Below are 109,672 nucleotides of genomic sequence, written 5' to 3' on the forward strand. Positions count from 1 at the left end.
GCAAGAGAGCTTGTGATTTTTCACTCAAAGAAAAGCAGAGGGAAAAATCTAAAAGATGAAAAAATATTGTCTCAGTTTCTGTATTAAACAGTTCGTGAGGTCAGTAACTTCTGAATTTCTAACTTATATGATCCACTCCACTACTTTTTTCATTTTTGCTGCTTCGAGCTGGATTTATTTTGCATATCACAGAGATCTCTGATTACCTAGATTACAGAGCCTTCAACATTAACCTCATAGTTGATAGTGTTACCACCAGTTATTAGAATAATTGTTAATCCAAATAATAAAGTCTAGCATAGTGATCATAGCAACTACTATTTTTTTTTTAAAGATTTTTTGGGTTTTTCTGAGAGACAGAGTGTGTATGTGCATGGAGGGGCAGAGGCAGAGGGAGAAGCAGAGCCCCCACTGAACAGGGAGCCCGATGCGGGGCTCGGTCCCAGGACCCTGGGATCTTGATCTGAGCTGAAGGCAGACGCTTAACTGACTGAGCCACCCAGGGGCCCCAAGCAACTACTATTGTTCAGTGCTCAGTAAATATTCATGGCATGAATGATTGTCACTGAAGTAAGTAAAAGCCTTATTAAAAAGCAGGGCATGAGGGCCCAGCTGAGGCCACCTAGTCTTGCGTCCTCTAGAAATTTCAGTTCCTGCCTGCCATAGCCCCTCATAACGTCTGCCACCACTGCAGAAGCCACAGAAGGAAAAGAAGCTCGTGGTCAGTTTCTTCCCTCTTCTTTACTCCATTGTCTTCCACTATATGAAGCTGCCATCTGGGGGCATCTCCCAGGTCATATGCAGGGATGAGCAGGAGATTTGAGGAAAAGGGCAAGACCCTCCACAGATAAGGTTATAATGTAGCCTCAGGAACCCCTGGTGGCAAGTGCCAAGTTATGGGCTCTTTCTCTCATGGAGTACTTTTATGGATTTCCCAAACCCCTTCTCGTTGCATCATCCTGTGCTGTGAGTGATGCAAGGTCTGGCTAACCGCTCACAACTGGCCCCTCAGTCCCTGCTCCTTTGGTGCATTCCATGCAGCATCTCTGTACTGGCATGAACACAAAGCAGCAGCTCCTTTAAGGTGACAAATGCCCCATGGAGAACAAATCCCTTGCCCTGCCATCCGTACAACCCACCCTATTCACTCTGCAGCTCTCTCTCCTTGCTGTGATGTCAGGATCAATTCCAGCCAGGTTCACTCTTACATTGCTCCAAGGCGGGCGCCGGATCCGCCACCGGGTGGCAGGGGAAGCCAGGCTGTGTCCCCACCAGGTCCCCTGAAGTGCCGCCCGGCCTGCCCCCTGCCGGGGAAGATGGGAGGCTTTCCCTGAGGACCCCTGCATGAAGCGCCTTTGGCATCTCCAGCAGGATGCTAGGGACTGCGAGAAGTACACAAAAGCTTCTAAGACGTGGTCCAGCCCTTCTGGAGCTGCAGTGTAAGGAAGGAAATTGACCTCAAAACAGCCATCCGATAGTGGTGATCCCTGCTGGGTAACAGGGAGGGACCACAGCTGTGACCGGGGCCTCGGGGAATTAGGAGGAGCTTCCAGAGATGTGACATTTGAGCTGGGTGTTCCTGAAGGGCTTGGTGGAGAGGTGGGGGTGAGGAGGGACATTCCAAGCAGAAGAACAAGCAAGTGCAAAGAGTGCCTGGTGCACCTGGGGAAGCGGGGAGGCATTTGGAAACGAATGGTAGGGGGTGCGGGCTACAGGCATTCAGTGAGTGGAGGCCAGTGAGGTCAGACGCCCACAAATGTGCAGGACAGTCATGCCCCCTGAAATGGTAGTAGCAGCTCCGTTGAGAAACTGGTCATCGATCATTGGGGTTGGGAAAGGGAAGCATAAGTAAGAGAGGTGGGTGGAAATATAAAGTAGGGCCAAGGTGTCCCTGCAGGGCTCTGGGAGGGAGCAGCTGTGGTCAGTGTGCTCATACCATGCCTAGCTGTGCTCCCGAGGCTTCCCCCCGTCCCTCCCCTCACCCACAGCCTCTTGCTCAGATTCCCAGTGGGCCTGTCCCTTTGAAACTCCAGACTAAGTATTGACACAAACAGGCACTTAAAACCATTTGCCGAATTGCACTCACTTCCCAGACCTGGATACCAGCTCAGTGAAAGAAAATCTGCATTCCATGTCGCTTGTGTATATTTAGGTTGAGTAAAGGTGGCACCACTTGGTTGTCAGAATCTCTGCTCTGGGCCTGTAGGAAGGTCTTCATCCCAGGAGCAGGCCAGAGCTTGTGCTCCCAGGCTCACCTGTTAATGATTACAAGAGCTAGCTGGCACTTTAAATTAAGCGGTTAACTTTGAGTCCGGCATTGTCCTGGGTACATTATATACCTGATCACATTTCATCTTCACAGTGACTTATTTTACAGGTGAGAAAACAGACTCAGAGAGGGAAATGAGTTGCCTAAGGTGCTCAAGTGACAGAGCCAGACCTTGAACCTAGATCTGACTCTAAAGTCCTTTGTTCTTTCCCCAACATCCCCCTGTTCCTCTGTCAAGAGAAAATGGAAGGGAGGAAAAGGGACCCAAGACCAGGCAGTTCACAGGCAATGAAGACAGGCATCTTCCTTCAGCAACCTGGCAGGACGCAGTCTGCAGAGGGCTGCAGGGATGGTGTGAGGTTTCTAAGCCCACAGCTCTCTTGGCCCTCACTCAATTCAGAATGGGGCCCAGGAGAGCTATGGAATGGAAGCAGGAAGGAGAACAGAGCCTGGGCAGGGAGCAAAAAAGGAACAAGAATAGTCCAGTCCTCAGATTTTGGGGGCCAGTGTGGGGAAACTGAAAATATTAGCTCAATGCCCCCAGTCCTCAGTAGCTTGCGTATATAAATGGGGGCCCATAGATTCAACTAACTCACTCAAGAGACTTTAATTCCCTGCAGTGTCCGTCAAATATTTCTTGAAATTCTCAGAGTGTTTGACATATAATCCTGAACCAATCCGTCAGGGAGGGAGGTAAATGGAAATACTCTTGTAAGGTTCTCACATGTTAAGTGGTGTAACAACAATTCAAAGTAGACTGACAAGTGGAGATACTAGAAAGCTGAATTCAGTAGTGTATACAAACAAAAGATAATAAATATACAACTAAATTGGGTTTAATCCTAGAAAAGTGAGGCTGTTTTATCATTTAAAGTGGAATAATGTTGGGCGCGTGGGTGGTTCAGTCGGTTAAGCATCTGCCTTCAGCCCAGGTCATGATCCCAGGGTCCTGGATTCGATACCCCCATCAGGCTCCCTGCTTCACAGGGAAACTTCTCCCTCTCCCTCTGCCTGCCCCCTCCCCCCCACTTGTGCTCTCTGTCAAATAAATATATAAAATCTTTAAAATAAAAAAAAATAAAGTGGAATAATGCACTTTATTAATGTTAATAAAAAAATAATCATAATGCTTTCCTATTCTAGAATTGTGCTTTTCCATCCTGACAAGCTGTGAAACTTTTAACACCAAGCCACTTAGAGATGCAGAAGTTTGGCAAAAGATGGCAGATACACTGCACACATACCATGCTTGCTTTCTGCACCCATGACAGACATCACTAAATGATCATGCAAGGCATTCTCTTCCGCTGAGCGTCTCAAGTCTCAAATTCTTTCAACACAGGTATCAGTTATCAACCGATTAGCAGAATGGGCTAAGCTAATACCTGTGGATCCCTGGTTTGGACCAGGGGAATGAGAATGTGGAATGGAGTTTTATCAGAACAACTGATCACTTAAGAACATAGGTTAGAAGACTGATCTTACTATTATAAATAACAGCAGCAATGATGATGGTGACAATAAATGGTACAAAAAATTAGAAAAATTAGCTGCAATCTGGGTTTTTGGATATTTGCGGTTGAAAGCATTCCTGATCCAGACTTGATGCCTACACTGAAAGATGAAAGATGGTGAGAACAGACAAAATTTTGCAGGTAGAAGGATATATCATGATCAAGGCAAGAGAGAGATTAGAATTTTGGTAGAACAGCAAGTGGTTTGGGCATGAGGAACAGGAAGAATGTGAGAGATGTGAAGCTGTCCAGATAGATCATAATGAGCCGTTGAAATTGTGCTATGAAGTATGGATTTGATCCTGGGGGCAGTGTACAAAAGGGGAGTCATATACGGTTTTACATATAGGGGTGAACATGAACAGATTTGTGATTTAGGAAAATCATTCAGCTGCTGGAAGAGTGCGCTTTGGAGAGGAACCAGACTGGAGGCATTGAAATCAGTGGCAAAGAGCGGCTGCAGAACAGAGAGGAGCGTGGGCCTGCAGGGGCAAAAGAACACCATACACAGGAACCTTCTCTTGGGGGCAAAGGTAGGGGTGGGGGGGGGTGGACTCCAAAGTAAGGACTGTGAGAATTAGAAACTTAACTCAAATGGAATAAATAACTAGAAAGTTCTAGCTAAGGGGGAAAAAAGGTAAAAAGGCAACTAGGTTTATTTTCTGGATGTACTGGCTTAAACTGCAATGGAAAAAAAAATGAAGCCAACCCCCCCCCAAAAAAACCCAAAATCCTAACAATTAAATGTGGAAACATTGTACATTCTCCTTTGAAAATGAAAAAGGGTGAGAAAGCTCTACGGAATGCCGGGTGAAGCACAGACCCAAATCAAGAGCTAAGAACCTGTGATTAACAGTTTCCTTACACACGTACCCTGCAATTTCTAGTTGTGAGACTCTTCCGAAGATTTTCCATTCTGAGGATGGAGGCTCAAATAGGAAGATTATAAACGCACGTATGTGAGGGTGGGGTGATCTCCAGAGCTTGTTTCACAATAGTTTAAGGGTTTTTTTTCCTAATTACAGGCCACTGATCTTCCTGTGCCTTCTCGTTTTTCAGTGTGAGGACTACAGAGTTAATGGAACGTGAAATACTTTAGGAGCCACGCTATATAATTAGAAAAAACAGACAGTTTTGCATTTCAGGTTTTCTCTCTTAAATACGAGCAAGAGGAGGGAACTCCCAAAATGTTCTTGGCGCACAAATTAGGCCCAGGTCACATGCTCTAAATCTCTCACCCTAGGAGGAAGACAAAGCGCTTGGCAATCGGCAGACTACAAATCACTAGGGTGGAGAAAGAGGGTGAGTTGTCTCAAGGCGTGCGGCTAACGGAAATTCCATGGAACTGGATGATTTGGGAACTGGCCGTCTTTAAAGAATCTTGCCCTCGGTGAAATGATTATGGGAATTTTGTCCTTGGATGAGGACATTTTGAAGGATCCTCCTTCCATCCCAGTGAGCAAGAGCTATTGGTGGGAGAAGAGCCGCAGTGGAGAGGGGTACTCAATGAAGGTGATATTAATATTGCAGGGGGAAAGGGAACTGGTTTCTTAGATCTTTATAAAAAATGTTCAGAGTCTGTATTTGTTAATGATAAGACAAATGTTGACGGAAACGTCAGAAATGGGAAAATCACAGTGTAGAATCTGAGGATGTAAGTTGGGTGGCGTTCACAGAATTCATCCCTATTATTCTTCCAGTTCTATTCCTTGGATGTTCATGGTGATTTTGAGGGAGTGGTTACCGAACACTTCATAGGTATCAGACACCTTATATTCACTTTATTACTACGCTCCCAGGTACGTATTTTATAGCTGTGGAAGGTGGGGCAGAAGGGCTACATGACACACTCATGGCCACACAGCTAGGGGGTGGCAGTCATCATACCTCGGCTCACAGCAAAATTAATGCAATTAATGCTTTTTCCACTATATGATTTTGCTTCTCTGTCTTTATGAAAAAGTTGTAACAGTAGTTTCTACATTTTAGAAGTGACTGTGTATTCCAGTTACCATGGAATTGTATGTCAGAGATGCTGATATGGGAGTATTCATGTACAAAACAATCAGTGTATTTGTACAGAAATGGCTGTGGAATCTGCTGAAAAATGCAAAAGAATCACAATTTTGCATGTTTTCTGTTATCTGCCTTTGTCTTATTTTCCTCCAAGGGAGATGGTTTTGTGTGTCTTTTTGAGATGATGCTTAGGTCTGCCCTAGTGCCAAGGAGGATCCCTGGATAAAATCATGCTAAATCCTATCCAGAACCTGAGTACTGACATTTCTTCAAGAAACAGTCTATTTGCTCTGTAATGACCTAGAATTTGATGGTTTGTTAAGCTAACAGAGTATGGATATACACAGTGTGCTTGCAGGTCAAGTGCATCTGACAATACAGGAGAGGTAGTAGGGTGCTCTTAACATGATGAGTTAAGACAAAACTGAAATTACACAGTGAGGGAACTGAGGGTTGAAGACATCAGAGCAGGGGGGACAGTTCTTACAGCACATTGAGCACACCTCTTACGTCAAAGGAAAACAACTCAAAAGCCGGCCCAGGCCTGTACGATGCATTTGGGCATAGTGGGGAAGAAGGCAGATGATATGGCCAGGCCATTCTACAGTGTTGGCAGATGGTACACACAGGCCACCCTCCCAATGGCCTTAGCTCTACTGAGATAGTATTCATAAAGCTTACCCAGAGCTTTTCTAATCTAAAGCTCACCATTAGGAATCATCACACACCAGGAATCAACTTGCCCTTCCATCTAGACAACTAGGTTTCTCTGAATAAATATCTTGGTAAAAAGACTCTGGAGGTAATACAGTCCTCAGAGTTACTACTTTGATTATGACCTGTTAAGAGTTTAGAAGACAGTATTTAAGCATGATTTTACAGTAGTGGATAAAGTCTTGCTGAATAAAACACTTGGTAAAATTTGTCAATTGTGGAGTTTCTAACTTGGGACATTTGCACTGTTTTGTTAGTCTCTCTAGGCTTTATATAAATAATAAACAGTTACTGGTATGAACAACTTTCACATCATTTTCAGCAGTCTCCTTGATTGCAAAATCTTGTACATGAGCAGGAAGCTGAACAATCCTGTGACTAACAGAAGGAAAGATAAACTTCATGTTATCAGTTAGCTGAAAGGTTTATTGAGTAATTTCTATGTGCCAGGAAATGTAAAAAATAGGCCCTCTTCTATGGGAGAGCTCACAATCAAATGCAGAAAACAGAGTGAAGAGGTATTTTCAATTTAATGAGGGCAGGTCCCGTTTTCATAAAGCTTAAGGCAACAGAACCCTGATCACTTCAGATTTCCTCAAATAAGACACTGTAAAATTAGCAATACTTTGAACTGCCTGCACCACATTACAGTAGTTAAGAGAGGTTCCCATTGCGTAGGTACTAGAACTCCGCTTTAAGAACGGAAATACCTTCTCAGTCTACCAAGAGCTGAAAGGTCTCTGTGGGAGCTGATTCTCTGTAAACTCACAACTAACCAATGTATAATACAAACACTTTAATGAGAATTACAGTGGGAAACTAAGCTAGCTGGAGGGCTAGGATTCCTTGGCTGCACAAAGAGGACATACAATCGTGGATGGCAAGGACATCAGAGAAAGACCGAGTAAGAAACTAAGAAGCGCCAGAAATAAACCTATCTACCAAGTACTAAAAATGTAACAAAGACCTGGACAATTTCAAGGGCTATCACTGCCTAGCAAATTGTCATTCCTTAATTGTAAAACAGAATTCCACCTCAAGATCTGGAGTTAAAAATCCAGAATGAATGGACCTTGACTCTTACTGGAGGAAAAACACGTTTTTACATTTTTGTTATTTTTTCAGATTCCATGCACTGTAAAGTCACTTTAAAATAAAAACCGCTTTAACAAAAAAAGAAAACAAAAAACTCAGGCTCATTGCAGAAAACTTCAAAAATACAAGAGAATAGGGACAAAAAGCCAAACCAACCATAATTCCACCACACAAAGCTGACTTCTCTGAACACTTCAGCAGCATTATTCCTGCCAGGCCAGACCCTTTTCCATGTATTACTGTGTGTTTTGCATGGTGTTTTATATATGGTTTTTAGTTTCAAGTGGGACTTTCCAGACCTTGTCCCAGATCCTAGGACAGCACTCTGCCTGGACCTTGCTGGTATCTCACAAAGACGGACTGTTGAGCCCAGCGGTTCTCCACCTTCCACCTTCCGCCCACGCACGCACGGCACAACCACCTGGGGGCTTGTTAAATCAGATTGCTGGTCCCACCCATTTCTGATTAAGTCTGGGATGGGTTCGGAAAGCTACATTTCTATTGAGTTCCCAGGAGACGCAGATGCTGCTGGCCTAGAGATCTCAGCTGGATAATCACAAATAACTGAAAACCAGAGACCAGTTGTTTAAATTGTTGTGGTTTGTATTCTCAAAAATACTTAGTAACACTACATGAGTAGACTTTTTCCCTCTCAAACTGATTTCATTTAGAAATGTAATGGGTCAGGTCAAGTCCAAAATCGTTTGATATTTAATAGGAATTGGGTGTGCTTTGGCCAGGAAAACTGTTTTAGACAAGAGTTATTCCACAACCTATATAGCTGATTCTAACCATGTACAGGCCCTCAGTTGACCTCCAACTGCCTCGTCCTTCCTTTGTCATCTAACCCCCGTAATCCCCAAATATTCCCTCACTGCTCCACACTTCCCAGCCTTTACAAATCTCTTCTCTATACCTGGAATGTACCCTTATCCCAGTATCTCCCAATCAGACTTACAACCACAACTTCAATGTCATGTTTATATGAGCTCTGCCCTGAAATACTAAGCAGGGCTTTTAGCATTTCGTCCTTCTCTTTCTTTATATGTTATATTAAAATTATGTTTACTTTCCTATGTTAAGTCACAAAATCTCTAAAAGTAAGTAATGTGTTATATTCAGGTCTGGACCACTGAGAAGCTTGCAGTGTGGTGAGTGGTATGAACAGATAAACAGATATTTGCAATGTAAAACATAGCATGAACCCATAATAAGTTCTGAATATTCTGATGACTGCTGGGTTTCAAATGAGAAAGCCAATAAAGACATTTAGTACAACAGCTTGTCAGACAACTTCTCTGAATAGTCCAGAAACATCTGTGTTCCTACAGTGAAAGACAACATAGTGTGGTGGGCATTGTGTAGTGGGGCTTGAGCGCTAGACTAGCTGAGTTCACACCTTGGCTCTGTCACTACCAGTGTAACCTGGGTAAACTGTTACCATCATATGCTTTGGTTACCACACCTATAAAACACAAGTGACAGGGGCGCCTGGGTGGCTCAGTCGTTAAGCGTCTGCCTTCGGCTCAGGTCATGATCCCAGGGTCCTGGGATCGAGCCCCGCATCGGGCTCCCTGCTCCACGGGAAGCCTGCTTCTCCCTCTCCCACTCCCTCTGCTTGTGTTCCCTCTTTTGCTGTGTCTCTCTCTGTCAAATAAATAAATAAAATCTTTAAAAAAAAAACAAGTGATAGAGGAACCCTCCTCAAAGCGTTGCTGAAAGGCATAAATGAGTGAATATCTGTAAAATCTTTAGAGTACCGCCTGACACAGCAAGTGCTCAACAAATGTTTACTAGTGTTGTTTCTATGACATGAAAGGTGCAGGCCTGGTTTGCCTTTTAAGAAGCCAAGACCCAAGTTGGGAGAAATGACAAGAACCTGCGAAAGATGCAACATAAAGCAGAAAATTAGGTGTTAAATGTCAAAAACTTAAGTACTGATGAAATATACAATCTCCCAGGATGTCTATTTTAAGTAAGACCACATTTGGGGCACCTGGGTGGCTCAGTCATTAAGCGTCTGCCTTTGGCTCAGGTCATGATCCCAGCTTCCCGGGATCGAGCCCCGCATCGGGCTCCCTGCTCCGCGGGAAGCCTGCTTCTCCCTCTCCACTCCCCCTGCTTGTGTTCCCTCTCTCGCTGTGTCTCTGTCAAATAAATAAATAAAATCTTAAATAAGACCACAGTCAACTGTATGTTTAGGTTCAGATGTTTGTTAAAAAAAATAAAACCAAAAAAGCGGCTCTAATACTAGAATGAGTCACATGAAAGTTTTAGACCTTTATAGGTCTAAGATGATCAAATATTAGCTTTTTATATGGTTCAACCTAACACTTTCTAGTTATTCCTTGGTCACAAAAATCTCAAGGGTTCTGCACAGATTTACACATGAGAGACAGAGAGCGAGAATGTGTTAGGTTTTCTGTACAACCAGCAGAAAATAATGGAATTCTCCCTCCAAAGCATCTTTGGAGGACACCTATTCAACTCCATGAAGCTGTAACATGAAAACGAAGTTAAGCATCTAGTGGAGAATATTAAGGTAAATATTTCAAAGAGAATAACTATGAATATTTGTATATTTTAATGAATTCAGAAAAATCTTCACTCCATTGCCTCCCTTCTTCTTGTATAAAATTATAGGTAGTGTCTGTGATCTGTGACCCCCCCTCCCGCAAAAAAAAAGAAGAAAGAAAAGAAAAAGACAGTTACAACCTTATTCCCCTGAGTTCAGGCCCACAGTAAAGATACTGAACTCATACTTAGCACTTTACATTTTTCTATATAAATGTATTTTAGAGCCATCAACTTGCAAAAGGAGCAGGTCAAGCTTAATGTTACTCAAACTTTTCTTTAATAGAGAAAAATCAAAGGAATTATTTAACAATTATGCACAACTATGCTCAATTGACAGATGATTAGCTTAGAAATCTTAAGAGTAACAGAAATGGAAGAGCATACCACCAGAAAAAAAAAAGATAAATTCACTCTATGACTAGAAAATGCTTTAAGATAAAAACATTAATTCAATAAGAAAATAGTTCATATTTCTCTTATCACAGAGACTGTAAGTTTAATTAACTCATTTCTGTATCAAGTTATGCAGCATACCTTCCAGTCTCTAGTTTCTCATGCAAAAGTTTAGAGTTTTTCTCAAAGTAGAGCAAATCAGTGCTAACGGTTTCAAGTGAGGGCTTGGAGGCAGCCTGGAAAGCATTCTTGGAAGGCCATTTACACTCACCTGAACCTAACCCAATACCTTCTTTTTTATAGTTAATCTCTATTACTAGTGAGTGATTCCCTCATCCTTACTCAACAGATAAATTACTACAAGTGTACCTATAAATTAAAATGGTATCATTCAGTGTGGAGGAGAGCAGCTGGAGCCTAAATGAGACTCTGGCATTCTCCTGGTAGTGTTTTTAGAAAACAGAAAAACGACCTCATTCCAGACAATACGTAAAAATAATACTTTAATGAAAGGTACTCATCCTGTCCATACGCTTCCCCTAAAATGCTTGTGAGAAACTCAGTTAAATAACATTAGGATACAAGAGGTAATAAGTGTGTACCTAAAAAAAACGTAAGTAGTATACGTGAGCCCTGCTTCCTGTAATTCTAACCACATTATCTGACAGGTAGTATTTTCAATATAGTTTTCAGGATAATTATTGTAAAAATACAATAAATACTATAATGGAAATATAGGGATTCATTTATTACTTTTTGGTTTACAAACAAAGGCACCCAATAATGCTTCTATTTACTTCTTATAAAAGATTATCAATTTACATTTAAAACAAAAAGCAAAAAACCCTGAACCAGTTCCTACAGACACACACAAAAAAAGGGGAGAAATAAGATTTTTTCCTCCCTGCTTCCAAGCTTTATTACCATTTTTATACCATGTTTATACCATTCTTTAGTCAAAGAACGTATTGCCATGCTTCTTTGTTGAGCTTTCAAACGTATTAATGTTGCCAAGTCAAACTGCAATATAGCCACAAATGATGTCACAATTGATAAAAGCATAGAATCAAGAGTGAATAGTGGGGAAAAAACCCAAATGTATTACAATATGGCTTTATCAAATGAATTAAATGAAATACTAAATTCAATTAGGTTATCGTGTTAAAAACTGAGTTCACACTGTAGAAAATAAAGTCAAACATAACTAAAAACCATGTCTAGCAAATGACACAAACAAAAATGAGTTCCAAAATCTTTGAGTTAAGCTTAAAGTCTAGTTGGTGGGGGATTAACAACCTATCTACTCTTCACATTAATTTTAGAACTAAGTTCTAAAATGACATATTAGTCTATTCATTAGTTTCTTCTGACAACAGAATTCTAAACAAACACACAACATTAATGCAGTGGCCTCAGCACCTGTCCCAGCGAGCATTTCTTTACGTTGGATTACGAGAACAATGACTAGGTCAGAAGACATACCCCCCTCTGTACTTCACATGCCTGGCAAAGTTGTACCTGATTCTTCTGCAAGATACAAAGACAATTCACCTGATTCTAAGTATATTCGGCAGAAGGATAAACATCATAGAAATGTTAGCCTGTTTTCAACATATTATGGAAATGGATTTGGAGAGATGGAGTACTCGATGTAGAGAGCATCTAGAGTTAATCAGTGGGCCACTTTAAATTAAAGGCATCATCATTTATTCCATTTTCAGACACTGTCATGGTCTCTCACACCTTACACAAGGTACGGTCCTAGACCAGAGACTTAGTATCATTTCAAAGAATATATATATATATTTATATACATATTTATTTTAAAATAATGTTTAAAAGTTTTACTACAGAAAATCTGGCTTCAACATGGAAGCATTTTTCCTTTTCAAGATTACGCACCTGCATGGAAGAAAGTGGTTTCCTTTACATTTAGTTTTTTTTCACAATAACAAAATAAACTTCTTACACATTGCATTTAAATTGACAGAGAAAATTAAGATGTAAAGTTCTATGTAGCTTTTTGTATTGTGCACTGACCTCATTAAACACATTCAAGATATACTGTTGATGATTTAAATATAGTACAACTTGATCAGCTAAATTAGAAGAGTTATGCTGATCAATCTGTTAAACCAAATGTATGTTAAAACAGTAAGGACAGTTAACTACTATTAAGGTTTAAAGGGAATAATAATGTATCATTAAAATATACATTAATTTTCTTGCTATTACTTGTTTCTATAATGCATTTCTTTCTAAAGCTAAAACTACATGCAGAAAAAATAAATGGTACCTTGAAACTCATTCAACAGTTTGCTACTTTATGTGGTATGTAAATAAAGTCCTTTACTTAATTTTATACACGCTATTTTATGCACTATTTTATTTTTCTTGAAGGAATTCAGCTCTCAAGGTCAAAAGTTTAGTATGTGTTTACACACATGTGAGAACGTTTTCTTATTATTATGACTACCTGCAAATACATTCTTCCATAATAAAGCACTTTCAGTTTTCATTGGAAAGACTGCACAAGCCTTTTAAAAGTCCTGTTAATAAAATGTATAAAGGGAAGAGAGCACAAATATAGTGACTCCCTCCCCACCTGCACCCCCCTTTGCCAAAGTCTCAAGAAATCCTCCAACTTCAAAACATGAACAAAATTTCACAGGACTAATTTTTATTTGGTTATAATGTGGACAAGAAAAATGTATTCCTATTCTTTTTGATACTAATAGTCTTATGGAATTCATTCTCATTTTCCTTCAAAAAATACATAGCATATGTTGATATGGATTCTCAAACCTATTTAGATCCAGTAGGGTCTTTAGAATAACATACAGCCTTCTGATTACGGAAGCAACTGATTGCTTATACAAAAATGATGTGCATCAGACCACTAATCAGAGAAAGGAAATTGAGAACATGTCTTTCATATCAGAGACCACTCAATAACTTACAGAATGATGTGAAAATAAGTTTGGCTACAGTTTTAACAAAACTAAAACCCACTTCAACCATTGAAAAAAATCAAACACTGAAGAATGAAATATCTACCAACTTAGCTAAGTATTCCTGTCCAAATAAATGCTTTCCACTGCATTATATATTAGAGTTAGAAATCACTAAATGTTAAGGCATATTTTAATTAATATGTTCCAGAATTGCACAGTTATACTGGTCAGGGTTCCTATTTCCCCACTGCTACCCTCACCCCACCCCTTGTCCCCAGGGATCAAAATGTTAAGTCATGGTTTTGGTGGCTATTGTAGATTTGAGCTGGCATAACCACAGTGTGTTCACCAGAGTTTTATAAGCATAAACATTAAAATGTTACATAAAATGTACCATACTTTACTCCACACTCTGATCTAAGATGGTTTAATGTCTTGACAAAAGGTGAGATGACTTAAGTACATTTTACATTTTGTGCATTTAGACCACCATATGCATAGATGTTCTAATGCTAAATTCTTGTCTTCAGTATCTCATAGTGCTGGATGCTCGGAAGTATGACAGAAACTTGTAACACAGACTAACCACAAAGTACCAGATGTTTCTTGCCATTTGTGATCTTGCAATAAAAATGCGCCAAATCAGGATCACCAAGATAGTATTGAAACCATATCGTATGTTTCTCAACCTGGAAAGCAAATCAAGAGACATATCAGACAATGCTTTCTAGAATAAAATATTGCTGGATGGCAGATGATCGATGCTCAGTTTTCAAATCCATTATTAATTTGAAACCTATTTAAAAATTAACTAGAAGCCCTTAATTTAGAAAGTTAGCAAAAGTCAGACCTGACCATGCAGTCCATCAAACAATGCACAACCTCTATTAACAATGAATACACACAAAGGTTTTTTATAACAGTGTATTTGGGATGCAAATTTATTCATTCAACAAGTATTACTGAGCATCTTTCTGTGTGACCAGTACTAAGTATATTGTAGGTAAAACAGACATGCCCCTTGTACTTCTGGAGCTTCCTATCTAATCTAAAAAGGTTTGTTCATTATATACATCATCTTCTAGACAAAATAAACATGTTTTAACATCTTTAGCAACTTCTTTAGCAAGTTGTCAGACAAGTGAACTTCTTTAGTTATAGGTGACAGTCGCATGATCAAAAGCCAATTGGACAAATCTTCATCCGTGAATGAAACATGGCACTAGTCTATATAGGAGGACCCTCCCATTCTCAAAGAGTAATATTAATGTTATTGTGCTCATGTTTCAAAACGTTTTTTATAATTTTAATGGTGTTAGAAAAGAACACAAACATTCAAATATGTAACAATGCTACACAAATTCCATTAACTTCAATAGGCAGTCCAAGATAAGACTATAATACACAAACGATATAAAAAAACCAAAGACCTTTGAATTAGGAGTCAAAGATAAGTATTCTAGTTTCCTTTGTCACCTAATACATATGACCTGGGCAAACACAACTTCCCTAACCTTCACTTTCCTCAACTATACAACTAGTTGCCCTGCAAAAGCCTCATACAAGTTGGAGGTATAAGAAGAATGATGTGACGGTCTTAAAACTGTTATAAAAATTGTATTATAAAAACACTACAAATGAAAGAGGTTACTACTGAAATTAACTGCATCTCTGAATTATGGGATAACAATGATTTTCCCTGTGTTGTCTGGGGTTTTTTAAAACAATGAGTATATATTATGTTTATAATGAGACTAAGGAAATAATTATAACTCTGGTTTTATAAACAAAGAAAAAATTCTATGCTGAATGATGTTATTATTTTATCTCTTTTCCCCTTCCAAAGATGTATTTGACTAGGGCAAAAAACAAACAAACAAACAAAAAACCCTTCAAATATATTACCTCGTTTATTTTTTAAAATTACCTCTAGTTTAAAATACATTTTCATTTTCTAAAATCTTTACTTCTTCAGTAGTAATATAAGAAAAGATAATAGTGATTTTCAAAACTAAATTCCCACCTGAAATTAGGGCTAAGGAACAGTATAAATTGATGGTAAGTTTCAACAATCATAGGCTAAATTAAAACTCCCATAGTTTCAGTCCAAAGGTACGCACTTTTCTTAAATGCAATATATTACACTAGCAATATCTTTCATTCAATATACCAGCTTACCAAAACAAAACAAAACAAAAAAAAAATTGTGTAATGTTTCATAAGGAAGACAAGATGAAATCAAGCCGATGTAAAAAACTTACTTGTTCAGATGTTTTCTAGCTGCAGGGAGGCCAGACATTTCTTCATTCAATACATATTTCTTAGTTCCCATGCAGTAGTTCTCTATATATTCTGCCCAATGTAACTGCCGTACATCAATATTAAAGGTCTATAGAAACAAAAAATCTATCAGTTACACTCTTGAATAATTTTTTTCATAGCTAATCAAAAATTCACACTTTCTAAAATTGTTTTAAAGATTTACTTATCTATTTTAGAGAGAGAGAGAGACAGAGAGAGAGTGAGCGCACAGGGGGAGGGGCAGAGAGAGAGAACCCAAGTAGACTCCATGCTGAGCACAGAGCCCCGACATAGGGCTTGATCTCAGGACCCATGAGATTATGACCTAGGCTGAAATCAAGAGTCAGAAGCTTAAGCAACTGAGCCACCCAGGTGCTCCCAAAATTCACACTTTTTTAAAGGCTACCTGAACATGACAAGACTATAAAATGTTTATAACAATAACTTTTAAAATCTTCCTGCTATTCACAAAGAAATTCTTATCCCTATTTTATACCTTCCACTAAACACAGAAACATTTCAGAAGATAATCTGAAAACTCATGTCAGCATTTAAAGAGAAGTATATGAAATGTAAGAAGAAAGAAACCTGTACCATTAAAAAAAAAAGATAAAATTCCATTGTCCAAATAATCTATGTATTCCTCACCACTTTACACATGTACTAGTATATTTATTTCCAGTTTCTATCTACAGTATCTCTTCTTGAACACCTGCATACCACACAGATTACTTTTCCTACAGAACAGTGATGACATCAAGAGAAAGAATATGTTGTGAAAGCTGGCTTAGGAGTTTAGGGAACAGTAAGGAGACCATTTGATGAAAAGGATGGACAAATCTAGAAAAGAAAATTTTACAAAAGTGTTACTTCATGGCAAAATAAGAGGGCTATGCACTGCTCAGTGTTTCTCCATACAGAAACAGATTATTTTTTTGGAATGATAAACAGATTATTCAGTGTTTACCATCACTTATCTGAAAATACCAAGTTGTAGACCAAAATAGCTACATAAATAAACCATTAAAGTAACATTGCACTAAAATGGAGACTCGACTTCAGATAGGAGATATTATGAGAAGTCATTACATACGTGTAACTGGATCCCCACAGGAAAAGTGAAAGAGTGGAACAGAAACACTATCTGAGAAGACGACAGCTGGAAATTTCCCCAAAATGACAATACATAAGTCAAAGACTCGAAATACACATACACCACGTATACACATGTATCTGAGCACATGAGAGTAAAATTGTTGAAAATCAAAGATGAAAATTTCAAAGACAGCAGAAAAAGGTGTTATGGATTAGCTCTAAAGGCACAAGTATTAAACTGACAGAGACTTCTCAAAAGCAATGGAAGCCAAAAAAACTATGCGAGGATGTCTTCCAGGGCTCAAAGAAAACTGTTAACATACAATTCTATACCAGTATAAACATCTTTCACAAAGATGTTTCCAGAAGAATAAAAACTGGGACGATGTGACATCAGCAGATGACTCACACCAGAGGAAGTACACTAAAGGGTATTTTTTAAGCAGAATGAACATGATTCCAGACTGAAGTCTGGACATGGAAGAAGAAATGAAGAGCAATTATGCTGGTAAATCTATGTGAATACTTACTGCACAGACTGCAGTAAGAATAATGATTGTAAGACCTATAATGCACATGCAGAATTAAACTACGTATCGGTCCTTGCGTTATCCAAAAAAGGGCAGAAGTACCAATATTATATTAGCCCTTGATAAAGTAAGGAAGGATGCTGTAATCTCTAGAGTAACCTACCAATACAACTAATATATTTCTATGTAACTGATACAGATAGGAAAATAGAAAATTGTAAAAAATAACCTCAAAGAAAGCAAAAAAAAGAACTTAAAACAAGTTAGACAAAGAGAAACACTAAGAGTTAGATTTAAATCAAATATTATCAGAAATTACATTATGGATTAAGTCTTCCAAATAAGGGTCCAAACTTATCAGACTGAAAAAAAAACCTATATGCTGCTTAGAAGAGAAATATCTAAAAGATAAGGATACAGAAAAGTTGAAAATACAAGGTCAGAGAAAGATATACCTTTCTATTAACAATGTATGAGAGCTCCCACTGGCCAGTGCCTTACCAAAAGGGTATGTTGGCAAAGTTTGCATCTTTGCAAACTGTTAAGTAGTAATTATCTCAGTCTAGTTTCAATTTACATTTCCATTTTTATGAGTGAGGATGAGTATCTTTTGTTAAGAATCATTTGCATTTATTTTCTGTAGACTCTTCATCTCTAGCCCATTTTCAATAGGATTATTGGCAATTTTTGCCATTTCTACACAAACTTTTTATGTAATATGAAATGCATATTAACATTACATTGCGATACCACTATACACCCAACAAAGTGGATAAAATTAAAAATTAAACTGAAAAGGCTAACTGTTCGGAGGATGTGGATTAATAGGAACTCTCATGAACTGCCACTTGGAATACAAATTGGTGCAACTACTATGGAAAACTGTTAAGCATTATCAATTACATTGAACATACAAATACCCTTTGACTTAGCTACTATTCTACTTCTAGGTATAGATCCTAAACAAATGTGTGCACATGGTTCAAAAAATTATTCCTAATAGCCAAAAACTGGAAATAACTCAAATATCAACAAAAAAAGGAAAAATACTGTATTAGGATACCATTTGTATAAAGTCAACAATGGGTATAACTACCATTTAGTGTTAGAATCTGAGATAGTTGTTACTTTTGGGAGATAGTGATTGGGAGGGGGCATGAGGGGATCCTCTGGGGATAATAATGTTCTATTTTTTCACCGGGGTGCTCACTTTCTGATAATCCACTGGGCAGCATGTGTTGTGCACTGGGATGGGGAGAGGGAAGATGGAAAGGGAGAAAATAAGGAAATCAGCAGAAGCCACAAATTTCCTAACCTGAGATTATCTGCAGGACCCTGGTACCTACACCTTCTGCTTTGAAGGCTGTAGGCAAGGAGGAAGACTGGCTTATAAAGCCTACGGCCCTATAAGTTGAGTCTTTTTTTTTTTTTTTTTTAAGATTTTATTTCTTTATTTGACAGAAAGAGACAGCAGAAGAGGGAACACAAGCAGGGGGAGTGGGAGAGGGAGAAGCAGGCTTCCCGCCGAGCAAGAAGCCTGATGCGGGGCTCGATCCCAGGACCCTGGGATCATGACCTGAGCCGAAGGCAGACGCTTAACGACTGAGCCACCCAGGCGCCCCAGTTAAGGAGTCTTATGGAATATTTCTGCAAAAAGATAAAAATCCCAAAAGCTGTAGCCTCAGAGCAAAGGTGAAAAAAAAAGTAAACCCACCACACACAGAAGTGGGCAGAAAAACTGCACTCTTGATGCCTTTGTCATGCACAACCAGTACAATGGGACTAAATCTGCATTATCTAATATGGTAGCCACCACAAACCACACACATCTTTGGGAACTTGAAAGTGACTGGTCTGAACTGAGATGTGCTGGGGAGTGTAAAATGCACACTGGGTTTGAAAGGCTCAGTATAAAAAAAATTTAAAGTATAATATCCTTTAAATAGTTCTTTAAATTTTAAGTAATTTTTAAATTTTTGTTTAAATTATATATTATTTTGGATATATTAAATAAAACATTAAAATTTTTAAGGAAAGAAGTGGAAAGAGAAAGGAAGCTGCGATTGGGAAGATGAAAAAAAAAAATCGCCTTTGAGAAACTGTAAACATGAACCAGCCTACTGAAGGCCCATATTCACCTGAGTTGTGCTAAAAACTTTATCAGATATTTCAAAGTGGGTCCTGGCCTCTTAATGTCACCTGGCTAGTTAATGCTAACACTCACCAGGCTACTGGCAGAAGGGCAAATCCTTATTGGGAAACTGCAATTTCAACACAGGCTTCAAAAAATTCCCACAGAAATCCTCAAGGAACATGAATTTACAGTCAAACAATAAGAAACAAGAAACAAGGTGCCATGAATGAGAGCTAGCTTAAATAAGGACAGATGAAGTGGCTGATGCTAAGCTGCACAACCTTTAGAAGTCTGCATTAGCAGAAACAGAATTTAAAACAATTATGTCTACAATGTGTCAAGAAAAAAAATTCTAAAGATTATTTAAGAAATGTATATAAGATTTGAAAAATACACCAAACTTCTAAAAGTGAAAATACCTGAAACCCAAAATTCAGCGGGGTGGCTTAGGCACAGCTGAAAGACTGTCACAGAACTTTAATTATTAGCTCTCAGGCCAGAAACAAAGAGACACAAAATGTGAAATAAAAGTTAAAACATCTGGAGGTGAGAATGATCTAAAATTCATTAAAATTTCACAAGAAGACAAGAGAATGGTGAAGAGGCCATATGTGAAGAAATAATAATAATCTGACTTCAGATCCAGGAAGCCCACTGTGAAACAGGATAAATTAAAAAAAATATAAATATATACCAGACACATTCACAGTGAAACTGCACAATACCAAAAAAAACTCTGAAAAAGAGACAATAAGAGGTGACCCATAATGCAAGAGCAAATGAGACTGATTTTTTCAACAGCAATAACATAAGCCAAATATTAAAGGAATACAAAAGAGAAAGTTATCTTTAATGTGCCAAAATCATGTTACAGAAACACGAGTGAAATAAAGACACATCAGACAATCAAACACTGAGAGTTCACTACTAACAGACACCCTACTAAATCATATTCTGGATAGATTTCAAGCTGAAAGAAAATGACCCTAAAGAGAAGATCTAATAGTAAAGACACTGGTAAGTATTGGTTAAATCTAAGTAACACTAACCAAAATCATATCTAATTATAAGATTTAAATAGAGAATTGAAGTAATGTATAAATATGTATATTAGTGGGGTGGTAGCTACAGCTCAAACACTTTAAGGTCCTAAATATCATTAAGGAAGAAGCTATAGAAAATGCTTAATTTAGACTTTGTTAGCTATGCATGTTAAAATATCTAAGGTAACCTCAAAAAAAAAAAAAACATAAAGAGTTTAAGTTTCAAACTAACAGAGGATGAAATGTGGAATGATAAGAAATTAAAGAATATATGAGTAAAACAATTTCAGAGAGAAGGTTTTTTCTCGAAATTCAAAGAAAACAAAGTGAAGGAAAAATGCATAAAGAAGTCCAAGTTTTCTATGAATTTGACTAAAGGGAAAAAAAGAATCAACATTTCAATCATACTTTGAAAGCACCTCTGCTGCTCTCAAATACTTACACTATAAATTTTAAGATAGAGCAATTTTATTTTACCACCATAATTATGACTGGAAGCTCTAACGAGACACTATAAATAGGTCAAATGTCTTTCTTGTTGCATACTGATTGTGGAAAATATCCAATTATTTCTCAGGTTGCTAATGGTTCTCCAATTAGTATGCTACATATTTTCTAATATAAAACAGAAAATACTTGCCTTTTTATCTTCAGGGTTTAGCTGATTCATCAACATATTGACATTGTCAGTATTCCAAACCCAAGAATTACTTGTGAAATATTCAAGAAACACCATAGCCTTGTGAAGACGAGTTATTGTTTTCATCATCCTGTATTGTAAGAAAAATGGACAGATTCATAATTTGCATAGATTAGGAAAAATCTCATCACCACCCAGGGTATCAGTTTCTACACTGAGATAGTAACAGTAAAATTATAATACGTAATTCATTTAGTTTACCAAACCACCAGAGAGTAAGAATATTTCTGTATCTTTGAAAAACATCTTATAAATCCAAAATGGAAAAAATTTTTAAGCAGCAGCAAATGAATTTAATGCTGCCTAAACAGAGTTCTGTTGATATACGAAATGAATTTTCAAAGGAAATACAGTACTTTGAGGTCACATTTTCTACTATAATCCTAAGCAAATAAATGGATTCAATTAGTATTCCCTTGCTCTTTGTTCCTTCAATCACATTTTGGTTCAGCTACAATTACTAAGATTTCCTGTGAACTCATAATACATGGTGTTACGTTATAATCTCAACTCTTTAGCATCATGGAGGCAAAGTATACAGAAATACTCGTTTGCCATTTAATCAACTCTCTCCAAATATATTTTTAAAGTAATTTTCTCTTTAACACAGACAGGTACCACTCTTGGTTGTCTGAATGTGCTGTGAAATCAATGACTCATGCTGAAAACTTTCTGAAATAGATATTCAAGATATTCACTTAACTTCCCAAAACCCCCATTATCCATCCTTATAGAATAGAAATAAGGAAGTTTGATATTTTTTATTTGTTCCTTTTTAAAAAGGACGAAGGGCCTTAATCTTTAAATCTGTAATTTTACATATCATGGCACACTGTAAGTCATTGATATCGTAACACTAACCAGAGCAGTAACATCTAATTACCTATGATAAGTAGGAAAAGGGAAGAAAGAACTTTCTAAAACAAAACACACACCAAAAATCCCTGGCCTCTGATAAACAGAAAAATAATTTGTGGAGAAATACTCTAAAAGAATTCTATTTATATTCCCACAATAAGGATTAGCATTTACATAGTTTAGAAAGTCCCAAAATCAGGGGTTTTAGAAATGGGGGAAAATGGGAGAAAATTAGAACATTAGAAATGGGGGAAAAGTCAAAACAGTAACATTAGCTAAACAATTCTGAGGACACATTCAATATGTTTAGAAAGAAACCTTGAATCCAGAACACTACAAGAAAATGAGGCAACATGGACTATGCAAAGGAAAACTGTAGTTCATGCAAGAAAGTAATCCCAAAATAAAACTTCCATCAAACACGAAAAGAATTACTGAGCATCGAAGGCTGTATTTGGACAGAAAGAGTTCAGACAGATAGAAAGCACATGGGGGGAGCGGGGAGGAAACCAAGACATGCTCCTTTTAGAAAAGAGATCAGACCATTTTTTTCCTATAACAAAAACAAAAAAAGATATAACAGGTCTGTAATTAAATCAATATCTACTATCACAACCAGTATAGTACACTTGAATTACACACATACACATATTTGCTTAACATCATTTTCCAACATACATCTTATTAACAAGTTCTTCTTCCTGATTTCTTTTTCACTGACAATTCTCACCTAGTCTTATCTTTAGATTCACTCAAGTGACAGAATTACCCTGCAACCAATCACTGATTCAGCCATTTAAAAATACAATAAAAAACTGGAGGGGAAGAAGGAAATCTGAAAGGCCACTTCCATGTGAAGTTCACGGAATATTTATCAAGCAATAAAAGTATTGGATTGAATACTATTGGGATAAAAAGAAACTTTAAAACTTTGCATAATCACTCTTTGGTTCAAATGCCCTATGAGCAGATAGATGCCTGAGACTACATCACCATGTATGTTCTGAGTATGTATTTATCCTTTATTATTATCACAACCTGCAAAAAAATCACCACAATCCGCCAAGATCTAGCCCAGGATTTCTCAACCTCAACACTACAGACATTTTGAGCCCAATAATTCTCTGTGGTGGGGGGCTGTCCTATGCATTGTAAGATGTTCAGCATCCCTGGCCTCTACCCATTAGATGCCAGTAGCATAACCTCCCCCTAAAAACATCCCCAAATGCTATTAAATGTTCCCTGATGGAGGCCAAAACTACCCTCCATTAACAACCAGAAAGATTAAAAAAAGAAAAAAAAAAATCAGATTCACAGAAGTTAAGCTAGAGAGAGTTAGGCTAAATAACAAAAAAATCGGACTATGGAACCATTTTCCTAATGTCATTTTTAAGAGTGATGAAATATCTACTGCATTTCAAGAGTGAGAGTGAATAATTTATGCTGCCTCCACTTGCAGTAAGACCATACATCCTAGTCCCAAGTGACTGTCACCCAGGATTCCTTATGATGCATGTCTGAGTGGTACTTTTTATCATTACATTGAGAAACGCAGTAAGTTAGATTTTTATCTAGCTGACACACAGAATAATGAAAATGAATAAAGTGGACACCATGAATGCCATGATTAACATTACTTTAATGTAGAAGGAGGCATTATATTAAGGTCCCAGTATAAGACATAAAGCCCAGTACCTTGTTCAGTAAATATCTGAACAAATTAAATAATATAAATAAGACTCTGTATTTAACATTTATAAGACTGCCTAAAGGAAAAACCTCTCTGGCTCTTGTTGCCTTTAGACTGTAAGCCCCGAGGTCAAGGGTCATCGCTGCTCTCATACTAGCCTTGTGCAAGACAAACCTCAATTAGAAAGATTCTTTACTTGAGGTTTCCTATTTGGAGCAGGCTTTAAACTCCAAAGGTGATTACAGTATTTTCTAGCCTACATGCTCACCTACAATATCACCCTGACTATCTTCCCATCAAGAGGTAAAAGGTAACTTATAACCAGGAGAATGAGGTGGAAATGACACTGCATAACCTCCAAGGGTGAGTAAGAAAAAGTGATACAGCTTTCTGCCTTGCTCACTGGAATACTCACGCTTGAAGGCTTCGGTCACCATTTATGCTGTCCAACCCCTAAGGCTGCTATGCTGAAGGAAGCCCAAATCAGTGCATGTGGAGAGATGGTGTAGAAAGGCTCTGAGACTATGTGACGTGAGAAAGATGCCCAGCCACTCTTGCTGCTCTGTACCCTTCCTTTCCTACTCCCACAGTGTACCTGCTCCAGTCCACATCTGACTGCATCCACTTGAAAGATGCTGAGCTAAAACAACCCAGGTAAAGCTTTCTAGAATTTATGACCCACAGAAATCATGAGATAAGTAAAGTGATTGTTGTTCTAAGATATGAAGTTTGATGTCAATTATACAACTTAAAAAAAAAAAGACTCTAAGTTTGAAGTGATATATCATGCAGCACAGATCACAGAACAGGTATCAGTACAGGGAATGAGAGGCTGCTATAATAAACATCTAAAACATGTAGTATTGGCTTTAGGATCAAGTACACAGAATCTGGAAGGCCCTTGCGGAGACCACTGATGAAACCTGGAAGGACCAAGAGAAGAATGTTAGTGGAAACTTTAAAGAGAGCTTTAAGGAAGATACTTGTGAGGGCTTGAAGGAAAGTGAGAAAAATACTGTTGGAAGTTAGAAGAACTAAATTGTCACTTGTGGTAAAATGAAAAATAAAAACTCTACCTAATAAACTTGATGATCTAGCCAAGAAGATTTCCTCAAGAGAGGACAAAGATGATCTTTTAAAAAAATGAACTATATGAGTAGAATTTGGAAGGGATGTAAAATGTCAGCCAGGAATTCTTTAAGAAATGGCTTCTGAGCATAGCTCAAGTCCAGAATGCAGATGTGAGATTCTTTGTTAAGACCTCAGAAAGATCTAAAATAGTTTCTCATAGAACCTTTCAGATAAACAAAAGGCTCATGCCAATCTTAAAGACATGTCTCATAGAAACTGTTGTCGAAGAGGCAGAACCTGAGAGGCAAGGATCTAAGATCGAAGGGTGTTGTTCCATAGCAACCTCATATAGAACTGAAGATAGAAAAAGGCATGTTTCAAAGAGATCTGCGCGTATGGCTTTGGTCTAATGGAGTAGATTGTTTTAAAATGAGATATACGGGAAACCTGCAGTTTTAAAAGGAATCTGATCAGTTTACACTTAAAGGGACAGAGACAAAAGTGAAAAGAGGCCTCTGGATCAAGGTCAGCAGACCAGAGCCTAGGGATCAAAGCCACCTGTTTTTTGTAAATAAAGTTTTATTGGAATGTAGTCATGCTTACTCACTTACATATTGCTTATGGCTGCACAGCTGAGCGGTTGCAAGGTGGAAGCTACATTTAACAGCAGAGTTGAATAATGCACATGGCCCTTTACAGAACAAGTTTGCTGATCGCAGCCCTAGGCACTCCCAACATTTTATGGGCAAGAAGTAAGGTAAGAAGGTGATTCAGCTGCAAACCCAGGCCATTTTTTTTTTTTTTTTTTTTAATGAAAAAGAAGGATGACTCAGAGGGCAGAGCCAAAAATCTCAAAGAACAACCAGAGAGGGGGCCAGTCGTTAAGCGTCTGCCTTCGGCTCAGGTCATGATCCCAGGGTCCTGGGATCGAGCCCCACATCGGGCTCCCTGCTCCGCGGGAAGCCTGCTTCTCCCTCTCCCGCTCCCCCTGCTTGTGTTCCCTCTCTCACTGTGTCTCTCTCTGTCAAATAAATAAATAAATAAAATCTTAAAAAAAGGGGCACCTGGGTGGCTCAGTCGTTAAGCGTCTGCCTTCGGCTCAGGTCATGATCCCACGGTCCTTGGATCAAGCCCTGCATCGGGCTCCCTGCTCCGCAGGAAGCCTGCTTCTCCCTCTCCCACTCCCCCTGCTTGTGTGTTCCCTCTCTCACTGTGTCTCTGTCAGATAAGTAAAATCTTTATTTAAAAAAAAAAAAAAAAAAAGAACAACCAGAGAGTAGGACTGAACCCTAATTAAGAAACCACCAAACATAACCTAGCTGGAATTCAAAACTGTTACAGATCAGTGACTGCACAAAATTGTCCAGTCATTTTCCTATGCTTGTCTCACCCCTACACGTTGTGTGTGTGGGCAGCAGGTAACTTGGCACTTTCATTCACAGGTTTTCAGACCAATACTTGAGGAACTACACCTGCAAAACCACTCCTAAACAGCCTTATCTACAACTGCACCAGATTCAGTTGACCCAACAGTGGCTTCAAGCTGATGCCAGAAAGGTCTTGGTAGGGTGGAAGAAGTAAGTGTATTTCCCATGAGGGAAGGGTATGAACTGTTGTGGCCAGAAGGCTGACTATAGCCAATTGCACTTTCCAAAATGGCTTCAACAATACCTTTCAACTAACTTGCTCAAATTTTACATGATCTTGAACATTCTCTACATTCCCTTTCCTTGAATTTTGGAGGACTTGTGTGACTCACGTGTGACTGAAAGAATGAGGTAGTGCTGCATGGTTTCTATGGGTAGGTCAGAAAATGCACACATCTTCCACTTGCCTGCTGAAAGACTTCTCCTTGAAGCCTTCAGTCACCGCGTAAGCAGTCCATTTCCCCTAAGGCTACCACTAGTTCTCGAAAAGAGACTACAGGAAGAGATCCTGACACTTTATGAAGAGACAGCGACACAAGATGTTTCCACTGCATGCCCCCCTTTCAGCTCCATCTGACAATCATGTCAAAGACCCCCAAGCCAAAACTGCCTAGCTGATTCCCTCCTGAAGTCCTGATCCTGAGAGAAACAATAAACCGAAAGAAATAATAAAGTAACTTCTGCTTTTCTAAGAGCCACTAAGTTTGAGATGATTTGTTATACAGCAACACCTACTATAAATTATTTAATAAACTCTGGCTATTCATTCATTGTTTAAGTTTACTAAGCCCCCTTTTCTGTATAAGGCTTTGTGATATGTTTACCCTGTTTTACTTTTTTGACCTAGTTTTGACTTTTCTGCTCTAATACGCAATAACCTTATTAATATCAGGAAGGCATGCAATGCCATCACTCATGAATTTACATTTGCTTTTTAGCCATGAAAGAATGCTGCCAATCACAAATACTGCATTTCATAGACCACTCTAAAGAAACTTCAAAATAACTGATATATTTTGGATCTTTTTTCCATTAAGTATTTCTTTACCTGTCCTAAAGTTGATCAATTTGACACCTCTCACATATTTCAATATTTAACACATTGGGTTAGGAACATAATTGACAACTGAATCCACAGAAAATCCCTACAAGAAACTCAGATCCTGATACACTGTAACTGGCAGATACCTCACTTTTATTTTTTGAACAGTTGATGGAAGTTCTGGAATCAGCATCTTCTTTATACATTAATACTCAAATCCTGAACTCTCCAATCAAAGGCTCCACTGTAACGCCAATGTAGTTAAAAAAAAATAGATATATTTATGGTACATTTCGCTATAATTCTGGTAAAGATAGTAGGAGGACTTTAAGTTTGTGGGGTTTCAATAAGAAAGAAAAGAAAAAAGAAAGGCTATATAACAACCGTAAGAAAACATAAAACTTCCCATTTGTTAACTTTTGTTTTAAACTATGACATTTTCAACCTGGAAAATTAGTCAAAAACTGTAATTACCATATTATAAGCTGAATGGGCAGCTGAGATATTTCAAGCCATTAATTTTTTAGATTCTATGTTTTTTCATATAAAACTGTACAGTCCACTCATAGCAAACATTTTACCCTTAATCCCCTACAGACTCACCTCTGAGTTTTTAAAGGGGAGAGACGGGCTCAATTTCAGCTTATAATAACAATGACAACCTTGATGCTGGACATTTCCTCTATTATGGGATTTTGGAGGATCAATGGCCCAATAAGAATGAGATCCACAATTAGTCTCCCCAAATATTCTAAATTTCTAAGAAATGTCCTAGCATCTTGATTGTGATTGTGATTAATCAGTTTAGTAATTCTAAAGGTAAAGCTCATGCTAGCGGACTTTTTGTCTCTCCAGCAAGCTTCCACCACCTTACCAATACATAGATGTATTTACTGCTATTCTTCTTACCACGGTTTCTGACCTGTCAACCTGAGTGCAAGATCAAGCAATAATGCAGGTACTGTATGTCTGACACCCTTCCAATAATGAAGCAATAAGTTGTTGGAATACAACTTAACATTGGGGCGCCTGAACACTTGGTTTAAAGGATTCATCTTGAAGGAATGATTTAGATAATATCCTGTAGGAAAAATAAGCGTCAGAGCATTTTGAATGTTATTTGTTATTCAGAAAAAACACCTAAAATTAGACCTAGAATTCAGCACATGACAATAATTTATCATCCAAACTTCAGAATAAATTAGAGTAAGTGATGACACTACCTTTGCTTTTCTGACAAAGTCTTAATTCAAGAGTCTTCTCATTCACAAAAGGCCATTAAGCCTTATCATAAGCATAAACAAATAGAGAGTTAATGAATATGCATTTTAGTGTAAGCATGGGTTGTTTAACAGTCAGAGGAACAGATAAGACAGAGCTAGTCACCATTACCTTGGGCTTCTTCCAGTCATCCTGAGGTAGATATCATACAGGAATGCTGGGGCCTTATGGCTTACAGCAATCCAGTAATGATATAAAAGGTGATTGGAGGTTAGATTTACATTGGGCCGTCTGAAGGCCTGTTCGAGAGGATTCCTCTTGAAAGTGGAAATTACATGGTATTCTGAGGAAGAAAAGTTGTGTAACAGCTTTGATAATAACCATGTAATGAAGTTTTGAAAAAAAAAAATCATGTTTTTACAAAGCAAAATATTTTACCAAAGATGTCAGAGTTCGCTCAATTAAAAAACAAACTTTTCTACTCTCGATAGTAGCTAAGAGAATAGGAGTATTAGACTGCTGAACTTGAGTGGTTTTAGAACTGTCACTATTTTTGTTACAATTCACTCTTAAAAATCCTTTTAATGTTTTACCTATGTCAGTTTACAATGTCACTTTCTATATTTCACCTCTCACGATAGCTTCTTTCTTTCTGTTCCTCTTTCCAGATTCTTATTACTGTATACTTACTTAAAAAAGAAAAGGAAAATCATCATCCTTTGCTTATAAATAATTAAGTTGCTCAAATTAACATACATCAACAAGCTTAAAACAACCCAAAATTAACTTCTGCTGTAATTTATTTAGGCAATACAATATCAACAAAACCAAATCTATTATTTATGTTAATACTTTAATGGAAATGTATATTGAGAAATCCACTGAAAAATAATGCTTAGCTTGATTTTTACTACACTTTACAACACGATGAGAGATTACAAAAAACCTAACTCATTTCAGTGTTTTAAAATTCTTAGAATACTATTTAAATAATTATCATAAAATTAAAATCACCCTAGATTGGATTTTTTTTCTTATGTTATAATGGTCAATCTTTAAATTGAAATAAAAATGGCACAGAAAAACCCTAGGACAAATGACATAAAGATTTACTTTAAAATCAAAACTGTTCTGTAAGGGTAACAAAAATTGTTCAATGAGAGGTAAAATAAGACCTATTACTAAATCCATGCCATCGATATATCTTACTTTAAATTTGAAAAACAACTTAAAAATTATTCAATTTCAGTAGGCTTTAAGTTCTATTAACCCTAATTTAGAACAAGCAATATAGCACACATATATTCCTGTGAATCTGTGAACTTCAATAAATTAATAAATGTAATAGAAAATACTGGGGCAAAACGTATCCTCCTTGCTAACTCCTTAATTTATTACTCTTGGGGTAGCTGGCTAGGTAGGTGGCTAGGAGCTAGCTGGCTCCTGTGATGTAACAACTCCTGTAGTTGGAAGTGATACTGCCTTTGAATAGACAACTTCAGGACTGAGAGTACCATGAGGGAAGGAAAAAAATCACTGTTTCCTCATCCTGGGCATTTATCTGTGAAGGAGGCTGCAGACGGCAGCAGAAAATTAGTACAGTCAGAAAAGGGTGGGCCAACGAGGGAATATACTGCAGGATGTTTTTTAATTTATGAAATACTGCTAAGGACCACAAGGCAGCGTAAGTATAGATATTCTAATACAGCAATTAAAATAAGAATAAACTGGTAACTCAGTGGCTTTTTAATGCCTTGTGGGTATGTTCTAACATAAAAACTCAGTGGGTATTTTAAGTTAAGATGTATTCTAACGTTCAAAAACACAGGTAAAACCATACCAACTTCACCCCAGTGGAAAGGGTTAGTGCTGCCTGTTGTGCAGTTATACACCATGACGTTTCTTGGTCTGCAAAGACAGAGATCAAAGCAGTGAGACATCAAAAAGAGGCCAAGCTTATCCAATCGACATCTTAAACAACATTCAAGTAGGAAGAAGTAAGGATGATGGGTACCTTGTCTACACTGGTTATTTTAAAAATTATCCTTAAACAATTAATCTTTGTGTCTGAAGGGCTATTTACAACTACCCTTCCCCCCCCCACCAAAAAAATTATTATAAAAAAAATAAATATTTTTCTCTTTTCGTATTTTTCTTCCTTATAATAGCAGGAGTATCTGGTTTTAAATGTAAGGAAAACAACAATGACAAACAACCTCAGCTCTTCCTATCTTCTTTTCATTTCCAGAGGCTCTAGTTTAAAAACTATGGACTGAGTTCCCTTTTACCAGAAACAATATACTCATATCATCGTATTTTTTAGGATATAAAATGCTGACTTAAAAAATAAGGGCAGTTCGGGCGCCTGGGTGGCTCAGTTGGTTAAGCAACTGCCTTCGGCTCAGGGCATGATCCTGGAGTCCCAGGATCGAGTCCCGCATAGGGCTCCCTGCTCAGCGGGGAGTCTGCTTCTCCCTCTGACCCTCCCCCCTCTCATGCTCTATATCTCATTCTCTCTCTCAAATAAATAAATAAAATCTTTAAAAAAAAAAAAATTATAAGGGCAGTTTATTGATTAGGGAAAAAAAATGTTATTGAAAAGCTTAAAATTTAAGAGTTACCTGTAAATGCTACTACTCCCTTTTACAAAGAGGCCTAAGTCAATTAAAGGTGCTCTAGTGGGGCAACTGGGTGGCTCAGCTGTGGGGCAGCTGAAGGTGTCTGCCTTCAGCTCAGGTCGTGATCCCAGGGTCCTGGGATTGAACCTCACATCAGGCTCCCTACTCGCGGGGGGGGGGGGGGTCGGCTCCCCTCCCCTCCCTCTGCCCCTCCTCCCTGCTTGTGTTCTCTCTCGCTCTCAAATAAATAAATAAATCTTTAAAGCTACTCTAGTGTGCCATGTTTGATATATGTAAGCCATTCTCTGAAAATTTCAGTTTTTTATATGTTTAGTTTATACTAAGTTTTAGTTTGGATTAAAAAAGCACCAGGGTTTTGGGTTTTTCTCATTCTTAATCCCAAATGAACTTGTCTATCCTGTAGATAGTATATGAAAATTAATGTCAATTCTTAATTACAACTGATGGGACTACTTGCTATATTACCTATGATTAAATCAATTCTTGCAATTGGAAGTGATAATACCTGTACATACTGGTATGGAAATTACCAGGACTGAGGGATTAATTAACATTAGCCATCAGCTCCGTTTTCCCTTCACAGTTACTATTTATTTAACAAGCGACATTGTCACCTCATATACCTATTAACTCCGGAATACCAGGCTGCCGCCAGACTCGTGTTGACAACTACATCTACAGGAACAAGATCCGCAAGGGCACTGTTGGAGGCACGCATCGTTCGAAGAATTCCTTTCCCTGCCTTTGTTGAAATTAAAAACAACACCTTAAGATATATAAGGCAGAGTGCATATATATACACACATACACATATACATATAAAGATACACTGAAAACAGAAAAATATGCAGAATGTTAAATAAGTCAAAAGGTTTACTTACCGCAATAAAGAGACCACTTGGTCCATTAAAGTTATCAATCCATCCCTAATAAAAAATTAAAAATAGGGGGAGCTGAGAAATATTATAAAACTAGAGATTTGAAATCTACAACCCCATATATATACTTAGCAGTTTTCTTCTAAAAACTAAAAAAGACAAGATTCAGACCAGAATATTTCTCTCCTTCTGTAACAGAAGCAGTCTTCTCCTGATATTGCAAATGGTGAAATTAAGTCATTTTCAAAGGGTTACCTACTCTTCCATTAACTCTCTACAAAGAGAAATCAATAAAAAGGAGTTTATACCTGTCAAATATTTTAGCTAAATTAAACCTTCTCAAGTTTAATTTTGTGCTATTTACTGAAGCAGCATCCTGAGACTAGGGGGAAATGGGAACTCCTCAATATTATTGAATAAAACAGACGAAAAGACAACACTTGTCAAAGCAACAAGAGATACCACTTACTATCATAATAGAGACCTAGGTTTTTTGTAAATCAATTCATGTTAGTTTATATCTATTTTCCCTTATTCCAGGGATTCACAAATACCATAATGGCCTGCTTTTCTACAGCAAATTATCATAGAAATTTCTTATGCCTTTCTTAGCCTGTGATCTAAACAAGGAAGAGTTTACGCCTTGGAACGCTTGCCTCTTTTTGGTACTAAAAAGCAAATGAAATAAAGTAAGATCCTGAATATTCTTATCTCTATTTCTTTCACCTCCACAAGGGAAACTAATCAGTAAATAATTTTAAAAGCCAACAGATGCTGATGTGTCAGAGTCCAATATCTTGTCAGTCACAAAGAAAACGTATAATGCAATGTCTACTTTGACTCCAGACAACATCGCAGACTTTGATTGAATTTAACTTTCAGTTAAGATTTTGAAAATGTTTATCTGCATTTCTATATACACAGCATTACATTACAAAAAAGTACCAACAAAAGTATCTCTTTCTATGAATGAGAACAACTTTGCCATAGTAAGCCATGTACAGTAAAAAAACACCTGCTCTTGTATCAAACAACTGCCAACTCTTTTTATACAAAGACAAGACTTAAAATTCTCAATTCCATTATTTACAAAGATTTCTCACAACTTACCGGAAAAGGTTCTTTCCAACTGGCACCAACAATCGATGGCCTTACAATCGCTACATTTAGCTTTGCTCCTTCTTGTTGTACAACATATTCTGCCAATGCTTTTGTGTATATGTATGTATTAGGTCTGTCTCCTATCAACTTTGGTGTGATATCATTTACTAGGCCATCATCCATCCACCTGGTTAGCAAAGAAATTGCATGCAAAAATATATTCAGTAACTTTGCATATTCAAACATATCTGTTGCTCTGACTCAAATGATTTGACAACTTTTACTAAAAAAAAAAAAAAGTGAATCTTACTTTCATTAAACATCAACTACAAGTCCACATCTCTTATATACAATTTCTATATCCCAAAAGGTCTGAAAGCCAAGAGTTCTTTCATAAATAATATAGTAGGTGGCAATAACTGATCTGAACTGATTTATGGTCTTTTAAAAAAGACCACTTAAGGTAAATATTCATACACTTCATATGTGTTTGATCAGGGGTGCTATCCCGGATCTAGGTGAAGTTACTTCATATTACAGAGTACATAGATTATATTTCCTTTCTGACGTCCAAAGAAATTCCAAAATATATCTAGCCCCAAGGGTTTCAGATTAGGAATTACAGACTTGTATATAATCACCATAACAGCACCATGTTCATTACAAACATTTGCAATGAACATACATTTACAATTAATATAAAAGGTCTAGGGATCTAAGTAGTTCATGTAAAGCACTAAAAACTATTATGTTCTCACTAGCAAGACTAACAAATACTAAGGTAAATGATAAAAATAAACTGAACCATGCTATAAAAATTCAATTAGCAACCTACTATGAAGTCACAAAATTCCTCCAATCCTCTCAATGTCTCTGAAGAAAAGGGAAACAGAGAAGAATAAAGTAGGAAAAAGTCCACAGGGCTAATATCGGAGGATTAACGAATATGTCTCTGATCATCTGTAAAAGGAGGGTGATATACTAGGTGATATCCATGGTCTTTCCAATTCTACATTTCCAATTCCACTATGTTATGTACCTGTTTTCAGATACTCTTCCTTACTATCTATAATGTTATACAGACTTATACACTCAGTATAAAATGGCATACTCTAAAGATGCCCATATTAACTGACGAGGAAGCATAAAACAGAGATTATCAAGGTAAGTTTTCTTCCGCATATAGAAGTACTTTTTGTGCATGGAAGAAAAAGAATCCAACAAAACTGAAGGGAGGTTGCTACTCAACTTAGGAAAAATTCCATAGTGGAGATGAGTCTTGAAAAATGGAACAGTTGCTACATTAAAAAACAGCAAAAACTATGAACTGGCTAAACCAAGGAGATGTTAGCCAGAAAGCCTCATCACTGGGAGTGAGTTTACAGAGCCAATCTATGAGTTACCCTAAAATTATCTGTTAGCTAGATTTCTTTGTAAGCAAAGAAAAGAGATACAAAATTAGAAGGTTACGAGTGCTTTCTCAGCAACTTAGATGTTTGGATATACCAACTGCTAAAAAGAGAAAAAGTAAAAAGCTTCATTAGCTTCTGCATTCAACTTTTCCCAGAGATATGAAACACTACTGACCTATGGGGACAAGGAGGTAAATATTTGGGACCATCTAAGAAATGGAGTCAAAAAACAGAAACAGGGAATTATAAGAATGTCTTGGTAAACTCCCATTCTTATTTATTTTCTTATAATCTGTCTGCTTCCTCATACTCATCAGCAGGAAAGCCGTAAAGAAAAAGATTTATATGTGCTTATAGGTAGAAAGCTTGGAGAAACAATGAACGCTCTCTAGCACCCTTAGGAAAAAATAATTTGAGAAAGCAGGGGACAGTAAACAGAGCTGAAAGTGGATAGCATCTCTGGGAAGAAAGGAAACCTAAGGGAAACAGAGAAGAATAAATTAGGAAAAAGTCCACAGGGCTAATATCGGAGGATTAACGAATATGTTCAGATATGATGGACACGGGAATTTTCTGTAATTCTAGCCCATTAAAGAAGAAAAGACCCTTCTTTTTGTTTTTGCTCTGATCCTGTTTGTTTCACTTGATGAGAAAGTACAGCCTGAAGCAAATGAAATCTTGACCCTGCCGACTTCACTTACGCCATATCCATCAAATACTCACAAATACTTCTCAAATAATAATTGCTGACAGGATCCTAGTCCTCAGAAAGATAATAAGCAATAACACTAGGAGTATCATTTAAAGGAATGAGAGTGATCCTCTAATAATTTAAGGCCTCTCTATACAGATACACTCCATTTGGGGGAAAAAAGGATAATTTTTTAATCAATTAGAACCCTGCTATTGAACAGGCAAGTCATTAGTCTCCATGGGTATCAGGTACTTCTCATAGTTGCTAGATTAACTCCCTGGAAAACAGAGGCCCTAATATCATGGATGAGTTGTTCAGAGACCTTTCTCCAACCCTCACACCTGGTCAAATGTGAAAGATCCACCTTGACTTCACCAACAGTCATTCAGCTATAAATCTACACAACAAGAACATAGTAGATATGCAATAATTGGTTGAATAAGGAAGAGATAAATGTACACATATGTGTAGGTGAAGAGAGAGAGAGAGAAACTGAAATAGACCAAGAGATACACATAGATAAACTTGGGTCCAGAGCTTTGGGATCAAATCCAATGTGTATAAATCTAAAACAAACATACTCTAAAGAATCAATCAGCTTCTTGGGATCCACAGGAGGTGGGTAGACTACTTCATCAATATGCTTTCGATTGCAGTAGGCATATGCTGTTGATACATGCATGAATACTTCCAGGTTCTTCATTTGTTGTGCAAGGAGAATAAGCTGGCGTGTAGCAATCACATTTAACTGAACAGCATCTCTATAAAAGAAAAAGTGACAATGAAAAATTGGGAAGCTTTCCCAGTGAAAAATTAGAAAGTCATTTATTTCACCTGCTAAAATATTTTTATTTCCATTAGAGAGACAGATTTTTGTTTCTTTACAACTGATCCCTTAGGTCTGATCTTGTATATCTTATTTCAATATAAAGTACATCCACTGTATCAGTTGCATTTAAAAAGAAAGATTTTCTGATTATAAAAGAAGCCTCCCACTAGGATTTAAAAAAAAAAAAATTAAAATTTTTAAATCACCCAGAAATAAACACAGATAACTTCGGTCTTTGGCTTTTATACATACATTTTGAAGTCATGTTAGATTTCTCTTGCACCTTGGTTTTTAAAAGTATACTGTTTCATGATATGGAATTACAAAAGTAATCAGAATGGTTAAGTAATTTTAAAATGCTAAGGCAGAGTCACCAATAAGGGTAAAACAGTCAAAGAAAACTCAGAAACATTAAGTTATATTAACATATAATCAAGTAAGAATATGTTTATTTCTCTGTGTAGCAATTAATCCAAACACTTTTTTAAAGACTAGCTTACAAAATTCAAAGGGGTATTATAATAAAACGGGTACATTTTGCCACAAGAGACACATGCAAGACTCAAAAATGATCTATATATTATTTTCTCCTTGAAATTTATCCAAGGTAAATAATTTCACAAATGCAAATATATGCAGAAAAATAATCAATAAAGCCTCATCCAGTAATAGTAAAAGCCTAGAGAGCCTAAATATTCACTATGAATGAAATGAATAAACTTTAACAAAGCAGGTATTTTATCACAATGAAAGAATAGTCATTTAAAATAACTATAAAAACATGGGAAATCTGCATGAATATTTTAAAAATATACACATTATAAAGTAAAGCAGGATTAAGAACAAGACTCTGAGTAATACCTGGGTTCAAATTCTGACTTAGCCTACCTACCAGCTAGCACTCAGTGACCTTGTATAGTTAGTGAGGCACTCAGGCCTCAATTTCCTCACCTGTAAATGGGAACTACAATACAGTCTACCTACTAGGATTTGCATAAAATTAAATGAAATAAATAGCTTGCAAGTATTTAGCATTATTCACTCCTAAAAAGGCACTAAAACAGGCATTCAATAAATATTACTAAAGGTAATGAGATGGTGGGTAGTTTTTACTTGTTATTTGAACGAAAAAAAGTTGATATACTCAACACCAGTAATACTGTGATAAAACTGGCAAAGTAATACACTGTTGGTGACTACACTGATATAACGGATTCAAAAGAGATTAAGACAAAGCACAGGAAGTACAGAAATGATATAATTACTAATCTAGTTAACCTACCGAAATTAACTCAAAGGAAAAACTTGTTCTAACTGTAATTTTTCAAAGAAAGAAATGACAATTCCCTAAATTTGCTATACCTACTGAACATTATACATCAATTATGGTGTATCACCATCACATCACAAAAATTTTAACTATGAAAAAAATTAAAAATGTGGAAATTGTTTCCCTAAGTAAAATCAGAAATTCTATGTTTACATTTTTACATAAAACAATGTATGTTCAAAGATAGACCACAAGGGAATGTTTTAAAAAATCACAATAGTTTTAGGTACTTTCCAAAATTCTTACATTTTTCAGGATTTAAGAAGAAAAAAATCCAATTATTCTTTTAAAAGGCCAGGATATGTCACTGATAGAATCTGGTCCACTTGACTATAAAGCAGTGCTTTGATATCTATTCGCATTTGCAAAACAACGGGGATGGGGAGGGTACTGTTTTGGAAGAAGTATACAGAAAATATTCTGTTACAGGCTCCTGAGGACAGGACAACAAGTTCTGGGTCACCAAGAACAAAAAATAATTCATGAGAGAAAAAATTCCTGTGCATTATTTTTTCTTTTAATTTAATAGTATCCGAGGGTTCACGAAAACATACTAGAAGGAATTTTTTTTTTTAATGAAGTAATTGGTTTGAGGTCTTACAATCACGAGTGTATCTTTTTTCTTCCTTATCTGAACTGAAGGGGGAAAATCTGCTCAAATGGAAATCCAGCAAAAAAGACATTTCACAGAGAGGATACAGTCCACTAGACTGTAAGGCAATATGCTATTTTCTTTTGCATTTGTAAAACAATGAAGCAAGGGAGAGTAAGGTTTGGGGAGCAGTACACAAAGGATATTCTGTTACAGGTTCCTGAGGATGGTGACAGAATTTCTGGGTCACTGAAAATAAGGAATAACTTCAGAGAGAACACTCCTGTACCTTGTCTACTATCCCTGTACCTGAGAGCCCAAACCTGAAGGCACATTATATACTTACATAAGTAACTCTCAGTATCTCTGCAAGGCTAATAATCTCACTCTATTTTACCACCATCCAATTTCTACTCCATTGAACTTCTGGCTGAGACCCTGACACGTTAGATCACTAGAAAGCCAAAAAATAATAATAATATTTTCATGGTTTGATTATATGGAGCCATAAACGCATCTTAAATAACATTAGCTTTTGGAGGAGGGGGCAAAAGAACACATCTTTTGTTAATTATGGTCCATCATTAATGTAGACATAGAAGCCACTTCAAAAAAAAAAAAAAGTAAGAAAACTCAACTTGAACTGCCTAATAAATCTTCTTGTTCATCTGTCTTGCACAGATATCCTGGATTGTTCAAAATCTGTGTTGATAATACTTCTAAGACCTTAAACCAGAGAGCTCATGCTTGGCATGACAGACACCTGAGAGCTTATTAAAAATGTAGATTGCTGGACCTCATCCTCAGGCACTTTGTAATGTCTGAATCGAAGCCTGGAAAACTATATATATGTAACATATATATATATTTATTCATGTAGTTTTATATATTAAATTATATATATATAAAAATATATATATTTATATTTAAAGATTTTATATTTTTATGTAACCTCTACCCTCAAGATCAAGAATCACATGCTCTACCAATTGAGCCAGCCAGGTGCCCCTGGAAAACTATATTTTAAATAACTTCCCCAGGCCATTTTGATATCTCTTTCCCCTTCCCCATTTCTGAGAAAATACTTCCTAGATGAGATCTCATCACTATTGCTTGCTGCTGATTTTTTTTTTTAATTTAATTAAGACACAAACACAGATGTCTAGGGACCAATTAATCAATCTTAAGGTAGGGGACCCAGACATTTATAATTTAAAATCATACTCAGGGGTCTCGCTACAGATAAATATTCCTGGGTATTATCCTAAACCAGAGTCTGAATTTTGCAGGTAGATTCTAAAATTCTGCATTTTTTAACACATTTTCCAGGAATTCCTAAGATTCATAATGCATTCTGAAGTGGGAGAGTTGGTGCCCTTAGACTCAATAGCTTCTTAATCCTTTCTCATCATCCATCTTTACTTCCACTCCTTTCAAAACACCTACTCCCATATTCCTATGTTCATATTCACATATTCTCACATTCAAATTGCTGCTCTCTGACATCTCGTACTAAGAATTTCCCCCAGACCACACCATCTGCCCCTCCAATTCCCTTCGTAAGCCTGTTTTCTGTCCTCATCATGGTCTCTAGTTTCTTGACACTCCTTTACTCTCAACCCCACTGTCCTATCTTCATTTTCTTTCTTTACTACCTTAGGAACAACAGACCCCAGGATCAAATAGTTAAGAAATTCCCTTCATCATCCTCAATGTCACTCTCCCCTCATCTTTTGTCAGTATTTCTTTACAATTCCTAATCTTGATACCCACTTTTTCCCACCTCAAGATTTATAAACCACCAAATCTGAAAATAAATGAGCTCTACCACCCTCAATTCTCACAGCACTTAATGTACACTCTTTAGTGACTCCTTACTTTCTATCCTACTTTACTGTTATTTAAGCAAATCCATCTCCCTTATTAGACTATAAGGACTTTGCAAATAGGATCTGTGTGCAATTTTTCTTTGTTTCTTACAAAATATTGGGTATAATGTTGGGAGTAAAATCTGGATTATTTTTTGCCCTGGCAATAAAGTCTTTGTGCCACTTTTTATTTGTGGCAGTTAAAGTTAAAAATGATTATAAAGAGTGTTTTTTAAGCAGTTATTACATGCCAACTTACACTATTTTAGAATGTCCGGCCCAAATCTAATGTTGCAATATCACCATTTACACATTAATACACATTAAAACTGCTTCACAGGAAACAATAATTTCAATGTAATTGACTCAGGTTAGGTCAGTAAATACAGATGCCTTGACAAGGCAATAAATTTTATTATTCATCTATCTATCTTCCTTGCACTATGAGATCACTAGTAAAAGATGAAATAGCGAAAAGATTTCCCTTTCATTAATGGTAGACTTGCTTACCTCAAGGGGAAAAGAGAGAAAAGGTTCCCTGAAAGGACTGCACTTTGGCCATTCTCATAAAGGTTACTCTGAGGAGTTTCACCTTAAGTAATGTCTGTTTGCAAGCAATTTCCCTTTAAAAGCATCTAACTTCCCCTTTAAGTTAATGAGGACTATACCACAATTATCTGGTAAATATATACCTTTTTTTCTTGAAAACAGTTTCATATGGCTGTGTGAATTTTCTTTTGGTTATGAAAAACAATGAAAGCTAGAACTATGGGGGGAAATATCTGTTAGGTTATTATTTAATACTAAAAACCTGCCTGTTATCACACTATCCAAGGATAATAAGTGCCAAATATCAAAAGATATATATAAATACACATATATGTACACACACCTTTTATGAAAGTGAAATTCTGCTATAGCTCTACTAAGATTCTTTTGTCACTTTTGAATCATGAACACATAATGGCTGTATAGAAACAACTAAAAAGTAAATAAATCATTATCACCAGATAATAAATGATAAAGTCAAAGTTAGAGCTAAGGTATGTAATTCCAAAGCTCATGTCCTGTCCAGTACACAGTGCTGCCTCAGCTTCCTCAAGTATAAAATGGACTTGCCCACAATATTACAGTGGTAACATCAGCATGGAATAAAATAATGAATGAGAAAATTTACCCTGAAAACTATAAAGTACTATTAAAGAAATGTAAGTGACTATCACAGTGTTCTCACCTGGAATATAGGCAAAACTTATTGTAATGCTTTGTTGCTGAACTGTCACATTATATAATGCCAATTAAGATTTATACTTCTATATTAAAGACTTTATGGGAAATAATCTCAAAACCCTTTATAAACAAAATTTAACTTAAAAACATTTTAAGAAGGACTTCAAGTAATTGTAAAGCCTAAAAAAGTCTGCACCATTTTAACTGGCATAAGACTATACAATTAGATTAACACTAAAAAACAGTATTTTTGAACATATCAAAAAGAATCCTCTGAATTAAGCACCATTATCTGAAATGCGTATCTGTGAAATTTTTTTAAAAAATAGTAAACATTTAAAATGTTATTTTTTTCTTGAAACAGGCATTTGACAGAAGTCCAAATTATTTTCCTTTTTTTCAAATTATTTTTCTAATTAAACTTATGTCCACTACTGCCTGTCCCTAATACTGCTACCAAGTTTTAAAACAAAAAGAAGGTATAACTTAAATTTATAAGCCATTTTATCTTACTCTGCAAAACCTGAGTTCAATTTTTTTTTTTCTAATTTTCAGATGGATATGTGCAGAGTAGAAAAATAAAGCCATTGAGATTTAGGCTTCTGAAAGAATGGAGGGAAGAGGAAACAAACCCTATTAGCTGTTAGGACTGACACACCTACCGAAGGTAAATTTCTCTTTCTTCTACTCTATACTTCCCTGCCTTACAGTTAAATTCAAGGCAACTTCGTCTAATATACAGATTAGCTGTCCAATGTTTCTAAACTGCTAACAAGAAGAAGAAAATTCTCTTAACACTCTTTAGGACATTGAAAGCTACAATTAACATAGGGCAAACAGTTTCAAATCACTTTCAAAACAATTTGACTAAAAAGAATTCAAATTTTTAAACTATGCTGAAGTTCAAATATCATATAAATACCTTTACTTACCTTAAATTTTCATTAAACCTCACTGTAGCTGCACAGTGGAATATAATATTGATAGAATCTATGATGATCTCTTCATCTTCTTCACTAAGAGCCAGTTTTGGTTGGGTGAGTTCACTGTTGATTGCTATAACTTTCTCTCTAAAATCTGGATTTTCATCTCTTAATCTGTCAAAGAGCTATCCAAGGGGATAAAATATGTTAGAGTAGTATTTTTCAACTTTCTTTTTTTTTTTTTTAATTAACATTATAATGTATTATTTGTTTCAGGGGTACAGGTCTGTGATTCTTCAGTCTTAAACAATTCACAGCGCTCACCATAGTACATACCCTCCCCAATGTCCATCACCCAGCCACCCCATCCCTCCCACCCCAGTATTTTTCAACTTTCTAAAACCCATTAGCACCCCACCAAGGATCACTATTCTGAAAACTTCAACTATGTTAATCCTAAAATTGCTATTTTTTTTTTTTTAAAGATTTTATTTATTTATTTGACAGAGAGAGAGAGAGCACAAGTAGACAGAGAGGCAGGCAGAGGGAGAGGGAGAAGCAGGCTCCCCGCGGAGCAGGGAGCCCGATGCGGGACTCGATCCCAGGACCCCGGGATCATGACCTGAGCCGAAGGCAGCCGATTAACCAACTGAGCCACCCAGGCGCCCTAAAATTGCTATTCTTAACTGCTATCATTCTGTACAGAAAACACCCTGTGAAACCCACATTATTATCCCCATTTTACAGATGAGGAATCTAAGACACAGAGAAGTTAAGTAACTTGACAAGGACACAGAGCTGGTAGTTTGCAGAGTTAAATTTGAACTGCCCATGCCTTTGCTGACTAGAGTGTATTGCACCGTCCCTCAGAATAGACTTAAGCAGTACAGACATCAGGACAATGTTTAAAATGATCATTCAGATTTCTAAAATCCAGATCTTAATTTATCTCTTCATTTTATTTTGGTTTTATTCTGTTACAGTAGATTACAGTAAAATAACATTATTCATGGTCTATATTAAATTTGTAAAACCTACAAAATTTTTAAAGGAAAAAAAATATGTGTTGAAGGGAAAAAAGTTGGCAAGCAAATATGCAGATTAGAATCTGGACAAACGAGAAATATCATATATACAGGATTCTAACCCTAAAATTCAATATTCCTTAAGTATACTGGAAGAAATAAATTAACTAAAGAATCAGTTAGATCCCAAGGTGATTACAGTGTAAAGGCACATTCGATTGTGAGTCAAATTTAATTTTTCATCCCAGATTTTATAAAGAAATACTGATGCTCTCTCCAGATCACTGCTCTATTACACTTTGACTCTCCACTTCATTTAAATCCATACTTGTAGTTTAAGCAGAGATTCTCAATCTGGGAAGAAAAATCTATACACCTTATATAATGCTTGCTTTCACTTCCTAAATGGATATAACAGTGTTCCCTTCCACTACTGTTACCTAGTGATTTCAATATTAATGTGTTCTTATATTAATTATTAAATATCTACTAAGCATTTCAGATGAGCCAGGCACCTTCTAGATACTGAGAAAACAAAGCAACAATCTTTCCCGAAAGCTATTTAGAATATGATAGGAAAAGCCAGATAAGTAAACACAATTAAAATACTATATATTTTTTTTTTTTTAAGATTTTATTTATTTTTTAGAGAGCGAGAGAGAAACAGCATGAGAGGGGCAAGGGTCAGAGGGAGAAGCAGGCTCCCCGCTGAGCCGGGAGCCCGATGTGGGACTCGATCCCAGGACCCTGGGATCATGACCTGAGCCGAAGGCAGACGCTTAACCATCTGAGCCACCCAGGCGCCCTAAAATACTATATTAAAGGTAATAAAATAGGGGTAATACTACAGTGCTATGAGACTGTACAGGAGAAACAACTAACCCCGCTGGGGAAGCACCAGAAATTATAAAATAGAACGATAGTGTTCCAGGCAGAGAAAGCAGCATGTATAACCACCTAGAACTGAGAGAGCATTAACATTTGGGGAGTTAAAATAATTCAATAAGACTTGGCAAATGACTGAATAGGAGGGATAAGGAAATGTGAACTCCACAAGGACGGGGACCACATCTATTTTGCTCAGCACACAGGTCCTTATTAGCTGAGTGCCCGGCAAGATGTAGACATGATAAACATTTGTTAAGTGAATAAACTCATCAGGTGGAAAACATGGGAAGAGAACAAAGTACAGTTACGGAGACACAGTTCAGTTTTTTGAATGTTGGGTGTAAAGGGCCTGTGGGACACCCAGAGCACACATCTAGTAGAGGTAACTGGATCTTGCGGGTCTGAAGTTCAGGGAAGAGAAGAGCCAGACTATCCATACAAATTTTACTAACTACATACAGAGAGCCCTGGGAAGAGAAGATCACCCAGGTAGCAGCAGTGATGAGCACCCTTGGTCCAGACTAGATGAAGCTTTTTCCAAATCTATTAAAATACAACCATTTGTCTCACGTGAAACAGAGGGTGCTGAGTAATCACCTAACTGGATCTAGTAAGAAGAGATCAAGTCCTAGGACAGAACTCTGAAGAATATCAACGTTTAAAGGGCGGGCAGGAAAAAAAACCAACCTGAGGAATGACCAGAAAAGTACTTTTAATACCTTGAATTCACACTTTTCATTCTCCCACACTGCCAATGACCTTTAACTCCCCTTCATATCAGACATCTCCAACCACCAAGATAGGGTCATGCTGCTTTGCAAGTTACATCTGAGACCTGATGCTCTTCCCTTCTCTAGCCACCATCTCTTTATTCAACACTACCTTTTCCAGTACTTTTAATCCATGGGCACCCCGCCAGTTCCTACTTTATTATGTTCACTAATGGTCTCTTTGATATGCTTTATTCCCTTTCCAGAATTTATTTCGTGGTCAATTATTTTAGTTCAATCCACCACCATATTAATGGAGTTTCTTTTCCTGGAGACATTCATCAGTGGTTCTCACCTTGGGGAAATTTTACCCCCAAGGGAACATCTGGTGATGTCTGGAGACATTTTTGGTGGTCACAACTGGGAGGTGGGGCCAGGAGGGTCCGGAGCTTCTCGCATCTAAACTCCATGTAATATATAATTAGGCTAAATTACAAAAGTTCAATAAATCTCAGGCTTTAAGTGTAAGGCATTCTTTTTCTTTACATATTAGACTTATTGTGGAGGAAAGTTTTTAGACCCACTGCCCTGGAGACCCCATAGGAGATGCCCAAATCTTTGACATTTTACTCAGGCTCTCAATTCCAGCCAAGACTTTAACACCAATAATTGCTCCTATCCAGTCTCTCTTGACACTTCTATACTCCCTCTTTCTTCCCTTTTCCCTCTTAAAAACTCTCTAGCCCATTAAGGCAAGGATTCTATCTTATTTATCCCTGAATTCAACCTCCTACATCAAGTCAAGTGTCCAGCACTGAGTATGCACAGTAAATGTTTTCTGAAATATAAAAAATGAGTAATAATAAATAACCTCTTATTAGAGGAGGGAGTCAGGAGGGAGATTAAAACATACTAATTACAAGTGATTAAAAGGTACTAGACACTACCTAATAACTAAAAAATTACATAGCTACTATACTAAACTTACTGCCAATGACTGTCAGATAAATTCATTCAATCTGAGAGAATTCAAAGCTTACAATTATGAGATAATTTTACTCCAGCTCATTTCCATTTTTTCTTATCAATATACTTCTCCAAAGTTTCAAAATGCATGACCTATTCTTGCATTCTAAATGACCCCTCTGTCATCATGTTCTTATTTATCAAATGGGAATATGTGGCTTTGCTACTTCCTAACACTGTTGTGGGGAGAAATCAGTGCTTACAAATTTTTAAGTGTTATCAAGGGACAGTGTTTCACAGCATCGTAGGTACTAGTTAGAAACTACCTCTTAGTTACTTATTACCCTGAATACTATCTAAAATACCTAATTACAAGTAATAGGTCTCAAATATTCTAAGAACACATTAAATATCTAACATATAGGTATTTTAGAACTTGTTATACAATTTTGCCCATCAGAGAGGAAAGCTTTTTTTCTCCTACTAAGCACAAGTCATATCCAGTTTATTGCCATCCTGTAGGATTTTTTTTTCACTAATTTTTTTCAGGACACTGAAGAAATAAACTGAGCTATTGATGATTACAATAGTTATATATACAAACACACACTCTTCTTTTCTCCAAATGATCATTTTCCCCCCACTTACCTTGCCACTAATAACTTCTTCCACTCGCTCCTGGGGTGTCTGTCCAGCTTTCTGCCTCACCAAAACATACACTGAATTCACCTTAGGACAAGACCTCAGCAACTTTTCCAGAAGTACCTTCCCTAGGAAACCGGTAGCTCCAGTGAGGAGGACATTCTTGCCTTCATAGTATTCTGGGATTGAAACCATTCTGATCCTAAGGAAAACACAGCAAATAAACATCAGTTCAAAGATTTATGTTGATTCTTATGTACTAAAAATCTCTTGGTATCGAAATAAATATTTTAAAGGACAGGCAAAAATTAAAGTCAAATGTTAACAAAAGGGGCCTTTAACCTTTGATCCACTGCAGTAAGGTGGAAAGAACAACGAACTGCAAAATTGGCTTCTGATCCCTGTGTTTTCCCCCCTGGATCACCTCAGACAAATCACTCACCTTCTCTGGGCCTGGGCTTCCTTAGTATAGTTTGTACTAAATGACCTCTAAAAATTCCTTCCAGCAATAAGAACCCAAATCTTCATTTAAACCTCTGTTAAACCCTACACACAAATGAATCCTATTTCTCTGTCTCCAAAAGGATTTATAACACCAAATACAGGTCAGCAGCAAGACTCAATTGCCTAGCTTATATAACATGGTGACGTATCATATTCACCTATCATCACCAGTTGGAACAAGAAGAGGTAATACCAAGTCCTTTCTTTTCCATGTCTGGAGTGACAATATATCCAAAAGGTGCTTAAATCTCCCTTTTAAAAAAGTCACAGAAAGGAATACATGGGTTGACTTATCCTCCCTGTCCAAATTCTACTAAAAGAACCATAAACAAAAGAACCATGATGAATAGAAAAAAATCAAGATGCAGAAGGTTTCATGCAGTATGTCGCTATTCAAAGCTCAAACACATTCAAAACAATGCTCTTTATTGTTTAGAAATACACACACATGATAATATTAATAGATGCTTGCGAGGGAGTGCAATACAATCAGAGAAGAGCTTTCAACTTCAATTGTATTTACATTTTCTTTATGCTAGGAAGTAGATACCTGTGTTTTATGTCTAAATTTTTCATAATGATAAAAATAATTAATTCATAACAATCTGAAGATAAGAAATAGACCAATTAACAAGCAGAAAGTAGGGAAGGAAGGAAGGAAAGAAGGAACGTATTTCTAGAAGAAACAGCCAAGACTAAACTGACAGAGAAGCCATAGCAGAAGAAATAGCAATCCAAGCAAAGCAAGCATAGGAAAGGACTTATACGGAGGCAAGAGATATCCCAACTCCCTGAACAAAGAACACCAAGCTCAGGATCAAGAAGCTGAATTAAAGCATAGGGAAATCAAGGTAATTAAAGGATTGCTCACACAACAGCAGAGCCACTCATGACAGTCTTACTTCCTGTATAAACTTGGGCTCCCGAGACTTAGTATTCAGATCTGCTGAGAAGAACATAGAGCATGGGTGCTAGGAACAAAAGTGAAGTAGGGCTGAACCTGACATTGCTCCTAACATCCACAAATTTTGGTGGGGCAGGTGGGGAATCAGGAGAGGAAACTAAAGCAACCAAAAGGAAAAAAGTCTCACAACACTTGAGCCTCAGAATAAATTTTAGGTTCTAAGCCTATCGGACTGCTGTTGGCCCTTAAGACAAACTCATGCAGAACTCTCCATCAATAATCTCCTTTAGAGAAAAGCTCTTTTGGAAAAACAGACCTCAAAAAACTGAGAGGAAGCCAGTATGAACCACCAAAACCAATCATCCTGCTCCTTCATAAATATGAATAGATAACCAAGGATCACCAGATATTTAAGAAATGCTTAACAAAATTAAAAGAAGGACCAAAATGAAAAGCAACAGAATCAACCACAAAGGAAATGAAGGTAATGAAAAATTTAAAGAGAATTTAAATTCTAATACAAATTCTTCAAGCCATTCACAAGAATATTGCATCCATAAAATAAACAAACTACTATGAAAAAGAAACAGAAGAATAAGAAAGCATGTGAAAATTAGAAATTCAGATGAACAAGAAAATCCAAAAATACATAAACTATTAAAATTAAGTGGAACTTAAAAAGGTCACTAAATACAAGGTTTATATGGAAAAAAGCAAATATATTTCTATACATCAGCAACACAGAAAATCAAGTAACAACAACAACAACAAAACTATACCACTTACCACACCATCCAAAACACCAAGACACTATGGAAAATAGCCAGTATTGATAAGGACATAGAGAAACTGAACCCATGCACATTGCTTGTGGGAATGTAAAATGGTTCAGCTGCTGTGGGAAACGGTGGTGGTGTCTTAAAAAGTTAAACACAGAATTATATGACCTTGCAATTCCACTCCTAGGTATATACCCCAAAAAACTGCCAACAGGTATTCAAACAAGTACATATACATGCATGTTTATAGCAGCACTGTTTGCAACAGCCAAATAGTACAAATAGCTCAAAAGATCCATCAACAGATAAATGGATAAACAAATTACAGCATACACCTACAACGAAATACTATTCAGCCATAAAGAGGAAGGAAGAACTGACACTACACTAGGGGAATGAACTTCAAAAACATACTAAGTAAAATAAGCCAGATACAAAACATCACATACTGCATTGATTTCCCATATAGAAATATCCAGAATAAATCAATCCATAGAGACAGAATGCAGATTGGTGGTTGGCAGGGGCTGAGGGGTAGGGAGAGTGGGCAGTGAAGAGAAACTGCCAGGGGCGCCTGGGTGGCTCAGTCGGTTAAACGTCTGCCTTGGGCTCAGGTCATGATCCCAGAGTCCCCAGATCAAGCCCCACATCGGACTCCCTGATCAGTGGGGAGTCTGCTTCTCCCTCTGACCCTCACCCCATTCTCGTGCTGTCTCTCAATCCCTCTCAAATAAACAAAATCTTTTAAAAAATAAAATAAAATAAAATGTTAATACAGGGATGCCTGGGTGGCTCAGTCAGTTAAGCGTCTGCCTTCAGCTCAGGTCATGATCCCAGGGTCCTGGATCAAGTCCCGCATCAGGCTCCTTGCTCAGCGGAGAGTCTGCTTCTGCCTCTCCCTCTGCCTGCTGCTCTGCCTGCTTGTGCTCTTTCTTTCTCTGACAAATAAATAAATAAAATCTTTTAAAAAATAAAAAATTTAAAAATAAAATGACTAATATATTGTATAAATTTTACCTCAATAAATTTTTTTTTAAACTACCAAAAGTTAGAAATAAACTGAAAGATATTTGAGACCTCTCTTCTGAAAACTACAAAACACTGAGAGAAATTAAACAATACCTAAATAAATAGATACACAATGTACATTCCTGGATTAGAAGACATCTTTATACAATGTCAGCTCACCCTCCTTAGATTCAATACAATCCCAATCAAACTCTAAGTTGTTTTACATGTGGATGGAAACTAAGATTCTAAAATGTTATAGAAATACAAAGGGACAAGAATAGCCAAGACAAGCACTAAGAACAACAAAGCTGGAGAAATTCATTACCGTATAACAAGATACATTATAAAGCTACAGGAATGTGTTTTTGGAACAAAGAATACTGCAGTCAATTCACTATCCCTATATAAAATGAATCCTGACTGCTACCTCATACCACACACAAAAATGAATTCTAGATAGACTATACACTTAAATGTGAAAGGTAAAATAATTACGTATCTAGAGGATGACAGAGCACATCTCCATCATCTTGGGGTAGGCAAACATTTATTAAACAGGACACAAGAAGTGCTAACCAGAAAAGAAAATGAATGAACAATCATGAAATGAAGGAACAATCACTACATACAACATGCATGGGGCTCACAATGAGAACACTGAGCCAGAGGCCAGACACACAAAGTGTATACTATATAGTGTCATTTACATAAAGTTCAAAAACAGGCAAAACTCATCAGTTAAAAGTCAGAAGAATGGTTATCTTGCAAAGAAGTAGTGACCAGAAGGGGGTGTGAGGGAGGCTTCTGGGATACTGGTTAAGACTTTCTGAATGTATGCTATACACCAATAAAAAATGTACTTTAGAAAATAAAAACATTGTGTGACCACATGTCCTGGTTTGCCTGGAACAAACTGGTTTATACATGCTATCCCAACTTAAGTTTGAGTAGAGCCCTCTGAAGTCTTTCAGTACGCACAATAAATTATACGGTTACTCTAGTTATAACCAGCTTCAGGTCTAAATGAGACTATTTCAAGATTTCAGTGACCAAAAGCCTAATTAAAACAATAGTGGGGGCGCCTGGGTGGCTCAGTCGTTAAGCGTCTGCCTTCGGCTCCAGTCATGATCCCAGGATCCTGGGATCGAGCCCCGCATCGGGCTCCCTGCTCCGCGGGAAGCCTGCTTCTCCCTCTCCCACTCCCCCTGCTTGTGTTCCCTCTCTCTCTGTCTCTCTCTCTGTCATATAAATAAATAAAATCTTTAAAAAAAAATAGTGTATTATAAAGTTAAAATGTTAATAACCTCATAGGGGAGATATGAAGAAACTGTGCATCGACATACTTAACAAATCTGGTAGGTATTAATAACAATTATATGCTAATTACATGTTAACCACAGTGTACTGAGAACATGACCTAGAACAAGCATCTGATTCTCTAAGCTTCATTTTTTTCATATGTAAGAGTTTATTCAATAAATACTATTAAGCACCTATGAGATACCAGCCACAAGAAAGTTTGCCACAGGTGTACATATGCATTTAAAACAGAAAAAGATATCAGGCAGTTTTCCCTTTAATAATTGAGGATTTACAGTCTGAATATATGATTGGCTCAACCCTAAACTAACAAACTACATACTTTCTTCTCTCATCTACAAAGACAACTTCCCTCTAAAGCCTAAATAGCAAATCTGTTAACACCAAATAGCAGAAAATTTTTATCAAACTTAATTCTGTCTCCTCAAGCTTAGCAATATAAAGGCTGTTTGCTAAGAAGGTTGAAGAATGAAACTGCTTATCAGGTTCAGGTAACTAGCCCAAAGCTATTTACATGTGACTTACATGGTTTTCTTCACAGAAGAATTCCCACAAGTCTCCGACTTTATCACAATGTTACCAAAAACTTCACAGGCACTAAGTATTTTTAAACTCTGTGTCTAGGTATTCTTTTTTTTTTTTTAAAGATTTTATTTATTTATTTGACAGAGAGATAGCGAGAGCAGTAACACAAGCAGGGGGAATGGGAGAGGGAGAAGCAGGCTTCTTGCTGAGCAGGGAGCCCGATGTGGGACTCGATCCCAGGACCCTGGGATCATGACCTGAGCCGAAGGCAGACGCTTAACGACTGAGCTACCCAGGCGCCCTGTGTCTAGGTATTCTTGATTCCTCCCATCCACCAATAATTTCACCCTACTAATTTAATGGCGAAGCCAGCATAAATAAGAATTCTTTCAAGGAAAGTCCAGACTTGTCACATCTTCCACATAGGTCCTGCTGACAGAGCCAGAAGCTACTAGAAAGATGGAAGCCAGGAAAGAAAATGCTGCCAATCCTTCTAGAGCATGCTGTTTTAATTCCGATTGTGTGATTCTACTCCACAGCAAGATATCTAAAGCTCCTGTCATCTGCTGAAAAGTAGCTGCAGCATTGCAATACTGAGGAAAAACAGCGGCATTATCATTCCTGTGTGCTGGGGCGGAAAGGCTATGAAACGTGATTCATATTTATTTTTACTGTTCTTGAGCTGCCTTATAGAAAACATCACTTAACAGTGGCAGCTGAGTATTTTCTTCAAAAAATACCTTATCCTCACAGAACTAGAACAAATACTAAAATTTGTATGGAACCACAAAAGACCCTGAATAAGCCAAAGCAATCTTGAGAAAGAACAAAGTTGGAGGTATCACAATCCCAGATTTTAGGACACACTACAAAGCTGTAGTAATCAAAACAGTATGGTACCGGCACAAAAGGAGACACACAGATTAACACAACAGAATAGAGCTCAGAAATAAACCCATGCTTATATGGTCTATTAATCTATGACAAAGAAAGCAAGAATATACAATGGGTAAAAGACAGTTTCTTCAACAAATGGTGTTGGGAAACTGGACAGCTACATGAGAAAGAAACTGGACCACTTTCTTAACACCATACACAAAGCTAAACTCAAAACAGATTAACGACCTAAATGGAAACCTGAAACCATAAAACTCCTAGAAGAAAACATAGGCAGTAATCTCTTTGACTTCAGCCTTAGCAATATTTTTCTACCTGTCTCCTCAGGCAAGGGAAACAAAAGCAAAAATGAACTACTTAGAGTGTGCCAAAATAAAAAGCTTTTGCACAGCAAAGGAAACCACCAATAAAATGAAAAGGCAACCTACTGAATGGGAGAAGACACTTGCAAATGATATATCCAAAATACGTAAAGAACTTATACAATTCAACACCAAAACCCACAAATAATCTGACTCAAAATGGGCAGAGGACCTGAATAGACATTTCTCCAACAAAGACATACAGATGGCGAACAGGCACGTGAAAAGATGCTCAACATCACAAATTATCAAGGAAATGCAAATCAAAGCCACAATGAGATATCCCCTCATACCTGTCAGAACGATTAGTATCAAAAAGACAAAAATAACAATGCTGGTGAGGATTTGGAGAAAAAGGAACCCTCCTACACAGGTGAAGGGAATGTAAATTGGCGCAACCACTGTGGAAAACAGTATGGAGGGTCCTTGAAAAATTAAAAACATAATTACCCTATGATTCAGTAATTCCACTACTGGGTATTTACCCAAAGAAAACAAAAACACTAATTCAAAAAGATATGCACTCCTATGTTCACTGCAGCATTATTCACAATAGCCAAGATATGGAAGCAACCTAAGTCTCCACAGATGAATGGGTAAAGAAGATGTGGTGAATACACACACACACATACATACATACATACATACATATACACACCATGGAATATTACTCAACATAAAAAAAAAAAATGAGATCTTGGCATTTGGGACAACAAAAATGGACCTAGAGAGTATCATGCTAAGTGAAATGAGTCAGACAGAGAAAGACAAATATCATATGCTATCACTCATATGTGAAATCTAAAAAACAAAATAAATGAATAAACAGAAAGTAGAAACAGACCCATAAATACAGAAAAAGATCAGTGGTTGCCAGAGAAGAGGGGCAGGGGAATAGGCAAAAATGGGTGAAGGAGAGTGAGAGGTGGAGGCTTCCAGTCATGGAATGAGTAAGTCACAGGGATGAAAGGTACAGCATAAAGAATTCAGTCAATGGTATTATAACAGAGTTGTATGGTGACAGTTGATGGCTACACTTGTGGTGAGCAAAGCATAACATATATACTTGTTGCATTAGTATGTTGTACACCTGAAACTAACGTAACATTGTGTGTCTACTATACTTCAATTAAAAAAAAAAAATACCCTCTCTTATGGTTCCAAAGTTAAAGAGGCAGAACTCTTTTAAAAGACCAGTAAAAATGCTGGATACCAGATATCACTATTACTTTCAAGGTTTTCTTGCTAGAGTGGTTTTTCCCAGTGGTTTTACATTATGCATTTATATTTATATTTATATTTATATTTATATTAAGAAAACATATTACAGGGCGCCTGGGTGGCTCAGTCGGTTAAGCGTATGCCTTCGGCTCAGGTCATGATCCCAGGATCCTGGGATCAAGTCCCACATCGGGCTCCCTGCTCTGTGGGAGCCTGCTTCTCCCTCTCCCTCTGCCTGTCACACCCCCTGCTTGTGCTCTCTCTGTGTCAAATAAATAAAATCTTAAAAAAAAAAAAAAAGAAAACATATTGCAAATGTACTTAAATGGGGATACAATTCACTCACTTCCTACATTCACTCACTTCAAGTCCAGATGCTGCCATTTTGAAGCTGGAGATCCTAAGATAAATCTTAAACTACTACTCTGAACCTGTTTCCTTATCTGTAAAAAGAGAACATGCAGTAGGTTTTAAGGAGAAAAAGAGCCTGAAATGGCCACAAATGGAGAAACCACAAAGAACTTCCAAAATAGCACTCACTCGGTCAATATAAACTGCACCTTTGTAAAACAACTATACTCTCATTATAAATGTCCTAGTATTAGTGGAAGGCTAATCATCTTGTCTCAATTAGTTTTAGAAACTTAGTTAAGATAAATGAGTAAAGACCAAGTCGTCTCTCTCCCATTTCAACTTTTTTTTTTTTTAAAGAGTTCTTTCGGGCGCCTGGGTGGCTCAGTTGGTTAAGCGACTGCCTTCGGCTCAGGTCATGATCCTGGAGTCCCGGGATCGAGTCCCGCATCGGGCTCCCTGCTCGGCAGGGAGTCTGCTTCTCCCTCTGACCCTCCTCCCTCTCATGCTCTCTGTCTCTCATTGTCTCTCTCGCAAATAAATAAAATCTTAAAGAGTTCTTTCAATAGATAAAGCTATTAAAGTAAGAGATTGGGGTATTAAAATAACCAGAAAACTGCAAAAAATCTAGCAAAGGAAAAAAAGGCAGCTCTTAAAGTGCCAAGAAATGGGGATTCCTTTCCCTGTATTAGAGCTAGAAACAACTGTCATTAAAACTCTTACTACTCTGTCAACTAGTTGTTTCAGACACGTGCTAAGCAGAAAGACAAATATGAACAATTAATGTGGAGAGTAGGGAATGGCAGGAGGAAGGAGTAAGAGGCCATTCTCAAGATCTGAAGCCAAGTTTTACAGAAGATTCCCAGTGATGAGAAAAAATACTAACAAAGGGAAGAATGGAAAAGGAAAATCTATTAAGCACAAAAAACCCTTATCTCTCACACTTTCAGATACAGTCTCCCAAGTCTCTTTAATAATCCTCCTGCCTTAAGTTGCTCAGCACACCTATGGGCAGAGCCAAATTTGAACCAGTATCTTCAAACTAAATCCCACATTTTGGGGGTGGGGGGAGTAAAGTTTCTACTTGTCCTTTGAGGTGAGGTAAAGGCATCAACTCATGGATAAGGACTGAGTGCAAGCACTGGAAGAGAAGTTTAGAGAAAGTGAAGAGATTGGAAAAGATGGCCTTGAAGGCCTGTTTCATTTTCCACAATTCCCTCCAGGAGGAAGTAGAATAGCATTCTTCACTACAGGGCCTTCTTGGCATATGATAGACAAAAATCTGCTTCACAGAAATTTTAACATATGAAATAAGGCAAATTCTGGCTGAAGAATCCTTAAAATTCCACATTATTCCACAATAAGAGTCAACGGGCCTAACTAGCAACACAGAATAGAACTGTAACTATTAACTGGTTCAGGTAGACTCTTAAACAATTAAAATTCAAAGGCAATTAGATTTTACCAGGACTTCCCTGAGGGCCATTTCCAGAGGCAGCCAACAAAGAGAGAGAGCAGAAGAGGTCTACTGTCAAACAGAACTTGTCTCAAAGACCTTCTAGTTGGGCTTAATTATTGTCACTATCAGTCTGAATAAAAAAGACATTATCCTCAGGTTAAGAATATGCGCTTATCAAAGGTTAGTGGATTTATTTCCAACTCTGCTCCACCCAATCCACTGAAGGACCTTACCTAGATAGAATTATTCATTGGAATGTTAGAAATAAAAAACCCAGGTCAGGAGAGGTAGTAATAAGGGTGGAAGACAAGAAGCTCTGAGGTCTTGCTTAAGCTAAATAACAAATTCAAACATGTTTCTACAAATATCTATACCAAAAGAATCCTAAGGATCACTGAATTTTGATAACACGTATAGTATGTAACTGTGAAAAATAGAAATGTTGTGTGAGGGAGCGTGGCAGATCAGAATATACACCTTATGGATCACTTTGAGCTAAAGGCCATAGAGATTTAACAGATGCAGAAAGAAGTCTTCCCTGAGCTTCCCCTATCTGACTAAAAGCAGGAACTTTTGAGAAATGAGGACTGCCATAATGAGGACTCTGGGGGAGTTTTATGGCCAAGAAGATGATGTAAATAAAGGCAGCACTGAGATAAGTCTGCACAACAAACCTTATTAAAATAACCCCTATCTTCTATGATTTTCCCATATATTTACCTTCCTACGATTTACTGCTACCAGAAGCCCAAACTCCTTTTCCTTTGTCTAGCCAACTTCTCCATAATTTTTTTTGCGTTTTTAATGAACTTTATTTTTAAATTGTTTTTTATTTTAATTCCAGTATAGTTAACATACAGTGTTATATTAGTTTCAGGTGTACAACACAGTGATTCAAGAATTTTATACATTGCTCAGTGCTCATTATAAGTGTACTCTTTAATTCCCATCACCTATTTCACCCACCCTCCTCTCCCACCCATCACTTCATAATTTATCACCCTTTGTTAATATGGTCTATAAGCTTTCAAGTCTTAACCACCTCTCTTTGGGTTTTCAAGTCTTTTCTGTGACATGAAAACCCTAGCACACATAAAAAAAAAAAAAAGGAATCCCCATTTCTTATATATACACACACACATACACATACCCCTTTCCTCCTGTTAATCTGTCTTTTGTCAGTTTAATTAGCAGACACCAGTCACAGAACTTAGAGGGTAGAAGAAAAGTGTTTCCTCCACTACATAAGTAGGAAACTAAATCTCTAGTGAACCCATTTTCAGTACTGTATGAAATCAGGCCCTGCTATAAACTGTTTCCCGCTAAATAACATAGGCCCTTTGTGGAAACAAGCCTTTCATAGAACCTGATGCCATGATATAGTAGGAACCCTTGAGCTCTGAGTCTAGTAGGGCTGGGCTGGAATCCAGGTACACCCATTTATCTTAGGGGTGAACTTACTTACCTGTTTGGTTCTTTGGTTTTCTCATTTCTGAAATACAGATAGCATACCCAACCCCCTCTTCACTTCATAGCATTTGTGTGAAGATTAAATGTAATACACAAAAGACTAGACACATAATTACATTTTTACAGTTTTAAATAGCTCCACAAGAGCCCTTTCCAAATTTAGGAATCACAGTTGATTTAAGGCAGGCTGAATGGAATCCAAACTTTGAGAAACACTGCCTAGCCCATTTTCAAGGTAAAATGGAAGAAATAACAGGCAGGGACTTAAAAAAATCTTTAACCCTAACCTTTAGAACCTAATACCTGTCCACCTCAGGGAATGAAGAACTTCAACCTAAAGGCCCCACCCAAGCTACTGCACTATTAGGGAGAAAAACCCTGGCAGCGCTTTCAGAAACCTGATTTCACCATCAATGTGGGATGTATAGAATATCTGCGGCCTTAAATCTGGACTTCTATTATTTGGTAGATGAGCTTCTGAGACATCCACCTTTCAAAAAGTTGCAGTTAATTCCCTATTCTCATAGTATGGGTCTAGACCAGAGGGTGGCAAACTATTGCCCCAGAGTCAAATCTCTCCTAATTCCCTTTTTTTAAATAAAATTTTGTTGGAACACAACAACACCCTGCCTTGTGAATTACCCATACTTGCTTTTATACTTAAACAGCAGAGCTGAGTACTCACAACAGAGACGTTATGGCCCACAAAGCCTAAAATATTTACTGTCTAGCCCCTAACAGAAAATTTGTAGACCCCTGGCCTAGACCAAGATCCTGAGTTTCTGTTCCAGTTCCTGGGTCATATTGTGTTCCCACTAAGCCAGAATGCTGACTGTTCCTCCTGGCTGAACTCTCATAGTCTGCCTAGCTCTTACAAGTTCCCTATCCCCAGAATCTGTCCCTAAACCTAGAGCTTCTATTTGGAAATTCTATTTCAATCTTAAATAAATTCTGGACCCTATGGAAATGAAACATTCTAGTGATAAATAAAGCTGTATCCAAAGACACCTACTCCAGTTCCTCAAGGCACAAAATTCCACACCTCAAATATTTTTGCCAGTCCAATTTAGAACCAAGTTCATGAGGCACTGCCCCGCCCCCCCCCGACAATAGCCAAAAGGTTAATAATTTGTATACCCTCTTTGGGAGGCTACAGCCTTATTTTTAGGCCAGATAAATCCCTCTATAGGTGCTTCCCTAACTTTAATGTGCACACAAATGACCTGGAGACCTTGTTAACACACAGATTCTGATTCAACAGGTTTGGAATGAGCCTAAGATTCTTCATTGCTAACAGTTCCTAAGTGATGCTAGGAACCACACACTCTAAGTTGTAAGACTATACTAAACCCAGTGATCCTGAGTGCCAAGACTATTTAATAACCTGTAATAACCTTAACAAGGCAAATGAAAAGGAACAATGGGCGCCTGGGTGGCTCAGTTGGTTGGGCGACTGCCTTCGGCTCAGGTCATGATCCTGGAGTCCCGGGATCGAGTCCCGCATCGGGCTCCCTGCTCGGCAGGGAGTCTGCTTCTCCCTCTGACCCTCCTCCCTCTCATGCTCTCTGTATCTCATTCTCTCTGTCTCAAATAAATAAATAAAATCTTTAAAAAAAAAAAAAAAAAAAATGAAAAGGAACAAAGACAATATCAAAATTATTCCCCCACTTTCTGGGGCGCCTAGGTGGTTCAGTCGTTAAGCGTCTGCCTTTGGCTCAAGTCATGGTCCCAGAGTCCTGGGATCGAGCCCCGCAATTGGGCTCCCTGCTCGGCAGGAAGCCTGCTTCTCCCTCTCCAACTACCCCCTGCTTGTGTTCCCTCTCTCACTGTGTCTCTGTCAGATAAATAAATAAAATCTTTAAAAAAAAAAAGATTATTCCTCCACTTTCAAGTGCACACATGTACATGTACATCTTTATATTACATATCCATGGTCTTTAACATAAAATGTGATGTTCCATGTGTAACTAATGCTCAATTTTACTCATTCTGAAAAATGAATATTAAAACTACAAGACTTATTTTTTCACTTATGAGACTTACAAAGACCAAAAAATTTATAATCAGAGTTTACACATGTAACAGACTCTTATATTGCTGGTAGGCCTATAAATTAGTACAAACTATGGGGGATAGGGTGGGAATCTGACAGTATCTATCAAATTTTAAATGTTCATTCCCTTTGACCCTGTCATTCTATTTCTAAAAATTTATCCTGCAGTTATTCTTGCAAGTGTGTGAAATGATGTATTTAATGCAACACTGATAGCAAAAGATGAAAACCTAAATGTCCACCAACAGGTGACTGAGCAAACAAAGTGGTATATTACTAAAATGGCATACTCTGCATCTAAAAAAAGAATGAGGTAGTTCAACATATGTATACTGATATGCAATAGTATTCATGATCAATTTTAAAAGTCAAGAAGTAATATACCGTATGATACACCAACTTTTACGAAAAAAGGAATGAAAAAAAGTATGCACATACTTATAAATACATAGATTACTTCTGGCAAGAAAACCCAAAAAATTGGTAATGATGGTTACCTCTGGGAGGGAGAACTCAACAAGTGGGCAATAGAGATGACGAGCATTTACTTTACATATCCTTCTGTGCATTTTTAAATTATGTACTACGTGCATGTGTTATATATTTTTAAAACATTTTAATAAAATAGAAAAGTCAGAGGGTACCAAAAAAATATCTGAAAGCACAAATTTTCCTCTCATTTAGCCAGTCTCCACTATATTTTGTCTTCTATTTACAAACTCATTTTCATCTGTTAGAAAAAAGTTTGACAATTTTTTTTTGAGCAACACAAACAGGAAGGTTTATTAAAGCAAAAAGTACACTCTCAAGATATGAGAGTGGGCAAGAGAGAGAGACAGACAGAGACAGGGAGACAGAGACAGAGAGACAGAGAGTGAGTTGCACCTGACAAACTTTTTAAAAGTAAAAATAAAAGAGTAGTGTTGTTCAGGGAAAAAAAAGGGTATTATCTTTTTTCCGCTGATCTTTATTACTTACATTTTCATCCCTTTTCTTTATTAGATGGAAAAACCTATTAGATTAAAAACCAGATGATAACTATGAAACTGTTGAAGAACAAGACTCCAGGGGTGCCTGGGTGGCTCAGTCGTTAAGCGTCTGCCTTCGGCTCAGGTCGTGATCCCAGGGTCCTGGGATCGAGCCCCGCATCGGGCTCCCTGCTCCGCAGGAAGCCTGCTTCTCCCTCTCCTGCTCCCGCTGCTTGTGTTCCCTCTCTCGCTGTATCTCTCTCTGTCAAATAAATAAAATCTTTAAAAAAAAAAAAAAAAAAAAAGACTCCAACAGGCTGGATTTCAAGAATGGAATGTGAGAAATACATTCCCCCTTCAGATAATGTTGACCTTGGGATCAGATGCCCCTCTCTTCCATCTCCTGAGAGATCACCTATGTTCACCACGTTCACTAAGTAGTCAAGTACACAGAATTACCAAATACAGTTCTGCAGTGAAGTCTAGACTTGTTCTACCTATATATGTTTCTTTCTGCACCAGCAATTTTAACACAAATTGTAAAATCTGACAAATCTTTATTTGTAAGGACTTAGTTCTATGTTTTAGCAGTTACAAATTTATTTAGGACAACTTAAGCACTGAATATGAAAGTCTAAAGTTAATGTCTAACTATTCAATCCACTTTCCTATAAATTTCCACCACTTAACAGCTGTATCTTGAAGTAGGGTCCATTTAGTTGTCTTCCTCTTAAAATCTGGCTCCTCTGTGCCTTTTACCATGTAAACAAAGCCAAAGTCAAAACCTACCAATGGAGACAGAAGGGAGACCCAATGGACAATGACCAATGGACAAAGATTAAGATTATTAAGTCAGTCACTGACTCCCAGTCAGTGGTCATTCTTCTGTGTTTAACACAAGCACATCCAATGCCGTTTCCGTCTCACTGTCCTAGGCCTCTAAGCTGGACGACCACCTGGTAGGAGTACCTAAGGAAATTCAAGCACCAGATAAAAAGTTGAGCTAGATGGTCTTTTAATAGCCTTCAGATTCCATCACTGAAAAGTAAGAAAAAAAATTTAAATATCCTTAAAAGGGAGGAATTACAAAATATTCTAAACCAACAGTTAGCAAAGGTTTTCTGTAAAGGGTTAGGTAGTAAATATTTTCAATTCTGTGGGCCAAACAATCTTTGTATCAACTACTCAATTCTGCCATTTGGGGCACAAAATCAGCCATAAATAATTAAGTAAACGAATGGGTATGGATGTGTTCCAACAAAATTTCATTCACAAAAGGAGGAAGGCAGTATGAAAGCCATAGTTTGCTAACCCCTATTCTAAATAATGATTTCCAATATTTCATATTCAGAAAAGTGAACACAAATGAGAAAGGCATCATTGGGAAACCAGTCTGGTATGAAAATTCATCACCTGTGATTTCACTACTACTAGACTCACCATGCATATCACTGTAAAACAGTAAATACTTGTTTGATATAATATCTTCAAAAGCAAACCAACACATGAATGTCAGCCTTCAGAAATATAAATATGCCAGTGGCTAAATGCAAAATCAAAACATAACCTATAGCCTGTTTCAAGGTATGTAAAAAAAAAATCTGTATTTTTAAAAGGAAAGCCCATTAAGATGTTCACAGGTGAGGTTTGAGCAGTATTATTTTGGAGAAAAGGTGACAAGGGAAGAGGAGCACAAAATACGTTTCTGTCACAGACTCAGAAATCCTAGACCACTAGCTTTTTCAAAATAACTTTGATATAATAATCAAAAAATAACACAGAATTGGGGCGCCTGAGTGGCGCAGTCGCTTGGACATCTGACTCTTGGTTTCAGCTCAGGTAACTCTTGGTTTCGACTCAGATCGTGATCTCAGGGTCATGAGATCAGAACCCAGTGTCCGCTCCATGCTCAGCACAGAGTCTGCTTGAGTTCCTCTCTCCCTCTGCCTCTCCCCACTATGCGCTCACACGCTCAATCTCTCTCTCTCTCAAAGAAATAAATAAATCTTAAAAAAAATTTTTTTTAATAACACAGAATTTAAAAAGGTCATGAGCTAATCCAACACATAGCAAGATATAAAAGTCTGTTTATATACTGGTACAGCTCTAAAAGAACCTAGATTATTCTTCTTTACTGAAAAGTATATTATTTACAATTTTATTTAGCTAAAGGTTATATATGGGGATGGGGAGCAGGAGCGAGGGGAAAAGAGACTAAGCACATCATAAATATCACATAAACATGAAAATCCCCCAGAAAGCCACATGCAGTCGCAATGACCGTGAGGGGATCCTATACACCCTACACATACGCCTTTGCTTCCTCTTCCTTTTCCCTTCTGTTTTTCCACTAAAAGGGAAATAGGGATTAGGTATCTCTAACCAATCGAAATTAATTAATTCTCTAATCCAAAAGTTCATGAACAGGCTTTGGGGGTGGGGGGATAAGGGTGGAGGTTCAAGAACATGTTGAAGTTTCAAGCAAAATACTGTTGTGTGTCTGTTTATGTATGTGCACAAATAAACAGTCCCACGCATACATCTGCACATTTTTCTAGGGAAAGAATCCACTGCTTTTATCAGATTCTCAAAGGGGTCAATAAACCTAAACAGTTAAAAACTACCATCAAATTTCATGTGTGTTATGTATGCATGCCGTAAGGAAGGGGGACTTAACATACAGAGAACAGACTTCATGGGTACTGATGAAAAATCCCATTCACATCTACTCTGGAATAAAGATTTATAAATGGTTAAAACATAATTATACAAATCTCCCTCGAGGCCTGTTATGGATTGAGCTATGTTCTCTCAAAAGAGATATGTTGAATTCCTAACTCGCAGTACCTCAGAATGTGACCTTATTTGGAAATAGATCCTTGGAGATGTAATTAGTTAAAGGTTAATGATATCATACTGGAGCAGAGTGGGTTGCTAATCCAATTATCACTGGTGTCCTTATAAGAAGAGGACCATGTGAAGACAGAGAAACACAGGAAGAACTCCATGTGACAACAAAACTAGAGACTGGAGTTGCATAGCTACAAGCCAAAGAACACCAAAACTGCCAACAAAAAAGCCAGGAAGATGCAACAAAGGATTCCTCTGCAGGTTTCAGAGGGAGCATGGATTTCAGACTTCTAGCCTCCAGAACTATGAGACAATAAATTTCTGTTGGCTTGAGTCACCCAGTTTGTAGTACTTTGTTACAGCAGCCCTAGGAAACTAACAGAAAGCCAAATATCAATCTCAATAGCAACTAAAATTAGGGTACAGTGGAAAGGCCTTCTAAAGATGATGCATATGCTCTCATGCCATAATAAACATATCAGGGACACTTCCCAACATACGAGATACACCTTCAGTTACCAAAATACACTCTACTTAATACTTAAAGATGGACTAGCTTTTCCAAATGGGTGCAGGATAAAGGGGTAAAAAAAAGTTTTATATCACAAAAGTAAAAGATCAAAAATAAAGTTAATGTTAGATCCCAGAACAAATCATGAGGGTGTATTCCTTACCATACATTTACACATGGTCAAATCTCAGTATCTAGTAGCAGGTTCAGGAAAAGCAGTGTTCTGATTATCTATTGCTGTATAACAAAATTACTCAAAAACTTAGTGTCTGAAAACAACAATAATCATTTTCATCTCTCTCATGATATCTGTAAGTTAGGAATTTGTAAAGGGTTCAACTAAACAGTTCTAGCTGAAAAGTTGTAGCTCCTGATCTTAGCTCCTTCATATCTCTCCACCTCAAGTACTCTGGGCTTCTTTGCAGCATGGCAATGTCAGGCTAGATTGCTTACAAAGCTGCTAACGTCTTCAAGACCAGGATTCTAGTAAGATAGGTAGAAGCCTTCTCACCTTTTCTGACTTCGCCTTGGAAGTCACGCAGTATAACTTCTGCTGCATTCTATTGCTTACAAGTGATTCAAAAGACCACCCAAATCCAAGAGCGGGAGACATAAGCCCCACCTCAGGATGAGAGGAGTCAAGATCACACTGAAAGAACATGTAAGATGGGAGATATTGTTAAAACCGTCTTTAGAAAATACATTCTACCACCAAGAACTTGGGAGAGAGAACTGCTTATTACTTTTGAGACTATCAACTATTTAATCCATGTTGGACCTATTTCTTGGGCCTAGGGAACAATAAAGAGTTGTTCCTTGTTACATATTTTTAGTTACCCAAAACTCCTTTAAAAAAATATGGCCCCATGGGCCTCATACTTTAAAATATTTTGCCTACCAAATAACCTCTTTCACTGAATAAAAATTTCACTTTTGCTTATTCACTTAATTGTGAACCTCTAATCAGGAAGTGACCACTTGGAGTTGACACACTTCTAGCCAAAAGCAAGCCAACTCATTCTGGTTCGACTGTGAAGAGGCTTCACCTTGTAGGTAAGTATATATACTTAAAGATTTTTGATAGTCTTCCATGGGAGGCATACTGGGAACCATTGGCCTTGTGTCTTTTCTATTATATTTTAATAACTCAGCCATCATTACTTAGTGTTTTAAGACTCAACAGAAAAGAAAACCGCCTCTGAAAGTAAGCTGTAAGCAACAAATAAAGGGCCAAAATGCAAACTCAAAATGCACAAACTATTTACTGTACTCAAGCTGATAAGAATAGTGGGGTCCTTTTTCCTTTTTCAAAAATTAAGGCTTATAAGGCATTTTTCCACAAACAAAAGAATAGCTGTAGCATCTTGGTTAACAGTTCTTTTTTCAGTAAAAGATGCTAGTGTCCAACCCTGTTGTAAGCACCCATTGAAGTAGATATAATGGGCACTCTGTTTGCCTACACAGACACTGGCATACGAATACTTAACTCTCTGAATCCTATCTTCCTCAATGTCTAAGATACTTCTTGGTGGTTAGGAATCCCAATAGGTTCATTAGTTCTCTTAGGGGCACTACACAACTATTTTATACACTGAGGTTGCTCCATAAGCATGGCACTCTGGCCAGCATTAAATGCCTCTAAGGCTTCATTACCCTGGAAAATATTAGACATTAACAAAAAAATCAGCCTCCAAATTCCTTTGAGTGATCTAAAGAACTTTAAAAAGTCAAGTTTTCCTCCTTCAGAAAGTAAATGTCAATTCTACAGCATTAAAGTTATCTGCTGACAAGAAAACTTCAATTTTTCAGCCATATCCATTTTCCTTTGTTTCTCTTTCTGTTCTCAAAGCCTGTACCAGTGGGGTAACTTCTCTATCGTAAAGCCTCCAGAAGAGCTGCGTTCCTATTAAGTTTGGTAATATACAGTTCCATTGCTTGTAAAAGCACGTGTTCAATTCCATTCTGGGAGAAAACAATTTTTAAAAAGTAGTTACCATAAGTCACATTATTTTTTCTTAAACTATCGTTCTACAGTCTCTCTTCACCTTAATAAAAATGTTTTCATGTTAAGACATGAAATTTTTATCCTAATACTTTCAGACTCAGAAAAGTGAAATATAGGATTCCAATATACATAGCTATACTAATACTTTAAGTGTATTACCAAAAATCAGGCTTCTTGAACACAACTAAAGAATGGGAAATATCCCGTTTGGCTTAGGAATTCATGGAAGTTGTACATCTGACTCCATAATATATCTAAGGGTTAATATAAAAATATTTCAAGTTACTCAGTAAAACTGATGTTAACAGGAAAATGTATCACGTTTACCATGAACATTACATGTAGACTACCTAAAGGTTTACCCAAAAACTGACTCAGGCAGTTTACTAATTATGTATTTTGTGTGGTGTAATTTAAAACCAACAAAGTCTATTCAGGAAGATTAAGATCATTCAGAACAAGCTGGTAGAATCAGGTATTTCACTGCTTATAGAAGCAGTTTAGATTCAGTTTAGAAGGAGTTCAGACTCAGTCTGATTATTACAGCAAATGCAAACCGGTAACAGCAGAAAAGGCTCTGAAGTTCCTGCTTTATGCTGTACGTTGTATTTCCTGTTTCTTTTGTGTCACTTTCTTATGTACCTTCTGAATCTGTTCTCAAGGCTGAAATCTGAAAACTGGTACATACTCCAAGGCAGCATTTTCTAAAACATGGTAAATGGGGCTGGGAAACTGTATGCTTTACCCCCAACCAGGGATCAACAAAGGGTATTAGCATATCAAAGACTAGCAAATGTCCTGAGGTGAAGAAGCCCACTGAACTCGATTTAAGCCCAGGCTCTCACAAATTTCCCAACACAGCTACAGAAACAATGTTCCGGAGAAGCTCACAGATTACCTTCTAAGGTAATGATTATCCAAAAATGGACCAAACCTCCCATGGACTACAAATGATTTAGAAAGCATGATCTTCTTTGACGCATAAGACTACTTAGAAATAAACTATTAAGCCAGTAATTAAGAGTTGCAAAAATGGGCATGTTATTAGAATGTACCAAAGACTTCAATCTGTATACAATTAATTCCTCTGGCTGCTGCAACTCCCAATGCTACAAAGCTCCTACACCACATATGCACACTCAAAAGCTGGAATTCTGACATTTTCAAGAGGGGCACTCACTGTCAGTGAAGTGGTGTTGTCTTTAGCTGGCCATGGTTTTTCAATAATCATTATTTTTACTTTTTAATTAAAAATTAGCATTAATTGAGCTTATACATATCATTTTAGTTGTTTTATTAAACCTGCAGAATGTATTATACAATTCCATCACTAGGATTTGAGACCTACAGTTTTCTAACCAGTCTAGACTTAAAGACAAGTGTATTTTTTGCGATTCAATTAGGAACTAACCATACCTCTAACCCCAAAATGCTTGTACCTTGACAATTACTATTATTTTTCCACCGGAAAGTGGGAATTATTGAGCTAAAGAATGACCTAGCTAAAGATGGGATTGAAACAGCTTGAGAGTCACTGTTTTAAGGGTCCTTGCCCTGGCTATAGGGTCACCAACACAGGGGCAGGTCTTCTTCCTGCCCACCAGGTCTACACCAACCAAATGTGACGTAAGGACCTGGAATCAGGCCCTTGATCGAAGAAATAATAACTTCTCTGAACTTGAATGTGAACGATCCCTCCAGTCTCTAGTTCTGGAAACCATCTAGAAATGTCTTAAAAAGGACTAAATCCCATAACAAACCCTCTTCTCAAAAAATCCTTTCCCAGTTTACCTTTAAAACTTTGCCAAGTTCATAGATATAGCTTGCAACTAAATGTTGTCAGGCAGGGATCAGCCCAGAAAGGTATAGAAAACATAAGGGGAGTGTCTAATGACTTTGTGGATTCTTAGTATCTGTTTCCAGCTGTGAAACTGATTTAAGCTCCTAAGAACCTTACCTGAATAAGCACTGTAACCATGGGTTATTGTGCTAAAGATGGGTTGAGAACATGTACAGCAAAGTAAAAACATTAAGAGTATAAAAATCCAGGTAATTCTTAGTCAATTTATCATTTGAGAATCAAAGCCACAATGCTAAAAAAGCTAGTGTAAAGATACTTCCTTCTCCAGAAACAGATCCAGAATGAAGACAGCCAAAATCAGTAAGCACAACAGACCTATCAAAAATCAGTAATGAATAATCCAGTCAAGAAATGGGCAGAAGACATGAACAGACATTTCTCCAAAGAAGACATACAGATGGCCAACAACAGACACATGAAAAAATGCTCAACATCACTCGGCATCAGGGAAATACAAATCAAAACCACAATAAGATACCACCTCACACCAGTCAGAATGGCTAAAATTAACAAGTCAGGAAAAAACAAATGTTAGTGAGGATGCAGAGAAAGGGGAACCCTCTTACACTGTTGGTGGGAATGCAAGCTGGTACAGCCACTCTGGAAAACAGTGTGGAGGTTCCTCAAGAATCTCAAGGAGGAATCTCAAGAAGTAAAATAGGGCTATCCTACGACCCAGCAATTGCACTACTAGGTATTTACCCAAAGGATACAAATGCTATAATCTGAAGGGGCGCCTGCACCCCAATGTTTATAGCCGCAATGTCCACAATCGCCAAACTATGGAAAGAGCCCAAATGTCCATCGACAGATGAATGGATAAAGAAGATGCGGTATATATACATATATATAATATATATTATATTACTCAACCATCAAAAAGGATGTGATCTTACCATTTACATCGACATGGAAGGAACTGGAGAGTATTATGCTGAGCAAAATAAGTCAATCAGAGAAAGACAATTATATGGTTTCACTCATATGTGGAATTTAAGAAACAAAACAGGATCATAGGGAAAGGGAGGGGAAAAATAAAATAAGTGAAATCAGAGAGGGAAACAAACCACAAGAGACTCTCAACTATAGGAAACAAACTGAGGGAGGGGAGCTGGGTGGAGGAATGGGGTAACTGAGTGATGGCCATTAAGGAGGATACATGATGTAATGAGCACTGGGTATTATATGTAACTGATGAATTACTGAACTCTATATCTAAAACTAATGACACATTATATGTTAACTAAGTGAATTTAAATAAAATAAGTTAAAAATTTTAAAAAAAATCAGTAATGATTAACTACACTGTTGGGACTGCCAGTAACCACCTGACCTTGGGCCAGTCAATTAACAGCTCTGATCATTCGTAAAATTCATTGAAAAGGAGCCAAAATCACTGATGGTTAAATCCTCCTTCTCCTAGCTCTCAAAGTCTATGTATCTATTACTACATATTAGAATAAGCTGTTTCCTAGTAGTACATTAAATACTCAGAGAATTATTAACTCTAATAGGTCACAAAGGTTATCACTTCAAAGCAATACACCTAAAATTCACTGATCTTCAAACAGTCAAATGTCTCAATAGCAGCTAATTCAACTGTTCCTATCTCCTGAGGATTCTACTTATGCTAAAATCCACTATTATGATTACATTTTAGGTGCAACCCACAACCTTTTAAAACCACATATTTCTAAGAAACTTATTTAGGACCATCCTTCAAACTAGATGGATGATAAACACAATCTCTGGGCTCCATAGAGAATCAACCCTTTCAGCCCAAACACACTTCTAAGCCCCATTATCACATACAGGAATGATTTTAACACAAATGTACAACTCAAAATACTTTAACAGACCCTCTTCTCCACAGATCTCAAATATATAAGGGCAAGTAAGGCCAAAGTAGTTTTTTCCTTTACCTCTGAAATATATTTATCCATTCTTTTTTTTTTTTTTTTTTTTTTTGACAGAGAGAGACACAACGAGAGAGGGAATACAAGCAAGGGGAGTGGGAGAGGGAGAAGCAGGCTTCCTGCCAAGCAGGGAGCCTGACGCGGGGCTTGATCCCAGGACCATGACCTGAGCCGAAGGCAGACGCTTAACGACTGAGCCACCCAGGTGCCCCTATATTTATCCATTCTTAAAGTCATACTCTACTTCTTCTTAATTCAGGATGGATAGCAGCCATTATATGAAGTACCATATACTTATTCCAAAATCTTTGATAAAATCATGCAACATATTTATTAAGCTAGCTATAGCTTATTTTTTCCCAAGAATCCAATTAAGAATTATTCCATTTTGGGGGTGCCTGGCTGGCTCAGTTGGTAGAGCATGCTACTCTTGATCTCAGAATCATGAGTTTGAGTCCCACTCTGGGTGTAGAAATTGCTTAAAAATAAAATCTTGAAGGGGCGCCTGGGTGGCTCAGTCAGTTGGGCAGCCAACTCTTGATTTTGGCTCAGGGCATGATCTCAGTGTCCTGGATTAAGCCCGACGTCCCGCTCTGCGCTTGGCAGGGAGTCTACTTGAGGATTCTCTCTCTTCCTCTCCCTCTCTCCCTCCCTCTGCTCATGCTCTTTCTCTCGCTCTCCAAAATAAATAAAGTTAAAAATAAATAAATAAAAATAAAATCTTTAAAAAAAAAGAATTGGTCTATTTTTTAAAATTAGGCATATGCATAATGAGTTTTATCATTTTTGTCACTCAATAATGAAAGACACTTGTTTGTAAAAGGTGAGCAGTACACACCAAAATAAATTTGAGTTGAATTTTAGCGGTATGTTTTCTGCCTATACATTAAAGAATGGTTTATTAAACTAGAATCCATAGACCCACAATGGGTTCTGAGAGTCTTTTTCTTTAATATTTTATTTATTTTAGAGAGAGAGAGAGAAAAAGACCACAAGCAGGGGGAGGGGTAAGGGGAGAGGGAGAAGTAGAGTCCCCACTGAGCAGGGAACCCGATGCGGGGCTCAATCCCAGAACCCTGGGATCATGACCTGAGCCAAAGGCAGACACTTAACTGACTGAGCCACCCAGGCACCCTGGATTCTGAGAGTCTTATTAACCCCCGGAAATTATATGAAAAATAAAGTGTGCAAGTACAGTAATCCCCCCTAACCTGCAGTGGATACATTCCTAGACCCCCAGTGGATGCCTGAAACTGCAAGTAGTACCAAACCCTACACATACTGTTTTTTCCCATACATACATACCTATGGTAAGTTTAATTTATAAATTTGGCAAGGTAAGAGATTAACAATAATAATAATGTTATAACCATATACTGCAACAAAAGTTATGTGAATGTGGTCTTTCTCCCTCCCAAAGTATCTTATCGTACTGCACCCTTCTTTTGATAATGATGTGAGATGATAAAATGCCGACATGATGAGATGAAGGAAGATAAATAATTTAGGCATTGTGACTTACTATTAGTCTACTACTGACTTTCTAATATGTCAGGAGGATCACCTGATTCCGGACCTAGGTTGACCATAGGTAACTGAAACCGTGTAAAGCAAAACTATGGACAAGGAGGGATTGCTGTTTATTTTTCTAAGGGGAGAGCACAAAGCTTTGAGGAGATGCTCAAAAGAGGTCATGACCTTTGACTAAAAATCTCTGCATTATGGAACACATTTTAAGATTTTATTCTCGGGGCGCCTGGGTGGCTCAGTTGGGTAAGCGACTGCCTTCAGCTCAGGTCATGATCCTGGAGTCCCAGGATCGAGTCCCGCATCGGGCTCCCTGCTCAGCAGGGAGTCTGCTTCTCCCTCTGACCCTCCCCCCTCTCATGCTCTCTCTCTCTCAAAAAAAAAAAAAAAAAACTAAAAAAAAAAAAAAAAAAAAAGATTTTATTCTCAATTAATACTTCAAAGTATTTAAGTCAATACTCCATAATAATAATATATAATGGTAAGAATTCCTTAAATTCAAGGAGGATTTCTCATGTGAGAAAACTCATGTCATGCCAACATTTCTGGCAAGAATTCCATAAAAGACAAGAATGATATAAACTAGATATTTCAAAGTAATCTTAAAATTGTCTAACGGTTAACATTTAAACACACATACACAGCACCATTTAAGAGCTCATATGATTTATATTTGAAAGCTGGTGGCACACACACAAACATTCTAGACAAAATGGATCCATTAATACATGTGGTACTAAGATATTTAGAAGGCTTTTTAATGAAAAGTGCCAAATAATTCACCACAGACAGTGATACAGTCATAAAGCAGTGTGTCTTAAATTGTAACACAGAAATTGGCTTTTTTCAAATATTGATTTAAGATCAAAGTATGTCAATAATATGCTGTAGGGGTCTAAAAGGTATAGAGAGATACAGATTTAGATATAACTTTTTCTATGAAGCTAAAGTTAGATTTTCTAACTATATGCTTTCTCCACGTGATCAACCTCATCGCACCCCTTAATGTTCTTTTTTCCCTATCCAAATCCTACTTTCATTCAGAAATAATCTCATCTCTCATTTAAAATCTCTATCACCAATTTTGGTATATGATCTCATGTTGCTATATTGTTTTATATATGTATATTCAGTCTATCCAATTATATTACCCCTGCTCTACAGATTATTATATCTAATTTCTCTTGCCTAGCACAGTATAACACATAAGTCTCAAAATATATTTAAATGAACAATTTCTACTTCACTTAGCTTAGCATGTCTATTGTCACACTCATCATGCTATATGGTAGTAATTGGTAAAAATGTCTAGGGATTTGCTTCAAAATAAAAAAGGAGGAAGTGGGTGGAAGCAGAAATGAAACAAGATTAACCACAGGTTTGTAATTGCTAAAGTTGGTGATGTGTGTTTTATGTTGGCAACTTTCCATAATACAAAGTTTAAAGGAGATTCCTTCTCCTACTAGAACAGAGAACTTCTCAAAGACAGGTCCAGTAGCTTTCTTCTTTATACATCTGCCCCATAGAGAGCAGATAAATTTACTTCACAAAACACATTTCATTATTTAGGCAGAACGACCTTTCAAAGAACCTTAACAGCTTCTGTATGGTATTTTATTTAAATGATCCTTTTATTAAACTCAGATAAAACTTATATTCATTTGTTAACTATTTACTAAATAACTACTTTCTCAAATATCCTGTCTTAGTAAATGCAGGATATCAAAAATAACACATCCTCTCTAATACATTGGATCTGATAGTACTCTCAAGGATCCACAGAAAAAAAGGGCAAGGAGAGAAGGCAAAGAGATGAAGACAAAGAAAAAATAGTAGAAAGTTAATAAATACAGTTTTTAAGAAGGATCTAAGGCATCCATGTTTTTAATTAAAGAAAGAGCATACAGTTTGTTCAAGCTGGACAGGTCTAAAAGTTCCCCTCCCCACTCCATTTTAGAGATGAGAAAACTAAAGCTCAGAGAGGGGAAGTGACTTGCCTCAAGTTACTCATCAAGTTACTAGCAAAACCAAAATTAAAACTCAGATCTGCTGATTCACAGTGCAATGTGAATTTTCCACAGCAAAGTACTTTCTTCTACACTGTAATATTCACTAACTAAAGAGAATGACTATTTTATTATTAATATATACTTCAGTTCTATATTATACCATACCAAAAAAAAGGTAATAGGCTAAGTAAAGGAAGGAGCTGGGAAGAAAATGCACACAACAAACTGCTAAGGCACTGTACATGCAGACTATATGCATATACCACACTTCCTCAATTCTGAGACACACATTTGACTTTAAGACATAGCAGCCATTTGGGAGCGCCTCTCTACTTACTAGATGGGGTGCTGCTGTCCAATTCATGAATCATTTAATAAAGACAATTAGATCTTCAAATTAAAAAAAAAGACATAGTATCCATTTCATAAACATTTTTAAAGACACTGTAAATTACATCTTCATTTCAAAAAATACTAAAATGTGAAAACATGTACCTCTAAAGGTAATATAATGCACCTTAAAAGACACATAATCATCACCATCATTTAAGAGCCAGTGTCACAAAGCAAACACACAGAGCAACAGTCCCATCCTCTAAGGTAACAGTTACTAAACACCTAAGGCTATGTGGTGTTTTTTTCAATTGTAGATATTAATATAAACAAGTCTTTCTTGTCTTTTATCTCATATGCATGAACTTTGGTTTTCCACAAAGCAAGGTTTGAATCTCAGCTCTGCTTCTACCTCTCCAACCTTTGGAAAGTTACTTACTAACTTCTCTGAGCCTCATTCTCTCATCTGTAATAGGTTATCCACCTTGGAGAATTGTATGAGAACTAAATGTAATAATTTATTTAAGGAACATAGCACAGTACCTAGATGAAATATTAAGTTTCCTCCCACAATCCCTATGGGCCAAATTAAACTAAAAATTAGATCCTATTCTTGACTTAAAAGATTCCTCCATCTCCATTTTAGAGACTGGAATAAAACTACTGATCCTGGGGCAAATCCTACTAGTTTGTTTTCAAATAATTATTTGATTAGAGAAGCTTATGTCACTGTCTTGAAATCTGTCTCTTTTCTTCTTCAAATTGGGAACAGAAAACAATGACAAATTTTAAGTTAAATTAGTTATCTGTAAATTCAGCACTTTCATATGGTCTTACTGAACTGAAAATCTAAGCCCATTACAAACCCACTAAGAGAGGAACTACAGAACCAATGTGTGGGAAGAAAGAAGGGTATAAAGTCCAAAAGACACAGTTAAAATGACCCAATCGAATGAGTGGTGTGCTTTTAACCTCAAATTTGTTTATTAAACCCTAAAAAAAACAATGTTCAGAAAAACCAAGACCACATCTCCATGCTTCAAGGTGATTTAGTAAACCGATCCCTCAGATTAAGCAAATGCCATCTTTCAGGATATACAGATTCAGAATATGTCTAGTCATTTCCAAGACAGGAATGTACCTACCAAAGTATCTCATATGCAGCAGTATACACTGAAATAAGACCATCTTTTCCCCTTCCCCAAACATAATTCAGAGAAGCCCATCCACTATTCCCTATTAGCTCATTTCAGCGGAATGATTTTCTCCCCCACTAATTATAAAAGTAATTCTTGGTTTTTTTTAACTTGCAAAATACAAAGAGTATGAGCATTTTTAAACCACCCATGATCTTAGCAGCCAAAGATTAAAATATTAGAAAGGGACATACCAACATCTTTCCTATGAATTTGACCATAACTGCCACCATATTTTAAATTTGTATAGAGCACTTGCCACTAAACATGAGTAACTATCTGCCTATACCTTATTATCTTAATTCTGGTTTTTGAGACTATATTCACACAAGTTTTTTCCTGACTTAACGGTTTCTTCTCAGTCTTTGTTCTTCTGAGTCTCTCAGCTACGTATTTTGCTGCTGACTACTTCCTCTTTCTTAAAACTATTTCTATCCTAAGATTTCCAAAACAGTATATTCCTCAGTGTCTACAAGTCTCTCCAACTCATCTTCTTCTCTTCCTTCACTGGTTCTCTTCTATTAATTCCTGACAACCTCCAAAAAAGTGCCTCCAGCCTGACCTTTGGATTTGCTTGGCAACTTTGAACCTCCAGCATTTAACACAGTGCCTGGCATGAAGCATATGCTCAATTAATATTTATTGACTTTGTCAATCCTGACCTGCCACCTACTAGCTGTGTGACCTTGGGCAAATTAAATCTCTCTGAATCTCAGTTCCCTCATCTATAAAACAGTGATAATCAAAGAAAGATGATGCTCGAAAAGCTCAAAACAGTATCTGGCATAAAGTGGCACCCAATAAATTTTGCTATTATTATCAACACATCTACTACAGGACTCAAAAATGTTTCTGATTATTTTATGGTTGAACACCAAATCTCCCTCTCAATAACCCAACTTATTGTCAACATATTTTCTTACCAAAAATATCAAAAAATATTTTAGTGCTCTTTCCCTTACTGTCTCCAAGCCATCATTAACTATTCTAATTCTTCTCTCCGAGCCACCAGACAGAACCACAACCTTAGACATAATTGATCTCCACACTCTTAAATCTTCATTCAAATCTTCCATCCTCCTTAAAACCATTTTTAATGTGTCATTCTTGTCCACAGTTGCTGATAGCACGTACAAACTAATAGAATGTCATCTTCATGTTTTACAATAACACAAATCCAAACTCCTAGTTCCAAAGATGTCTCAAAACTCACCTCTTCCTGGAAACCTTCCCTGATTATCTCCACACCACTTGGATTATTACTTCTCTGCTCTGAGTCGCCTCAGCACTTAGGTATTCTGTTATACTAAGGGTAAAATGTGATCAGTGAAAAGCACTACCAAGAAATTACTTCCACGAAATTATTTCTACCTCCTAAAGAATGGTCCATTAGCTATGACGCTTTGGTGATTTGGCTAAGGAAATATCGTATACAACCTATGCCCTCTTTGGTTTCTGTCCTCAGCACGTCATGTTTGTCAAAAAGTGTTTAACTCTTCACAATCCTTTTGTCCTATCCTCAAGCAGAAATTATATCTCACTGCCTATCACCTCCTCCCATTTAAATCCACTGAAAATGTGTAGTGGGCCGCTTTCGTTTCTACTACCTCTTCTCTGCCCCCAACCTCCGCCCACACCCCATAAAAAAAAAACTCCTAAAGCTTGAAACTGAGAGGCAGCAACAGTGATACACACATACCACCTTTCGTTCCTCTAAGTGAAAAGAACTTTGAACCTATTTAGCTACAACACTCTTCCCAAGACTTCCCAAGACTCCCCAAAAACTTCCCAACAAGCATGATACATAATCAAATCCTACTGCATCAAAGTGGTTGATCCTACGGTAACAGAACTGTACTTATGTGTTAATTTTCACTGTGTTACTCTAAGAGATCTTGCGTCATTTGTTGAGAAACTCGCCTGCAGGGCAGATTTTCTGAAAGTACCTTCTGATGCTGCCTTTTAACCAACACATTCTGATTTTTTTTAAAACATAAAGAATTAAGTGACTCCTCATTGCCATCCAATCAAAAGCAAACAATATTTGTGCCTTTACTTTAGAGAGGGCGAGTTTGTGTACTGCTGTGGCAAAACAATTAGACGAACTATCACGGGGGTGGGGAAGGGAGACACAATCAGCCTCAGTTGTGAGAGTTAACTTTTGAGTGCTTGGCCCTCATGAGTAGCGCATGAACCAATGAACCTGGCTGACTGACTCCTGCCTGAGACACTCGGCTCTCCAGTCTCTCCCAAAAGGAAGAGTTATTCTTGCTCACTTGATCATAAAAGATCCACACCCTTCAGCTACCGTACATAAACCGACCTCGTCGGCTCCTTGTATACTTTCTCCTAACTGGCCACGTAAAGCCTTCCAGTCAAACAGCTTCCAGCCACACCTCACCTAAAACCTTCTCACAGTCACCTTCCGGTTTGAGTAGGTGCCTCTTATTCCAAATCCACTTGTCCCCATTTGTCCAGAGATCTTAACCTTCAAAAACCTACCCTCCCTTCACTCCCAGCTGATTTCCCCCCACCCTCTATCAATGCCTACTTCCAAAAGGCCAGCCACATTCCCCGGCTCCGCACCTTCTCCCCGGGCACCCTTTTCTGAGCATCACCCTTTTCCCATCACTTTCTTCCCCCTCAGACCAGAAATCCTTCAATCACAGGCCTCCTCTGACTGCCACCCCGGAGCACACGAGCCCGCGCCTCCGTTAAGTACCCCGCCCCACCTTCACCACCTCCCTGCGGCCTCCGCACACCATGCAGAGCCCCCAAGGCTCCGCGGCTGCAAACCAGGCCCCTCCGTGCGTCCCCGCTCGCCAGCCCGGCCCTCTGGAGGGCGGTGGCCCCGGCCCAGCGGCGCACAGACCAGCCGGGCAGAGGCGGGCGCCCCCGGCTCCGGGCGGCTTCAGGGTGGGGGCGGGGGCGGGGCGGCGGGTGTCGCCTCCGCCTCTGGCGGCCTGCCGCCCCGGCTCCCGCAGCCGCCGGCCCGGGCCAGGCGAGGAGGGGCCCGCAGCCCGGCCTCCCCTCGCCCGGCGTCGCTGCCTCTCACCTAGACGCAGAAGCTCGGGCCTCGCTTGCCCCCTGGCCGTCCAGTGATGGCTCCGCCACCGCCACCGCCGCCGCCGCCGCCGCCGTCGCGCTCTCCTCACTCGCTCCTCCACCACCCCCGACCGGCTGCTGGAGAGCGGACGGGTAGTGGCACGCCCATTGGCTGTGCCACTCGCGTCAGCCTCCCCGACCTGGACCTCGCGATGTGACTGGCTGGCGCGGCGCCTCTTTTCCACGTCTTGTCCTGATTGGCCTGTCTCGTCTCTCGCGCCCCCTTACCGGGAGGAAAGCTCAACCCCTCCTCCCCGCTTCGGCCTCCCGCCCGCCCCGCAACCCCGTTTCCATCACGGCGGGCTGGGGGCGGGAGCGGGGGCGGGCGCGGGTGGGACGCGAACTGCCAACGGGAGCGCCGAGAGAGGGCCGGGAGGCGGGCTCTGCGGCCGGCCGGTCGACGGGGGAAAGTTCAGCCAATGGGCGCGCGCCCCACGTCCCGGGCTCAGGAGCGCCCGCTTGGCCGCTCCTGTTCCGGCGGGTGGCCGCCCAGGGCCACGCCCGGCTGCCCGTCGCGCGGGAGGGGTACCCACTGAAAGGTGGGAGAATGCGGCGAGGCCGGAGCGGGAGAGCGCGGGCAGCCATTGTGGCGTGCTCCCGCAGCGCCTACGTGGAGTCCCGCGCTAGGTCGGTGAGAGGGGAGCCGCGGCTCCGGGGACTCCTGCAACCTCGGCGGGATGCTTTTTAGGGAGGAAACCGAGCGTGCGTCTCGTCCAGCGCCGCGGACCAATCGTGCCACAATAATACCGTACAAAACGTATCGATGGTGAGAAAAGTTAGAATAATGGTGACCCCGGGAATGGAAGGGGCACGAGGGAAGCTACTGGGAGCTGGAAACGTTCTGTCTCCGGATCTGGTTGGTATCCATCCGTAAAAATTTTTCAAGCAGTACAGTTAATACTAGTGCACTCAAGGCACTTTAATATATAATATTGTATAATATCTCAATTTTTTAAATAAAAGGATTGTGAGAATAACTCCGTAATAACATTACTGTAACCTTAGGCTCCATGAGACTCCCGTGGTACAATCTCGCTAGGATTTAGCTACCTGTCGTTCAAAAACTACAAACCGTAGAAAGAAAAAGGATTGTGAGAATTTAACGTGAGTGAAAGCTCTTGGCGCAGTGACTAGCGCACAGGGGTTGATAGTTAAGGATCAGCTAAGATGGTTCAGACCGATTTTTCTTTGAGGATTTAGAGCTTGTTTCAGTGCCTGGCCCTGTTAGTGGTACCAAAGCACCCATGATGCTGCACCCGGTTGGAAACTACAAAAGTTGAGTGAGCTGCCTACCTCGTGGCTGACCTAAGTACTGAACCCAGGAAACTTTAATTTAAATACCATAGCTTCTTTAAAAATAACTAATTAATTAGTTAACGCCATAGCTTCCGCCCTGGAGGAGCTCACAGTCCAGCACCATGCGCAGTCATTCCTGCGGGACACAACACACAGCTGACACAGCTGCTTGCCCTCAGAGATGAGGCATTCCACTAGGTTAGGCCAGATGTGTGTGCCTGGAATCCAGACCAGTAGCAGAATTCTGAAAATAGCCAGGGCCAGGTGAAACACTTGTTATAAATTGGTCGATAGTAACCTTTACAAAACAAACATATGGACTCTGGGCCAAATTCTAGCTTGTGAAAGAGCACCAGCAGCAAAAGAATTGAAGATTGTGTGATTCAGGGGCAACTGGGTGGCCCAGTTCGTTAAGCGTCTGCCTTGGGCTCAGGTCATGATCCCAGGGTCCTGGGATCCAGCCCCACGTGGGGCTCCCTGCTCGGTGGAGAGTCTGCTTCTCCCTCTCCCTCTGCCTGCAGCTTTGTCTACTTGTGCTCTCTCTGTCAAATAAATAAAATCTTTTAAAAATAAAAAAAAATTTTTTTAAAGACTACATGATTCATATTTGTTAATTTAGTCATAAAGTTGTTCAGTTCAGATAAATGCCTTTGTTTAAAGTACTTGTCCCTGAACTAGGCATATAATTTTTCCAAAGAGCATAGGGTGTAATAGGAAGACAGACATAAATGGATCATTCCAATGTAATTCAGGATGAGAAAATACATATAAAAATAATGATGTAAATGCCAGCTATCTAATGATCTAAATGCTTAGGGAATTTAGGGGCATATTCTTAGAAGACCAGAACTAAGTAAGCCACTGCTGAGATTTATCAGCATGTGCAATTAGACATTATTTCTGGAGAATACTTTCATTGCAAATTTTTACATTTTTGTGCAAACATCATGGTTTTTTTCAAATAGTTGTATAAAAATATAACCTATTATTTAGTTCTGAGTGAACCACATGAAGAAATTAAGTAATTGCTTAATGAGTACATTATAATTTTCAAAAATAACATTAGGGTTGAGAGCATAAAGGCATCTCATTTGATTCAAGTCAATGTGTATGTAACATGCACCTCCAGCAGAGACACCCCTCCACAACCCCCCCCCAGATGAGCTTTCTGGAGGAGGATCTAAAATTAAAACAGTGGTTCACTCTCCAAGATGGTACAAACTCATGGGGAGGGCATGTTGTGTTGACCATTGTCCCTCAGTGCACCATCATTCTTAAGTGAATTCAAAGAATTCATATATCTACAAAAAGTGAGTAATAAGGCGCCTGGGTGGCTCAGCTGGTTAAGCGACTGCCTTCGGCTCAGGTCATGATCCCAGAGTCCTGGGATCCAGTCCCACATCAGGCTCCTGGCTCAGCGGGGAGCCTGCTTCTCCCTCTGACCCTCTCCCCTCTCATGCTGTTTCTCTCTCTCTCTCTCAAATAAATAAATAAAATCTTTAAAAAAAAAAAAAAAGTGAGTAATAGTCTCCACAAAAGGCAATGAAGGATTTTGCCCAGAGTCTAACCTCTATGTAGTAGTGTAGTAATACCAAAGAAAGTAATCATTCATTCAAATGCTTTCCCCATCTTGCAACAAGAGCCCTGAAGATTGGGCTGCCATATATTGGAATCAACTGCATTGTAGTTTTATTCAAATATGAAATACCTGTATGTGCTTTTGATCCTTGCTATAGAAACACAGTTCTGTAAATGAAGGTAAATTCCTCCAAGCAAAAATAATTCACACCTATTTACAAATAGCTGACAACCTAAAGAGAAATACCATGTATTACTGAGAAAATATATAGGAATAAACACCAAAAACACATACGCTACACATAATGTTGTTATAGCTATTATGAATCCCTCGGAATTTCATGACATTTTAAAAAACAAAAAACAAGGAAGGTTAAGCATTATTTTTTTTATGTAAACACTGAATCTTCCTGCTCTCAGGAAACACTTTTCTTACGGCATGTGTCATTTTTTAACTTGTATATTTTTCTGCCAATGTCTTATTAAACGGTTTTGATGAGGTTCTTCACTCTATCTTCCCAACAACCCTACGCAAGTATTCATCTATTCATCTGAATTTCATAGATGGGAAAACTGAAACTCAGTGAGACAAGTAGCTTGCCCAACATCACACTGTTAGGTGACAGAAGTGGGATTGAAATCTAAATCTGTTTGATGGCAAACCCCATAATCTTTCTACCAAGCCACATTTGCCATCTCCAAAACAAGATCAAGTCATTTTGCCTTGTCCTTATCATCTTTGTGTTCCCTACAATGAGTAGCATGGAATCTTACATACATCTCCATGGCACTCCTAGAATTAGTAATTATTTTTACCATGCTTTATCTTTACAGATTTCATGAGAATGTGAACTATTTAAGAGTAACTATTTCACATTAAAAATACTCGTGTTGATAAAACTAAAGTTGAACACAACTTCCTTTGTAGTTACAGTGGAGAACCTGTTACAGCCATCTAGAATGCATCAGAGATGCTCACTTTCATAGTGTAGAAAGAATTTCAGGCCACTTTTCGCAAGAGAGTCAAATTTCTAGTGAGGGCAGTGATTCTCTGCAAATCATTTGGTCATTTCTACCTTGCCCTGTACTCAATTATGACATCCAGAATCCATCTGCTTTAAACATATTTTTAAAGCCTGTTATTAGGGGGGGGGAAAAAACCAATTTTACCAGGTTTTCTAACGTTTCCACTATCCGTCTATTGCCAGTCTGAACAAGTATACATAGGTCCTTGTAGCTTCATTTCCCCATCTATAAAAGGAGGGTGAAACTTAACGCTGAGTATTGAGCAAATGCTAGATCTGTGAGATAAGTTTGGTTTTCACATGGAAGTGAATCATCTGACCCTCACTATTCAACAACTTCAATCTAGGTGAAACAAAAATATAGCTGATATGTTCTTGGCCCTTCTAAATCATTCCTTGTATCCTACTATTGACTTTTCGGTTCTCGAAGGGTGGCAGGCTATGCCAGCTCCAAATATGCCCCTTTGGCATAAGGACTGTTTTTGAGTGAAAGGCACTTAAAACAGCAGATGCAAAGAAGGGCATTCAAATCTCCCCTGTTCTTCCTGAAAACAGGAGATAAACACTCCTGTGTGAAAGATGCCCTCCCTGTACCAGGGGAAAATGAATATTCTTCACTGGGGAATTAAGGCCAAGAGAATCCTGTATAAATAGACCATGTTAAAATAATACTTATCTTCCTGTGGCCTCCCCATATAGTTTAGATACTTCTCCACAATTGCCTTTTTGTTCAACCTAATGTAAAAGCCGGTAGGTTTGCCATATCTTTGGATCTTTCTTTTCTTATGAGAGCTCCCATATCATATAAAACTTACAGGTTTGTATACTTTTCTCCTATTAATCTGTCTTCTATCAGTTTAATTCTCAGGCCTGGCTGAAAAACCCTAAGAAAGTAGAGGTAAAATTTTGCCTCCCCTACATTCTCACTACCTCTCTTGATTAAAGGGTCCTGGTGGCTTACAGGTGTTGGGAAGAAGAAAAACAGTATTTGTAGTATTTCCTTAAATACTGTCTGTTGTCAGTTTTCCAAGCATCATTGTGGAAAAAAAAGAAACCATTTTTCTGGCCAGTTTATTTCCTCATCTGATTAGATGGTCATTTTGCCCTTTTTTTGTGGGTGGCATTATCCATGTTTAGACCTCATTTTTGGGCAGTGGTAAAATCAGTAGAACCCTGAGACCTGGAGACTATTTTCTTTTTCCTGTCTCCTTTTTTTTTTTTTTTAATCTTTTTCTTTCTTTATTGGAGATTTACTCCCCTTGTATTTAGATCAGAGCAGAGCTGCTGCAGATGACTAGAAATGGGGATCACTAGATTGTAATCTGTATTGTAACATCACAGCCCATCCAAAGTGAAAGCCATAGACTCTGACTCACCTATTTCCTGCTTTTTGGGTGGTGCTTTTTGAGAACTCTGCATAAAGTCTTTAAGATCAGGACTAGCACATCTTTGAGCTTCTAGGGAGAAGACTGCTCCCAGAAATATTTGCAAACAAAGGCCCCAAACTGGGAAGAAACTCATGCAGCAAACCATACTTATGTGTAAAAATTTGTCGGTAAATACAAAGGTATGACTCTTTAAGGAAATAAGACTTACATTTGACATAATCTCTAATCTCTAGCACCACCACTTATTAAATGACCTTGGGCAAGGTATTTCCCCTCTGTGTCTCAGTTTCCCAACGATAAAGTGGAAATAATGGTACTATCTCATTGGGGGTGTTATGAAGCCAAATGCATTAATTTTTTTTTTTTTTCTGTTCAAGAAGCATTTTATTGTTGCTCCAAGTTTAGGAATTTTCACTGACAGAAAATCAACACTTTCAGAAAACTTCCCGCATGGCCCTGCTGAGCTTCTGAATCTTGGTTTTTGCAGACATATCAGCATCTCTCTCTCCAATACGGACAGTCATTCCACCCATGATTGACGGGTCAGTCTTAACTTCCAATTTCAAGACTTGGCCTTTACTTAGGAAGCTCTTTAGGACCGTCTTTAATTCAGTAAGAATGGCTTCATCTAAAGGAGATCCACGGGTCACTGTGCACGGTACTTCTCCACGGTGGATGCTCATCATGGTCGAAAAGGCAGAAATGACTCCAGGGGTATTGTCCAAGCGACCATTCTCAGCAAGCAAATTGATCAGGTTGGATGTGAGAGGAGAGAACCTCTCTTTTGCGCTCATGTCATTTAGGCTTTTCACTTTCACGGAACGCTTTATATAGGGATTCATAATGGAAGCAGCCATTTTGGGCTCCTTCAAGATTTGTGCTACTCTCAACAATTCTTTCTCTACTTGTTCCAGTTTATTCTGTTTAGATGCAGCAGAATAAAGAGCAGTGGCATAGCGACCTTCGATACCATATTCCTGAACAGGTGGCCGCACGAACTTGGAAAACGGCCTGACCACAGTCATACTAAAGCATCACACCTGCCGGGACAGCCCGGACACTGCTGGGATGGCCATCTTCTCCGGGTGGCTGCAGGTCCGCATTAATATTTTAAAGCACTTAGCACGGTTTCTGACACATGGTAAGCCTTACCTAAATGCTTACCTTTAAAATTGTTAAATCTTGGGGTGCCTGGGTGGCTCAGTCGGTTAAGCATCCAACTGTTGGTTTCGGCTCAAGTCATGATCTCAGGGTGGTGAGATCAAGCCCCCACACGGGGCTCCCTGCTCAGCATGGAGCCTGCTTGAGATTTTTTCCCCTCCTTTTCCCTCCCCCTCTGCTCCTTCCCGCCCCTACTTGCATGCACGTTCTCTCTCTCTCTAAAATAAATAAATAAAATCTTTAAAATCGTTAAATCTTAAAGAAAAAGAGTGAAAGACTTCCTAGAACTGATAATAATGCCTATCTTCTAGCCAAATACTTTGAAGATACTATTTATAAACCTCACAACAAGGTGGGTATTACTGTGTCCATTTTACAGATAAGGAAGTGGAAGATTAGGGAATTTAATTAAATTGCCTAAGAGCATATAAGTGAGTAGTGGAGTTGGGAATTCTAACACAGTGTGTCTAATTCCAAAGCATGTGCCCTTCTACTGTGCAGCATTGTTTCTTAAAACTTCTTACCCATCCCCTGAGTTTATTTATATCCACCCTATTTTAAAACTGGTCTTCCGAGTCACTATGTAATGTGCCCAGTATGGGCACATACTCTCTGTCCTTCCACAAATAGGCAAATTGAGACTGTAAGAAGTTCAGTGGCTTTCCCAAGACTATGTAATTATTTAGTAACTGTTAAATAGCCATCGAATGCTAACCAAGCATTTGCTGATCAGAGTGAGGTACATTGCTTATCATAGTGCCTTTTCACGTGGCAAGCAGTCAACCTTAGCTATTTTTATCACCGTTCATCTGTTCATTCATTCCTTTAACAAGCATTTATCAGGCATTTCTTACAAATCAAGTACTTGGAATAAAAAAATGAACAAGATAGGATCCCTTTTGAAGCTCACACTAGCTGTCCCATCTGTGAGCCACTAGATATATGTGGCTCTTGAGCACTTCAAATGTGGCAGTCTGGATTGCAATATGCTAAAAGTTCAAAAAACATACAGGGGGCGCCTGGGTGGCTCAGATGGTTAAGCATCTGCCTTGGGCTCAGGTCATGATCCCAGGGTCCTGGGATCGAGTCCCATATCAGGTTCCCTGCTCAGCAGGGAGCCTCCTTCTCCCTCTGCCTCTCTCTCTCTCTGTCTCTCATGAATAAATAAATAAAATCTTTAAAAAAAAAACATACAGGATTCTGAAGACTTAGTACAAAAAAATAAGCTAAAATAGCTCATTAATAAATTTTATATTGGTTACATGTTGAAATGATAATATTTGGGATATATTGAGTGAAATAAGATATTATGCAAATTATTTTCATCTGTTTGTTTTTATACTTTTTAATGTGGCTAGTAGAAAAGTTAAAATTAATGTGGCTTGTGTTAGGTTTCTATGGAACAGCATTGGTCAAGATGGCAAAAAAGATGAACACAGTAAAATATAAATGCTATGACAAGAGTCAATAGAATATTCTATGGGAGCACAGAGGAACAACTGGCTTGGGGATTCAAGAAAGGTTTGACAGAGGAGGTAACATTTGGCTTGAATTCCAAAGGGTGAGTAAGGATTATTGTTAGATGAGTATTTTCTAGGCAGAAGATGAGCATGTAGAATGTCATATAAACATGAAAGAGTAACCAACAAGTTGAAATATGATAAATAGCTTGACTTTTCTCAAGTGTGGGATAGAGGGTAGGAGTGCTTGATGAGAAGTAGTAGGAGATGAAGTTGGAAAATCAATTAAAAACAGATTATGAAAAGCCTTGCATGCCATGCACTATTTATTTATTTATTTATTTGACAGAGAGAGAGAGACACGCAGCGAGTGAGAGCACACAGCAGGCAGAGGGAGAGGGAGAAGCAGGCTCCCCGCCGAACAGGGAGCCCGATGCGGGGCTTGATCACAGGACCCTGGGACCATGACCTGAGCCGAAGGCAGACACTTAACCGACTGAGCCACCCAAGTGCCTCCACTATTGAAATTTTTGATAAAGAGGACTGATGTTATTTTATTTGAGCTTTAGAAAGGTAACTCTAGTGAGCACGTGGAAGTTGGCCTGAAGTAGGAAAAAGACTTGAGATAGGAGCATAGGAAATGAAAATAGATTTTGGTGGTGATAATTTGAGCAATGGTAATAGGAATTTAGAATAAGACAGGGCCATCTCAGAACTGATGAGACCTGATAACTCATGTCAGGGAAGCAAAGAAAACAGGGATCACGAGAGGCACCCAGTTGTGTTTGTTCAAGGCTATAGAGTGGCATTTCCTTCTGTTCATTCAACAAATACTTAATTGAAACCCTACTTACATGCCAGATAATAGGTAGTAGCGCTTAATGGGCTCCTGGTGACAATGTCTGAACTTTATGTGATTATGTTTAAAACATTTGTTAGGGATCAGAAAAGTATAAATTATTAAATTTATATATATGTATTGCCCCACTAATGAATTTTATTTCTCTAGAACTATATCTTATTCTCAGCGACCTTAAAACGGTCAAAAGTCTTGTGCTAAGGTGAGAGCAAGGGTTTCTCATCAAGCCAGTTAGAGCAGGAATCTGGTCCCTGAGGGGAGAGGTCAACTCACAGAGTGATAGGTATGAAGTCTGATAATACAAAGTTTAGGAAAGGATGTGAAGAAACAGGAACTCTTTCATTAACTGCTTACAGATTAGTACATTGCATTTTGAAAAGCAATTGGCAGTTTGTAGTAAAATTGAAAATGTATATTTCATGGAACTCAGCCTTTGGATTTCTGTGTCCCTGAACAGTGCTTTGTAAAGCAAAGCTCGAGCACCCCAGACGAGCTTCTAATTACTTGTATTTTTTAATGTATTTATACAGAAGTGAAAAAAAAAATTGAGCTTTACTAAAATTTAGTATAAGGATTGAAGCTGGTGCCTTCATTTAGTGTGTATCCATGTTATATGGATGCTGACAACTCCCAAATTTAAACATCCAGGCTTATCTTCTCCCCTGAACTTTGTTTACTGAGTATCTTTACTTGGAAATATATGATTATATTGAAAAGCTGGAAAGAGTATGAATTTTGTAAGTGACAAAATTCAAGCAAATATTCTCTCACTACTATGGGCACAGCACAGAAATGAGGACCAGAATGGAAGGGGAAACGGAGTTGAGGCATTGAGACTCGGGCTAGGATCAGCTCCCAGAGAAGAGAGAACAAGGAGGGGTTAACCGCTCGTTCACAGTGTAAAGGAAAGGAACTATCCCACTCTCTACCCAATCCTGGGAGAGAATACACACAGTGAGGCATTTCTAAATCCAGACTCATCTGTAGTAATAAGACAAAATTTCTGTCAGTCAAAAATTACCCTTCCCAGGACACCTGGGTGGCACAGTAGGTTAAGCACCGACTCTTGGTTTCAGCTAAGGTCATGATCTTGGGGTTGTGGGATCAAGTCCTGAGAAGGGCTCTCCACTTAGCATGGAGTCTGCTTAAGTCTCTCTCTCCCTTCCCTCCCCTTCTGCCCCGCCCCTCCCACCCCACTGCATGCTCTCTCTCTCTCTCTCAAATAAATAAATAAATAAATCTTTAGGGGCACTTGGGTGGCTTAATCAGTTAAGCATCTGACTCTAGATTTTGGCTCAGGTCATGATCTCATGGTCATGATTTCAGGGTTGTAAGATGGAGCCTGCATCGGGCTCTCACTCAGAGCAAAGTCTGCTTAAGATTCTCTCTCTCCCCTTCCCCCTGCTTACTCATGCTTTTTCTCTCTCTCTCAAATAAATAAAATCTTTTTTAAAAAAATTACCCTTCCCTGGGGCACCTGGGTGGCTCAGTTGTTAAGCGTCTGCCTTCGGCTCAGGTCACAATCCCAGGGTCCTGGGATCGAGCCCCACATCGGGCTCCCTGCTCGGCAGGAAGCCTGCTTCTCCCTTTCCCACTCCTCCTGCTTGTGTTCCCTCTCTCGCTGTCTCTATCAGATAAATAAATAAAATCTTTAAAAATCAATCAATAAAAAAAATTACCCTTCCCATTTCTTTAAAGTCAAGTGTTTATTGACTAGTAATTACATAAAAAATTATGTGTAATAAAGTTTAGGCAACAAAGAGGAAAACAAATATCCAGTAACCTTGATTTTCATTCTGGTTAACATAATAAGATGCTTTTCATTCTTTTGCTTGACTCACTAACACAGTTTTCAGTATAGGGTTTGGTGAGCTTTGAGTGGTAAAGACAAGTTCTCCATTACAATAGTTACTAAAAACTATTGACAAGCAGGTTAGAGTTATGTTGGCCAGAAGAACTTGGAAGTTCAAGGCAAAGTTGGAAATGATAAAAAGTGAGAAAAGGGAAGAACCTCATAACTGAAATACAAATGACATATTTCTGTCTTCATCTCTGAAAGGAGAAGTGGCAATTCATGTTACACAGGCCTTCAAACATAGAATGATAAGGAAAAGCACCAGGAAACATACAGCTTAAAGAAAAGTTAGTTTTATTAGGAGGGAAAGAATCAAGTTCTTTTCTTTCAATACAGTAAAAACCTGGTAGAGGCTAGATTTTAGAGTCATTATTTATAGGTATTGTGCCCTAATATTTGCAGAATACAGGCACAAATTTTACTTAATAAAAAAATCCAGGGGCCTAAGGGAATCTCACTTTTAAAACTGGTTCATATTATTTGAGGAAGTAAAAGGGATGCTAAGGTATCAGAAATTGGTTTTATTATATAAAGCAAGTGTGATGTTACTGGAGGTACTGCTGGGAAGGCTGGCTACCCCAGGAAGCCTAATGGGCTGGAACAACAATGTGGGTAAAGAGGTAGAGGTGGGTAGGAGGTGGAGAAGGAATCTACCAGATTGTAGGGTCTGAATTTAAGATTCACTAGTCCAGAAAGTATATTTTGGACGTTGGGATGAGCAGGTTGTCAGTAAGAGATTCCTAACTAAATTTTCTGAAGTGGTTGCAACTGGCCTGGATGCTGGTAGATTGATTTATAATTAGGGGATACATCTTTCTAGTGACAATATGCTCATTTGTCCTATTCAATGCTTTCCTTTTCCCGGGACCACAGGCCCCTCTAGGCTGAATTGGCAATTCAAAATTGTTGGGTAAGCAGGGAATTCCAGCCAAAGGACCTAGACCTGAGACATATTTTAGCCAGCTCAAGCCTGGGGAAATACTCCTGATCAACAGAAGAACATTTTTCTTGTGTTAGACACTCTGTCAAATTTTGCTTTCCTGAACCTACTTATACTTTTGGAATAATTTTTTTTTTTTTATTTTTATTTTTTAAGATTTTATTTATTTATTTGACAGAGACAGCGAGAGTAGGAACACAAGCAGGGGGAGTGGGAGAGGGAGAAGCAGGCTTCCTGCTGAGCAGGGAACCCGATGCGGGGCTCGATCCCAGGACCCTGGGATCATGACCTGAGCTGAAGGCAGACGCTTAACGACTGAGCCACCCAGGCGCCCTGGAATAATTTTAGATAATACTAAAAAGTTGCAAGGTTAGTATTGAGGGTTACCTTGATCCAGTTCCCCCTAATGTTAACATCTTACATCGTTATGGTACAGTTGTCAAAACTAAGAAATTAACATTAGCATCATACCATTAACCATGGACTTTATTCAGATTTTACCAGTTTTTCCACTAATATCATTTTTCCATTTGAGGATCCAATCCAGGATCCCACATTGCATTTAGTCACCATGTTTCCTTAATCCTCTCCAATCTTTGACAGTTTCTCAGTCTCTCTTTGTTCTTCATGACGTTGACATTTTTGAGGAATATGGGTCAGATACTTTGTAGAATGTCCTTCAGTTTGGGTTTTTCTTATGATTACATTAGTTTTAAGTTTGGGGGAAAATTACCACAAAGGTGAAGTGCCTTTTCCTTACATCATATCAGGAGGTATATGATACCAATGTGATCTATCACTAATGATGTTAACCTTACCCACTTGTTTAAAATGGTACCTGCCAGTTTTCTCCACTGTAAAGTTATTATTTTTCTTTCCTATATTCTGTGCTTTGGAAGCAAGTCACTCAGTCCAGCCCACACCCAAGGAAAGAGGAATTCAGGTCTACTTCCTGGAGAGGGAGTATTTACAAATATTGTTCTGAATTCTTCTATAAGGAAAATTTGTTTCTTCTCTGGCACTTACCTATCTACTTATTTATTCAATTGTTTATTTATATCAGTATGGACTCATGGATATTTTTTCTTTGGATTATAATAGAATACTATCATTACTTTGTTGTTCAAATTGTTCCAACTTTGGCCAAATTCTTCCAGTTTTGAGAGCTCTTTTAGGTTACTACCTGTATCCTTTCATTGGAGAGTTTTATTTAGAAACCAAGATTTGGGTGCTGGGTGTGCTCATGGCCACTGAAGTGCCATTGCTTCTAGGCCTACTCAGTAAACAGAGCTAGCAAATAAGTGTGTGTGCATGCACGCACTCATATATGCACATGCATATACACATAGATATTAACCCCTGTAAACACACGTATTTATATTTGTTTCTGTATCCATCTGAATATATATTAAAATAACTACGAGTCCATATAGACCCAATTCTAATACAGCACTACAGGATTCATTCTAGCCTTCTCTCCTGGATTAATTTTAACTTCTTTTTTTTTTTTTTTTAAGATTTTATTTTTATTTATTTGACAGAGAGAGACACAGCGAGAGAGGGAACACAAGCAGGGGGAGTGGGAGAGGGAGAAGCAGGCTTCCCACTGAGCAGGGAGCCCGATGCGGTGCTGGATCCCAGGACCTTGGGATCGTGACCTGAGCCGAAGGCAGACGCTTAACGACTGAGCCACCCAGGTGCCCCTAATTTTAACTTCTTTCTCTGAAGTGAGAAATCTGATTCCCATTGTCTGTAATTTATTTTTTCTACCCTATACAAATAAATCAGTTTCAGAAATGCTCTCCCTTACCAACTAGAGTATAGTGTTTATAATGTTCTTTTTCTCTTTAGCTTTAAAGTATCCAATCCAAACATGGTTTTCCAAAGTTACTTAGGTCAGCTTCTGTTTTCCCCACTTCCTTCAGTGAGGTTATGTCATGCATTTGTAATACAATCAGATTCATTTGTTGCTGTCTGCATTCCATCCTGAGATTCTTGGATATCCTGGTTGACTTTGGCTGATTTTTTTATCTGCATGCCAAAAAAGTTCACTATTTGTGATGTATAATTTTGTGGGTTTTGACAAATGCATAAATCATAGGTCTACAACTACAGTATCACACAGAATAGTTCTGTCATCCTAGAAATTCCCTTGTGCAGCCCCTTTGTAGTCTGAACTCCTTTAAAATACTAGTTTCCGGGTGCCTGGGTGGCTCAGTCATTAAGCGTCTGCCTTCGGCTCAGGTCATGATCCCAGCGTCCTGGGATCGAGTCCCACATCGGGCTCCCTGCTCAGCGGGAAGCCTGCTTCTCCCTCGCCCACTCCCCCTGCTTGTGTTCCTGCTCTCGCTATCTCTGTCTCTGTCAAAAAATAAATAAAGTCTTTCAAAAAAAATAAATAAATAAAAAATAAAATACTAGTTTCCCCTAATCATTGATTCATTCACTTAAGGGACATAGCTGTCCTTAGGGCCTTTGAGACATTTTGCTGCCTTCTCGTACGGGCTGAGTTGGTAAGTTTAGGGTTCAGAGGGCAGAATTCTTTCTCTAAGAATTTGGGTTTTTTTAAAGATTTTATTTATTTATTTTAGAGAGATAGAACAAGAGTGAGCATGGGGTGGGGAGCGGCAGAGGGAGAGAGAGAGTGAATCTCAAGCAGACTCCCTGCTGAGCACAGAGCCCAACACGGGGCTCAATCTCATGACCCTGAGATCATGGTCTGAGCCAAAATCGAGAGTCGGATGCTCAACTGACTGAGCCGCCCAGGTGCCCCTCTTTCTCTAAGAATTTGGAAGGCTCCTCACTGCTACTCACTCCTCAGCCATGTATTAACTAAATAACTCACCCATAAAACTATAATGACCAAAAAACTTGCTTCTGAGAGACTCATTTTGGACTCTTCAATCTCTCTTGTAATATATCAGAGTAAATATGAAAAACCTTGTTGGAAAGCAAAGAAATATTTAATCTATTATTGGAAGTTGGTGAGGACTTTGGATTTATGTAACAAGCAATTCCCAGAGCAGTCTGTAAGCGTGCTGATTGTTCAGACATCAGAATCCCACCTTCAAATGTCAAAAATAGATTCTTTCTATAGGGGCTCCATACCTTTCTTGGCCAGTATCAGACCCTTTTTAGACTTCTGGGAATATGGTGAAAGCTCTGAATCTCTCCCCCAGGAAAAAAAATGCATGAACACATATCCACTCAAAATGCTGTATATAATTTGAAAACTTTCATGAACACTCTCCCCCAAACCAAAGATGGGGGACCCTCTAGGGGCCCATGGATTCCAGGTTCGGAATCTAGATCTGAACACTAATAAGGCAAGTTGATGAACACAACAAAGGATTTGTTGATAATGAATGAGCGTATTCTACTAGAGAGTTAAATGTACATTGTGATGGTTAATTTTATGTGTCAGCTTGATTAGGCTCTAGTGCATAGTTGTTTGGTCTAAACAGCAGTCTAGATATTCCATAAGGGTATTTTTTAGATGTGATTAACATTTAATTCAGTAGACTTTGGACAAACCAGATTACCCTCCATAATGTGAGTGGGCCTCATCCAGTCAGTTCAAGGTCTTAAGAGCAAAGACTGAGGTTTCCTAATGAAGAAGAAATTCTCCTCAAGACTGTAACATAGGAACACTGCCTGAGTTTCTAACCTGCTGCCCTACAGAATTCTCAGAATTGCAGCTCAACTCTTACCTGAATTTTCAGTCTTCCAGTTTGCCCTACAGATTTCAGACTTGCCAGCCCACGCTCACTCCCAATTTTATGAGACAGTTCCTTAAAAACACACACATAACACACAGACATAAAACTTCCATGGGTTCTATTCTCTGGAGAACCCTGACTAGTACATCCATCAAACTATAACAAATACACAGTGAATTTCCACAGACATGTCCAGTTCCCTTCTCACTATGAGAAATGATTAAAACTCTTACTTAGTGTTTAGCTACATATTACTTGTTTTGATCCAGTTCTGATTCCTCTTATTTTTGCATTAGCCAAAGCCTGTAGATTTTCTTTGCTATGCCTCATGATATTCTTATTCCATGTCAATCTGCACTTGGGTTCTATTGCTGCTGTAACAAAAATGACAAACTTAGTGGCTTTAATAATAAATATACACAAATTCATTATTTTATAGTTCTGGAGATTGAGTCTAAATTGAGTGTCAGAAGGGCTATGATATTTCTGGAGGCTCCAGGGGAGAATCCATTTCCTTGCCTTTTCTGGTTTGGAGAGGCCACTTGCTTTCATTGGTCCCAACAAAAAGTTTAGAGGGATGGGGGAATGTTTAAGAGGAAACATCTGTGACATTTAAAATACTATGCATATTCAGCACTAAGGAACAGAATAAAAATGTTCGTGATACTTTACACTTAGTAAGTGTAACTTAATAAGAAGGGTGCCTGGGTGGCTCAGCCAGTTAAGCGTCTGTCTGTCTTCGGCTCAGGTCATGACCCCAGGGTCCTGGGATCAAGCCCCACATCAGGCTCCCTGCTCAGTGAAGAGTCTGCTTCTCCTTCTCCCTCTGCCTGCCACTCCCCTGCTTGTGCTCTCTCTCTTTCTCTGTCAAATGAATGAATAAGATCTTTAAAAAAAAGGAAAGAAAGAAAAGAAAAGAAAATTTAATAAGAATATTAACTTAATAAAGCAAGAGCTTGAACACCAGATAAAATGACAATAGGAGATGGAAAAGGAGATTGCAGAGTTAAGAAAGCAATTCAAAGGCCAAAATAACACCAACTTTCATCTAACAAACTAATATGAAATAACAAGAAATAGAATGCCATAACTGAAATGAGATTTCTAACACAAAAGAAAGCCTAATTAATCACTACAATGGTAGAGGAAAAGAAAAATGTTAAAGCGGTTAGAGAGAGGTTAGTCATTGTAGAGGACATTGTCCACCATAAGACTAATTTATATTCCTAAAACAGTGAGCCTAAAACTGCAGCAGGAAAAAAAAAAGGATTAAAAGAAACCAAATCTGCAAATTAAAAGGCCCATCTTGTTTCTGAAAAAGTGGTATGAGTGATTGACCTGAGATGAAACTTGTCAAATTAAGTTGAATTTCAAGGATTAAAGAATGTTCTTCAGGCATCCACACAGAAAAAGAAGGTCATCTGTAACAGGGGAAAATTGAATTGTGCTCTTATTCTTTCACAGCAATATTCAATGCCAGAAGATAGAGCACTATCCAGAAAATTTTATTTTTATATAAATTTATATATGCTTATATGTAAATATATAATATGTTTATATATATAAACATATATACATGCACGCTATATATGCTTATATGTAAATATATATGTTAATATATATAAACATATATATATGCATGCTTTATATAAGCATATATAAATTTATATATGTCTATATAAATTTATATATATTTATATATATTTATATTCCTAAGCATAAAGGAACTTAGGAAGCGCAGTACCCAGGAGTCCTAGAACAAAATCACTTTCAATAAAATCCATATACCCATGAAATTTTAGAAAAGGTAAGATAAAGGGACTGGAGGTAAACAATGAGTACATTTAAATATAGAATTAAATAGCTGTGATATATAACATAATCTAAAATTGGATTCACCAAATATTCCAATGATTATTTCTAGGTGATAGGATTTTATTTTTTTACTTTATTAATGTTGCTCTGTTCCTTGAATGCTTTTCAAAGAATGTGCTATATTTCCATTTTACAAACACAATAATCATTGGTCTAAAAATAAATTTGTGATATAGCTTAAGTAAATTATTTCTAGAAAATTTAGGTGTGGGTAAACTTCATCTGGGACAAAACTTGTTGGCTTGATTTTTGTCTTTTAAATATTTATTACTTTGTCCATTAGAGTCCATCTTTGTATGTAATATCTTGTATTATAACCCAGAAAGGTAGAATTATTTAGCACAAAGCAATCTTCATTTTCTTGGCCTTAATTGTATCACTAGGGTTTTTCCAAACTTTTTGAAGAAATAGAAGAGGAAGGAACATTTCCCAACTCATTCTGTGAAGCCAGTATTACCCTAATACCCAAACCAAAGACATCACAAGGAAAAAAACAAAACAAACAAAACAAAACAGAACAATAGCCCTCATGGATATAGTCACAAAAATCCTCAGTAAAATACTAGCTACATATTTGTGCATTTGCAAGCAAATCCAGTAGCATATAAAGAGGATTATATACTATGAGCAAGTGGGACTTATCCCAAGAATGCAAGGTTGGTTTAACATACAAAAATCCATGTAATACACCACATTAATAGAATAAAGTTAAAAAAAAAATATGATCATCTCAATATTTTTGATAACACATTCAACAAACTAAGAACAGAAAGAAATTTCCTCAATTTGATAAGACCACAGCCAACATTGTACTTAAGGATGAAAGACTTAAAGATTTCCCCTGAGATCCGGAACAAGACAAAGCTGTTTGCTCTTGCCACTTCTGTTCAACATTGTGCTGGAGAGTCTAGTCAGGGAAATTAAGCAAAAAATTAGAAATAAATGGCATCCAGATTGGAAAGGAAGAAGTAATACTACTTATACTTTCAGAGAACATAATCCTGTATATAGAAAATCCTAAGGAATCCATTAAACTAAGAAATGAATTAATTCACTAAAGTTTCGTAATACCAGATCAATACACAAATATCAACTGTACTCTATACATCAGTAAAGTACAGCCAGAAAATAAAATAAAATTAAGGAAAAACTTCTGTTTATAGTAGTATCAAAAATACTTAGAAATAATTTTTTAATTATTAAATTTTTGAAGAACTTAAAGAAGACCTAATAAATGCAAAGATGTGTTCACAGATTGGAACATTTAATATTGTTAAGATGACAATACTCCTCAAATTGATCTACAGATTCAGTGCAATCCCTATCAAAATCCCAGCAGCTTATCTTTTGCAGAAATTGACAAGTTAATCCTATAATTCACACAGAATGGCAAGGGACCCAGGATAGCAAAAACAACTTTGAAAAAGGTCAAAGTTGGAGGACAAACACTACAAAGCTACAGTAAGCAAGACAGTGTGCTACTGACATAAAGATTGCAATATGGGTTAGTGAAATTGAATTGAGAATCCAGAAGTAAACCCTTATACTTAGAGTCATTTGATTTTCTTTTTTTTTTTTTAAAGATTTTATTTATTTATTTTTTAGAGAGCGAGCGAGAGAGAAACAGCATGAGAGGGGAGAGGGTCAGAGGGAGAAGCAGGCTCCCCACTGAGCCAGGAGCCAGATGTGGGACTGGATCCCAGGGTCCTGAGATAGAGCCTCACATCGGGCTCCCTGCTAAGTGGGGAGCTTGCTTCTCCCTCTCCCACTCCCCCTGCTTGTGTTCCCTCTCTCACTGTGTCTCTCTCTGTCAAATAAATAAATAAAATATTTAAAAAAATAAAAATAAAAAAATATGTTGGACTTCATCAAAATTAAAAACATCTGTGCTTCAATGTGAAGGAAGTGAAATAACAAACCAAATGGGAAAAAATATTTGCAAATCACAAATAAGACACTAGTATCCAGAATACATAAAGAACACTTTCAACTAAACAATAAAAAGATAATCCAGTTAAAATACGGGCAAGGGATTTGAATAGACATTTCTCCAGAGAAGTTACACAAATGGCCAATAAGTACATGAAAAGATGTCCAACATCATCAGCCATCAGGGAAATGCAAACCTAAATGACAATAAGCTACCATTTCACACTCACTAGAATGGTTAAAATAAAAATGATGGACAAGTGTTGTTGAGAACGGGGAATGTAACCCTCATATTTTGTAGACGGTGCAGCCACTCTGGAAAACAGTGTGTCTGTTTCTCAAAATGTTATCCATAGAGTTACTGTTTGACCCAGTAATTATATGCCTAGATACCAAATGGAATTGAAAATATGTTGACACAAAAATTTGTACATGATTTTTATTTTATTTATTTATTTATTTATTTATTTTAAGTAGGCTCCACACCCAATGTGGGGCTTGAACTCACAACCCTGAGATCTAGTAGAGTGGCACATTCGACCAACTGAGCCAGTCAGGTGTCCCTGTACATGATTTTTATAGTAGCAATATTCATAATAGCCAAAAAATGGAAACAACCCAAATATCTATCAGTTATGAGTGGATAAATTGTGATGTATCCATATGATGGCATATTATTTAACCATAAAAAGAAATAAGTATTATACATGTTACGACATGGATGAACCTCAAAAAGATTATGCTAAATGAAAGAAGCCAGACACACAATGTCATATATTCTATGATCCCATTTATATGAAATGTCTAGAATAAGCAAATTCATAGAGATAGAAAGTTAGATTAGTAACTGTCAAAGGTTGAGAGGAGGGGAGAATGGGAAGTAACTGATGAAAATATTCTGGAATTATGTAGTAGTGATAGTTACACAAGTTTGTGAATATACAACAACCATTAAATTTTATTCCTTAAAAGGGTGACTTTTATGACATGTGAATGTGTATCTCTATTTTAAAAAGGAATAAGGGAGTGTGAGGGCCCATGTATTGCCCCTGTTTGGGCTGATCTCTGAGCTGTACCAGGCTAAAGCATTCACTGAGAAAGGAAGAAGCTGTAATATCGTGACCCTTTTCCCTGCTGTGTTGGGAAACTGGAGCTGGTGTATTGAAATAAAATTAAAAAAAAAAAAAGAAAAGAAAAGAATGTGCAGTTAATGACCTGCTGAATGAGGGAGCACAATCCACCCACAAAAGTCTCATGTATCTCCTACAGCATCACAGCTCCTAGTTTGAAAAAGTGGAAACCTCAGGGTTGTTTTCATTGAAGGACAGTTACAGTACATTCTCATAAAATAGGTCATAAGATTTATTACTTACAAATCTGGAAATAGGGGTGAGTGTGCAATGAGCTGGAGGTATTGCAGTCCTCCGTGTCAGGTCATGAATAAGCAGGAGACAGAGAGCAGGGTAGCATGCACCTATTACTCAGTGTGGCTGGAGCAGAGGTCACTAACTTTTCACAACCTTAATTCTAAGTGGTTTATTTGATTTGATTTTTTTCTAAGTGGTTATTTTAAAGGGTGTCCTGGGAACAACAAATGGGGATTTATGGTGGGAATCCTAAATTCAAGTTCTTATCTAATGTTCAGACTCAGTGTAAGGTTATCACACTCTAAAATGTCTAGGTAGCAACTTAGAAAAACAAAAGTTGTTTTTCTCATCACACCTTCCCATGTGGAAAATGTCCCAAGAGAAAGCTGACAGAAAATACCAAAGTATCTAGCAGAACCAAACACCCCCAGAAGAAGGAAGTTTGAGTCTTTTGAGAGGTTTTAATAATTTCTGTAGGAGATAGACAAAAAGCAAAACAGCACCGTCTTCCTCAGCAATATGCCTGAGCTGTTTTGGTTGCAAGGGACTGAGAACCACTCAAGGAACAATTATGGGATACCTGGGGTAATGATATTCACAGGAATAAAAAGACCTGAATCTCGAGTATGTGGGAAGGTCTATGGGAGCTCCTGAAAGAACAAAAAGCCATGTTGCTGGGCAGTGGACAGTTCTTGTCTTGGCGTCCCAACATTCATCCTTTCACTTTCTTTGTGCCCCAACTTCCGTTTCCCCCAATTGCCTCTTCCACCTAATTTGATAGAACAATTATGTGGGGCTTGGATTGTGATGTAAGCTAGGAGGTAGGAGGGCAGGCCCTTGACCCCAGCTAAGCCAGGGCATCACATATTCCCATCCATCCTGGAATTTGAATCTCTAGCACAGGGGAAAGCAGACTAGCTATCTGTATTACACCAGAACCAGACCAGAACTTTCCTGCCACCGAGACACTTGTCTCTGGGGCTGTCTGGGTTCCCACCACTTCTCAGCTCCTCCAGGGCAGAGATTGGGAGGCCGCCATTTTCACTCTCTGCCTCCAAAGCTGTACGGAAAGCTTGCAGGGAACAAAAGCCCCCGAGAGCAAACCCGAGCAGATTACTTAGCCCCACCCAGGAAGGGTGGGGCAATTCCGCCTCGGCAAAGGCATTTGGAAACCATGGCAACAGGCCCCTCCCCCAGAAGATCAGTAAGAACCGCGAGCCAAGACCAAGTTTACTGATCAATGAGAACGGCAGAACTCCAGCACTGGGGGAACACTGCACATAGAATTCATGGCTTTTTTACCATGATTCTTTAGTCTTTCAAAGTTAATTTTTTTTAAACTTTCTTTTTCTTTTTCTTTTTTTTTTATTTTTTCTTTTTCCCTTTTTCAATCAACATCTTATCAATCCCTTTTTTAAAAAATCTTTTTATTTTTCATTTTTAGAGTCATATTCTATCCCTTCATAGTAGTTAACCTTATTTTTGGTATATATATATAAAGGCATCAAAATCCAGGAGGCACAGAGAACCCCTCTCAAAATCAATAAAAATAGGTCAACAACCCGACATCTCATAGTAAAACTTACGAGTCTCAGAGACAAAGAGAAAATCCTGAAAGCAGCTTGGCAGAAGAGATCTGTAACCTACAATGGTAGGAACATTAGATTGGCAACAGACCTATCCACAGAGACCTGACAGGCCAGAAAGGACTGGCATGACATATTCAGAGCACTAAATGAGAAAAATATGTAGCCAAGAATACTATATCCAGCTAAGCTGTCACCGAAAATAGAAGGAGAGATATAAAGCTTCCATGACAAACAAAAACTAAAGGAATGTGCAAACACGAAACCAGCCCTACAAGAAATATTGAAAGGGGTCCTCTAAGCAAAGAGAGAGCCTAAAAGCAACATAGACCAGAAAGGAACACAGACAATACAGTAACAGTCACCTTACAGGCAATATAATGGTACTAAATTCATATCTTTCAATAGTTACCCTGAATGTAAATGGGCTAAATGTCCCAATCAAAAGACACAGGCTATCAGATTGGATAAAAAAACAAGACCCATCGATATGCTGTCTGCAAGAGACTCATTTTAGACCCAAAGACACCCCCAGATTGAAAGTGAGGGGGTGGAAGACCATTTACCATGCTAACAGACACCAAAAGAAAGCTGGGGTGGCAATCCTTATATCAGACAAATTAGATTTTAAACCAAAGACTGTAATAAGAGATGAGGAAGGACACTATATCCTACTTAAAGGGTCTATCCAACAAGAAGATCTAACAATTGTAAATATCTATGCCCCTAACATGGGAGCAGCCAATTATATAAGGCAATTAATAACAAAAGCAAAGAAACACATCGACAACAATACAATAATAGTGGGGGACTTTAACACCCCCCTCACTGAAATGGACAGATCATCTAAGCAAAAGATCAACAAGGAAATAAAGACTTTAAGTGACACACTGGACCAAATGAACTTCACAGATATATTCAGAACATTCCATCCCAAAGCAACAGAATACACATTCTTCTCTAGTGCCCATGGAACATTCTCCAGAATAGATCACATCCTAGTCACAAATCAGGTCTCAACCGGTACCAAAAGATTGGGATCATTCCCTGAATATTTTCAGACCACAGCGCTTTGAAACTAGAACTCAATCACAAGAGGAAAGTCAGAAAGAACTCAAATACATGGAGGCTAAAGAGCATCCTACTAAAGAATGAATGCGTCAACCAGGAAATTAAAGAATTTAAAAAATTCATGGAAACCAATGAAAAGGAAAACACAACTGTTCAAAATCTTTGGGATGCAGCAAAGGCAGTCCTAAGAGGAAAGTATATAGCAATACAAGCCTTTCTCAAGAAACAAGAAAGGTCTCAAGTACACAACCTAACCCTATACCTAAAGGAGCTGGAGAAAGAATAGCAAATAAAGCCTAAACCCAGCAGGAGAAGAGAAGTAATAAAGATCAGAGCTGAAATCAATGAAATAGAAACCAATCTTGTTCATTCTTTCAAAGAATCTGTAGAACAGATCAACGAAACTAGGAGCTGGTTCTTTGAAAGAATTAACAAGATTGATAAACACCTGGCCAGACTTATCAAAAAGAAAAGAGAAATTACCCAAATAAATAAAATCATGAATGAAAGAGGAGAGATCACAACCAACACCAAAGAAATACAAACAATCATAAGAACATATTATGAGCAACTATATGCTAGCAAATTAGATAGTCTGGAAGAAATGGATGCATTCCTAGATATGTATCAACTACCAAAACTGAACCAGGAAGAAATAGAAAACCTGAACAGACCTATAACTACTAAGGAAATTGAAGCAATCATCAAAAATCTCCCAACAAACAAAAGCCCAGGGCCAGATGGCTTCCCAGGGGAATTCTACCAAACATTTAAGGAAGAATTAATACCTATTCTTCTGAAACTCTTCCAGAAAATAGAAATGGAAGGAAAGCTTCTAAACTCATTTTATGAGGTCTCTCTCCATTACCTTGATCCCAAAACCAGACAAAGACTGCATCAAAAAGGAGAATTACAGACCAATATCCTTCATGAACATGGATGTAAAAATTCTCACCAAAATACTAGCCAATAGGATCCAACAGTACATTAAAAGGATTATTCACCACAACCAAGTGGGATTTATCCCTGGGCTGCAAGGTTGGTTCAACATCCACAAATCAATCAGTTTGATACAATACATTAATAAAAGAAAGAACAAGAACCATATGATCCTCTCAACAGATGCGGAAAAAGCATTTGACAAAGTACAGCAACCTTTCTTGATCAAAACTCTTCAGAGTATAGGGATAGAAGGTACATGCCTCAATATCATAAAAGCCATCTATGAAAAACCCACAGCAAATATCATTCTCAATGGGGAAAAACTGAGAGCTTTCCCCCAAGGTCAGGAACGCAGCAGGGATGTCCACTATCACCACTGCTATTCAACATAGTATTAGAAGTCCTAGCCACAGCAATCAGACAACAAAAAAAATTAAAAAGCATCCAAATCGGCAAAGAAGAAGTCAAACTCTCACTGTTTGCAGATGATATGATACTTTATGTGGAAAACCCAAAAGACTCCACCCCAAAACTGCTAGAACTCATACAGGAATTCAGTCAAGTGGCAGGATATAAAATCAATGCACAGAAATCAGTGGCATTCCTATACACCAACAACAAGACAGAAGAAAGAGAAGTTAAGGAGTCGATCCCATTTACAATTGCATTCAAAACCATAAGATGCCTAGGAATAAATCTAACCAAAGAGGCAAAGAATCTGTACTCAGAAAACTATAAAATACTCATGAAAGAAATTGAGGAAGACACAAAGAAATGGAAAAATGTTCCATGCTCATGGATTGGAAGAACAAATACTGTGAAGATGTCAAAGCGACCTAGAGCAATCTACACATTCAATGCAATCCTCATCAAAATACCATCCACTTTTTTCAAAGAAATGGAACAAATAATCCTAAAATTTGTATGGAACCAGAAAAGACCCCAAATAGCCAGAGGAATGTTGAAAAAGAAAAGCAAAGCTGGCAGCATCACAATTCCGGACTTCCAGCTCTATTACAAAGCTGTCATCATCAAGACAGTATGGTACTGGCATAAAAACACATAGATCAATGGAACAGAATAGAGAGCCCAGAAATGGACCCTCAACTCTATGGTCAACTAATCTTCGACAAAGCAGGAAAGAATGTCCAATGGAAAAAAGATAGTCTCTTCAACAAATGGTTTTGGGAAAACTGGACAGCCACATGCAGAAGAAACTGGACGATTTCCTTACACCACACACAAAAATAGACTCAAAATGGTTTGAAAGACCTAAATGTGAGTCAGGAGTCCATCAACATCCTAAAGGAGAAGACAGGCAGGAACTTCTTGGACCTCAGCCGCAGCAACTTCTTCCTAGAAACATCGCCAAAGGCAAGGGAAGAGGGCAAAAACGAACTATTGGGACTTCATCAAGATAAAAAGCTTTTGCACAGCAAAAGAAACAGTCAACAAAACCAAAAGACAACTGACAGCATGGGAGAAGATATTTGCAAATGACATATCAGATAAAGGGCTAGTATCCAAAATCTATAAAGAACTTATCAAACTCAACACCCAAAGAACAAATGATCCAATCAAGAAATGGGCAGAAGACATGAACAGACATTTTTCCAAAGAAGACATCCAAATGGCCAAGAGACACATGAAAAAGTGCTCAACATCATTCGGCATCAGGGAAATCCAAATCAAAACCTCAATGAGATACCACCTCACACCAGTCAGAATGGCTAAAATTAACAAGTCAGGAAACGACAGATGTTGGCGGGGATGAGGAGAAAGGGGAACCCTCCTACACTGTTGGTGGGAATGCAAACTGGTGCAGCCACTCTGGAAAACAATATGGAGGTTCCTTAAAAAGTTGAAAATAGAGCTACCCTACAACCCAGCAATTGCACTACTGGGTATTTACCCCAAAGATACAAATGTAGGGATCTGAAGGGGTACGTGCACCCCAAGGTTTATAGCAGCAATGTCCACAATAGCCAAACTGTGGAAAGAGCCAAGATGTCCATCGACAGATGAATGGATAAAGAAGAAGTGGTATATATATTCAATGGAATATCATGCAGCCATCAAAAGGAATGAAATCTTGCCATTTGCAATGAGGTGGATGGAACTGGAGGGTATTATGCTGAGTGAAATAAGTCAATCAGAGAAAAACATGTATCATATGACCTCGCTGATATGAGGAATTCTTAATCTTAGGAAACAAACTGAGGGTTGCTGGAGTGGTGGGGTTGGGAGGGATGGGGTGGTTGGGTGATAGACACTGGGGAGGGTATGTGCTATGGTGAGCGCTATGAATTGTGTAAGACTGTTGAATCACAGACCTGTACCTCCGAAACAAATAATACATTATATGTTAAAAAAAAGAAGAAGAAGAAGAAGAAGAAGAAGATAGCAGGAAGGGAAGAATGGGGGATGGGAACCGGAGGGGGAGACGAACCATGAGAGACTATGGACTCTGAGAAACAAACTGAGGGTTCTAGAGGGGAGGGTGGTGGGGGGATGGGTTAGCCTGGTGATGGGTATTAAAGAGGGCACGTATTGCATGGAGCACTGGGTGTTATACGAAAACAATGAATCATGGAACGCTACATCAAAAATTAATGATTTAATGTATGGTGATTAATATAACATCATAATAAAAAAAATAGATGATCTCAAATCAACAACCCAACATTCTGCCTTAAGGAACCAGGAAAAAAAAAAAAAAAGCAAACTAAACCCAAAGCAACCAGAAGGAAGGAGACAATAAAGATTAGAGCAGAAATAAATAAAATAGAGAATATAAAAAAATAGAAAGAATCAATAATACCAAAAGCTGGTCCTTTGAGAAGATCAAGAAAATTCGTACTTAGAATGACCAAGCTTTAAAAAAAAGAGAAGACTCAAATTAATAAATCAATATGAAAATGGGGACATTACTTTCAATTTTACATAAATAAAAAGGTTTATGACAGAATATTATGAAAAATTGTATGCCAATAAATTAGATAACCTGGATGAAATGGACAAATTTCTAGAAATAGACAAACTACTAAAATGACTAAAGTATAAATAGAAAATTTGAATAGATCTATAGCAAGGAAAGAAATTGAATCAGTTATCTGAAAACTTCCAACAAAGAAAAGTCCAGACCCAGATGGTTTCACTACTGAATTTTATCAAATACTTAAAGAAGAATTAACTCCAGGCCTTCTCAAACTCTCCAAAAAAATGGAAGAGAAGGTAAAACTTCCTAACTCATTGTGCAAGCCTGGTATTACCTTGATACTAAAGCCAGACAAAGAAATCACAATAAAAGAAAAATACAGACCAATGTCTCTTATGAATATAAATGTGAAATTCCTCAACAAAATACTAGCAAACCAAATCCAGCAACACGTTAATAGGATTATACACCATAACTAAGTGGGATTTATTTTAGCAATGTAAGGGTGGTTCGATATATGAAAATCAGTCAGTGTAATGTACCAAATGATAATGAAAGGGGGAAAAAATCATGATTATCTCAATAGATGCAGAAAAAGCATTTGACAAATTCTAACACCCTTTAATTAAAGAACAAAAATAAATTTTTAAAAAAACACTCTATAAACCATAACAGAAGGAAACTTCCTCAACCTGATAAAGGGATTTATGGGTGGGGGGGAAGCACAGCTAATATTATACTTAAAGTTTTCCCGTTATAATTAGGATAAGACATGGATATCTGCTTTCACCATTTCTTTTTTTTTTTTTAAGATTTTATTTATTTATTCATGAGAGACAGAGAGAGAGAGAGAGGCAGAGGGAGAAGCAGGCTCCCAAAGAGCAGGGAGCCCGATGTGGGACTTGATCCCAGGATCCTGGGATCATCTGAGCCACCCAGGCGCCCGTGCTTTCACCATTTCTATTCAACATTGTACAAGACAATCTAGGCAGGGCAATTAGGCAAGAAAAAATAAATAAAAATTATCCAAATTGGAAAGGAAGATTCAAAGCTATTTCTATTCACAGATCACTAAAGGACCTATTAAAAACTATTAAAGCTTATAAAATTAATTCAGCAAAGTTGCAGGACACAAGATCACACAGAAAAATCAGTTGTATTTCTAATACTCTACCAATGAACAATCTGAAAACAAAATTAAGAAAACAATTCTATTTATAACATTAAAAATAATAAAATACTTAGGAATAAATGTAACTGAGAAAGTGCAAGATTCATACACTGAAAACTATAAAACACTACTGAAAGAAATTAAAGAAAACCTGAATAAATATTTGGAAAGCATTCTGTGTTCATGGATTGGAAGACTTAATATTAAGATGGCAATATTTCCCGGATTTACAGATTAATTGCCATCCTTATCAAAATTTCAATTGTCTGCTTTGCAGAAATGGACAAGCTGATTCTAAAATTCATATGGAATAGCAAGAGACCCAGAAGAGACAACACAATCTTGAAAAAGAATGAAGTTGGAGCATTTGTAATTCTAAACTTAAGAACTTACTACAAAGCCACAGTAGTCAAAATAACGTGGAATTGACAAAAGGATAGACATACAGATCAATGGAACAGAACTGAGGGTCCAGAAAGAAACCCTCACATTTATGGTCAATTGATGTTTAACAAGGGTGCCAACACCCATTCAATAGGACAAGAATGTGCTAGGACAACTGGTTATCCGTTTGCAAAAGAATGAAGTTGGGGGGCACCTGGGTGGCTCAGTCAGTTAAGCGTCTGCCTTCAGCTCAGGTCATGATCCCAGGGTCCTGGGATCGAGCCCCACATCGGGCTCCGTGCTCTGTGGGGAGCCTGCTTCGTCTTTTCCCTCTGCCATTCCCCCTGTTTGTGCTCTCTCTCTCTGTCAAATAAATAAATAAAATCTTTAAAAAAAAAGAAAGAATGAAGATGGACCCTTACCTCACATCATATTAAAAAAATTAAAATAAATCAATATCCAAATGTAAGAGCTTAAGATATATAACTACCAGAGGAAAACATAAAAGCAAATTCCATTTCTTGGATTTGACAATGGATCCTTAGATATATGAAAACACAAGCAAAAAATATGTAAGAAATAGGAAATAAATGTTAAACTTCATTAAAATAAGGAACACTTGTACATTAAAGGACACTATCAAAAAATCAAGAAAGTTAGGGTGCCTGGGTGGCTCAGTTGGTTAAGCGGCTGCCTTCAGCTCAGGTCATGATCCCCGGGTCCTGGCATCAAGTCCCGCATCGGGCTCCCTGCTCAGTAGAGGAGCCTGCTTTTCTCTCTCCCTCTGCCTGCCACTTCCCCTGCTTGTGTGATCTCTTTCTCACTGACAAATAAATAAAAATCTTAAAAAAATAATAAAACAATTTTTAAAAAATCAAGAAAGTTAAAAGACAACCCATAAAACGGGAGAAAATATTTACAACTCATATATCTGATAAGGATCTAGTTCCAGATTAAAACAAACAAAAACAGAAACAACAACAACAAAAAAATCTTTTTTTTTTTTTAAAGATTTTATTTATTTATTTGACAGAGACAGAGATAGCGAGAGCAGGAACACAAGCAGGGGGAGTGGGAGAGGGAGAAGCAGGCTTCCCGCCGAACAGGGAGCCCAATGTGGGACTCGATCCCAGGACCCTGGGATCATGACCTGAGCTGAAGGCAGACGCTTAATGACTAAGCCACCCAGGCGCCCCAACAAAAAAACTTCTTACAACTCACCAACAAAAAGACACCCTAATTTAAAAATGGGCAGGGGCGTCTGGGTGGCTCAGTTGGTTAAGCGACTGCCTTCGGCTCAGGTCATGATCCTGGAGTCCCTGAATCGAGTCCTGCATCGGGCTCCCTGCTCAGCAAGGAGCCTGCTTCTCCCTCTAACCCTCCCCCCTCTCATGTACTCTCTCTCTCTCATTCTTGCTCTCTCAAATAAATAAATAAATCTTAAAAAAAAAATGGGCAAAAAATTTGAATTGATATTTCTCCAAAGAAGATATACAAATGACCAATAAGCATATGAAAAGATATTCAACATTAATCATTAGGGAAATGCAATTCAGAACCACAATGAGAGACCACTTCACATCCACCAGGGTGGGTATAATTTAAAAAATAGGAAAATAACAAGTGTTGACAAGGGCATGGAACAATTCGAATGCTCATAAGTTGTTGGTGGGAATGTAAAATGGTACAGCTGTTTTGGAAAACAGTTTAGCGGTTCCTTGAAATACTAAAGATAGACTTAGCATAACACTCAGTTACTTCTGGTATATACACAAGAGAATTGAAAACAGTTGATAAGGCAAAAACTTGTACAAGAATGTTCATAGCAGCATTATTCAGATAGCCAAAAAATGAAAACAACCCCAAATGGCCATGACTTATGAATGAATAAATAAAATATGATACATTCATATAATGAAATACTGTTTGACAGGAAAAAGAAATGAAGTACTGACATATATTACAAAACAGATGACCCATGAAAACATCATGCTAAATGAAAGAAGCTGGATACAAAAGGCCACATATTATACAATTCCATTTGTATGAAATGTTCAGCACAGGCAAATCCATAGAGATGTAAAGCTGATTAGTGTTTGCCAGGGGCTTGTTGAGGGAGGGGTTTGTGGAGTGAATCCCTAATGGGTACAGGGTTCTAGAATTAGAGTGATGATGATTGCACCACATTGTGAGTGTACTAAAATCACTGAATTGTATACTTTAAAACGGTTAAAAAGGTGACTTTTCTGTTATGTGTATTTTACCTCAATTAAAAAAAATTAAAAGTCACAAATTGACGTCATGGACATGCAAAACTTATTTTCACCAAAAGTGACGTTAGTGGTGAGAAAAAGCCCACCTATATAGAAAAAGCATACTTGATATCAACAGACAACTCACCAAAGAAAGAAAAACAGCTATAAAGATATGCGAAGACACTGAACCTCCCTAGAAAGAAAAAAAAACACGCAAATTTTAACAGTGAGCTAGCTTTTTCACTCAATAGATTTGCAAAATTGAAGGAGTTTGAAAATACCCAGGGTGGGGCGCCTGGGTGGCTCAGTTGGTTATGCGACTGCCTTCGGCTCAGGTCATGATCCTGGAGTCCTGGGATCGAGTCCCACATCGGGCTCCCTGCTCTGCAGGGAGTCTGCTTCTCTCTCTGACCCTCCCCCGTCTCATGCTCTCTCTCTATCTCATTCTCTCTCTCAAATAAATAAATAAAATCTTAAAAAAGAAAAAAAGAAAATACCCAGGGTGGCGAAGAGTTGGAAAAAGAGATCATCTCATGCACTGCTAAGAGTAGTTTAAATTGCAATTATTTTGGAAGGCAATTTGGCAATAAAGTATTACAATTTTAAAACATACCCACCCTGTGACTCAGCAATTCTACTTCTCCATATTTACCCCAAAGAAATATCAGTACAAGTGCACAAGGAAACAAGGGTATTTGTTGCAATGTTGTTTGTAAATGCAAAAATAAGAAGCCAGTGAGTGTGGAGAAATAAAAAGTTTGGCAAGACAAAAACGAAAATGCTATCAGTGGTTACCTATAATGGAAGGAGACAGATCTAGATTGTTGAAGGCAATAAAAAAAGGATTTTAACCTTTTCTGAAATATTTTTCCATGGAGGGAGGATATTAATAATAAGAGAAGAAAAAAAGTAGACTCAAAGTCCAAGATGTAAATAATGAATATATTTTACCTCTGAATAAATTAATATTTTTTGAACTCATCAATGTGACTTGGTTGAAAGAAAGCTTTTGAATTGTATCCTTGTCTTCCTAAGATTAGGGGAGAATATAAGAGGGCAAGGAAAATCTTTAGACTAATTTCTGATTTTACTCTGCCAAAATGAAAGCCAGGTGAATCTTAGATGATATTTTTTAAATGCCTTCAATCAATTGTTTAGTCATACAAAGAAAAGCTTTTTCAAACATCTAAAACCTGAGAATTCATCAGTAAGGAATCATATCTCCAAATAATCTCTCAAGAAACACTTGAATTGGGTTATCAAGATCTCTTGATAAGACCGACATGGATACTGAAAAAGGCCTGTTGTTGCTGCAGGTATTCATTCAGTGCAATAGACTGTGGGGGGGGGGGGGGGGGAAAAAAA

The 109,672-nt window shown here is 38.0% G+C and overlaps 1 protein-coding gene and 1 pseudogene across 3 annotated transcripts; both read right to left on the reverse strand.

The window, feature by feature from the left end:
* Positions 1 to 13,241: 13,241 nt before the first annotated feature.
* On the reverse strand, positions 13,242 to 77,562 carry FAR1 (fatty acyl-CoA reductase 1). Of its 3 annotated transcripts, none has more exons than XM_021685316.1 (12): positions 77,459 to 77,562; positions 46,378 to 46,573; positions 42,150 to 42,325; positions 35,950 to 36,129; positions 33,272 to 33,449; positions 32,165 to 32,209; positions 31,907 to 32,025; positions 30,485 to 30,552; positions 28,816 to 28,987; positions 21,276 to 21,405; positions 15,794 to 15,921; positions 13,242 to 14,221 (listed from the first exon to the last, which is right to left on the reverse strand). In XM_021685316.1, exons 2-12 carry the CDS (start codon positions 46,564 to 46,566, stop codon positions 14,059 to 14,061), a joined length of 1,548 nt encoding a protein of 515 aa, XP_021540991.1. In that variant the 5' UTR covers positions 46,567 to 46,573; positions 77,459 to 77,562; the 3' UTR covers positions 13,242 to 14,058. The 3 variants fall into 3 exon arrangements, with proteins under 3 accessions (XP_021540991.1, XP_021540990.2, XP_021540989.1); XM_021685315.2 differs by lacking the exons at positions 28,816 to 28,987; positions 77,459 to 77,562 and adding exons at positions 28,333 to 28,504; positions 60,206 to 60,304; XM_021685314.1 differs by lacking the exon at positions 77,459 to 77,562 and adding an exon at positions 60,206 to 60,304.
* Positions 77,563 to 83,229: 5,667 nt separating this feature from the next.
* Positions 83,230 to 83,871, reverse strand: LOC110576579 (annotated as a pseudogene).
* Positions 83,872 to 109,672: the final 25,801 nt, after the last annotated feature.

Source organism: Neomonachus schauinslandi, chromosome 11 (assembly GCF_002201575.2).
Source record: "Neomonachus schauinslandi chromosome 11, ASM220157v2, whole genome shotgun sequence".
Lineage (NCBI taxonomy): Eukaryota > Metazoa > Chordata > Mammalia > Carnivora > Phocidae > Neomonachus > Neomonachus schauinslandi.

Excerpts from the sequence above, each read along its gene's own strand:
- FAR1 (XM_021685315.2), bottom strand. Across the intron at positions 36,130-42,149 it reads AGGTTTAATGAAAATTTAAG|AGATGCTGTTCAGTTAAATG; the intron begins GTAAGTAAAGGT and ends TTTCTTTTATAG. Across the intron at positions 14,222-15,793 it reads GCTAGAAAACATCTGAACAA|GTTGAGAAACATACGATATG; the intron begins GTAAGTTTTTTA and ends TTTGCTTTCCAG.